The sequence below is a fragment of the Emys orbicularis genome, chromosome 7 (genome assembly GCF_028017835.1).
Source record: "Emys orbicularis isolate rEmyOrb1 chromosome 7, rEmyOrb1.hap1, whole genome shotgun sequence".
In the NCBI taxonomy this organism is placed as follows: Eukaryota; Metazoa; Chordata; order Testudines; family Emydidae; genus Emys; species Emys orbicularis.
The window spans coordinates 56,208,373-56,352,551 of NC_088689.1; the positions used below are offsets into that span (position 1 = coordinate 56,208,373).

The following is a 144,179-nucleotide window of genomic DNA, read 5'->3' on the forward strand; positions in this document are numbered from 1 at the left end:
TCTTCACTCTCATTCATGCACATGCTTGCAGTGTTTTATATACACAATTTTTTTAAGGATGGGGAAATCTTTCCTAGCTTGTTTTCCAATTCTGGCTTTGCCCTGAAAAAATTTCATCATATTTTTTGGAAGAGGGTGTATGGATGAACTAGATCAACTAAAGTGATCTTGACAGTAATCTAACAGCCAATATCCTTTCATTAGGTTTATTTTGGTTAACAAAATGATCATTCTGCTATGTATAATAGTAATTTTGCTGAATCCATCTTCTTAATATTTTACATAATATCCATGTTTGTTTGGGTTTTTTTTTTCAGTGCACCAGGAAATTTCTAGTGATGGAATGAGCTGGTCTATTCTAGGCTTGCCTGTAGTCTCCTATCTGGATTCTGGAGAGTACATTTGTAAAGCAAAGAACTTCCTAGGGGCTACAGAGGCTTTCATATCCCTCATCATCACTGATTCTGAAGGCACTGATGACCCTAATGCTAACTCTAAAGGCATATGGAATGGGAAGGTGAGCGGGATGGAAGCAGCTGCTTACAATGATAAGCTGGTGGCTAGGTACGTTATCACAACCTCAACTTCACCTACATTAGGTGCCAGACCAGTCCGTGTTAACACAGAAGAGAATCTAGGGTTCCAGAATGAGGCACAGAATATGGTTAAGGAGCAGAATAACAATCCAAGAAATCTTCTATCAAGTCTACCCCCTGGTCAACAGGAGCCAGAACGTATAGTGAGGTCTGTCAGAGTGATAGGAGACACGGATCAAAGTGTCTCATTGGCCTGGAAAGCTCCCCAGGCAAAGAACACAACCATATTCAGTGTCCTTTATGCCATTTTTGGAGAAAGGGAAATGCGCAGAATCAGTGTGGAGCCAGGTAAGACTAAGATCACCATTGACGGGCTGATGCCAAAGACCAAATACATAGTGTGTGTCTGTGTGAAAGGGCTGATCCCCAGGAAGGAGCAATGCATCATATTTTCCACAGATGAAGTTGCCAGTGCCGGTGGAACCCAAAAACTCATTAATGTGGTGGTGATCAGTGTGGCCTGTGTCATTGCTGTGCCTCTGACCCTAGTGGTCTGCTGTGGGGCATTGAAAAGGCGCTGCAAAAAATGCTTAGTGCGGAAACCCAAGGAAGTTCAGGAGTCCTATGTCACATTTGAAAGTCTGTCACCAGGGGCCAAAACTAAAGGAGTGGAAGGAGAATACTTGACTAGACACACCCCAGATGAGTCTAACAGACTGCTGTCTGCACGATCTAGCGTGGACTCAGAAGCAATACCAAAGACAGAGGGGCAACCCAATGAGTACTTTTGCTGATATTACTAGGCTAATTGTTGGCATGTTAGACACACATGCACACACAAATGCATATGACTCTTTACCCTGTAGATCATACACCAGAATATGCTGTTGCTGGTCAATATGTCAGTAGTAATGTATCCCAACATGTTCAAGAGAGCAAAGTGAGAAGACAGGTTATACTCCGCTCTTTTGGAACATTTTGCACAGTTTTGTTTGCTGAGTTGCATCTAATCAGATAGATGCAAAAGATTTCTGTGATTGTTCCTAAATTCCCCTGGGATAGCATTCCTTTGTCAAAAATGAAGTTGTCTGATTGAATATGAGAATATTAAGTAATGTTGTCAAATACATTCTTGCATATTGTTGTTTGAATATCTGGCTTGTTGTACACTAAATATTTTAATATCGACTATGTTGAATTCCTTTAGGATGATAAACAATGAAGTTGTTTCTAATGATAATAGAAATTTAACTACAAATGTTGTGAAGATTCATAGACTCATTTGGTACTCCCAAAACAATTAAAAGCTTGATGCTTAATAGATCATGAAAGCAAATACACAATTAACTATAAAATGTGACAATCATAATTTATTATTACATTAATGTATTGATTTGAGGAAAAATAGTGAAGAGTAGCAATCAAGAGAATAAATTATCTAAGTGTGATCTCTTTACACAATTTAATACTTAATGCCACATCCCTCACAGATTTCTACGTTTACCAATAACATTTTGCAATGGCAGATTAGTATTTTAGCATGGCAGATTAGTTGATGAGGTATGTGATTGACTAACATGTTGTTATTTGTACTTATTAGGTTTCAAATGGTGGTTTTAGACGTTTCACAAAGACGATATTCTTTCAGTAAATGGGTTTTTGTATAGTGAGATTATCTACAATACAATATTTGGCAAATAATTTAATTTTACTGGGTCAGATTCTGCTCTCATTTACATCAGTGTCAAGCTGAAGTGACTTTAGTCTGGACTAACTCCACTGAAATCAGCATAGTGACACAGGGTAAATGAATGGATAGTCTGGCCCTTAAGAATCAAGGGCACAATATTTTAAATGTTCCTGACATGAGTAGCATGTACTCAGTTGAGTAGATCAAAGGAATACTCACATGAGTAAGATTTACAGGACTAGACTGCAAGAGATATGCATTTACTTTCTCAGTTGCCTGCCATCATCATGTGTCATGTGAGTTAGCTCATCCAGCTAAAGTGAGCAGAAGCAGTTGTTTTCCTCAGGTTACTGGTGGTGATAGGGTGCTACTATATTACATGATTGTGATCTTGCTGTATTGCCAAGGGTCATCACACATTGCACATCACCACTGAAGAAATAGAGTATCTGGGGAGTATAAACACTAATTTTGGGGAATATATTATTTGGGTCAAAATATTGTTCATATATGATTGATGGGGGAAAGAAATATTTCAGCCCATAATATTCATCATGAGTGTGTTAAGTTTTTCAAACTTTATCGAACACTTTTTACACTTTGCTTTTGAATAAATAGATGTCTAAAACAACTAGTGCATTTTTCTGTGTGATTTTTTTTGCTTTCTGTTGTCTCACTTGAGTCATATCAATACAACGCCTGAACTTTTTTTTACTCTAAAACAATTATATCTTTGTCTCATATAAGTGAATTATAGACATAAGAGATAGAAAAGACATATCATCTCATTCAGTCTATCTCATGTGGTATAAATTAGAAAAACACCAATGTTGTCTAAACCATGGTTTAAATTTCAGACCACTATGCAAAATGATTTTCTACAGAACTAGTGGAATTTGAATTTAAAAGCTATGTGCCAGATTTTTATAGGCACCTAAAGATTCTGGTAGACACTTTGTGTGACTTTCAAATCAATGGGAATTAAGATCCTAACCTGTTTAGGCATTTTTGAAAATCCCACTAAGTGTCTATCTGCATTTTTAGGTGCCTAAATACCGTTGAAAAGCTGTCTCTTTTGTGTTTAAACAAACTCTATTTCATACCAAGTTCTAGATGTATAGGACATTTCATGAAAGTAATATGTAAATAGCTATTTGTTTTTCTTCCTGAAGAAGAAAAATAATCATATCACCATTTGATTCTTTTCCTAGGGTCCCTTTAGTAAAAATGTTTTTGCATGTGGCATTCGCACAAGTGCTCCAAGATGAAAACTAACCATCCCTTATGTTTGCAAAGTGGTGTCTGGTGTCTCAGTCACATAACTCCCATTGACTGTAATGGAAGTTGATGCATAGCTAAAATTCTTCTCGGGTGTTGAAAATTCACTTAAAAGAGAATAATATTTCAAGGACTGAAATTATTAATAAATATCCTAGACCCTCCTGAAAGTTCAGTTCTGTAGAGATTGTAAGTCACCTTTCCTTGTTAATTGGTGGAACTACACTTTTAAGTAGACAAGAACAATCAATAGCCACCCTAAACAACTCATCCCATGAGGGAAGAAGTCATCAAGCATGTCAGCTGCTCTTTGGACCTGGGAGGAGGCAGAGTATTTGTTATTTGTATTGTGGACGAGCCATGAGCTAGGTACTATATGAACACAGAACAAAGAGACTGTTCCTCCCTCCAAATGCTTATATTCTAAGTAGCAGGATGATTGAAGCCCTCCCTCTTATTATACTGCATGTGGGGCTTTGTAAAAGACAATAGCTAACAAGGTGCCCTGTTAGTAAATTGACACTTATCTATGAAGAATTATCAGTATCTAAATAGAACAATTTGGGCCAATCAAATTGCACAGTGTGTAAGTCAAAGTAGAGCTTGATCAATTGAGTTAATTTGGCTAGAAAATGTGCCTTTGCTCTACCTGAGTAGTGCTGACACAAGCACATGTTAAAGAAATGTACCTCATGCATGAAAGAAGAGTTCTTTCCAATATATTGTGATGTAAATAGTAGTGATATTTTTCTGTGGAGTCAATAGACTCAATAGCTTCACTCACAGTGGAACTATTTTGGTGAATTTCTCTGTATTACACGAATGAAAGATAATTCCAAATGCGTTACCTAATCAGGTATGTCTACACTTCAAGCTGGAGCTGTAAATTCCAGCTCAAGGAGACATACCTGCACTAGCTCTGACCAAGCAAGGCTAACTGCCTTGACTATGTACCCATCGGAGGCACTAGGAATGTACTTGGGGGCGGCTTGCCCCTACTACCACTTACACTGTTGTGGCTTCACTCCTATTTTTAGCATACTAATTTGATCAGAGCTAGCACAGGTATGTCTCCTCGAGCTGGAAATTACATTTCCAGATCTAGTGCAGACATACCCTTTGTGTACAACTTTGCATGTGAATTCACTTTTGCACCTAATTATTTTCATGCCAGTGCATACAAATGATGCAAGGGTAAATGCTGCTTGCTGTTACAGTAATATAAATCTGAAGTAATTGAATTCAGTAGACTTACTCTGTATTTTCAACAGTGGCAGGATTTGGCCCACTGTGGCTGTACTTACACTTACCTTTCTTGGGAAATTGCTGCAGCTCCAATGATGGGTGCAATGATGCGTGCTATTTTTTAGACATGACACTGGAATTTGCATGGAGTCATTGAATCTTGCTCACATAAAAACAACGAGGAGTCCTTGTGGCACCTTAGAGACTCACAAATGTATTTGGGCACAAGCTTTCGTGGGCTAGAGCCCACTTCATCAGATGCATGAAGTGAAAAATACAGGAGCAGGTATAAATACATGAAAGGATGGGGTTTGCTTTACCAAGTGTGAGGTCAGTCTAACGCAGGGTGGGCAAGCTACGACCCGCGGGCCACATCTGGCCCATGGGACCGTCCTGCCTGGCCCCCGAGCTCCTGGCCCGGGAGGCTAGCCCCCAGCTCCTCCCATGCTGTCCCTCCTCCCCCACAGCCTCAGCTTGCTCACTCCGTCGCCGGCGCAATGCTCTGGGGGGCGGGGCTGTGAGCTGGGGCTGCGCAGCTGCAGAGCCCGGTCTGACCTGGTCTCTGTGCTATGTGGTGGTGGCGGCAACGTGGCCTGGCTCCAGCCGGGCGGGGCGGCTGTAGGGCCACCGGCCACCGGTGCTCCAGGCAGTGTGGTAAGGGGGCAGGGAGCAGGGGGGGTTGGATAGAGGGCAGGGGAGTTCGGGGTGGTGGTAAGGGGGCCGGGGTGTGGATGGTGGTCAGGGGGGAAACGGGGTTGAATGGGGGCAGGGGTCCTAGGGGGCAGTCAGGAAGGAGGGGGGGTTGGAAGGGGTGGCAGGGGGCAGTCAGGGGCAGGGGTTCCGGGGGCAGTCAGGGGACAGGGAGAAGGGGTGGTTGGATGGGGCAGGGGTCCCGGGGGGGCAGATAGGAGGTGGGGGCTGAGCCACAAGCCCTGCCCATAACTGGCCCTCCATACAATTTACGAAACCCGATGCGGTCCTCAGGCCAAAAAGTTTGCCCGCCCCTGGTATAATGAGATAAATCAATTAACAGCAGGATACCAAGGGAGGAAAAATAACTTTTGAAGTGGTAAAAGAGTGGCCCATTACAGACAGTTGACAAGAAGGTGTGAGTAACAGTAGGGAGAAATTAGTATTGGGGAAATTAAGTTTAGGTTTTGTAATGACCCAACCACTCCCAGTCTTTATTCAGGCCTAATCTGATGGTATCCAGTTTGCCAATTAATTTCAGTTCTGCAGCTTCACGTTGGAGTCTGTTTTTGAAGTTTTTTTGTTGAAGAATTGCCACTGTTAGGTCTGTTATTGTGTGACCAAAGAGATTGACGTGTTCTCCTACTGGTTTTTGAATGTTATGATTCCTGATGTCAGATTTGTGTCCATTTATTCTTTTGCGTAGAGATGTCCAGTTTGGCCAATGTACATGGCAGAGGGACATTGCTGGCACATGATGGCATATATCACATTGGTAGATATGCAGGTGAACAAGCCCTGGATGGTGTGCCTGATGTGGTTAGGTCCTATGATGGTGTCCCTTGAATAGATATGTGGACAGAGTTGGCACCGGGGTTTGTAGCAGGGTTTGGTTCCTGGGTTGGTGTTGTGTAGTTGCTGGTGAGTATTTGCTTCAGGTTGGGGGGCTGTCTGTAGGCGAGGACTGGCCTGTCTCCCAAGGTCTGTGAGAGTGAGGGATCATCCTTCAGGATAGGTTGTAGATCCTTGATGATGCGCTGGAGAGGTTTTAGTTGGGGGCTGTAGGTTTTAGTTGGGGGCGGTTGTATCTTAGAGCTTGGCTGTAGACAATGGATCGTGTGATGTGGTCTGGATGAAAGCTGGAGGCATGTAGGTAAGTATAGCAGTCAGTAGGTTTCTGGTATAGGGTGGTGTTTATGTGACCATCGCTTATTAGCACTGTAGTGTCTAGGAAGTGGACCTCTTGTGTGGACTGGTCCAGGCTGAGGTTGATGGTAGGGTGGAAATCGTTGAAATCTTGGTGGAATTCCTCAAGGGCCTTCTTCCCATGGGTCCAGATGATGAAGATGTCATCAATGTAGTGCAAGTAGAGTAGGGGCGTTAGGGGACAAGAGCTGAGAAAGCGTTGTTCTTAAGTCAGCCATAAAAATGTTGGCATACTGTGGGGCCATGCGGGTACCCATAGCAGTCCCGCTGACTTGAAGGTATAAATTGTACTCAAATTTGAAATAGTTGTGGGTGAGGACAAAGTCACAAAGTTCAGCCACCAGGTTTGCTGTGATGGTATTGGGGATGCTATTCTGGATGGCGTGTAGTCCATCTTTGTGTGGAATGTTGGTGTAGAGTGCTTCTACATCCATAGTGGCCAGGATGGTGTTTTCTGGAAGATCACCAAAGGATTGTAGTTTTCTCAGGAAGTCAGTGGTGTCTCGAAGATAGCTGGCAGTGCTGGTAGTGTAGGGCCTGAGGAGAGAGTCTACATAGCCAGATAATCCTGCTGTCAGGGTGCCAATGCCTGAGATGATGGGGCACCCAGGATTCCCAGGCTTATGGATTTTGGGTAGCAGGTAGAAAACCCCTGGTCGGGGCTGTAGGGGTGTGTCAGTGTAGATTTGTTCCTGTGCTTCTTTAGGGAGTTTCTTGAGCAGATGATGTAGTTTCTTTTGGTAATCCTCGGTGGGGTCAGTGGGTAATGGCTTGTAGAATGTGGTGTCAGAGAGTTGTCTAGCAGCCTCTTGTAGTAAAACTGGAAGTGAACACCCAAGCCCTGTCTACACCAGCACTCCGGCTATTGCACCGCCAATGCAATTCCATTGGTAATATATAGGTGGGAGATTTCCCAAAACAGAATAGTTGAAAGGGACCACAGGGGTTCTGGGCCACTGCTGCTTCTGCATTGTCATTGGAAGCTCAGGCTGGGTTTCTGCTGGAGGACCCTGTGAAGCTAGACACTGCAGAAAGTACCACCCAGCAGGGCCTGAGTGACAGCCCCCTGCAGCCCATTGATTGGTTCATGCTGGTATATAAACTAGGAAGCCAGTGTGGGGAGCTGTCTGAGCAATGATGCAGACTGTCTGCTTACTCCTCTCTTGACCTTGCCTTGCTGTGAACCCCAGATTCTGGCTTCTGACCCTGTTTCACTCCCAACTCTACTATTTGCCTGCTGTCTGTAGTGCCTGACCCTGACTCCCCTGTATCCTGGCCTGGCTCAACCTCAACTCTGCTACTTGCCTGCCATCAGCAACTTGGTGCCTGGCCCTGATTTCCTGGTATCCTGACCTGGATTGACCTCCCACCCTGATACTTGTCTCCTGGCTGCAATTTGGTAACTGGTTGGTGCACACAGGCTGCCCACCGCCCAGCCCTGACAATGGTATAGAAAAGGCCCCTGTATATGTCTGAACCACACTTGGGTGTGTGTTTGAGGTGAGAGTGCACAAAGAGAGGTGGAGGGTCTTTTTGAAAATTTGTTGGGAGGAATGTCTCTTCAACATTTCAGTGAGTTTTTCAAAAAGAATAATAAAAATAAATCTTCTAGTACTTCCTCTGATTTGGACACATTATCATTTAACATTCTTCCTTAGTTGGTTATTTTGAGTACTATTTTCAATAGACCTAAAATGTTTCTGCAAATTGATTTATCCACTAATCTTCATTACTGCCATCTAGAATTGAATCTGCTTTGGAATTTGTCTTTGGATTCCATTTGCCTTGCTTTTGTTTCTCTTTCGTAACCTCTTTTAGAGGAGAACTTTTATCAAACCTTAACCTTTCAACATTGATTAAACCATCTTTGAGATTCCACATCTGAAACTTCTGGAGATTTTGCACAGAGGACATATACAAACTAATTATATTGACCATTTAAAACATGTTTTGGATGATTATGACACTCTTGGGGAAGTTTTGGACTTTTTAAACACGTAATAGTTATTTAAGGGATTTCAAACACTTGGGACAAAATTTTTGAGCAGTTTTTTTTAATACTTGGCTGGCAGTTTTGGAGCATTATTTATTCTGAAATGGTTTAATCAACTCTATAGTTTGTGCAGCTCACATTTCTGAGCATTTTTTTCCTGGGACTATTCTCAGACTCTTTTTGGATCCTTTAAAAATACTTTCTGGCCCATTTAGCACTTTAGGATAACTTATGCCTTTAAAAATTCAGTTTTATACACTCTTTGCAGCTCTCTAGGACAATTTATAAAAGCATGTGGAGTCTTTTTGTAAAGTGCTGGGGTGCATTTTGGACCAATTTTAGAAGGTGGTGGATGCTATTATAAAACTTTGACACTTTTTCTGTAATTTTCATCCTTTTGGTGGACATTTTGGACCAGTGATTGACATATATTGGATGCTTTTAAAAAGTTTTATGACACTTTTTGGTGATGTGTTTGACAAATTTCTCTCTTTGACATTTAGGATCACTTTGGGAATTGGGTTAAAAATGGTCTGGAATATGTTGAAAAGTGTAAAATGGTTCAATGTGTTAAAAATCGCCTGAAAAAGAAACAAAAGTGTCAAAATGGGCCGCAATGTGTAAGAGATAATCAAAAAAGCATCTAAAATGTACTAAAATGTACTAAAAAGTCAAGATCTAAAAGCCTTTTTTTTTGAGTAACTAAAATTGTCTTTTAACCTCTGGAAAAATGATCGAAAAATGTTTCTTTTAAGAGTTTAAATGGCTGGAAAAAAATGTTATGTAAGTATAAAAGAAGCTCAAGGGAAGAGTGCAAAGAAAGGCCCGAAATAGTCACAAAATGACTAAAAACTATTATATGAAAAGTCATTATTTGTTTTTAAATGCTGCAAAAATACACTAAAAAGTCAAAACAGCACCAAAGAGGTCTGAAAAAAGTGTTTAATGGGTAAAATGAAATGAAAAGGTAAAAAGCTCCCCCAAAAGAACTATTTCGAAGTGTCCCCAAACTGGTCCAAAAAGGGCTAGAAACTCTCAAATAATAATATTCAGCTGTACTCTAAAAAGGTTTAAAGTGCCTGAAAATAAAGTATAAAAAGCCCTCTCAAATAGCACAAAAAGTGTCTCAAAATTACCTTATAATGGTGAAAAATGATCACAAAAGTCTGCAAATTAGCTCCAAAGAGAACGAACACACACACACACACACACACACACACACACACACACACACACACACACACACACACACACACACACACACACACACACATATATTCCCTTGGATATATTTGTGTAGATTCAAATGGAACCATGCACATGTGCACCAGAGGGCAGAATTTAACTTAAAGTGAAGTGTTAGGAAACCATGTTGTATGTGAACCATGTGAAGCTGATGCTTTTCTCACCAGCAACCACACACCGCACCATAGTAACTCTAACTCAGGAACCAATCCATACAACAAACCTCGATGCCAACTCTGCCCACATATTTACACCAGCGACACCATCACAGGACCTAACCAGATCAGTCACAACATCACCAGTTCATTCACCTGCACGTCCACCAATGTAATATACACCATCATGTGCCAGCAATGCTCCTCTGCTATGTATATCGGCCAAACTGGACAATCCCTACGTAAAAGGATAAATGGACACAAGTCAGATATTAGGAATGGCAATATACAAAAACCTGTAGGAGAACATTTCAACCTCCCTCGACACACAATAGCAGATTTAAAGGTAGCCATCCTGCAGCAAAAAAACTTCAGGACCAGACTCCAAAAATAAACTGCTGAACTTCAGTTCATTTGCAAATTTGACACCATCAGCTCAGGATTAAACAAAGACTGTGAATGGCTAACCAACTACAAAAGCAGTTTCTCCTCCCTTGGTGTTCACACCTCAACTGCTAGAAGAGGGCCTCATCCCCCCCCCTGATTGAACTAACCTCGTTACCTCTAGACTGATTCTTGCCTGCATATTTATACCTGCCTCTGGAAATTTCCACCACATGGGTCTGACGAAGTGGGTATTCACCCACGAAAACTTATGCTCCAATACGTCTGTTAGTCTATAACAGGGGTCTCAAACACGCGGCCCGTGGGCCGCATGCGGCCCATGGGGTTATTATCTGTGGCCCGCGAGCCCCTTGCAACCACCCCGCCCTCCCCCCGTGTTTTACGCTCTTTCCTCTCTCCTTTCCCCCGGTAGGCGCTGGGCCAGATCCTGCCCCCGAACTCCTCCTGCAGCCAAACCCCCTGCCGCACCCTGACCCCCTGCCCTGAACCCCCTGCCTCACCCCACACCCCTCCTGCACCCCGACCCCCTGCCCTGAACACCCTGCCTCACCACATGCCCCTCCTGCATCCCAACCCCCTGCCCTGAGCCCCATGCCGCACCCTTCCTGCACCCCTACCCCCTGCCATGAACCCCCTGCACCCTACCCGCTGCCCTGAACCCCCTGCCTCACCCCGCACCCCTCCTGCATCCTAACCCACTGCCCTGAGTCCCATGTTGCACCCCTCCTGCACCCTGACCCCCGCTGTACCCTGCACCCCTCCTGCACCCCGACCCCCTGCCCTGAACACCCTGCTGCATCCCAACCCACTGCCCTGAGCCCCATGTGGCACCCCTCCTGCACCCTGAGCCCCCGCCACACCCCACACCTCTCCTGCACCCCCTGGGGGCAGGGAGGGGGCAGAGTTGGGGTGGGGATTTCGGGGAAGGGGTTGGAATGGGGGCAGGGAAGGAGTGGGAAGAGGCGGGGCAGGGGTGGGACCTCATGGAAGGGGTGGAGTGGGGGCGGGGCCGAGGGGGTGGGGGTGGGAGGTGTCAGTAATGCGGCCCTCGGGCCAATGTACTAGTCCTCATGCGGCCCTCATGGTCATTTGAGTTTGAGACCCCTGGTCTATAAGGTGCCACAGGACTCTTTGCCCTGGTCTACAATACGAGTTTAGGTCAAATTTAGCAGCATTACAGCGGTTTAACCCTGCACCCGTCCACACGACAAGCCATTTTTTCAATTTAAAGGGCTCTTAAAATCGATTTCTGTACTCCTCCCCTGACGAAGGGATTATCACTGAAATTGACATCGCCGGGTCAAATTTGGGGTAGTGTGGACGCAATTCGACGGTATTGGCCTCCAGGAGCTATCCCAGAGCGCTCCATTGTGACCGCTCTGGACAGCACTTTGAACTCAGATGCACTAGCCAGGTACACAGGAAAAGCCCCGCGAACTTTTGAATTTAATTTCTTGTTTGGCCAGCGTGGTGAACTCAGCAGCACTCGGCAGCACAGGTGACCATGCAGTCCCCCCAGAATGTGTCTACGTTCCCCCTATCATCTCCGTCCCTGAGGTTATCGCAGATTAGAAGGTGAAAAAAACGCACTCGTGATGACATGTTTTCCGAGCTCATGCAGTCCTCCCGCACAGCGTAATGCATGGAGGCATTCAGTGGCAGAGGCATTGCTTAACGGCAAAAGTATCATGCCTCGCTAGTGATCCTGCCTGAGCCAGGTCACTGTGTCAGCCTTGGGCGGGGGCATGACCGCTTTGTGAGCAGGAAGGCCATAGATATTGACATTGCATTAGGTAGCTTCTGTAGCTAGAGAAAACATTCCTGTGCATTCAGCAAAGTCTGTGGCAAAAAAAGAGAAGCCCCGTAGTGTAGTGGTTATCACATTCACCTAACACACAAAAGCCCTGTAGTGTAGTGGTGATCATGTTCACCTAACACACACAATGTCTAAAATGTCACCAGCCCAAAACTGGGTGGAAACAGGTCATTGTTCCTTTTTCTGACTCCTCTCCTGCATTTTCAGTCTTAGAATAGACCGCGCTGTGAAATTTTACTTTGAATTATATCAATTATGAGTTAAATAATATGGAAGCTCTCTCTCAGTTATAGTCCCGGGTTCCTTACCCTTTCAGCTGCTCTGCTAAATTAACATTTTTGTTAGGGGCAGGGGAAAATTTTCATGAAGCCTGTTATAGGGACTAATGCTATCTAGGACTCTGAAATAATCTTAACGTGGCCCATAAAGTGCAATCCTTCGTTCTGGATTTGTCATTCCACAAGTTGAACTGCTCCTTACTACTGTCCAGGCTTCATGAGCCATGGGAGCAAGGGGCAGGCTGGGGTAGGTGCGACTGCGCGGTAATGCCGACTGGGAGAGCAGCCTGAGGCAGAAGCCTCCAGCTCGCATGGTATTCCAGGCAGGACTGAATCTCCATGAGATGAAACTTAAAGAAGAGAATGACCTGGAGTCACTCCCATTCGGTGCTCTAAGAGGAGGATAGCCATGTCTGTCCAGCACCCCTGATCGACCTCACTGAGGTCTGCCAGCTGAGCAGGACCCTGGCTGGCAGGAGCCGGCAGATGGAGCCCCAGACCGGCAGCAGGCTGAGCCGCTCAGCCCACTGCCTGCCTGAGGTTCTGATCATCCAGGCAGGCAGCGGGCTGAGCAGGTCCGGTGAACGGGACCCCAGAAAAAAGGCGTGAAACGATTGTCTGCCATTGCTTTCATGGAGGGAAGGGGGGCGAGGGCGACGACATGTACCCAGAACCACCCGCGACAAAGTTTTTGCCCCATCAGACATTGGGAGCTCAACCCAGAATTCCAATGGGCGGTGGAGACTGCGGGAACTGTGGGATAGCTACCCACAGTGCCACGCTCCTAAAGTCGATGCTAGCCTCAGCACTGTGGACGCACTCCACTGAGTTAATGGTCTTAATGGTCTTAAGTGGGGACACACACAATCAACTATATAAAATCAATTTCTAAAAAATCGACTTCTATAAATTCGACCTAATTTCGTAGTGTAGACATACCCTTTGTCGCTTTTTACAGATCCAGACTAACACGGCTACCCCTCTGATACTTTTTTTTGTGCCTTCCAGGTTCTGGTGGATGGCTGTGTGAGTTCCTTGTAAGCAAATGTCTAGCAGTTTCACTAGGTTATTACTCTTGATGCTAGCATCCTGTTGTATCCTCTATCAATATCCGATTTAGCTATCATTTAATCATTTACTGCCACTGCAGCCAAATCATCAGGTTGGACATGAGCCCTGATTTTATTAGGCACTGGTACAATGGTGTAGTTTTACGCTCTTTCCTCTCTCCTTTCACTAAAAGGAGCTGCTTTTGAGCTCTGTTGGGACTTTTTGTGGTCTTTTTGGAGCTTATTTGGGGAATTTGCAGACTTTTTTGACCACTTTTCACAATATTTCCAGAAATATTCTCTGGAAAGATCCTGTATCAACTGGATATTTTCTTTCTTTCTTTCTTTCTTTCTTTCTTTCTTTCTTTCTTTCTTTCTTTTTTTTTTAGACAACCCATGCTGCATTTTTGGCATTAGCTAGGATGTCACATTAATGAATAATAATAATTCACAAACAAGAAACTTCATGTAACATTAGTTGAGGTTGCTCTGATCAATAAATTAAACCATAAAAAATCTAGGAAATACAAAATAAAGGATTATAGGGTTGCAAAATCAAGCAGTGTCAATTCAGGAAAACCCAACCTGACTGTTTTACCATGCAAGCTTTATTTGGACTTCTTGTATGCATTATGAAACAACCTTTAATTACATGATCCTGTATTATATTTTGCCCAGGACCTCTGTCTGGTTCATTCAGTGCACAGGACAGTCCTGCCCTGGGGATGACCAGTGGTACATGCCATCAGGAATTAACTAGTGTGGCTGGCTGCCTGCAACTATATTGAACTGACAACAGTCCTATACAAAGATTTACCATTGAGAATGTGGATTTAGTATTTGTTTAAGTTTGACTCTCTGGCCAACAGATCGCTTCAGCTACAATATTTTATTAAGCATAAGTTTCTAAGTTTAACACTTATCTTCAAGAATATTGTCATAACTATAAAGGGAAGGGTGACAGCTCTCCTGTGTACAGTGCTATGGAATCCCTCCTAGCCAGAGACTCCAAATCCTTTTACCTGTAAAGGGTTAAGAAGCTCGGGTAACCTGGCTGACACCTGACCCCAAGGACCAATAAGGGGACAAGATACTTTCAAATCTTGGGGGGGGAAAGGCTTTTGTGTGTGTCCTTTGTTTAAGGGGTTGTTCGCTCTTGGGACTGAGAGGGACCAGACATCAATCCAGGTTCTCCCCATCTTTCTAAACAAGTCTCTCTTATTTCAAAATTGTAAGTAAAAGCCAGGCAAGGCGTCTTAGATTTACTTTGTTTTCTCAACTTGTAAATGTACCTTTTACCAGAGTGTTTATTTTTGTTTGCTGTACTTTGAACCTAAGACAGAAGAGGGGGGTCCTCTGAGCTCTTTAAGTTTGATTACCCTGTAAAGTTATTTTCCATACTGATTTTACAGAGATGATTTTTACCTTTTTCTTTAATTAAAAGCCTTCTTTTTAAGAACCTGATTGATTTCTCCTTGTTTTAAGATCCAAAGGGGGTTTGGATCTGTATTCACCAGGAGTTGGTGAAAGGAAAGAGGGGGGAAGGGTCAATTTCTCCTTGTTTTAAGATCTAAAAGGGGTTTGGATCTGTATTCACCAGGAGTTGGTGAAAGGAAGGAGGGGGGAAGGGTCAATTTCTCCTTATTTAAGATCCAAGGAGTTTGGATCTGTATTCACCAGGGAATGGGTGAAGGTCTCTCAAGGCTACCCAGGAAAGGGAATTAGCTTTGGGATGGTGGCAGCGGACCAGAACTAAGCTGGTAGTTAAGCTTAGAAGTCTTCATGCAGGCCCCTACATTTGTACCCTGAAGTTCAAAGTAGGGATACAGCCTTGACATGGTGGCACAGCGGTGGGATCGTTTTAAACCCAAAAGCCAGTAAGAGATTTTTTTTTCCTTCTAGCTGCTTGGAGAGCAGAGCTGAAGGTAGATGCATATCTTATCTCTCCTTGCCTGAAGGCAGAGGTGTTAAGTTTTTTTAACAAGGTCCTTTGTTAAGAGAAGTGTTCAAATAAGTGAGCAAACTTTGATCTGGTAAAGGTAATTTACAAGCTGAATTTTTTTTTTCTTTTTACATCCTCGGAAGTAGCTAGTTAGAAAGTCTCTGTTAACTCAGCAGCACTCAGCAGGAGCCTAAGCTAAATACATCCCAGTTTCAGTCAACTGCAGAGGGTGTGACCCAGCACAAGAAAACAGGAAAATGACTACCAAAGACGCAGCTAACAAAATAGAACTGGCCAGACTAGAAGCAGAAGAAAATGAGAGAAAACATCAGAGACTGCTTGAAATTAAAAAACTCAAGAAAGAAGCTGAAGAGGAGGCCCACAAGAGAGAAATGGCACTGGAAAAAGCCAAACATGACAGAGAAGAGAAAGCCAAACAGGAGGCCCATGAAAGAGAAGAAAAAGCCAAACAGGAGGCCCATAAAAGAGAGATGGAGCTGAAAGAAAAAGAGATGGAACTGGAAGCAGCAAGGACTAGGCAGGGTGCATCAGACCATCCTAACAACTCCTCTCCAGGTACCACTTCCCATCCCAGGAAATTCCCCACCTACAAGGCAGGCGATGATACTGAGGCCTTCTTAGAAAATTTTGAAAGGGCCTGCCTTGGATACAACATCCCTCCAACCCAGTACATGGTAGAGCTGAGGCCGCAGCTCAGTGGACCCTTAGCAGAGGTGGCGGCTGAAATGCCTAAGGAACACATGAACAGTTATGAACTTTTTAAAAACAAGGCCAGAATCAGAATGGGGCCAACACCTGAGCATGCCCGTCGGCGGTTCAGAGCCCTAAGGTGGAAACCTGATGTGTCATTTACCCGACATGCCTACCACATTGGGAAAAATTGGGATGCCTGGATATCAGGAGCAAATGTTAAATCTACGGAAGAGTTGCCCTTCCTATTGCAAATGGAGCAGTTTTTAGAGGGTGTTCCTGAGGAAATAGAAAAGTACATCCTAGATGGGAAGCCCAAAACTGTAACCGAGGCGGGGGAGATTGGAGCCAAATGGGTGGAGGTGACAGAAAAGAAAAAAGCTAGTAGCAGTTGGAGCGAATATCAGAAGGGGCAAGCCGAAACAAAACCTTATCACCGGGGACAACCCAAGGCCCCACCCACATCCCAAGGGAAACCCCAGACGCCTTCTCACCCCACCACACCAGTCTCCAGCAACCAACATCGTCCCGGTGATACCTTAGCAGGGCGATGTTTTAAATGTAATGAACTGGGGCATATAAAGGCTCACTGCCCCAAGAACCCCAACCGATTACAGTTCATTACACCCCAATCACACCAAAGAACCCCAGACCCAGATGCCTCTCTCATACCCTCGGAGCGAAGGGAAACCTTGAGAGTGGGCGGAAAGAAGGTTATCGCTTGGAGGGACACTGGGGCACAAGTGTCAACTATCCACCAATCCCTAGTGGACCCCAAACTCATCAACCCTGAGGCTACAGTGACAATTCAACCCTTCGTGTCACAGTCTGTAACCTTGCCTACAGCCCAGTTGCATGTCCAGTACAAGGGCTGGTCAGGAATGTGGACTTTTGCAGTCTATGACAATTATCCCATTCCCATGCTGCTGGGGGAAGACTTGGCCAACCATGTGAAGCTAGCCAAGAGGGTGGGAATAGTCACCCGCAGCCAGGCTAAGCAAGCTTTCACCCCCATCCCTGTTCCTGAGCCGTCCACCAGGCCCCCGTCTGTGTTACCGGAGACCCAAACACAGGTGGTGGAACCGGATCCCCTGCCAACGACTGCAACAGCCGTAGTGGATCCAATCCCAGAGACCCAGCCAAAGCCAGTCCCAGAACCGGAACTGGCAACGCAACCAGCACCAGAACCATTGCCAGCACTGAGTCCAGCGCTTGCAAACCCGTCTACAACTCCAATGCCAGAGGGCACCAGCGAGCCTAAACTGGCGGAAGCAGCAGATAACCCTACCCAAGAGGCTCAACCAGAGCCTGAAATACCACATAGTGCACCAGCGGACAGCGGTTCACAGTCAATGGAAAAAGCCCCAGCACCTGCATCGCTTCCAGAGGGACCAAGCCCCAGTCCACAGTCCAAGGAGGAACTGATGTCTCCAGCATCAAGGGAACAGTTCCAGGCCGAGCAGGAAGCAGATGACAGCCTTCAAAAAGCTTGGGCGGCGGCACGGAGCACCCCACCGCCTCTCAGCTCTTCTAACCGATCCCGGTTTGTTGTAGAACAAGGACTTTTATACAAGGAGACTCTTTCTGGTGGGCACCAGGAAGACTGGCATCCTCAAAGACAGCTGGTAGTTCCCACTAAGTATCGGGTAAAACTCTTGAGCTTAGCCCATGATCATCCCAGTGGCCATTCTGGGGTGAACAGAACCAAAGACCGGTTGGGGAAGTCCTTCCACTGGGAGGGAATGGGCAAGGACGTTGCTAATTATGTCCGGTGGTGAGGTGTGCCAACGAGTGGGAAAGCCCCAAGACCAGGTTAAAGCCCCTCTCCAGCCACTACCCATAATTGAGGTCCCATTTCAGCGAGTAGCTGTGGATATTCTGGGTCCTTTCCCAAAGAAGACACCCAGAGGAAAGCAGTACGTACTGACTTTCATGGATTTTGCTACCCGATGGCCGGAAGCTGTACCCTTAAGCAACACCAAGGCTAAAAGTGTGTGCCAGGCATTAGCAGACATTTTTGCCAGGGTAGGTTGGCCCTCCGACATCCTTACAGATTCGGGAACTAATTTCCTGGCAGGGAACATGAAAAACCTGTGGGAAGCTCATGGGGTGAATCACTTGGTTGCCACCCCTCCTCACCATCAAACCAATGGTCTGGTGGAGAGGTTTAATGGAACTTTGGGGGCCATGATACGTAAATTCGTAAATGAACACTCCAATGATTGGGACCTAGTGTTGCAGCAGTTGCTTTTTGCCTACAGGGCTGTACCACATCCCAGTTTAGGGTTTTCACCATTTGAACTTGTGTATGGCCGCGAGGTTAAGGGGCCATTACAGTTGGTGAAGCAGCAATGGGAGGGGTTTACGCCTTCTCCAGGAACTAACATTCTAGACTTTGTAAGCAACCTACAAAACACCCTCCGACACTCTTTAGCCCTTGCTAAAGAAAACCTAAAGGATGCTCAGGAAGAGCAAAAGGCCTGGTATGATAAACATTCCAGAGAACGGTCCTTCAAAGTGGGAGACCAAGTCATGGTCTTAAAGGCGCTCCAGGCCCATAAAATGGAAGCGTCGTGGGAAGGACCATTCACGGTCCAGGAGCGCCTAGGAGCTGTTAACTATCTCATAGCCTCCCCCACCTCCAACATAAAGCCTAAGGTATACCATGTTAATTCTCTTAAGCCCTTTTATTCTAGAGAATTAAACGTTTGCCAGTTTACAGCCCAGGAAACTGATGACGCGGAGTGGCCTGCAGGTGTCTACTATGAAGGAAAAAGGAATGGTGGCGTGGAAGAGGTGAACCTCTCCACGACCCTGGGACGTCTGCAGCGACAGCAGATAAAGGAGCTGTGCACAAGCTTTGCACCGATTTTCTCAGCCACTCCAGGACGGACCGAACGGGCATACCACTCCATTGACACAGGTAATGCTCACCCAATTAGAACCCCACCCTACCGGGAGTCACCTCATGCCCAAGCGGCTATACAAAGGGAGATCCAGGACATGCTACAGATGGGTATAATCCACCCCTCTAGCAGTGCATGGGCATCTCCAGTGGTTCTAGTTCCCAAACCAGATGGGGAAATACGCTTTTGCGTGGACTACCGTAAGCTAAATGCTGTAACTCATCCTGACAACTATCCAATGCCACGCACAGATGAGCTATTGGAGAAATTGGGACATGCCCAATTCATCTCTACTTTAGACTTAACCAAGGGGTACTGGCAAGTACCACTAGATGAACCCGCTAAGGAAAGGTCCGCCTTCGTCACCCAGGCAGGGGTGTATGAATTCAATGTACTCCCTTTCGGGTTGCGAAATGCACCCGCCACCTTCCAAAGACTTGTAGATGGTCTCTTAGCGGGATTGGGAGAATCTGCCGTTGCCTATCTCGATGATGTGGCCATTTTTTCTGATTCATGGACAGAACACCTGGAGCACCTGAAAAAAGTCTTCGAGCGCATCCGGCAGGCAGGACTAACTGTTAAGGCTAAAAAGTGTCAAATAGGCCAAAACAGAGTAACATACCTGGGACACCAGGTGGGTTAAGGAACTATAAATCCCCTACAGGCCAAAGTGGATGCTATCCAAAAGTGGCCGGTTCCAAAGTCAAAGAAACAGGTCCAATCCTTCTTAGGCTTGGCCGGATATTATAGGCGATTTGTACCACACTACAGCCAAATCGCTGACAGACCTAACCAGAAAGAAACAGCCAAATGCAGTTCAGTGGACTGATAAGTGTCAAAAGGCCTTTAACCAGCTTAAGGCAACACTCATGTCTGACCCTGTGCTAAGGGCCCCAGACTTTGACAAACCGTTCCTAGTAACCACAGATGCGTCCGAGCGAGGCGTGGGAGCAGTTTTAATGCAGGAAGGACCGGATCAAGAATTCCATCCTGTCGTGTTTCTCAGCAAGAAACTGTCTGAGAGGGAAAGCCACTGGTCAATCAGCGAAAAGGAATGCTACGCCATTGTGTACGCGCTGGAAAAGCTACGCCCATATGTTTGGGGACGGCGGTTCCAACTACAAACAGACCATGCTGCGCTACAGTGGCTTCATACCGCCAAGGGAAATAACAAAAAACTTCTTCGGTGGAGTTTAGCTCTCCAAGATTTTGATTTTGCAATACAACACATTTCGGGAGCTTCTAACAAAGTGGCTGATGCACTCTCCTGGGAAAGTTTCCCAGAGTTAACTGGTTAACAATTGTTCTTGAAATAAAACATATTGTTAGTTTTTATATAATCAGTAGTATGTCTAAAGGTACATGTGTTTTATTAACTCTGTTTTCTCCTAAAGCTCCAGGAAGAAATCACAGCCAGTGTGGAACCGGACGTCCAACACTATCTGTGATTTGGGGGGCGTGTCATAACTATAAAGGGAAGGGTGACAGCTCTCCTGTGTACAGTGCTATGGAATCCCTCCTAGCCAGAGACTCCAAATCCTTTTACCTGTAAAGGGTTAAGAAGCTCGGGTAACCTGGCTGACACCTGACCCCAAGGACCAATAAGGGGACAAGATACTTTCAAATCTTGGGGGGGGAAAGGCTTTTGTGTGTGTCCTTTGTTTAAGGGGTTGTTCGCTCTTGGGACTGAGAGGGACCAGACATCAATCCAGGTTCTCCCCATCTTTCTAAACAAGTCTCTCTTATTTCAAAATTGTAAGTAAAAGCCAGGCAAGGCATCTTAGATTTACTTTGTTTTCTCAACTTGTAAATGTACCTTTTACCAGAGTGTTTATTTTTGTTTGCTGTACTTTGAACCTAAGACAGAAGAGGGGGGTCCTCTGAGCTCTTTAAGTTTGATTACCCTGTAAAGTTATTTTCCATACTGATTTTACAGAGATGATTTTTACCTTTTTCTTTAATTAAAAGCCTTCTTTTAAAGAACCTGATTGATTTCTCCTTGTTTTAAGATCCAAAGGGGGTTTGGATCTGTATTCACCAGGAGTTGGTGAAAGGAAAGAGGGGGGAAGGGTCAATTTCTCCTTGTTTTAAGATCTAAAAGGGGTTTGGATCTGTATTCACCAGGAGTTGGTGAAAGGAAGGAGGGGGGAAGGGTCAATTTCTCCTTATTTAAGATCCAAGGAGTTTGGATCTGTATTCACCAGGGAATGGGTGAAGGTCTCTCAAGGCTACCCAGGAAAGGGAATTAGCTTTGGGATGGTGGCAGCGGACCAGAACTAAGCTGGTAGTTAAGCTTAGAAGTCTTCATGCAGGCCCCTACATTTGTACCCTAAAGTTCAAAGTAGGGATACAGCCTTGACAAATATGTATGTAGATTTTAGAGCACTTAGAAAAATTGTCTGCTAAACTGTACACTACTATCAACCTTAACTATTGAGGTGGTTCTGCTCTACTATAATGCTTACAACAGCTGGGAACATTAGTTTGAAAAGGCATCTTCTGGCCTGTTTGTGCATTAGTCTTAGCGCTGTGAGAACTAATGGGTGAAGAAATGAGACCAGAGAGATGACAGTTTTCTTTCTTTGTTTTTAATGTATTTATTTAAATTGCTGTATTTACTTTTGGCCAGATAACTTAAAGCTGGGGATAGTTTACTAGTTACAATCATTATTCTGAAAGTTAACAACTGCACATTTCTGAGCATCTCACATTATGATTTGTCTGTGGTCTGACCAGAAAAAGTAGTACAGAAAAAGCAATGTGGTTGCTGTTTATGGAGTTGTTAATAAATAGCTATACTCCATACATTGCTAGCACTTTCATCATGGATCTCAAATATACAGATATTAAATAAGTGCGTCCTAATTTATGACCCTTCCCTCATGTCAGTTCACTAGAAGTTGGGGTTGATGAAAGTGTTGCAAAAGGTGTCTTCTTTCCACATCTCTCCTAAGAATATAGATATATAATATTCTTATGCCTTGCAATGGTTTATTACTTTCAAGCACTGCCACTTGGGTAGTGTGTACTTCCTTCTCTCCTCCCTTGCATGATTCAGGCTCTTCAGAGCCATAACTGAGTCCTAAGCTTCACAAGGTACAGCGAGGAAAGTGAGAGATGTATGTGAATCACTTAAATGCAAGTATGTCTTAAGAAGCTCTCCATAACTCACAGAAACACTGTAGCACAGTAGTTGAGGATAGTAGGTCCTGAAGAATACCATAGCCTGTTGAATCTGTAGGAGAATTTAGGTAGACAATATCATTATTAGGGTTGGGATTCAGCCAGGACATAAGGGTCAATATTCCTTATCTTGATGCGGTGTGATCTTTAATGATGGCAAGCGGCCAGGACACTGGTTTTAAACCTCATCTGAAAGATGACATCTCAGCTGTTGCACAGCAAAAGGGCAGATCCAGTGAGCCCTCCTTTGACTGGGTCCCAACAGCCTCTTCTCACCAACATATTCAACACCAGCACAAAGCCCTTCTTCCCAGTGCACAGGGAGCAGAGAGGGTCCCTGCATAGATGCTTTGTCTAGCCACACCTGGGGTTAATTGGTATGAAAGGGCTTGCACTGACCATCTGCCAACATGTGAATTTCCCCTGCTATGTGGGGGAGTGTATAATCCAGTTCCGTGCATGATATCAATATGCTCTCACTACTCTCAAATGTTTTTATAAAGGTATTATGCTCTTAGAATATTTATAGTAACCAACTGTAGTACAGCAATTGATGCCCTGGTGGTATCACCGTTTCCCTCTTCTTTAGCCCAATACCACTGAAAACCAGCATTCTGCTAGTCCAGGAGTCTGTACTGGGCTCCTCTGAGAGCTCCTCAAGGCAGCCTCTTAATAGGATGGAAGGATTATTGCTGAACAACAGAGGACACTTCTTGCCATCAAGAATTGCATGTGTTGTCGCTGTAGCACTCCCTGCTTAGCTACCAAATGCAGGAGCCGTTTCTTATACCCTTTACTTAAGCTAGTTTAAAGTGATGCTAGAAATATTTGCAAGGAATAATGAATTTCAAATTACCATGGACAGTCTCCATTTTCCTGTAGTATAATAAATTCTTGGTGAGATGAAGCTCACCAGCCTTTGGAACAGTTGCAGCTGAGGCTGAAATTGCTGTCAGCAGGGCAAAGAGAAGACTGCTTTGAATTCTATCCACACATTGGGACAGCAACATCCAGGCTTATAAAAGTGATTTTAAAAGTAGACTTCAAGGGCCAGATCCTTTAGCTGGTGTAAATCAGTGTCATCCTGGTGACCTTAAGGGAGTGAAACTGATTTATACTAGCTGAGGCTCAGAGTCTATATTTCTCACTACTTTTTTATCTACCTTTAAATTATGTTCCAGACTGCCACTGTCCCTAAATGCTGGAATCAATCTCAATCTAGCAGGATTTCCAAAGTGCCTATCACCATAATGTCTATGCAAGTATGCTCAGCAAGCTGTGTCAAGTCCTGTGGTAGACTAACTTTGCAAATTACTGATCAGAAAATTTCCCTCCCCCCACCCCAGTTTTCATACATGTTACTACTAAAAGAAGGATAATGTCAAATCCTTCTCATCTTACTTATATGAAAAGACCCATCACTACTCCCATGAGAGAGGGTGCCAGGATCTGAGACATCATTAATCTTTAGTTGTCTGGTTGTTTTTATAAAATATCTCAGCTGTTTTGCAGAGTTGTACTTGCATATTGAAATTTTTTGTCAATATTCTCTATGCACTATTTTAATGCTTAGATTAATATATCCAGAGAGCAATGGGCTTGTTTTGCCTCTCCTGGACACAAGTTTTACATCACGATGACTCCCCTGGAGTTATCTGATTGGCACCAGTGTACCCATTACTTATAACTGTATTATCCTTTCTCCTTAATATCAGATAGGAGTGTAGAGGCTTTGCCTCTTTTAGGGCATGATTCTGAAGACACTTAGCACTGAGCATAGCATTTACAAGGTCAATGGGACTATTCCTTGGAGTTAGCACTACACCCAGTAGTAAGCATTGGCGGTATCAGGCCAAAAATGTGGACTGTTATGGAGGATTTAGAGCTGTTGTTTGTGCCTTTCTCATACATTAATTCCTTTCAATGATCACTTATTGATATGTAAAAATATATCATTTCAGTTGAAAAATGGCAAAGTTCCACACCACAGGGTATAACTGGGTGTACAGTGCAATGGAAGTTAAATCCTTATTATAGATTAGCTAATGACATAGCCCGACAGGAACCCTAATATCACTACATGTTAGATTCATTCCATAAATCACTGAGTACACCCAGTGAAAAAGATGTATGTGGTTGCTCTAACAATACATTGTATAGATCTGATCCTTCGCCCATTGAAATTGAATGCTAAACTCCACGTGACATTAAAAAGCTGCAAGATCAGACACTATGTTTACAGTGATGACAACTGCTGTACTATCAGAAAATACCTGAAAGCCATGTATAGATTTAATCTGCCAGTGGAAAACTATAAATACCTTTCTATCCTGGTCTTGTAAGGTTATAGGTTAAGTAGGTTCACTCTAATCTCAATTTGTGACCCAGCTTCATGCTGATTGGTAGCGTGGCTAATCTCTTTTCCATTGACAATGATGCCTGCTGTAAACTGTAATAAGAACTGTGCACACTAGATGTCCTCAGGAGAACATGGATACATCACTCTGAAACCTTCAGGTGAAGGCTGACAATTACAACAACACATTAGGGGTGAAGGTGCACAGTGAAACCGAAATGTACTAACCATGGGGAACAGGGACAGTTGGGGAGTGGGAGGCGGTTTGGGGGAGTCGGTGTGGGTGTTCTGTATGAGGGATGGGAAGAAACGGGGGCAGAGCGGGAGGTTGGGGTGTCATGGTTAGGAAGTGAGTGCTCTCCAACAGGAGTAGAAGATGGTTGGGGTGTCAGGGATAGGCGGGGGAACAGAGTGGGTGCTCTGCATGGGGAGTGAGGGGAGCTACTGAGACTTGGGAGGGAGCAGGTTGGGAACGGGGGTCTTGGCAGACCCGCTTTCTCCATGAGAGTAGCTGCTCCTGGCCTGATCCTGAGTGCCATGGTGGCTGCTTCAGCCCCTCTGGCCCTGCTCTCACCTCCACCCCTAACAGTTGCAGAGCCCTGCCCAGCCTGAGCATATGAAACAACTCACTTAAGAACAACACATGGGGTGGGAACATAGATCAACCCCCACAATATTACCATTGTGGAGGCATTAGCCCAGGGGTGGGCAAACTTTTTGGCCTGAGGGCCACATCTGGGTATGGAAGTTGTATGGGGGGCCATGAATGCTCATGAAACTGGGGGATGGGATGCGGGAGGGGGTGAGGGCTCAGGCTGCAGGGTCTGGGGTGGGGCCAGAAATGAGGAGTTCAGGGTGCAGGAGGGTGCTCCAGGCTGGGACCGAGGGGTTTGGAGGGCAAGAGGGGGATCAGTGCTGGGTCAGGGAATTGGGACGTGGGAGGAGGTCAGGGGTGCAGTCCCTCAGGCGGCGCTTACCTCAAGCAGCTCCCAGAAGCAGCGGCATGTCCCCGCTCCATCTCCTATGTGGAGATGCGTCCAGGTGGCTCTGCGTGCTGCCCTGTCCACAGGCGCCCATTGGCTGTGGTTCCCGGCCAATGGGAGCAGCGGGGGTGGCGCCTGCGGAAGGGGCAGCGCGCAGAGCCACCTGGCTGTGCCTCCACGTAGGAGACGGTGGGGGGACGTGCCGCTGCTTCCGGGAGCCACGCGGAGCCATGGCACGCGCGGAGTGGGACAAGCCCCAACCCCGTTCCCCAGCTGGAGCACCAGAGCTGCGCAAGCACCAGACTCCGCTTCCTGGCGGGAGCTTGAGGGCCGGATTAAAGCATCTGAAGGGCCGGCTGTGGCCCCCGGGCCGTAGTTTGCCCACCCCTGCACTAGCCCATACCCCACCCCTAGGTCTGCCACCTCTATCTGTAACAGCACTTTAATTCAGGAAAAAATAGTGTAATATTCAAGTTTTCCTGAAGAATTGCTACATTTAAGGACAGATTTTTTGCTCATAAGGTATAGTACTTTGTTCTGCAAATAGTGCCATTCATTTAATTGTAATGACTCACTACAAAATCTGAGTAAAGGGGATAAAATCTGGCCTTTAATATGGAGTTTCTACTCAGATGATCACCATTATAATTCTAGGAACCAAGGGAGTTTAAAATTAATTAGCTAAACATTTCTGTGTGGAGAGAAACAAGCTGTTCGATTTTTGGCTACTTTTGAATATTTCAGAGAAAGATGTGTTGTCTAAACATTATCATCCAGTTTAAATAGCACTCACTTCACTATTTCATTGGCCAATGGAGATATTACCCAGGAGATATTAATATTTTCACTTGGTTCCATGGATGAGGTAGAAAATTAGCCATGTTACATGTATCTCTTCTGGTGTGGTCTCAGGCAGGGCTTACTCCTGCGTCAAGAAAGATTATGGCTAATAGGATTTGGTACTTGGAAGCTGCTGGCATGTCTGGTACACACCCTGTGTTTTCTTAAAGAAGAATATGGACCCCATTCGTCGCATCATTTTTCTTCTTCTGGCCTTTTACAGGATAAACCCAGCTCTTTCTTATTGTGTTATAGGATGCTCCTGCTCCAGTGATAGCTTTGGAAGGTAAGAAATGTTGGCATCTTAATAATAATCTTCAGAAGAGTGTTTTGGAAATTCTTAGTGTGGATTGGACAGTCTTGTGAATACTAGCCAATAATAGATGGCCGTATGTTGTAGATATTGTTTGGGTATTACTAGTTTGAGTAAATAATAAGATATCTGGGATATGTGTTTTAAGATAGTTTTTATTGGGTTAAATTTTTCTTTTGCAGGGAGAGGGAAGTTAACCATATCTAATAATACATTGCTTATGAGAGTGTCCTGTTTCCAGTTCCCACTGTACATATTAGGTAGAACAGTTTGTTACCCAGGAGCACAGTGTGTTAGCTAAAGCTTTACTGATTTCCTCTCTAGGAGTTTGCTGTGCATGTCTACATCCCTGAGAAAGATACCTGGAGACATCCCTCAAGACATCAGAAAAATTAGAATAGAAAACTCTCATCTAACAGAACTGCCTCGTGGGTCATTCTCCAATGCCAGTGCCTTGGAATACCTTTGGTTGAATTTTAATAATATCACAGTTATGCACCTAAAGAGCTTAGAATACCTGAAGGATCTGACAGAGCTGAGATTGCAGGGAAACAAGTTAAGTTCAGTTCCATGGACAACATTTCAAGACACTCCAGCTTTAAAAATATTGGATCTAAAGCACAATAGACTGGATGTTCTTCCAGAGCATGCACTCAGGTATCTGCCCAACCTGACCTACTTAGACTTATCCTCAAATCAGCTTACTGTCATATCCAGGGATGTCTTCTATAATTGGCCTGTGTACCAGAAAACCCAGCAGTCTGAGAGGAAGATGGAAGCTATTTCCAACGCTGTCCTGGCTTTACATGATAACCCATGGATCTGTGACTGTCGCCTTAGGGGATTTGTTCAGTTTATCAAATCTGTTAGCCCACCAGTTATTCTAATGAATTCTTATTTAACTTGTTCAAGCCCTAAATTTAGGGCAGGGAAGTTCTTTCATGAAGTGGAACTCAACAGTTGCATGAAGCCATTAACCTCATCCCTTGACTCCAACCTGACTGTACATGTGGGATTGAATGTTACTATGGTTTGCTTGGTAGAGGGCAGCCCCTCCCCAGCAGTCTGGTGGACCTATGGCCTAAAACATTTAAGGGCATTTAATGGTAAGCAATGGTATCTCTTTTTTATTTACAATGTAAGGAGTGGGAGTTAGTTCCTTGCCTACTAGTGAGTCGTTCGTACATCACCTAACCATTAAAATTATTTGAAATAACACAGTTAGCAGGCTATGGTCAGAAACGGCGCAGAGCAGTCATGGAGACTAAGTGCAGCAAAGCTATTTCAAGTAGGATTTCAGAGTCAATTTGGGAAGGGAGAAGCAGAGCCTTTCATCAACAAGCTTCTTTCTTTTCTCTGATCATAAGTATGGTGAAAAAACAGGAGACTGTGGAAAAAAAAGATAGATTGTCCAAGGGCAGGTGCTTACAGGCCTTTTCCTGTTCCTAACGTTTCTTATGTTCTTATGGCTTTTCACACAGACAATACAGCAGCTCTGTTATCTAACTGCTAATGTAAACCTACAAGTTTTTCTACAAACCAAAATATATTCCCCTGGTTCTTGCATAAAACAATAGGTCACAGAGTTTGCTTGCTCTATTCCCTTCTGGATTTTGTCTCTCTTAATGAGGTCATCTCTTCTCCAAAGACTACAATCCAAAATTCATTACCAGTCCTCTTTTTCCCCCATAGCTTAGATCCTTAAGAGACTCCATCTCATACTGACTGCCTTCAGTAGTACAATTTATGTATTTTCATAAGATCATTTTTTATAATGCATCCAATTTTCTACACAGAATTCTGAGTGGCACCACGACTCCTGACACTTAAACGAAATAGTGTTAATCATAAATCCCAGAATATTATTTGCTTTTATTTTAATGTTTTATCAGCATTTGTTATTTTCCCTTAACAAGCCACATATTACATCAATTCTATATATTCTCTCTTGTCATATATCCATAACCACTATATCTAAATAGATTAGACAGAATATTTTCAACTAGTAGCAAATGCTATTGTTAAGATTGTTTTTCAGTTTCCATCCAATCCACCGTATGTTGCTCATAATTTTCTTCAACAAATTCCTTTGAGACTGAAATTTGCCTTGTCTGGTATAATGGACGATAGAATTTAGCCCAGAATACATGTCCATATCCATTAAAACACTTTCTCTTTGATTTATTATCACTTATGGAAGCCATTTGAACTGCAGAGCATGTAAGAATAAGGAGGCTTTTGCTGGGAGATAAAAATAGTAGCTCTTTGTGCTTTTCCCCTCGATTTTTTTTAATGATTTCACCTGTATTTAGAAAATCTGTATGTGTGTACATCAGCAATCCAGCACAATAATGAACAAATGTACAGTAACAACCAGTAAGGCAATGGGAGAAATGCGATTAAGATACTGAATATCATCACTACCTTCCAAGGAGCTAGGGAAACAGTGATTTCAACCAAAGAATCTGAAAATGATGAAAACATATCATGACATTTTCCTCTAATGTTGATCTCAGCTGAGTATATATCTAAGCCTGGACAGCCTAGGTAGCAATACACTATGTCCACACCTTGGGTCATATGTAACTTTTTTGCTGACCTAGATGTTCATCTGTATTTAATGTAGTCATAACACCTGTGTTCTGCATTTCTCATGAAGCAAGTGGGTTACCATGTTCCTGACCTATTTCTCCCCTCCTCCCCAAAGCACACATCTGTCATGTGATGTCATGCTATTCCCATGAGATGGAACATTATTCAATGAGTTAGACTGGTTAGAAAATGGAGGGGTAGGTAAAAGAAACAGCCACAATATTTTCATGAAATTTTATGTCTGAGGTTAGTTTTTGTTTGGGATTTTGAGTCATAATTTCCTGACCCCTATCTACCAAGAAGTCCTTATTTCCCTCAGGGTAACTCACAGTCAGGGGATGAAGTGAATTCCTAGTGTCCCTGTGCCTATAACACAGCTGGTGGTGAGTAGTACAGCCTGACATGTCTGCTCTTGCTCTCCTTTTCTCTCCAGTGTCCACTACACACATCAGTGAAGATGCAATGAAATCAGAGTTGGTGATTCCTTCAGCTCACCTTATGGATGAGGGCAATTACACCTGCACGGCTGCCAACTTCATTGGCAACACCTCTACTATAATCTCCCTGAAAATCCAGGCTCCCAGAATGGTAGCTTCTTCCTCGTCTTTCTCTTCCTCTGTCTCAGACGAGAATGCCTATGTTGATGTGAGGATTGCCAAACAGACGGTGTATGGAATTACGCTGGAGTGGTATGCAGTGACTGAGAATCCAGGAGAAACTTGGTACACCCTTCACTTTGGGAAGTATGACGACTCCAAGAAGGAGATGATTTACATTGGCCCGGGCACCAACACATACTCAGTCAATGACTTGCTCCCAGCTACCAAGTACGAGGTGTGTGTCACTTTAAGGAACCAGACACCCCGAAAGGGCCAATGCATTGTGTTTGTCACAGGCAGTGACATCAGTGAACTGGAGCAGAGGGAGAAGCTCATCCATATCATCATCATTGTGTGTGCCATGGTGCTGGCAGTCCCCGCTGGGATGTATGCGTGCACCACGGAGACCCGGCTTAACTGCATGGAGAAGTGCGCTGGATTCTGCCACAAGAATCGCAAAGGGCAGAAGAACCTGAGAGCAGGCAACAAAGAAAACACCTTTGACAGCTTGCCAACTGGCAGCGAGGAGGGGCTGTGTTACCGAGACTCCAGTGAAGACAAGAGAAAGCCAAGGTCTCCGGAGGACAAGGAGAATCCCGACAAACACAAACCTAATCACAGAAATAGCGCTGATCTCTATTAGCTGATAAAAATTCAATCCCATATTAGAGTAGATCAAGTTAAATATAGAAAGGTCAACAAAAATGTACATACACCTAGGGCTCTGTTTTACATAAACACTGGGCATGTGCTATGCAGACATACAACCTTGTTTTTCAAAGGATTTTGGCAACATCTGAAACTTTAAGGAAAAATGGGGTTATTGGTAAGCAGGAGAGTAATGCATGACATGCACATTGCTGGCAGGGGAGCCAATATACATACTTCCAGCTACCTGGGAAATTCAATTAAATAGAGGACAGATACATGGCATTGTAATCTTTACAAATTATTCATACATGGACAACCCTTGGGGAAATTACTGAGAGAAATTTATTCTAGTATTTTCACATATATATATATATCTATATCTCCATCCTATTAACTATTTGAGCCACAAAAATGGCTCCTTCAGCCCTTACTGCAGCTTAATGCTGATAGACAAAATGATACCCAATGATGAAATTAAATTTACTCAGTCTCTCACTTGCATAGCTTAATTGATCAGAGAGTTTCAGAAGTGGAAAAGAATTATTTTTGATCTCTCATTGTTAAATACATGCTTTTATCCTGTGCTCTTTGGAGTATCCATATGTACTGCAGCATTTGGGGACAGTGAACACTAGCGCTTTCAAGATGACTCTTCTGACAACCCTGTTTCACTTGCTTATAACTTTCCAGAGCTTTGGTCTTAGTGCAAATTGATATGTTTTTGTTATTTTTTGTTGGGGGTAAGTTCACAGGCAAAAAACATGTTATCAGTTTTTGAGTTATCTCCGTGTGAAAATAAACACTTTTTTTTTCCATTTTGAAGGAAATTTAAGAACTATTTTGCACAAAGATGATTGAAAAACAGCTGCACTTTGTAACATTAAACATCACATGGAGCTAGTCCTCAAAGGGGAATAGTCTCTGATTATCTGAAACAAAGTGTTAAGTTAAATATTTAGCTATGCTATTATTGGGTTACATCAACAACTGCATAACTAGTGTACTAACTAAGATCCAGAACCTCAAAGATATGTATCTTCAAGGCTCCGGGCCTATGTGTCTTTTTAGTTAAGATCTAATCTAAAGCTGGTTCAAAAATGCCAGTTGTCTTATGTAGGAATCTTTTTTAGGTTTTCTGAAATTTCTCACATTTTTTATGGTTTTCCAAAGAAAACCCCAAACCTTAAGTAATCTACATTTTCCACAAAGATGTTCATTCCTCTCAAAAAGCCATTTTTTTCACTGAAAAAACAGATTTGATGAACATTTTTTGGCCAGCTCTATTAAGGACCAAATCCAGCAATATTATTTAGGCAAATAATTGTGTTTTCAGCCATGACAGTTATTCAAAAGTCCAGATTGCTAAAGCTAAGGTTTCCCCCATTTTCCTTTTCCTTTTGTATGCATATACAAACCTACATGCATCCACAAAAATTATATTTGAAATACACAGGGAAATCCTGGCAAAATTCTCATTGACTTCAGTGGGGACCATATTTCTCCTACAGAATCTGTTTCTCATTTATATTAAGGCCCCTTTACACTAGTCTGGTAGTGCAATCCAGCTCACAACTTCAATTCCGAATGGATAAATAGAATTCCAACTGTGCAGCTATCCATGGTACTTGTACAGGCAGGGAATTATTAACGACATCACACTCTTTTATTTCACTGCACTTACAGAAAGGGAGTCAGAAACACCACAGACTGCAGGAGTTTGCTGGATCTTGGAACTTCTAGAAGAATAGTGGTTGTTCCTACTGAAGCAGCTCTGTATTCCTGGCAGAATCTTTGAAACAAAGTATGTTTTTAAAAGGGGGGGGGGAAATCATTTAACTTATAAATTATGGTTATCCATACAGTGAGGCCCAACTGTATGAGCAGCCTTGCACAGAACATAGGAGGAAAAACATCTCCTGTCCCAAAGAAATGCATCTATATTAATTTGTATTGTGATAGCACATGAGAGTCCCAGTCATGCACCAGGACCTCCATTGTGCTAGGTGCTGTGTGAACACAGAACAAAAAGATGGCCCCTGCTCCAAAGAGCTTACAATCCAAGTAATGCATGTCCTTACATTTGAAAATTAAAGTTTTTCCTTTAAATCAGTGTAAAAAAGCAGTTACACACCTTCTAACAGTGTAATTACAGCTGTGTTTCTCAGGAGTTGGAAGACCCTTGATTTTTGGCCTCCTGCTTTAAAAGATAGCCAAGGCATATGGCTAGCTGTATATATTCAAATGGGTTGCTGCAGAAGTCCTCAGAAAACAAAGTAGAGCTGACAACAGTGCTTTAGATGGATCTTAATAAGCTTGGCTGAGATTCACTCTGTCGTCTCCTAGGTTTTATGGTAATACTTTAGTAACAAGAAGTAAACAATGCTTTCATAGTTTTTTTTATATGGGGGCTACATTTTCTTCTCTAATGCTAATTAATGTAATAGTTTATTGTACAAATATTTAACTATAACTGTTTAGTTTATCGACTCTTACGTTCCAGTTTATTTTAAGTGGTTTTGTAGGCTTGACAAGTACTTCTTAGTTGTAAAATATGGTTTTAAAATAAAATATTGATTTTCAGAATACCCAAAGTTTTACCCATTCCCTGTGCATGTTTGGTCTTTTTAATATACTTGCCATATTTGAAAAGAAACCTGAATGGCCAGTGATTAAATAAGATCATATTACATGATCTCACCAAAAGATCCTATATGTCAACTTGTAACATCTATACTGCACAGCTGATGAGTGAAGGAATGTCATAGGATGGGCTGGCCATTTAAAGGGGTTGGGCTCAGCCCTACCTCCACTAAGGTAATGTTCTCTTTAGGTGGTGAACGTTGAGGTTTCCTTTAAGAGCGAGCCTGCTTAGCTTGGTGGGAAAAGGGATTTGCTGGGAGGAAGGCGCCTACAGGAGATCCACAGTAACCATGAGACCCATAGGAAGATGGGTTGCAGAAAGAGCAAGTAGGCTTTCTTTAGTGGGCCCAGGGAAGAGGTAGTGAGCCCTGGAAGTTGCTGTGGGAAAGGCCCAAAGGCAGGTTGATATAGGAAGTGGTCCAGGTAGTCAAACAAAGGGGTCTGAGCAGGTGGATTGCTGCTTGTGATGGGGTCCCTGGAGTGGAACCCAGAGTTAGAAGGCCTGGGTTTCCTTAGAGCAGGTGTGAACACATGAGGAATGAAGGCTAATGAGCGTGGCATTTGAACTGAAGACTCAATGTGAGGTGGCTGAATGATTGTTGTGTTGGATTTTTCATTTACCCCCTGGAGTGGACTTCATTATTTGGCTGGAGGGCGAAATCATTAAACAGCACTGGACTCTGCCTATCGAAGAGTGGACCGCTGAAGTGCCTGGAGATGGAGCAGGGAAACTGAGGCACAGAGCACATACCAAAGCGAGCTTGTCACATGGAGTTCTTTTAAAAAATGACTGAGACTGTAAATGTCTCATTGACTCATGCAACAAAATATGTCTTGAAAAGGGGATTTACTTAAAATTAATGCAAAATGAGTGATCCTCCCTCCTGAGGACAGAGACCAGCTAACCTCTTACAAAAGAAACATTGGCCAATACAGTGGAATATGCTAATGACCAAGTCTGTTCTGCTTGATGTTACAATCCTACGCTAGCTAATGATGAGCTGTTCCATAAGGGTTAGCTTGTGACCTACACCGCTGTGCAGAGGATTAAGAACTCCTCTTTTGCTCCTGCTACTTGTACATTGTGCCTTGGCTCTGCTGTAATTTCTGCTAGTATGTGCACTAGCAGACCACTACCTCCAAAAGCAGGAAGAGAATTGTGCCTCACAAAGGTGCCTCTTGGGGCTGTGCCAAAAGGTGCAATCTAGCCCTTATGTCTTGAAATTAAACCGTGGGTCTAACTTTCACACTTGGAGGCCTAGCTGAGGGTACCCAATTCTAATCTGGCTACTCAACTCACTTGCAGGTGCCTTAAATTCAAATCCTGCAGACCTAACTCAGATGCAAAGGCCTGCTCCACCTCCCATTGAAATCAGTGGAAAGACTCCTATGGACATCTGTGGATATTGGTTCTGACCAAAAATGTTCTCCTCCCTTTCTGTGTAGGGGAGCATGGTCCTTATTCAGACAAAACTCCCAAGTCCCCATGTGTTGGGTTTAGCACTCAATGTAAACATTTTAAAGGGGAATTTTGCACTTTAAAAGCATTCTGTGACACTTTCTCAGGGTGTCCAGGACTGTGAGTCACCATGTTACACCCTCTCCCTGCCTCCAGGGAGAGAGACCCTTTCTTGTAGTAACTGGCTGTCAGCTCCCTGACACTGCCAGCCCTTCAGCAACTCAAGTGCTCTCTTCAGGGCTCTGCTCTGCTCCACTTTGCCTTGTGGTTAACACTTGGTGTACCCCACCTCCTGAACTCCTCAGAAGCATCTCTCTGTAGTACCCAGCCCCTGTCACTGGGCACTTAGTGTAATTACCATGAAAGCGGTCCCCAAAGAGACAGTGTACACACAGCTTGACTGGTACAAATCAGGATCAGGTGTTTTATGGCAACACAGCACTGTAATCTAAAGCAAATCTAAGTTTATTCAAAAAGCTTAAGATTTAAGAGATGCTGAGAAAGGATAATGAGTGGAAACACAACTGGTTTAGAAAATAAAACATAAAATGCAATCCTACGTCTACGCTTATTAAAGGTTACCGCTTCTATTTTATAAAGAAGATTTTCTCCCGAGGATTCAATCTGTGAGGGAGTTTTCAGTCAAAACCAGGATCCAAGAGTTCATGAATATTTTCCCACCCTACAAGGGGTTTCCTCAGCAAATAGGTAACAAAATGGCTTTTTGCTTCTCCTTACGTTGCCCAAACTCATTGTTTTTACCCTAGAGTCAGGATGGCACCACACTGTTTGTTCTCAAATATGTTGGCTCCATGTTCTCTTCACAGCTTCATGTTGACTTGAAATGCAAATGTAGCGGCCATTGTGTTTTCATGTACAATGCTTAATCTACATATGAGCCTAAACATGTGAATATACACCCCTTTCTCTGGCAAAACCAGCTCTTTACCTCTGCTAGGGAGTAACACCGTGATACAAACTATTAAGGATGTATTTTCAGGAAATATACATGCCTTATTTAAATATAATCAGTACATACGATATAGTCACAATAATGTTAATGGCCAGCACGATCCTGGCTTTTGTTTAAGATCTCATGCAACATTCTTTATAGATAAATACTATGACAGCACTGTGTTGGGTAGCGTGAATTTGTCAGGCCTGATAGGAGCTGCTGTTACAAAGTGAACCGTTTGCCAGTTAATATTGAGGGGTTCTTACTTCATTCACCTTGTACAATGATGTGGTAGAGTTAGCCACTGGCTGAGCGTTGGTTCATAACCCTCTTGTCTGGCTAAAGCATCTGCTACTACATTCTCTCCCCTTAATATGCAGAATTCCCATGTCATATTCTTGGAGGGTGATGCTCCAGTGTAACAGTGTGGAATTGGTACCTTTGGTTCGATGGAGAATGGTTTGTCCGGACCCTAAATTTTCTCTTAACTAGAGAGGCCCTTAACTGATTGACTGCCCACACCACAGCATCACAGTTTTTTTCTATGACTGACTAATTCTGTTCAGTGGGTGTCAGTTTCTTACTCACGAGAGCAATGGGATGCTTTTTGTTACTTCCCGCTGAGTGCATTAGTACTGCCCCAAACCAGTGTCTCAGGCATCAGTACACAGTTCAAACATTTCGTCAAAATTTGGCCTGGCTAGAACAGGTTTTTCTGACAGGCTTTTCTTTACCTTATCAAAACCTTCCTGACACTGGTTTGTCTATACTATTTAATTTGTCTTCATTTTTTTGCACAAGTTTGTGCTAGCAATGTCGCTAAAACCAGGTACAAATTGGTGGTAATATTAACCAAACCTATGAAAGACTGGGCCAGTTAACAATAGGTTCCATCTTCCAGGGAGCAGGAAAAATTTGGCCACCCCTGTACCAATGTCCTAAGTAAGGAACTTTGGCAGCTCCTATTTTATATTTTGATACCCTTACAGTAAGACCTGAATCTTTGAGTAGTGGTAGCACAATTCCCAAGTGTTTTTTATGATCTGACCAATCATTGCTAACTATTGCAATATATATACTATATAAGCCTACACAAAGTCTTGTAATGCATTTAGCACTTGATTGAGAGGTGGCCCCTGCATTAATTAACCCAAAAGGTAAGAACTCAAAGTCCCTATCAGTAATGAAAGCAGATTTTCTCCATGCGTCACTGTCTGAAGGTATTTGCCAATAGCCTTTAATCAAAGCCACAGTACATCTAAAGCATCTAACATGTCAACAATTCTGGGCCTAGGATAGGTGTCAAGTACCGTGACACCGTTAAGTTTTATATACTCAACACAAAACCTTATAGTCCTGTCTCTCTTCAGCACCATAACAAGTGGTGAGATCCATGAACTGTCAGACCCTTTAATTATCCCAATTTCCAGTATATTACATATTTCTTTACAAATTTGCTGCTGTACTTGGTCAGTGGTTCGCTAAACCCTGCTGAAGGCAGGCTCTGGGCCTATAGTGTCAATCTTATGAGTGAAGCCCAGCATGCTAGAGAATATCTGCTTGTGATGTTGCAGCACCGCCAAAATTTCTGCCCTTTTCATCAGTTAACTCTTTGGATGGTGGCGTCTCGCTGCCAAAACCAAAGAACAGACCCTCTGTTGTTATGCTACTGTGGGAAACGTAGGCTATATTAGTGCAATATTAGTGTAGGAGGTTACAGGAAATACTACAGGTACAGAGGGATATTTATCATGTTCCACTTTGAGACAGGTGAAACAGTAATAAACACTGAGTAAAGTCCATTAATTCATGCCTAGGTCATTAAAAAAATAATAATTTAAAAAAAATCCATCTTTTTAAGAAATAAACCATTTTTGTGAAACTGGACCTATTATCACAAGTACATAGGCAGTGGGGTTCCAAATATAATGACATAATAGTAGTAATTTCATTTCTGTATCAAATTTGCTCAGTGTCTGCATCAAGAGCTGTTTTTTTTCTAGCTGCCAGGTCTGCCTTTTAGAATTCAGCTAGCTTTTCAAAGCCCTTCACCCTCCTATTTATCACCTGCAGAAAAGATTCTGCAACATGGAGCTTAACCTGCAAATTTTGCTGTTGACAGGCAGCAGAAGAGAACCACTTTCCTATGAATGGTGCTGCAGAATTAACCCTTTCCTCCCCCAACCTCACTTTTGTCATCAAAGAAAACTGTCTGACTTGCAGCTGCACAAAGACAACCACGATGTTGCCTTTTTTATAGTGTCCTAAGACTTAAGCTAAAAGCAGCAAAAAATAGGAACAATGCCACTGCCAAGAGAAACAGAAAACACTGATGCCATAATCGTTGGGTACCTTTTATGGATTTTATTAATAAAAACATCTGGAATACAGTGTAACTGGTAAGAACACCTGTATTCATTGGGAAAAAAATGTCTCACAATATATAATAAACCATCTTTTTTTCCTTAAATGTTTCTTTAAGACTATTATCTTATATTTCCTGTTAAGTCTCATTTAATTAAATGGTCCTTACAGGGCTTCATCATATTAGAATGAACAATAAATACTGCCATAAATACATCATCATGAAGACAGGGGTCCAGACAATAGTTATTAGCTTTTGGTACTTTATGAAATGTTGTATAAACAGATTCAGAAATATAACAAATGAAATGTACAGATCATTACTTCAAGTCATCACAGACATTTGTGTACCAATACAGAGTGCTCCTCCCTGTGCGGTTATGATGTTACCTCACTATTTGTGGGGGTGGGGCCTGGACTCTAGAGTAGAGCTGTGCCAACGCTGCTCACCGTTGTTTAGTAAATGGTGCCCTAAAGAAGCTGAACATTTAGGCAAAAATTGAAGAAGTGTGTGGAGATGTTAGGGCTGCAACTGTCCAGAACATGGGGCCAGATCCTCAGGTAGTGTAAACTGGCCTTGCTCATCTGAACTCAGGCTGATTTACACAAGCTGATGAACTGGTCCTTCAAGTCTAGGCAGAACCCAAAGAACAAGAGCAAACAATATACGGTTGTTCGCTGTGCCAGATAACAAAGATGAAGAAATGAAAGAACCAGGGGAAAAGCTGCCAGAAGCAACAAGCAACGACAATGGTAACCAGAGCTGAATAGAAAAAAAAAAATAGGCTTGCCACCTGACTTAGTGGAGGGATGCCAGCAGAGAATTTTGCCTGTAGTGTTTTTTGCTATGAGTCTCAGTCGTCACCACTGTTACAAGCCACTATTTCTTTTAAAACATGCTCCAGTTCTATAAATTTGCCTAGTGGGGAATAGCAAAAGCCCAATTAAACTCTGTTTCAAGTAAGTGTTTCAAAGTTACATTTTCCCTACTCAACCATTCTTTGCACAATTCTACTGCACAGCAAATGCTTCTTAATTGTTTTGTATAATAAAACATCCACACTGGTATCCCTCGGTACTCTGTAATCCTCATTTCTAGACTTCAATGAAGCAATCTCCCCACACCCTTCGACGTAAGAATTCAAACAGAAATAGCTCCAGTAATTAGTACACTGGTGGCTGTAAACAATTGCTTTGCAGGTAGATAGGCAGAAATCCTATCTTTTGTTGCTATATAAGGTATGTGGTAACCGTATTAGTCTGTATCAGCAAAAACAATGAGGAGTCCTTGTGACACCTTAGAGACTAACAAATTTTCCTTCTTTGGTATTCACCCCTTCTTGTCAACTGTTGAGAATAGGCCACTTCCACCTTAATTGAATTGGCCTCCTTAGCACTGACCCCCACTTGGTAAGGCAACTCCCCTGTTTTCATGTGCTGTAATATTTATACTGCTCACTGTATTTTGCACTCCATGCATCTGATGAAGTGGGTTTTAGCCCATGCAAGCTTATGCCCAAATAAATGTGTTAGTCTTTAAGGTGCCACAAGGAGTCTGCATTGTTTTTATAGAAGGTACGACTCTCCAGCCTCTTACACCAGTTTTAGGTCAGTGTCGCTGTAGTGATATAATGGAATAGAGACTCAGGCCCATAGTCCCAAAGTACTGTGTACGTCACTGTGCAATTTTTCACAGTATATTGTATACCTATCTCTAGCCCTTTGGAAATACCACTTGCCTCAGCTCAAAAAGTGAAATATAAAATATTCCCTCCTTTTATGAGAAATTTATCCAGAAATTATTATTAGTAGTAAGAGTTTGGAGCCTTCACAGTGTGGATGGAACTGCTTCTCTGCCTGCCAGGCTAACCCAGGCGCTAGCCAATGGCGTCACATTGGTGGAAATCACAGCCAAGATTTATAATATATTTGCAAGGGAATTGGTTAAACTGGCTCTAAGTGCATTTCAAAAGGGTTTTTTTGTGCCACTGCTTTCTCTGGTTATCGTGCACATCTACGGCTGTGAGCTTCAGCCAAAGCATCTGACATAGTGTTTGTCTTTTCTAGCATGGAGACAGCTCGACCCAAAGGGAATACTTTGAAAGCGAAGCTAAGTCTCATTGTACCTGCTTGAACCAAACTGTCAAACCTACAACGGAGTGACTTCAAATGGCTATTTTACAAAGGTCTGAATCTTAGCGAGACAGGCCTCATTGTGCTGCTGAAAAGAATACGTGGCTTTAAACAGGGCCTAAAAGCAGGCAGCGAAGTGTGGTTATAGGAATAGCCTACTGAAGATTACACATTCACTTATAATTCCTGGTACTGCTGCCAAGAATCAATACATGATTGTGGGCCAAGATTTTTTACAATTATTTGAGGCTCTAGTTTAGGGAACACATTCCAATCCTTTTAGGGACTGTGGGAGCTCAGCTGCAGGCTGCAAGCCATGCTGTTTTTGAGCTGATGGGGTGGGAGAGATGTGGGCAGATAGGAGGAAACATATAGAGAACCACAGTGCTCTGACACCATCTGTTGAGTCATTTCAGGCGTGGCACAGACATTACCCTAGGGCAGATGGCTCATCTCACCTTCCCTGATGGAGAAAATGTGATGCAATGGGCAGTCATGCAGGGATGACAGATGTAGAGAAAAGGGACTATATGATGGTTTAGGGATAAAGAAGTTAAGGAGGGATCCATGGATCCAGGAACTAGGTCAGACCAATAGGTCCAGCAGGTCTATAGGTCAGCAGCAGATGCAATATAACCAACAAAATAGTAGGTTAGAAGTATTCAGAATACTTCACCTTCCTCTGGCTTGGGGTTGCCACCCATCCTGATTTTCATGGCATAGCCCTGTATGCTTCAATGACACCAAGAGGAGTCTGAAATATCTCTGGGGCCAATGTAACATGACACTGTGATGTTTGTGTCATAGCATTAGCACACTGTGGTACAATGTCCCACATAATGACTGTGTCCGGGAGGGCAAACTTTTAAAAGTGTCACCTTTGGCCTCATCCTTGGAGTTGGAAACAAGGTGCTACACTCAGTAGTACCGGCCAGCTGCTTTTTAACAAATCAGTGAGGCAAAGGCACTGTTAACCTGCCTTAAGCATCTAGTTAAACTGCAGTTACAGCTGCTTTGCTGGATTGATCCAAAGCAGCCAGTCTGTACTTCAGTGCTCATTTCAGGAATACAGAAAAACAGCTTTACCTGCGCCCTTCTGCATTGTTAATTTCACCCATTCAGAAATGAGTAAAGAGCTTTCCTTTATCAATACTAATGAAAGAGGGTAATCCTAGGTTAGACCCTTTATTGCCATGCTACAAACTGCAGAAAAAAATAGGTGCTTCAGCTGCAAATGAGAGTAGCTTTTTAATTGCAGCATAATTAGGACAGTAATGTTTTGGGCCAAAATGGAAAGTTTTTTTTAAAGACACGTTCCTGACCCAGTTTCCAGGAGGCTCCTTGTACTTTTCATGTCTATTTTTTTGCTCAGTTTTTACATTTCAGTCTTCCTGTTTTAATCACTTCTTGCTTCTCCCCCATTGTTGGGTGCCCTACCCGCAGGGAGCAGCACTGAATTAGCACTAGCCCCACCTCTTGCAGATGCTACACTTTCCATATTTGGACCCATCACTAACTGTTTTTGGAAAGAATGAGTGGGACTTTCCTTTGGCAGGGATGTTTGGCTGGGAAATGGAGGAAAGCATTATGTTAAAGCTGCTCTGGCAAAATCCAGTGTAAGCTGCATGAAAATGAAAAACTTCTCAAAGCCCGACTGTTCATATCTGGGATCAAGTATACTTAAGTTCTAAGCACATCGCTTCACAAGCTGTTGCAAAATGTGGTGTACACCTAAGAGTGTAAGTATCCATTTATAAGTTATTTACTCAGAGAATAACAGCTTGCCTAAATTAAAAAAAAATAACCTCCTATGCTGATATTTCTACAAGAAGGTCAACATTTTCAAGTGTGGTGTGATTTTAAATGCCCAGTTTTAGGCACCATGGTGGCTATTTTCCAGCCCTGGTAAGGATTGACATCAACTGGAGTTGGGGGTGCACAGCTCCTCTGACAATCATGTCTCTTGAAAAAGTCTCAAGTTGGACACCCCCAAAATCACTGGCCCCTCCTGAAAATTATGGCCTACATCAGGACAATTAGCACCTTGGTCATACAGTGCAGGGAGGAAACTAGTTTTTAGAAATGATCTGAATAAAATTCTAGCAACTGACACCGATATTATATGTGAACTAATTCCATTGCAAAATATATTAGCATGTAATACTTGTGCAAAGTAACAGGTGATTGTAGCAGTGGGGAACTGCTTTTAGTTCATTTTGTATTGAAACAAATGGAAAAGATCAATCACACATGCACCTCTCTCCATACACTGCATGGCTATGTGATCTCCATGAGTGGCTGCTGCAGATACACTAAATATGGGGGTTGTTGCTGGCTATGTTCCTCTTTTCAAACTTCTGTTTGAGCTCTGACACCAGGGCATGGTGAGTGCTGCTGGGGCCCTTTTTCTTCCCCGGCTTGTTTATAAACTTGGGGCTTAGGGAGCCTGACACTGTGGTCACTCTCCACTCAGTGGTATTTATCTTGGGTGCTAAAATTGGGGGAGGGGGCAGGGCTGGGGCAGCAGGTGGCAGAGAGGGCACCTGGACATTATTGTTGCTGTTCTCATTCTGCAGACTCTGTGTGTCATCCTCAATGGCAAACTTCTCGGCAGGATTGCTGGACCACTTGAATTTCAGCCACTCCATCCTGACCGTCCTGGGTTGATGGATCTGTCTCTTTTTTATGATCCGTCTCACCGGCATGATTTTGTTGGATCTCTTATTGCGCCAGAACATGGCAGTAGAGATCATGATTGTGATCACCACCATTACGCCCATGACACCAGCTAGCACTCCTAAGGCTTTCATGGGGTTATCTTTAGTTTGCATCAAAAAGGCGGCCATTGGCCCTTTGTGAAGAGTCTGTAAAAGAGTACAAAGAGAACATGTGACTTACTCTATGGGACAGACAGAGATTCTATAATTTCATTTGTCCAAAATATGTAATTATGATGGTTGACCAAGATAAGTTGTCTTTTTGTAAAAAAATAAATAAAATAACCAATTTGATTATTTTACCTTCGAATTTGGGTCATTTAGATTTAATACCAAACTGGACAAAAAGAAATCCCTACCGTATTGTACTGTAATGGGCAAACACTGAAGCTGACAGTGATGTTACTGCAATGATTTGGATCAATCCTGTGTGATACTGGAGTATTTAAGAGAAGAATTAGCTCTGCAAGATGCAGCTGAACTGTTATGCTGTATTTTAGAATTAATTTAAAAGAAAGAACAATCCTGTTGAATCCCAATAAGTGGGACAAACTTTTGAGAAGAAGATCTGCACAGGATACAGTTTATGGGACTGTTACTGAATATGGCATTAAAGATATTTTGACACAACCGTGTTTTTTTGATTGCAATGTACACAATAAGTCTCTAGCAGATGTGTTACATTCTGTTTTCTAGTACTCTTTTACAGACATAACAAAACTGTTTGAGGTAATGGACCTGAGTCGAACAAGATTTTTGTTTTAAAAAAACTAAATAAGAGCTAATGTGCACTATATATGGCATATTAAGGACAAATGAATGAACAGTTCATTTTGCAGTTTAGCACACTGAGTGCTTTGGAGGTCCCCGTATAATTTTTCGGATTTTGCCCTGAGGATGAAGTCTGGATCTTTTCACACTTTTCCAGTATGTGATGGTGGAGATCACCATTGTTACAGAAATGGTGGAAAGGACGCCACTCATGCAAATTCCAAATATTGTCCATGGATGCTTCTTGAGGCCTAAAATATAGGATTTTACCCTTGATTTGATCTGGAAATGTCAAAAATAAGAGAACTTATCAACCGGTGCACCATTATATTCCAAAGAAACTGGCAATTTGTAAATATAGGCATAGTACTCTGGAGACACATAATGCCTAATTTTAGATAACCATGTTTGATGTAAATCTTTATCCTACATACAAGCTAAAATAAAAATTGCCAACTGTGTGAACTAATCCTACATTTTGCCCATCCCTCACCAGCTCCACAGCCAGGAGAACTGTGGTAGATGATGAACACAAAAGATTCTTATTCACTGTTTTAGAGCAGTCGGATTATTTCCCACCCCTCCATTGTTCATGTTCTTCCCTAGCATTGGCAAATGTTCATGGGAGAGCATCATGCAATTGGTGATTCATGTGATCTGAATGATCCCCAGCTCCCCAACAACAGTTACATCTGCATGAGGGTGAGGGCTTACTGAGTGTCCTCACAGGCCTAACAAAATAAGAGCACTGCTCCTTGGAATGGGAGTCCGAGTTGCTCATAAACATACAAGTATCTACATCATATACAAACTCATGGAACAAAAACATACCAGGCTCTCCTTAATATCATTCTACACAAGCTAGAAAGCTTCACATTGGTGCACAGACAAAATGAAATTCCCTTTAAAATGACCAGGAGTGATGGATGTGTGGGGCAAAGTATCACATAGGGAAAAACACCAAGAAAATTAGCTCACACTTTAGTCTGTAAGTGGCCATATTAATCTGATATGGCACGCTCATGTTCTTTTAATTAAAGCCCTACCCAGCTACAGAAAAGGACAGGAAGAAAAAGTCTGGTACATCACAATAGTATATCTTCACCATACACACTGTTCAAATATGGAACCTAAAAGACTACTAATAATACTTGTTTGCAGTGTAGTTGTAACTGTGTTGGTCCCAAGACATTAGAGAGATGAAGTGGGTGAGGTAATATCTTTTACTGGATCAACTTCAGTGACCTGAAGAAGAGCTTCATGTAAGCTCAAAAGCTTGTCTCTTTCCCCACCACAAGTTGGTCCAATAAAAGATATCACCTCATCCACTTTGTCTCTCTGTTAATACTACTTACCATTTGAGACTTGTGAAGGTGACTCAAGCCTAAACTGTCATTGGCAGACATATAGGCTATGCCACTATTTCTAAAACATTTGAGCAGTACACGAATCATCAGCACAACAGGTAGTAGGCAAAGGTAGATAATAACTAAACAATAGAAGTGGTTCTTAACAGCTTATTTATTCTTTTCAACGTAAACCTTGTTCCAGGCTTGGGCTTTCCATTCTTCAAAATTGTTATAAACCTCTTAGCAACCTTGAAACTTTTGCCATGTTTCATCAGCCCTATAATTATTCACAGCTCCTCACTGGCTAGTTTTCTCATTGTAACTGTGAAAATCACAGCAGTAGACATCAAAGAATCTTCTCCCGTTAAAATTGGTGTTTTAACTCCTTTGATGTGCTGTGAAAGAATTGTTAAGGGCTAGCTTCCTTCCTACTTAAACTTGAGAAGACTGGGCTATTTAAACATGCAGAACAATTCACGTTTGTGAAATACTACAGAAGCTTTCAGGATTAGAATTATTTAAATTCTGTGTATGAATATATTTAATGTGTACAAGCTGAATTGAAGATCTCAAACATACAGCACCATACTATTGCTTAATATTCATATCTGAAGAAATTACAGAGAAGTAATATTTTTCATACCCATTCCTATGTGCTGATCTACAAAGTATTAAAAAGCTGGCCAGTTTTCATTGGCCAATTCATTTCATTTCCAGTATAATAACTTGAGGATGTTTCATGTTTAATAATCATATCTGAGCTGGATAGGTCTGAGGCCAAAATGTTTAAACCCCTGGGCCTAAATGTTTCCTGACCTTCCCCTGGGGGTTATGTAGCTCCATACCACTCCCAAGGTTGGCCTGTATGTTAATCACACAAACTGGGCCAGAGTGCTTATGCAAATCACAACTGATTATATAAGTGGTTAAAACCCCAACGATTATAGTCATGCCATTTTGATTGGCTGAGAATTCCATGCCATTATATTTTTACATGTTGTTTCTTACATGTATCCTGTAAATATCCTGACACTGGCAAAATGTATATGTACCATATGAGAGTGGCAAAATGCATAATATTTTCAATATGAAATTAGAAAAATCCATCTTCTCATATGTACTTTAAATCATACAAATTATGAAGAATATAACAAATAGTTCGGAAAGAAAATATTTTCAATATAAGCTGAATCTGATTAAACCAGTGATGTTTTAGTTTTGGCATAAAGCAAGCTATTATAGATATGAATGCTCTGAACAGGTCCCAAATTCAGTGAGATGGGAGACAGTTCTAGGGAGTTAAATTCTGAATCTTCTAACATGAACTGTTGTGTATTTGAATTTAATAATTACTTGAGATTGTCAAATAGGCTCAAATGGAATTATTTAATCAAAGATTAATACTGCACTATACAGAATACAGAAAGAAGACATAACCCTGTAGATGGTGAAGAGAGGGTAGTTTGGTCCCTTTAACTGTACCTAGTGGAATACTGACAGGGTTCATTCTTAGTCTAACTCCCCAAACCTCTGTCCTTTTATAGAGTGTGAGACAAAAAAACTCCTTTTTGGAGGGAAAATACTTTCCCATTATTAATTTTTATCATGTGTTCTGTTTTCCTAATTACTGATGGAATTTTTTTTATAATCCTGTTTATCTGACTGATGAGTAAAAAAGGAATCTCTAACCCAGTCATTATTACTAACTGCTGTGAAATCAACAGTTCTTAATGAGTTAAAAACATCTTTCAGTGGGTTATTGGTTCATCCATTTCAGAACCCTTCTGTAAAAAAAAATTATTCCATATTCATCACCCAGTCCCTTACAGAAAACATCTGCCATAACAAATATCCCTGATCAATCTCCCAGTTTTATTTATAACAAACTTTTCTGTAGATACTTTTATTAGTTTGAGGGGGTCTTTTCCCTGGACACCTATATTCCACAGACTTAGAGATGCTGAGGATAATTAGATACTGCCGAGCACTCAATCGGATAAAAAAATCCTGAGTACAGGTCACTCACATGTTAAGAACCAATGCTCTGGGCCTTAAAATTTAAACACAGTCTTTGCTAATATAAAGATTCTGGGATAATAGTTAATATGCAAATAAATTTAATATACAAGAAAAAGTGGTCTAAAAAGGTTAATATTTACTAACAGAACTCAAGGCTATATTGCCATGCAGTCAGAATCTAAGCAATTACATCTTTAAGCTGTATCCCTCTGGAACAGCTCTGTTCTGCTAACATAGATAGTGCTGGCTAATCCCATTTATTCATGACTTTCAGATAATACAGAGCCCAAGCAGCAAAATTTACATCTGGATCCAAACTTCCCCATGGTAAAACAGATGAACTATTAGAAAGGTGGGAGTGCATCAGGGATCAACAGTGAGCCCTTTCTTGTTTAGCCTCATGCTGGGTACCTGCACAAGGTGCATAGCTTAGTGCATGCTGTTTACAGATGATAGATAGTCTAGAAGAGGATTCTTGATAAATGGAGATGTGTTGGACAGACATGGGCTCAAACTAACCAGAGGAAGAACAGAGTATATATATGTTATGTTATTTTAATATTGTGAACACTGAAGAATTATCCATAAAACTAGCTGGGCAGACAATATCAAAAATACAAAGTTTTCAAGTATCCAGAAGTATGGGTTCCAGGATCTGGGGAAACAGAGGACCAAATTAGAGCTAGGATAATAAACGCCTGGCTCAAATGGAAACAGATAAGTGGTGTAGTATGGGACAGTAGGATACGGGTAAAATTAAAAGAGAAAGTCTTTAAAATGGTGGTTTGTACATTTTTAATGCATGGCACTGAATGTTGGGCAACAAAGAAGAAACAAGAGCAAATGATCTATTCCACAGAAATGCAAATATTGAGATGGATGCATGGTGTAAGCAAGAAAGATCATTTAAGGAATGTGTATGTTTGAGACATGCTCAAAGAAACATCGAGAAAGAAAAAAAAAATGAGGAATGTCTCATCTCAGATGGCTTGGTCAAGTCAAGTGGAGTCCTAACAACTATGTGGGTAAGAGTGTCCAGCAGATCGAGACTGAAGAAAAAAAAGACAGAGATTGACCCGAGAAGAAGTAGTGGGATGTCATAAACAAAGATATGTTAGCATGAAGAATGACAGAAGATATGGCATTGAACGAGCACTTCGGAGGCAGTGGTCTCATAGAGCGGACCCCATTTGATGGGATTAACGCAAGAAAGAATAAATAGCAACCTCTTCAGTGATCTTTCAGAAAACACCATCCTGGCCACTAAGGACGTAGAAGCCCTCTACACCAACATCCCACACAAAGGTGGACTACAAGCCATCAGGAACAGTATCCCTGATAATGTCACGGAAAACCTGGTGGCTGAACTTTGTCCTCACCCACAACTATTTCAGATTTGGGGACAATTTATACCTTCAAGTCAGCGGAACTGCTCTGGGTGCATGGCCCCACAGTATGCCAACATTTTTATGGCTGACTAAGAACAACACTTCCTCAGCTCTCGTCCCCTAACACCCTACTCTACTTGCACTACATTGATGACATCATCATCTGGACCCATGGAAAAGAAGCCCTTGAGGAATTCCACCATGATTTCAACAATTTCCATCCCACCATCAACTTCAGCCTGGACCAGTCCACACAAGAGATCGACTTCCTGGACACTACAGTGCTAATAAACGATGGTCACATAAACACCAACCTATACCGAAAACCTACTGACTGCTATACTTCCCTACATGCCTCCAGCTTTCATCCAGATCACACCACATGATCCATTGTCTACAGCCAAGCTCTAAGATACAACCGCATTTGCTCCAACCCCTCAGACAGAGACAAACACCTACAAGATCTCTATTAAGCATTCTTACAACAACAATACCCATCTGCTGAAGTGAAGAAACAGATTGACAGAGCCAGAAGAGTACCCAGAAATCACCTACTACGGGACAGCCCCAACAAAGAAAGTAACAGAACGCCACTAGCTGTCACCTTCAGCCCCCAACTAAAACATTCCCCCAGCACATCATCAAGGATCTACAACCTATCCTGAAGGACGATCCCTCACTCTCACAGATCTTGGAAGACAGGCCAGTCCTCACTTACAGACAGCCCCCCAACCTGAAGCAAATACTCACCAGCAACCACACACCACACAACAAAAACACTAACCCAGGAACCTATCCTTGCAACAAAGCCCATTGCCAACTCTGTCCACATATCTATTCAGGGGACACCATCTTACGATCTAATCACATCAGCCACACTATCAGAGGCTTGTTCACCTGCACATCTACCAATGTGATATATGCCATCATGTGCCAGCAAAAAATGCCCCTCTGCCATGTACATTGGCCAAACAGGACAGTCTCTACGCAAAAGAATAAATGGACACAAATCAGACATCAAGAATTATAACATTCAAAAACCAGTCGGAGAACACTTCAACCTCCCTGGTCACTCAATTACAGACCTCAAAGTCGCAATACTCCAACAAAAAACAACTTCAAAAACAGACTCCAACAAGAAACTGCAAAATTGGAATTAATTTTCAAACTGGACACCATTAAATTAGGCTTGAATAAAGACTGGGAGTGGATGGGTCATTACACAAAGTAAAACCTATTTCCCCATGCTAATTTTCCCCACGAAAGCTTATGCTCAAATAAATTTGTTAGTCTCTAAGGTGCCACAAGCACTCCTTATTCTTACTTCAGTATATGTAATTTTTCTCCCTTTGTTGTTCCTATACTATGGGACACCTTCAGTGTCATGCTACAGAATTGATTTTGACAAACACTCATAATTAATGGAACTCATTTCAGGTCATGTACTACTTAGCAGGGTTTATCTGACGCTTAGTTCATCAGGCTTTCATATACAGTTAAGTAACTCAGGGGTAGAATTTTTTCCATGTGTGGGGAATTAAATGCACACTGACACAGAGATGAGCCTGAGCAGCAAAATTTACATTTGGATCTGAACTTCTCTAAAATTTTGGAGAGTTCATATCTTGGGTTCTAGTTCAGACCCATCTCTATTTTAATAATGGGAACACTGCATGTACCGTCTTGCTCATCATGATGAAAACTCGTCGGTGGATGAGGCATCGCTGAGCTTCAATACAATTCCTTTGCCAGTTTCCCCAGGCAATAGGACACATTCAGGATGTAGTAACTAGTCTTGGATAAAGGTGCCTAGGGTGTGTTATAAAGCACAGAGAAATAAAAGATAACATGCTTTATGACAAATGAGTTGTTCAAGAGCAATCTCACTGCATGCCACTTTATAATAACCACGCATCATTAAGCTATTTCCAAAGGACAATCTAAGTGGCCTTTCCCAAAGGTAAGGTCAATCCAGGTGAGAGAAATTCTGTCACATCACTGGGCATTCATTGATTGCTAGTCTCACCTTACATTTGTGGAAACTGATTTTAAGAACTTCTTTATGAATACTAATGCTATAACTACCTAGCTATTGTGGCAGGTTCTCTCTTTCCCTGATCATCCTGGTGTTAAAAAACCCCTTTCTTAATTCCTATATAAAAATGTTTCAATTTTAAATTTCTACCTTATTACACCCTGTCTTGTCTCTCATGCCTAATGTATATGCTTATCTCCTATACTTTTTCATATTACCCATTATATATTTGTTCTGTCATCATCATCTATATTTCAGAAGTCTAAATAAATGCCCAAGCTGCTGAATGCCCAAATATACCACTGATTTTAGGAGCCTAAATATGGACTTATGCCCAGTCCTGCAAATAGCTGTGTCCAAATAGCCCCATAAACTTGCAGAGTCCCAGTGAAGTCAATGGGGTTCTGTGTGTATGCAGGTATCCATCTATGTGGAACACCCTACAGAACTGGAGCCTTAAGTGCCTAGCTTTAGTCACTCACATTTGAAAATATTGGAATACATTTTAAGCAGGACATAATGGGAAGGAAAAAAAAAAAAAGGAAAAAAGTTGCTTCTTCAGCATATGTTTCTTATTCTGTCGAGCAAGGATAGGAGATAAAGAAAAGCATTGGGCACCAATCAATACCAATTTCCATAAAACCAGACTCAGTTAAATTAAACTGCTTCTGGATTTTTTTATTGCTGTATTATTCAAAGAGCAAAAGGTCTTTTTGATGTGCTCTACTGACGCACTTAGCCTCAAGGCATCTATCACGAAGGGCACAGCCCTGCACTAATTGCAATGGTAAATGTTAATCACAAAAATATGCCTGTTTAATTACTCAGTGTGATTAACACTGTGAGAAACCTCTAGTTATGCTGTCAGAAAAGCTCTGCATCCAGAAGGGAGTAGTTAAAAAAAAAAAAATCACTCAGCATACAGCACTCTAACCAACAGAGATGGTATATGCACAGAGAAGAGAGAGAAAAGACACATTCACCTATAGCCTGTGTGTGGCTCGTGCATGATCCTAACAAAAGACTGTTTTCTCCACATGGTTAAGATAGTATTGTCCAGACTAGATTTTAGATGCTATATGGACTCTTTTCTACCAGTTATAACCTCAGACAAAAGAGAGACAACCCAGATGGACTCTTCAGTGTGCTAACAGGACAGACACTTAGCAGAGGTGGTCATAAAGAAAGAGAATGAGAACCCATCCACACAGGGCCAGGGCCAGGTTTTCTGCCGCCCCAAGCAGAGGGGGGAAAAAAAAAAAAAAGCTGCGACAGCACAATCGCGCCGCTCCACTCTTCGACAGTTCGGCGGGGCTTCACTCCCTCTCTTCCTCTTCAGCTGCACTTCAGCAGCAGCTCAAAGAGGAAGAGAGGGACTGAGGGACTCGCCCTCAAATTCCCGCCGAAGACCCGGACGTGCCGCCCCAATAGTGGCCGGAGTGCTGCACCTTTGTATTGGCCGCCCCTAGCACCTGCTTCTTTAGCTGATGCCTGGAGCCGGCCCTGCATCCACAGCAGATTTTTGTATTTGGAAATTGAATCTCCCCCACAGGCTGAATCTGAGAGTATTTTTTGCAAGTAACTCTGGACACCACTGAAAAACTACAAGTGATGTAAGAAGTGATCAAGCACTGTGCAAGGATTTTTCTGTAGGGCATGCTACGAAATTCGTTTTGTAGCTCCTGCCTGAGTGGGCTAATTATGAAGGTTGTTATAAAGGGTTGTTACAAGGAGGAGGGAGAAAAATTGTTCTTCTTAACCTCTGAAGATAGGACAAGAAGCAATGGGCTTAAATTGCAGCAAGGGCAGTTTAGGTTGGACATTAGGAAAAACTTCCTAACTGTCAGAGTGGTTAAGCACTGGAATAAATTGCCTAGGGAGAGTGTGGAATCTCCATCATTGGAGATTTTTAAGAGCAGGTTAGACAAACACCTGTCAGGAATGGTCTAGATAATACTTAGTCCTGCCATGAGTGCAGGGGACTGGACTAGATGACCTCTCGAGGTCCCTTCCAGCTCTATGATTCTAAGTGGAATATAGTGGACTGAAGTCCATAAATGCAATGCTTGGGAGAGGGAACACTGAAAATCATTCTATCTGGAGTTGGACTGAATGGAGGGTACACAATATCAGCAGGTTGCTAGCAGGAAGTTAATATAGAAAAAAATAGGAGGAAGGATTGCTCCTCAATTCTGGTGATTGTGTCATCATGGTTGGGGAAGTGGCAATGCATTAACTTTTTGATGAGCCGGTGCATGGGAAAGAGAATGGGGAGGAAGGAATAAATGTATTGGAAAGGTGTGCAAGTCCCAGAGTAGACAAAAGAGCATGAGCACATGCAGGGTGTGGAAATACACAGAACATCTCTTGGTTTCCCAGCTACTTTCCCCATCTCTGCTCGCCAACACTCCTCACTAGGGAATTCCAGGAGGGGAGAGGACATGCACAGGACCTTTCTTTTGCCCCTGCATTTTGCCCAGGGCAAAAAAAGCTGGTGGCAGGTTTGCCTTTTCTCCTGGAGGGGCAGGGGAACTGGAAGTGGCAAGCAGCTCTCTCCATCCCTCTCTGCACCTCGGGAGGGGAGGTAAAACTTGCTGAGGGACCGATATTTTCTGCAGAAGTCAGGCAAGGAACTCCCAAATGGACACATTCTCTTATTAGGAACCAAAGCTTCTTCACCCACTAGCAGGAATTCTTGGAACCTTTAGATAACCAGCCAACCAACAGCTTCTCCTGCCACTCCCTCATCAGCTTCTCTCACCCGAGTCCTCCTCCTTTTGCCAGCCAGTGACCAGAGAGAAGAATGGGGAGGTCTGGGGAGCTGGCCTCCCCAAGTTCAAGAGAGGGAGATGGACAGGGGAAATGGGGGAGCTCAGCTCCCCCATCCACAGAAGATAGAAAGGAGGGAACTCTCCCACTGCTTTTAGCACAGCAGGGGGAATTGCTCTCCAGCGCATTCCCCCTTCTTTTAATCCCGTTCAGCTTGTCTAGCTTGTTGTGCTGATGACAAGTCATAGGCCCCTGTGAGCTCACTGGCTCGGTACCTCCAATATGCTGTCTGATGTCAAGGCCCAGATTTCGGTGATGTCTCTTGCTCAGCAGCTGTAGCTTGCTGGACTAATAGCCAGGCACACACTACTGTGAGGTCAGTAGCTAAGTCCATCCACACTCTATGGCTGGAAATTGTGTGAAAGGATGGGTTAATGGTTATTTTACAATTAGAAGAACTGGAAATGTTCTTAGAATTAATGGGTGGCTCAAAATTCAATATTACGTAGTTCCATGTCACCTAATATTAAATGTGGAAGTGGAATGCTTTATTCTAATGAAGGCACAGGTTATCACCAACAATAAGCTGCCACATAGTTTGCTTCAGGGGGTTGAGCACTTTATCCTGTTTGCTGTAGAAATACTCCACAACTCAGAAACAGTCAAACATCTGACATGTTGGACCAGATTCTTCTAGGAGTGGAAGTGGTATAAATTCAGAGTATCAGTAGAGTTATTCTAGATTTACACAGGTATCACTCAAAGCAGAATCTGGCTCATCATTTTTAAAGAGACAGTTAAAATGAGTTCTCTCTGATGAAGCCTTTTATCTGTCAGGAGATGGATAACAATCAATGGGCTCAGAATATGTGCACAGGGAGCTTCCAGTAGTGAACAAATCTCTTTACCTTGGGTGATTGATATCACGGGAACATGAGAGGGAAAACAGAAAAAATGAGAAAAAGGAGAGAGATGCTAATATTTAAAGGATACAGAACTTTGGCTGATTTTTGACAAAAGCAAGAGAAGGCCAGTCACTGTTAGCATGAAGAGATTTGCATTTATACCCCATGGATGGGTCCAGATAGTAAAAGGCTAGAGGTCTGTCTCTTTTGCATCAAAGCCCATTTGCACCTCTCTGACACCCCTTTTAAGGTCCCAGTACAGTGGAAAAGGGGTTTAGCATAAATGAAAGCACACTTTAAGCCTGATTTTAACATATAAACAAGTCAGATTGAAGGGACACTGCCAACAAATGCATAATATATTTTAAAGTCTTTTTGTTTTGATTACTAACACCACTGAGGATTATTAAAATACATAAAAACTAATTTATTTTTAAACATGCATTTGTAGGTTTACTTTTTGCATTTCACTTTTGCTGAACAATGAAATTAGACTGGATCATTTATTTGTCTCCAGTCAACTTCCAATCAGTAACATTTTCTGGTTCTCATGCTCTGAAGATCATTCTGCTGCAGGTGCCTGCTTACTTTTTAGAATGCTGCTGATACTGCATTATTTTTTAAGATCAAGAAAATATTTTAGTCACAGGAAATCCACACAGATATTCCGTAGATTGATCTCTATATATCTTAATATATATTTATAGAACTTAAATTTGGTATCTAAAAGTTCTTAGGAATAGCCCTTCAGCAGTGGCTAAGTGTGGAGCTCCTTGGAGGAGCTGGGAGAAGGTTCTATGAGTTTTCTGCCTTCTCAAGTACCTTCTATGCATTCACCTCTTTCTTTTACCCACACTGAGATTATGGAGGTTACTACACCCAGATGGCCATGCTGCTGTCATAGGGGAGAGAAATGGATTGCAGTTAGTCTTTGACCTAATTGTCCCCACAATCCCAGTTCTGATCACCTGCTCTCCAAGCCGTAGGGCAACTTTTGGTCCAGTTCCCTTTCATCTCTCTTGACCAACAGCTCAGAAATGTAGTAGTCCGACTGAAGTTTGGTCTCAGGGGCACATAGGTCCTTAACTGTCTGACATCAGATGAAAGGAACTAATCTCCCAGCCAGATTCTAACACTCCCTCCCCCCCCCCCGCAATCAGGATTTTCCCCTTTCCTCCAATCAGGATTTTCTTAGGCCTCTGAGTCCACAGAATTTGGTTGGGCCTCAGGGTTCTGGAAAGGCATTAAACGGTGGAGCTACCAAAAATCTGTTGGGAAAACTCTGATGGCTGGCATTTTATTTTATTGTTTTGCTATTATCAACTCTTGAAATATTAAACAGTGCTCTTTAGAAATGGCGTGAGTGGAAACTCCTCTTTGGTTCCACCCAAACATCTCCCAAGGCTGGTCACTTCTGTTCAATATCTGCTTACCTCTTCTGTGATATCAATCTTCAGCACTGCCGTCGTGCTAAATGAAGGGGAACCCCGGTCCTTGGCTTGGACTACCACAGACCATATGCAGTCTTTGTTCTTGGTGATGTTGTGAATGATATCCAGGGACCTGATATAGGACTTCAGCTTTATTTCCCCAGTGCTTTGATCTATATCAAATACATTGGCTGGATCTGCTTGCATAATAGAATAGTCTACAATGTTGTTGGGTTCTTCTGCATCTTGATCTATAGCCTGTTCAGGAGAAATGTTGAAAAGAGACATGTATTGCTGATGAATTTGGATGAAGGGAGAATGTAAAAGTTCCTGGGCATGTATTTGCCCACTTTAGGGATAGTCAAAGCATCTGCTGTGAGATTACTGAGATATTACTGTGTGACCTTAGACGACAAAATTAGCAGTCCTTTCCATCTGAACCATTTTTATTTTAGATTAAAGTAAACAAGAAAGAAAGTCCAGGTATTATGTATCCATGGACGTGATGGTTATAAATGATTCACTTTATAATAGCAGGCATCTTGTACTAATTTAACGGGTATTTCCCTGCAGCCAGACTAGAAGGAATACTTTACTCTTACAGGTGAAGTTGATAGAAAACAATTTGACAGTGAGCTAGCTCTGTACACCACTAAACTATATTTGTTTTTGTTATTATACTTCAATATTTACTTTTGCTAACCATATGTATATTCTTGTCATCAGACTTGCTAATGTATGTTTGCTAATATATATTTTAGGCAGATTCTCATTTAACTGTACATGATATCTGCATTTTTTTTTTCATATTCCACTCCACAGCATTACATATATTACTTGGAAACTGAAGCCCTCTCATTACAGAATCAATGTAACTATACAGACAGATGCAAGTATCCCCACACAATGGACTTGATCTCTGCTTTGAAGGGTAGCCTGGTTTCAATCCCCATGCACATTTACTCACTCCATGGCATCTGTGCCAATAGTGATGGTGATGGACTTATTTTAAATCTAGCACTATACAGCACACTATGTGCAAACTGATAATTTAAATGATGTAACTTGGGTTTATTATTTTTTACAGAATTACATTTCTTTTGATGCATTTACCCTTTTGAACAGTATGTAAAATATTATCAGTCCATGTTTTAGATCTCTGTTCTACACTGCCACACCCAACAGGCAAACTAAAACATACTAGAGGGAAACAAATGTGTTTGTTCACCCTCATCCCACGTATGCACACTTAGGGGTAGAATGTTCAAAGCACTTGGTGTTGTGCTAACTCTGCGTCCACTGAAGTCTTGGACATAATTTCATTCCTCACCTCTATTTTCACTGGTGATCCAATGATCATGGTCTTTTCCTGGATGTTCTCATTGAACTCCGGAGAATGGTCATTAACATCTAGCACAGTGATAAACACCTCAGCCAAGCTATACTTCCCGTCTGTGTCTTCTGCCTTCACATAGAAGTTGTACTTTGCAGTGACTTCAGCATCTAATGTGGCCCATGGCTGGGTATAAATAATTCCTGTTGATGGATGGATTAGAAATCTGGAGGAGATGCATGAAAAACAAGCATTTTGAGTGTTAAGTTGTGGACGCTCACATCCTAGTCTAGACTATTGAACTGCTGAGGTTAGATATTGGTACCCAGAACAGATGCAAGCTCAAGTTAATTTACATCTTGACTTGTTCGCTCTGCCTAGGCTCAGTGATGTCACACGGCCTACACCAAAGGCTAAACAGTCAATTGACAAACACATAGGCCCCCTAAAGAAGCAGTTGAGGTTTTCCTCTGACATTGGGAAAGCTTGTGTGGCACAAAGCTGGGATAGCTTGTTCTATGCCACCCATTTCCCTGCCTTGCAATGCAGGGTGGTGCATCCGGGATGGGCAGGGCTTTGTTGGGGGTGGGGGTTCGCACCAGACACAGAAAAGGTGCAGTACATGACACTTCACCAGATCTTTGGCCACTGCTCTAAGTTATGCTGGATGCCTCTGCCCAGGACTGAGGTGGTGGAAAGGTGGACTAGAGACAGCTTTCCTCCACCTTCTTCTCAGCTGCACTGAGTGTAAACTCTGCCTAGCTGAGAACTGAGCCTATTGTACAGTACAGTTCAGTTATGGTCTAATGCAGATGAGTATTTAAAGATGTGGGTAGTGGTATAATGCTGGAATTTATGCAGCCGGGAGCCTTATACAAGGCCTCTCCTGTTCTGAAAACAGACCTAAAACCTGACAGATCCCAAATCACTGACCCTACATATTTTTGCTTGTCCTTTTTGTTTTGAAAAAACAGAATTATTATTATGTGGTATTCTTTGTGTGTTAGCCCTTTCAGTTGTATTTTGTAGAAGCTTTTGTACTCATGCAATGCTCAGTGTGATGGTTTTTTCCCAAATGTGATCTCTTTGTGTAGAAACATTAGAGAACTGCATATTTATTCAGGTTATACGTACAATGTATTAGATCGTGTCCTGAATAAAAGAAGATTGATTGACCCCAGCTGAATAGCAGAGGAAAGTGTGTTGCATACAATATTTGGCTCTTAGTTAGCGTCTCAGAATGGGTAAGCTAAATGGTTCTGCTAAGCCCCCTAAAATGTGCAGAGCGATTGTGTCCTCCAAAAACTAATCACTGTTTTATAAACTGGTATTGGGAAGTTGCAGGTATTCAGAATTATCCAGGGCGAGTTCAATTCTATGCACTTTTAATTACTGAGCCACTGTCAAGAGTGACAGGCAAAAGATTGAATTTCTCTTAAAGATGCCAACATCCTGTCTTTTCAAAGGACCCGGTCAATTTAGGCCCCAAATGGAGGTTTTGTAAAAATGAAAGGTTTTATGAATCCTGTAATTAATGCAAAATAGAATAAAGTATTTTTGTGCATTACAATTTTGAGCTCAATATATAATTATAAAATTGGCATTGTTATTATCTATGCTTATCAGTTGTTTGTATTACAATAGTACCCACAAACTCCAGTGAAGACTGAGACCTTATTGTACTGAGTGCTGTGCAAATCCATGGAAAGAGACAGTCCCTGTGCTGAAGTGCTTACAATCTAAAAAGACAAGAACTACAAAAGGTAGTTTTATTATCTCCATTTTACAGATGGGGAATTGAGGCGCAGAGAGATTAAGGCCTTGTCTACACACAAAAATTGTATCACTTTAGCTATACCAATATAGTTAAAGTGGTTCAGCACCCTGGTGTGGACTCCGCTATACTGGTATAAGGCAGAGTTATACTGTGTCATAGGGTAGATAAACCCCACACTGGACAACCAGGGGTTAAGGAGCTGGTCTGGGCTCAGCTACCCCCACCTGGCCATACCTGCAAGAGAGGCACAGGCTGGAGAAGGAGCTTTAAAAGGGGGGCAGAACAGCTCACTTGTTGGCAGACCAGGGAAAAGAAACAGATCTTCAACCCTCAGCTCCCAAGGAAAGGGCTGATTGAAGGCAGGAGCTTCCCAGACAACCACTGCCTGATGGTCCCTGCCTGAGGGAAGGGAGGGACAGATCTGGATACATGCTGAGGTGGAGTCACTCCCCTCTATCCTTTACTAACTCCATTTATTTGCATTAATTCTCCTTGCTTTTTGTTCACCAACTACCCTGGAAGGGGAGGGACTTTGAAGTGACCTGGCCAGAAGGCCAAGTCACAGGAAGAGGCAGGCCACCACAGAGGCAGAGCAGCCATTGGCAGGAGACCCCAGTGGACAGAGTGCTGCTATGCCACACCCCGCCATGAGGAGGTGCCAGTGGTGAGTCGACCCTTTCACATATGGACATTGCTATTCCTATTTGGGAGGGGGAATATTCCAGTATAATGCACCTTTATACCAGTATAACTACATCCATGTTAGGAGTTGTACCAATTTAACTGTTTTGGCAGAAACATCACAGCCCTAACAAACAGTTAAATTGGTACAAGAATTGCATGTAGTGCAAGCCTAAGTGATGTGCCTGAGCTCATGCTGGAAGTTTGTGGCAGAGCTGGAAATTCAACCCAGATTTCCGGAGTCTCAATCCAGTGCCTTAACCAAAAAAGTTCCATGTTTAGGAAAACAAACAAAAAAACCTCACAGCAGCCTCATTTCCCTGGTTAAATTCTATTTTAGCTTTAGGAGTGTGAGAATCAGAATAAATTTGCACACACTTTTGTTTCCCCACAACATCTTTTTTTCCCCAAGCCTTCAGAAGTTTTTTGGCACCAGCTGTTACATTTTAAACTTAATAGGTCTGAGTGCATCGGATGGCCTTTGCTTGCTTGCTTCTACCCAATTAACAGCTTGCTTGAGGATTAAGTGAGAAGCTCAAAATAAGCCGTGATTTAGAAGCTCCTGTATGTGCGCCCTTGTTTGGATGTTTCCCAATAAACCCCTGAAATTCTGGATTTGACTGCCATAATTAGCATCCTACTCAAAGTGGGGAGCAGAGCTTTAAAACCAGGTGGGGAATTAATAGAAGAAATAAAATTTTGCGGGAGAGGGGGATGAGAGTCTGGACAACATACGCATTTGCAAGTTCTTCTCTCCAACCTCTTAAGTCATAGGGGTGAGGGGTTCCGCAGAACCGTGAGAGATGACCAGCCATATTTGAGATGGCTAGGAGCCCCAGCCAATTATTTCATTTGCAATAACTGGGGTGGGGTTGGAGAGCTGATCAAATGGGTGCTCATTTTCATCTATCCTACAACAGGAAGCAGGAGCTAGGTATCTATTAGAGACCTGGTGAACATCCTGTTCCCTTCCTCCGTGCCCTGCTGCTACTAGTGTTACATGCAAGCAACAGTTCTAATATCCAGTGGTGCCAGCCACCAATGCTAGAAGTGCCAACAGTGTCAGACCTCAGAAAATGTTGTGGGAATTTTTAGATATGGTTCCCATGAATTTTTGGTCTTTTCTGTACATTGGGTTGAGTGTTGAAATGGCATCGTTTTTGCAGCTAAACAGGGGCGTGTGGGGTCCACAGAACTTTCGCAATAACCAGCACAAACAACCCTTCTTCCTGCAAAAAGTACTTTTTAAATGATAGTTTGAACAGATGCTATGCATTGTCACTTAGCTGCCCTATGTTTCCTTAGGGGCATGTGGGTAAAACACCATAGACTCATACAACAAGTTTTTGCCTGTTTTTTGCAGGAGAAAATATTTTAACAGAAACAACTCAGGAAAAAGACATAGGGTAAGTGCCTCCCCCCTCAGATAATCTCAACATGCATTTGTCTGAGATGCCAGCCGCTGTCTTAACCCTCTTATTTAATCAGTAGTGATTTCTCTTTTTAATGTATTCAAAGGTTAACTTTTTTACTTACAGATCAGCTCCTGTTCCATATATGGAGTATTTGACTTCTCCCCAGAGTCCCGAATCTGGGTCTGTAGCCTTAAGAAAAGAATTCAAAGGAGTCCTGATTTATTAACCTGTAGTAAAGTGTACTTTCCTATTGTGCCTAATAACAGCACACTAAAAGGCAAACAGATTTTTCTCCTTTTAAAATATTTTGTCAGTATATTTATGGAACTTTCATTAACAATTTGCATTTGGAAGTTTGCAAAATCAAATGGTAATGGGTGATACAGCAAAGCTTTTTCATACAACCACATCCTAAGCACTCTACATGAACATAAGCAGTAAAATCTATAATGCTTATTGGGTGACTCCATTCTTAGGCATTTGACATTATCTTGTAACATCCTTTCTTTCATAGGAGTAAGGAGTGCATTAGTGCACTGATTAAACAAACAACTCATTCTCAACCTTTACTAGAGATCAGCTAAATATGAGTGCAGTGTCCCTGGCCAAAACGGTCTTTTAAACAGCACAGAGATTTTTTTTAAAAGACTCTCCGCTGTGGTATATTTAGTTGATATTTGTACATAACAATATTTCAATTTGGCTGGTGTTTTGATCATTCTTGTGCATGTGGGCCCAGGTTGCGCTGCAGGTATCTCTTCAGATGTTGCAACTTTGTTCTGCATTCTTATTAGTTTCTCCACAGGTTCAGGGTTGGGAAAAGCAGTTGACTTGCTAGAGGGAGCTATTTCTGTTTTCTTTGGTACCTATGAGGATTTTTTTGTTACATCAGTATGTCTGTCCATCTACCTCTAAATGCAAAGAAACTTGATGTAGGCAGGTGTGCTGTGCTGTTGAGTGTATAACTGGCTTCCTCACTTGCTTGTTTAAACATTGCTTGCTTGTTTTGCAGTCTTTAGCAATGTCTTTGCTTTCTAAACTTATGCAAGGCCAGTGTAACTCATCTGTGGCCTTGTGGGGAGTGGGGACGTGCATCTGGTTCCCGATAACTACCATGGATTCTTGTCAACTTCTGAGGTCTCATAACTTTGGGTTCTTTTTACTGGATTCCATTTTGCATGCTATTTTTTCTTGGGATGTCCAGTATTCTCTAATACATCTTTCATATGTATCCGTCCTGCTAGAACAGTAATTACTTCCCAAGCCTACAGTATCTCAACTTGCTGGGTTTGTCTCTGAATCTGGTTTAGGCACTAATCTGGTGCCTACATGATGTTTAGTACTGAATATGAACTGTGCAGATGCGCTGTCCTCTTTGCCTTTGACCAGAAGGGCCTTATTTTGCTGCTTTTGCAAAAAATTTTTTTGTTTTTAAACATTTTCTGCAGACCACCTCAGTGTTGGACACTGTTCTTCTTCTTCTGACTACTACAGTAAGGAACATGATAATCTCTGTGCTGTGCTGCCTTGGTGCCAGTGTGTCCTATGGTGAGCCTCTTCTTTCTTGTTTTGATGTTCTTCCCTATATAGAGTTTAGTGTTTTCACCTCTAGGATCTGCAGTTAGTACTTTCAGTAGCATTTGTGTCATTTCACTGCCTCTGCAGCACACTGACTAGTTTGGGCTCCCTTAGCATCCTGCCTCAGGCATCTATGTCTCTGGTGCCCAGCCCTACGGGATCTTGTATCACTCCCAAAATTTACACGTGGCTGTCGACTGCCTCAGCTTTGTGTGGCATACTGATCTATGGGTTCTAGCTCTGACTCTAGTGGTTGTATTAAACAGATGTATAACATTCCTTTTGGGCTGGAAATGTTTCTTCAGTGCTCACAGGGTCTCTAACATTTTGCTTTTCTTCCTCTGACAGTGTGAGATATTGGTAAATGTATAAACAAACTCTTCCCATTTCTGAACACACGAAAGCAGTTTTTACATTGGGGTCATTCTTTTCCAAATCTGGTGCATTTTTATAGTCTTGCTCGTGAACAGCATAATTATGCATGTAGCAATCATGTCATCTTTGCAATCTATGGAAGATGGGACTAGAAATTCACTAGCAGCCATTTTCCTTTCTTTTTGTTCAACCTCAATCAAATCCAAGTCTTTCTTACAACAATGCCAGCCTCGCTCAGCTATCACTGAATCTTTCAGCTGGAGTGTGAGACATTTTTGGGGCTTAAAAAACCACATGAAATAAAATAAAAATGGCACTTCAGACACATTGTCTGAAAAGGCTTTGCTGAAACAACAGCTACCTTGCTGAGCATTGTGTGCTAACATAACAATATCAGACACTGAGTTGCTCTACACATTAGAGCTTAATATACCTGCTACTCTGGGTATGGTGATAGCTGTGAGTCCATATGGCCTTGATCCCAAATGCACTTAGTTATGAGACTGCAGGAGCAGGTTTTCTTTTATTCATTGATTTAAAGATGTTTCAGCAGGTGAGCAGCCAACAAACACAGGAATGACTCCCACCCATGTTGAGGTCAATGACAAAACTCCCATTGACTTCAGCATGGGAGTAGAATAGAGCTTATAAAGAATAAAAAGTTATTAGGAGGACAGAGCCACTGACATGCTTTGGCAGTTTCCATAGACAGATAGTTAGATCAGATACATCTCTGGAAGACTGAATAAAGCTTACTGTTACAGCCACTACGTTGGACCCCCCTGGGGAATTCTCTGGAATCCTGGCAATGTAATAGTCAGATGAGAACTTTGGGACGTTGTCATTGGTGTCCAAGAGACGTATCACTATATCCGCCGTTGAGCTAAATTTCTCAGGAGTGTTCACCTCTATGGCAAGAAGCTAAGAAGATAAAATAGTGAATTCTACTATTATTATTGCAAGTATTTGGGAGGCATCTATCACTATGCCTAGGTGCATTTTATCACAGTTAGAACGGAAACCAACACCACAAGAAGGAAAGCATGCTTTGTGTAACTGGGCAAATCATGCAAAAATCAAACTCATTTTTTTAAATTGATAAACATTTTAAAATAAACTTCAGCCATGTCTGTGCCCACTTTGTGTTTGCTTTCCTTGAAAGTCTGAGCAATCCATTTGAATTTTTGTGGGAAGGGAATTTCAAATTTGTCTCTGCAATAATGTGCAGAAACCAAATTTTAAATCTGTATGTGTCATTATTTACAGTAGAAATGCTTGCCTGACTGTCTGACTAATCACAGTTTCCAGCATAGCTCAGACAGTGCATATTGAAAATCAAATATCTGCAGAGAACTGTTCCAATTTTTTTAAAAAAATGCCTCAAATACATTGAATTAGCTTGAATGATGGATAAAATGATGTATCTGCTGGTGAACATTTTGCAGACACAGAGGCTAAATTCATCAGATTATTTGTACCACTCCAGTGTTCTGCAGCTATTCACAGAGGGTGACTTAACTTCCTTGGATGGACTCAGGATGGGAGACAGCAGCAACTAGATAAAATATCAGAGCCTGCAGAACCTGGTGTCATTGAAAAGCCTAGAACAAAAAATGCATTTTACATCTCGCCATAAACACAGCCAGGCTGGGACTCATGTATTTAAAAGCAGGATCAAATTCCAGAGGTTCCACTAATGAGAACTCCTAGCCCAAATTCCCTTGAGCTTGAACCTCTCTGAATCATACTTTCTGAGTGTAGGTGTCCTGGTGAAGCTTAGGGGAAGAGACAGCCTTTGTGACTACCGGGCCTGAGCAATTAGGACTTTATTAGATAGTGACCAGCACCTTGAATTCCATGTTGAAATGAACTACTGCACCAGGGCAGCTAGACAGAGCAGTAGTCAGTGCGAGATGTTATCATTCTGCCCCTCTGAAGAGGCAAGCAGCTGCATGCTGCACCTGATCGAGCTGCTAAGTGGCCTTCTAGATTAGCCACTGTAAATTTAAATTGTAACAGTCCAGTTTGGAGGTGTCAAATGCCTGAGTTACAATGGGCTCCAGGCCTAGAGGAGTGGGCTCATTTGTCTGGTCATTTGAAAACAAAAGATGTTTCTGGCCACTGTGCTGCTAACTGGGTATCCAGGAGAACTGAGGAATCTAGCAAATGGGTGAATCACTGTGATAACTGGAGGGCAGAAGCTCTCCACTGAGCCATTGTCTTTGTCAATTCCTCAGAATGTGTTCTGGTCAAATAATTCTAGATCACTCCTTGGGTGTCATGCTTTCCACCTACATCCTGGAGAATGGACCTGGCATGCTGCTGTATACACAAAGGGCAGACTAATGTTTCATTGATTTCTATGGTATGCTAATGGGCAACAGTAAAGTAGCAGGGAAGGAGTTAATCACTGATTAGGGAAGGTATGACCGTTTTGATGAACTGTTGGGGATAGGCATTAGAACAGAAACCAGCCCAAATCTTGTCCAAAATGTTAACTGAAAGAACTCACTCTGGCAGTGGGGGTAGCAAGTGGCTTGAACTTGTCAAGTATATAAGACAGCTAGTGAATTGTTTGAAAAAAAAAAAAATTGGCATATTTCAAACCTGGATATCTGATTTTCCCACCACCCTCCTTTCCCAATAGGGAATTTAGAAACAGGCTTTGTATTTTTAGCAAAATCTGTGCAGTTTATTTTAAAACTCTTGTGCAAATCATTTTATCCAAACAAAGTGAGAGATCTCATAAGGAATAAAAAAATCCTCTTCACTTGTAATTACAACTTTTGGTGTTCATTGCAATAGCATTCAGCTGAATTCTTTCAGTGTTCATGAGCTGGTTGGTTCAATATAGAATTCAAGGAATTCATGAGCTGTGTGATTTCTTTAGTGGTCTTATAGTAACTTACCATGAATAAATCTGCACTACTTGTAACTGATTTGGGCAATGCTTTATAATTGGTCATGAAGCTTCCATCTGAATACAATAATAATATGTTGTATTTCTAAAGCACCTTGAATCTAAGGAGCACCAGGTGCTTTACAAACAAACATGACAAATGGTGGAACTGAGACACAGCAGTGAAGTGACTTGCTGAGGTCACATGGCAAATCCTGGGCATAGAACCCAGGAAATCTGACTCCCACACCACTCCCTCTAATCATTACAGAAACTGCCTCTTTGTATACAAAACATGCAGAGCCCATTAGTACCGAACTATAACTTGGATAAAATATTTTATGAGTAACAAGGTGCTGAAGGCAATGAGCTACAATAGAAAAGTAATTACCCATCAGCTGGGGTCTTCCACCAGTTCCAGCAATAACACTGTAAAGCAAGACCATGTGCCACATGGCCTAAGTGTGAGTAGGTGAAATCCTGGATTCACTAAAATCAGTGGGGCCAGGATTGCATCTAATGAGCTTATTGGCATAAGTGAAATAGTCACCCTGATGTGCATAGTCTACAGTGCTTCAGAAACATCACAAAATGAAATTTCTATACAAATGTAACAGCTAGAACTCCTTGCATTCACTGGGCCAAAGATAGCCCACGGTCCTCAGTTACACTCATTAAACACCACAGCAGTCAATGACCTGAGGGAAGAATTTGGCTTGGTGAGCTTCATTTACAGGGCTATAACAGCATTAGCATTCAGTCACACAGCCCCAGTTGAAACCAGAAGTCAAAAACCCTCACGTATATGAACCTTTTAATTGGAGCAGGCAAGGAACATACTATACCTTAAAGGTTAACAACTGGAACTTCTCATAATCTATAGCACCAGAGTTCTCCACTATTATGGTAACCTGAGCCTCATTCAGCACTGTTTGGGGAACAACTCGGAAAATGCCACCGGGTCCAACTAGCCGGAGGTTGAATTTAGCATTGGCCCCCTGGGAACAAAGCATAGGTATGAAAGTAAAAGCAGTACAAAGTGATGTTGCTTTGCTTTCAGCAGCAAGGCTGCATTTACTGTTGCATGGCATAGGCTCCGTTTTTATTCAGTATGTGTATAATTAGAATGTGTGTCTGACTGCTTAGAACCTTCTGTTCTCCATCTCCTGGGTAAGAGAGTGCTAAGAGGCTTACTAAAGTAATCGCTGCAGCTCTGGTCACAGGGCACACGTGGCTTTTAAAAAAAAAAAAAGATTAATTATTCCTCCAATTACAATGGAAAAACACTGCACTAGGGCTGGCTAGGTGGGCAATTCATGTGAGAAAGAGGCTTTGACTAAGCTTCAAGGCTTGTGTCCCTTAAGCTGGTTGTGTTCCAAGGAACCAGGAGCACATAGATTGGTGATTCTAGTAAGGTTTATCCCTTCCATCTTCCTGACCAGGATTTTATAACAACCAAAGAAGCAAGGGTCTCCAGAGAATCCATCCTGTGCTTTTTGCAGTGTGATTGATGCATTGCTGGACAGGACTTAGTGAGTTTAGTCAGTACTGTAGGTATGTGTATATAGAGCAATGAAGCTTTTTATGTGCTGCACTGCTTTGTCTTTGTTTTTGGTTTAGGACGCTCCCTCTAACCTGCAGAGAACAGGTGACTGGAGGTAAAGGATGACCCAGTGGTGGAACAGTGGAAAACAAGTGAAATCACTGAACAATAGTCATATATAAAAGGCATCAACCTGGGGCATTCTGCCATGCACTGTGATAAAGGATCAAGCTATTGGACACCAGAACAATTCTGTCAAGTTTTATCTGAACATGGCAGGGGAATGGTAAAAAAAGGAAGGTTCATACAGATAGCCGTTTTAGCCATTAATCTGGCAGACATTTATGCGTTCCTATAGAGGATGGGGCAAGATGAGCTGAATGTGATTTATTAACTAATAGCAGGTACCAATCTCTCAACAGCTGTGATTCCCAACTATCGCCATCAGCCACAATCACCGATTGGCGGATGCTGATGTCCCTCCAGGATGCAGTACTTCTAGTAGTGGTGATGTAGAAACAGGACAGCCCCCACTTGCTGATGTACACATAGGTGGACTAAGCCTGGGCAGTCACTGCTTCAGTACTTGCCCATCTCAAAGGGAAGAAAGCCAATGTTAATCCCCAAAGCAAATCTGAATATTTTCAGGTTCAAGCTCAGCGGCTTGTGTTGCACTGGAATCCAAACTCCCACAATTAAAGGATAGCCCATTGGCTCCTTTTTGCCTGCAGTGGAGAGTGGAGTGACACATACAAATACCAGCTGGATGTGACTGATGTGCATGGAATGAGTAAGAGCAGTGGCAATGTGGAATGCTATCTTCCCAGCCAGGCAAAGATCCCCTATGCATGGGACTCCACAGGTTTTCGGGGGACCATGCTGTGTTGGAGATGGCTGCTCTGCATAGTTTGCTTCCTCCCAAAACTGAGTGACTTTCTGTCAAGAAATTTAGCAGAACCCACCTCTGGTCAGAGCAACCCATGTTCCATGAGCCCAGTTGGACAATCACAGAGCACAGGAATGTCAGGAGAGCCAGTGGAAGCATGGCTGCTGTCTTTCCTTATAGTGAGAAGAGGCATGGAGCGTAGAGCAGATGGGCTTCCACTCCATACTCCTCAGGCTTTGCAGAAATTAGAGGCTGTACCTCCAGCTCCATCCCACGCCACCACTAAGCAAAGTGAGCCAAGGACTCAGTATGTAAAGTAAGAAACATTGTTTACTTTACATTTTGCCTTGAATGAGTGCGTGTGCAGAAGGGGAATAATTTGGCTTTAGGCCTTTAAAAGAAAAAAAAAATGTGCGACACTGTGCAACAGTAAACATGTTCAGAAATGAATTCGATATAGGTACAAATGCTTTCTGTATATTTTATAGTCTGGTTGTAATCTACGTGACTTTTTTTTTTTTTTTAAACTCCAAGTAGAGAAAAAGCCAGCATAGCAGTTTTTCAGTTTGCTTCCTTCTGTTGCTGCAGCAGCAGCAACAATGACAGGACTGACTGGGCACTCATACGTAAGTAGTCGTTTATCTGCTTGCTGCAGAGCAGCAGGGGGAAGCCATTGGGTTTGATAGCAGTACAATAGTAACAGCACAATATTGAGTACAGTGACATAAGAGCATTGCTGTTAACAGAATACAGTGCTGTTAACATCACAGAATACAGAATTCTGGGATGTTGTCACTCCCTAAACCTCAGGCTAACTCAAATGGAGGCCAGTGGTACAGTAGCTAACTTAAGGTTTCCTATAGCAACTATTGCCATAGTATACAAGTGCTTCTTAGGTTGGTTAGAACTACAGGGTGAGGTCCCAAGTGGGCTTCATGGAGTCTTTCTTCTCCTCCCTTGTCTGGCTATCGGATGCTCTTCTTGGGGTATAAGCTTTATCAAACCATGCACTGCAACTCATGGTAATGGATAAAGGCCAGAAGAATGATAAGTTATAGGTTTTACTAACAGAAACAATGAAAGGGGCAAGGACTGTATTGTCTCCATAAGGTTGTGGGAGACAGCAGTAATAAAGCTACTATTTGTAAAGCATTTTGAAGTTGTAAAATGCTAAGTAGTCCTCCTATTACCTCTAGGAGTTATGCAAGAATGTATTATCCCCATTTTACATATGGAGAAACTAAGTGAGAGAGGTGAAGGGTCTGATGCTGATCCCATGTCATTGTAAATCAAGCGTAACTCCACTGAACTCAATGGAGTTATACTAGTGGTAAAACTAATTTGAGATTGTAAATAGGGCCTAAAATGTCTAAGGGCTTTTTTACACTTACTGGCGGGGATCGATGAGTGGTGATTGATATATCGGTGGTCAATTTAGCGGGTCTAGTGAAGACCCGATATATTGACCGCAGATCGCTCTCCCATCGACTCCTGTACTTCACCGGAATGAGAAGAGTAAGGGGAGTCGACGGGAGAGCGTCTCCCATCGACATAGCATAGTGTGGACCCCGCAGTAAGTAGGTCTAAGCTACGTCAACCTGAGTTACACTACTAACGTAATTCAAATTGCATAGCTTAGATCGACTTTCCCACATAGTGTAGACAAGACCTTAGGCCCAGCAGGAGTCAGTCTCTGAGCTGGGGTTAGAACTCATGAGGTTCAAGCCAATAGACCGTATCTCTCTTTTAAGCATTCACAACACTGTTAGTGGGCAATCGTATTAGAATACGAATAACCTATCCTTGCTCCTCCCCAAAATTTAGGTGCCCAGATATTACAGTGAAAGGTGCTGCAGAAAACCCTTAGACAGCCAGACTAGATAGATACTCTTCACAAACTCACCTGATCTGAATCGTTGACAGTAATTTTCAGGCCCCTCAGGATTTCACCCTCGGGTGGGTGCTCATACATTGTCAATTCAAACCGATTTTGGGGCCCATTTTCTCCATAGAAAGTTGGTGGGTGGTTGTTGAGGTCGACGACCCTTATAGTCACAGTGGCAAAAGCATATGCTGTCACATCACCATCTAGACTTATTTCTGATGCCTGTGATAGGTAAAAGAAAAACTGTAGTGCTTTCTTTGTGGAGAACTATCAGTTCAATTAAAATGTTTCTTCTCTCAGGCCCTCAGAGGTCCTTAATCTGTGTGAACAAATCACGTTGATATTAAGGGTAATTTTGTACATGAGTTGAGTATGCCTGATGCCTTTACATTTGTCTATATCTTTAAATTCATGTTAGAAACCTTGGTCTGAAGCTTAGGGGTGGAATCTTGGCTCTATTGAAGTCAAACTGCACTGACTTTCAGTGAGGTCAGGATTTCACTCTGGAGCGCTACGAACTTGCAGAAAGTCGTATTTGTGCTCAGCCATCCAAAAGCTTAACAAAACCGATGGTCCTGCATTGGTCACAAGGCCAAGTCTTCAGAAAAGAGCTCCACAATCCACCTCTGTCCTAGAATGAAAACTGCTCTCTAGGGACGAATTACCAATTGACATAAAATAAGAGATGATCTGAACTTTTGCCCAGAATGAAGGTTCAAGGTGAATAGGAACCCAAAACGCTTTGAAGTTCCAAAAAGCTTGGACTTTTCCTCCAGGTTATTTTTCAGGTACCCACGCTCTTCTTGGTTCTGGCAGAGGGCATGAGTGCTGAAGCACTGTGAGAAGAACTGTGCTTTTGCAGTATTTGGGGGGCCATATGGGAAGAAGAAAGTACTAGAAATTTCCTTCTCGAGAGACTGCTCTCAGATTTATAGCCCTGCTTTGCTGACCCCATGGACAGGCAACCAAACTGAACTGAACTACCAGACTTGTTGAGGTTCACCCAATCAATACTCTTCTCATTGACTGTGCCTCTGATGTTTCTTCCACTACAGAGGAAACTCTGGCTGCTGCTTTGTATAAGAAATTGGTTACCAGTAACTGAGGAATCAAACTCTAACTGGTTAAATTAATCCCTGGTGTACACCCATTTCAGTCAAAGAGTTTTCAAACCAACACCAATTATGGCCCAATATTTCAACCTTTGTTCCACTTGCATCAATTGACTTGATGGTACAGCATGATGCAACATGATTTTAACATGAATTTCTCTAGAGGATTTTATGTCTTAAATCTCTGAGCATGTAGAGCCAGATTCTCAGCTTGAAGTCAATAGCAGCCCACCAATTTACACAAGCTAAGAATCTGGCCCTTTACTATTGTTTTTAGTATAAAATAATTCAGCATTTATTTATTTATCTTTGGGCTAAGTCACAAGGCCCTTCTAAAGACTTAGTCTAGTTCTTATTCAGGAAAATTGCCATTGTTTTCAATGCATGTTTGTGTGAGGAAAAATTGATAAGGGCCTAATGATGTGACCCTGTGCCATTAAAATGTTGATCGTTAGAATCCTGTGTAAATTTAGGCAGCATGTCACATTCATATCCTGTCTCTTTAAAATTCTGTTCTCTTTCCAGTTCTAACCTTGGACGTGTGTGTCAAAGTTGTGTTAGAGACCCAGTCAAGTGGATATGGATTTAATAGCTATGATCCACTATTCAGCATCATTTATCCTAACCCTCTCAATGATTATAGATTTAATAGTAATCCACTCCAGCAGATATGGATTTAATAATTCATTAATTTTCATACTCAGTAATAAAAATTGAAAATAGAGAGTGAGCAGACAATCACCTAAGAGAAAGAAGACTGTAGAGCTGGGAATTAATTTGTGACTATTAGATTTTATTTCCAAGAGGAAATTGGGGGCACTTTGAATATCTGGGCAAACAATGGGAAATTATGCTGATTTACATGAGGTGATGATCTGACCTTTGAACATACAAATACAACATGTAGCATTTAGGACTTGGTTCATGTTACCTGTTTTTAACACAGATTGACATTCATGGCTAGTAGATCACGGGCACAGGGAAACTATGGAGCATACCTGAATTTTTAGTTCATACACTTCTTTCTTTAGTTTGCTTGGGTTTTTTATAACAGAAATAGCTCCAGTCGTATTATTTATTTCAAAAGATCCTTCATTTCCTGTCACAAGAGAGGGGGACATTTGATTATGGCGATCACATTTTCCAACTTCCTGAAAAAGAAGAGTTCTAAAAAAACATTAGCAGTAAAATGTACAGTGCTTTGTATAAAAAATAAGTTGTAGTTCCTGTCTAGCCGCTAAGTGACAATGGACTGTGAGGTAGGGCACCTAGGGCAGCCTCTACAAGGAGTAGTAACTTACCGGCCTGAACTCACTTTGGATAGCAAGAGGTAAAAATTTCATTGCTACCACATTTTAGGCATATAGCTGGTGGTCATCACGGGGGTGGATGTAGATGCTTGAAGTGGTGCAGTTTTTCTGGATCATGTAATGTTTAAATATTATTGAGCAAAAAAATCATACAAATGGCCATAACTCAGAAACAATTTAATTTTTAACCAAAATTGGCAGAAAGCTTCTAAATACAATTGATAATGCAACTATGTACTCAAAAATAGTACTGTTTTAGAAAGTTTGGGAAATATTTTGCCCCAGGTGATATTTTATGCATTTTCCCATACTTTTTTTGCCTTTGATTAAAGCACGACAGTATGAGCTCATCACATGACAGTCTGAGCTCATTTGTACCATGTAATACATCAAAATATTTGTCATTATTTGTGCAATGGATTAAGTTGCGAAGTTTTGCAGATAAGACTTTCTACCCCCTAATTATAAAACATATATTTCTGATGATATCTGCTTGCCCAGAGGCATAAGTCTAAAGCACCCATGATACAAATGTAATTATCTTTTTACAATCACTGAACACAATGATGATACATGTAAACTATTTATATAACAGTAATGACTCTTGGTAAGAAGGCTGTAGAATGTCTTGTATGACTATATCACGTGAATTACAAAAGTATAATAATGTACTCTTATGTAATCCCTACATAACACTATGAGCTCCTGAATGTCTAATGAAACACCCCCTCGGGCTTTATCAAACTCTGGAGCACTCCATGTAGCTCGAAAGCTTTTCTCTTTCACTAAGAGAAGCTAGTCCAATAATAGACATTACCTCACCCACCTTGTCTCTCTAATACCCTGGGAACAACATGGCTACAACAACACTGCAAAAAAACAAAAACAAATGTGCAGTCAGATAATACTTGCTCAGAGCCTTATCTTTTGTGCAGAGATGCTGATGCTTCCCACAGTGCTTGTTGAGTGATTGCTTGATGCTCATGGCATGTTCATACAACACTAAAGAGTTTGGCAGTCCGGTATACTGCTCCCCCATTATCAATTAGCTTATAGTATATATCTGGCTTCTCTTCCTCCAGAAGTCTGTCTTCTGCTACATTTACACAACCCTATCTAGAATAATTCACATGACCATACTGGAAGTCAAGTGGAAGAATCTTTACCAATATCTCAAGCTACATGGACTTGTTATCTTCTCTCTCTTTGCTGCTATGTAATCCATCAGTAGTTGGGAGAAATCCATTAAATAGTTTTCCAAGAAGAGAAATGTATCTGAACAGTTTTTTCCTTGGGTAATGCAAGTATCCATGAGCTGGAAGGGTGATTGGATGCTGTTCACAATGTCTGCCTGCCAGAGCATTCAGTGTTTCCACTGTTTTCTCTGTGTGCCTTTTCTACATCTTCAAATGCTTCAATCCATTTGGAGCTTTCTCCAAGAAGCATCTCTTTTCATCTTCTGGGAGAACATCATTGTTCATGGAATCACTAGCTGCAATCCATTTCAAACCATTCATTGCCTTATTCATAAGTTTGTGAATTCTAATGCCGCGGTTATATACTTTCACTCTTAGAGCCTGGCTGATGACTGAAACACCACAGATTTGCTTCCACAAGGATGTCACTTGCCTGCATCTGACTGCCTGTATCACCCTTGAAATTCATTGCACGATGCATGCCTCCTATCTGAAGGTGGTCATGATCAAATTCATGTTAATTCCTCCATTTAATCAACTGAGTGTTGCAGGAGATTGCTTCATGATACACACCATAGGTCCAGTTTTGGATCAGAGAGGGAAATACCCTGAAGCTATTTCATCATAGTGTACACTGTATTAACATCAGTTGCTGGTGCAGGAATCATTGGACAGTAGCCAATATTCATAAAATATAAAATAGCAGACAGGACAAACTTCTCAAATCAGTCTATTCTACAAATATTAACAAATATTTTGATGTGTTACATGGTACAAATAAGCTCATGCTGTCTTGTGTCTACAGACTTTTGTTTTAACCAAAGGCAAAAGTTTAGAGAAAAATGCATAAAATATATCACCTGGGGCTAAATATTTCCCAAAGTTTCCAAAACGGTGCCATCTGTTTTCAAAGGGATGTGGGGTTCCTAATAGTTAGTTTGCAAAAGAAAGATCAGAGAGATATGCACAATATACAGAAGGGATTCTACGTCAGGGTGGAGATCGGAGCAAGGTCGACAGCATTTCTCCTTCTATGTAACACTATCCTCCAGATGCACAATAAACTCAACAAGGCAGTACTTCTGTGTTAGAAAGAGGGGATAAAATGGGAATGGGATTCACTGGACAAATTTTTCAACAGTGATTTGTGCTTTGGATACTGTTGATTTTGGGTTCCCTGCTTGCAATGCCTTAAAAAGGTGTGATTTTCACAAAGTGCTGAAATTCAGTTTCCATTAAGGTGTCTGAAGTTGGATATTCAAAATTACCAGTCACTTTTGTACACATTGATTTCATGTGCAGACAGAAATAAAAATGAGCCTTCTCAGTTTAATTGGCAAATACTTAATAATGCCTTTGCAAAAACAAGAACCGCTCTCACTAATATCAGCTAAAGTGAGAAGTCTGACAATCTAACCAGAAAACAGTCATTCCTTCTGCAGCATATATCTCTAGGGGCCTTAGATGTCTGGGCATTTAAAAACTCAACCTCCTAAAAGATGATAGTGTGTAAAAAGGCCTTCTGTGGATATAGGGTCAAATTCTGACCTGAACACCCGCTGAGGCTCACAGGCAGAATCTGGCTGATGGAGCTGGTAGGGCTGTGTACTGATTCAGCAAACCCACTCTTCCATGTGTCTGGGCAGAGCATCAATTGCACCATTTGTACTATGCTCCCTTTCTGACATGGCTAATTTGCGGAGCGAAGCAGAAGGCAGCTTCTGGAAATATAATAATCACTTGGGTGCTTGCTGCCCACATCTTTGCCCCATCTCCTCTGATAAAGGTAGCCTGCTGCATGAAGAAAGCAGGTAGGAAATGAAGGCACAGGAAAAGAGCTTGGCTGCAAATACTTCATTAGTCTGAAGGGGAGACTTACGCTGGATATTTCTCTCCCTGCCCTGCAGCATGTATGGAAATCTGGCCATGAATTGGGTTTTGTGGCAGAGCCCATGCACTCATGGACAGGTCCATTGTTGCTGCAAGGAAATCAAACTGAAAAGAACAGGAGTACTTGTGGCACCTTAGAGACTAACAAATTTATTTGAGCATAAGCTTTCGTGGGCTACAACCCACTTCATCGGATGCATGTAGTGGAAAATACAGTAGGAAGAAAAGAAAACTCAAACCTGGAAGAGTCGCCTCTTCAGAAATAAAGGCTGATTACATGAAAACCCAGTCATTCTTCTCTCTCTCTAATTTGACTTTAATGCTCATTTTAAAATGTCCAATAATGCCTTGTTTTGCGAATATCTGCAATACCTGCAACTTCATTAAAGTTCATTAGACACCACATTGAATGATACAGACATATGTGGCAGTAAATCATTAAGATTCATAAGCCTGAAAAGTAAAGCCTGACTGAGAAGAAGCTGAAGTCAATAGTTGTTTCAAGCAACAATACATCATATTGCCCAATTACCATAGGGAAACTGGTAACTCAGAGTGTGACATTATGTACATTCTGTAAGACAGCATATTTTGAAGCTTAGGGTTTCCTTTTTAAAACAAAAAAGTGATTTTAAAACAAAAAGTGTAATAATAATTACTATTCATAAATAATTAACAATAGCATGTTATGGTTTCCTTGCATTTTGACAGCACAAACTCAAGGTGTAGAATAGGGGCCTCTCTTGATTGAGGCCAGTGTTTGCATGGGGGTGCGGGGAAGTAAGGCAGTGTTCTTCCTCCCATACCTATTCCCCCACCTCCAGGGCTTTGAGTGGCCGGAATAGTCCCCATCTCTTCCCACTCCAGAACCATGATTGGTTCCCTCCTCTCCTTTCTGCTCCCACACTTCCTGCTAGTGAAATCTCACTAATGTACATGGAAACGTGAATAAAATGTGCTGGCCTTGAAGTTGCATGGGTCTCCCAGTGTGTTCTTCTGTTGGCTACCAGTTTAGATGGGAAAGTCCCTCAGCGCAGGGATCATTTATGTCTAGTAAAGTGCCAGGCACAATGTTGGTTCTTAAACTATAAATAAGCAAAATAAATGATTCCAAGATGAGCAATGTAGCTCCATGAAGCAAACACTAAAACTCAGTGAATAATCTCTGGGCTGCTCCCAGCTAGACAAGAGCCAGGAATAGTTTCAGGTGTCTGACCCTATTTCATGAGAGGTATCTTCAGCTTTACTAGACTCTAGCATGCTACATTCTGATTTAATGTCATGTCTAGCTTTGACATCCCTTAGGATTTCATGCCAACTGTGTCTACTCACCATTCACAAGACAGTAATGAATATTATTAGGCTTTCCTCGGTCACCGTCAAGAGCAATGACTGTTAGTACCTCAGAGTCCTAGGGAGAAATGAGGAATTACAGCTTAGGTAGTGAGAGCAAAGAGCAGTCAAATTGCTAGCGAATATTAATAAAATCCACTCCAGCCAGTTCCTCCCCTATAACCAGGTGATAGGTGCTCTTGCTGTGGCTGCATGAGGATGACAGCAGGGGCCTATGCTCCTGCCAGAAAATAAGTCACAGCTTGACTTTGTATCAGGCCATTTGACTGGCTGATCTACAGGCCTGGAGTGTGCTCAGGGTTAGCTTTTGGGGCGGGCACCCTCCCCCTGTTAAGGGATCTGGGGCTCTTTTGCCTCTACTCTTCTACCAGTAAAACTCCCACCTGCCCATCCATGTGCTGCAGCAGAGGGACTGGTTGTTCCAGGCCATTGTGAGGCCTGTACTGCTTGTAGACTCTTTCCTGTTCTGCACTGGGAGTTGATATGGAAGGTCGGGTAAATTCTCAGTGTGAAATGCTGAATGTTGACAGGTCAGTTAGTGTGTGAGTCAAATGGCGATTAAAATGGGGGATGTCCATGCTATTGAATTTGGTGAATGGGAGATGGGAATGTCGCAGGACTGCAAGTCGCAGTCCTGGGACTATTCGTTACCAAAATGGAATGTTTTCTGGCTTATGGGCTATGCTAGCTGGTCAGGCAATATAGCTGACCAAGACCAAGTTAGTTCAGGGATCGACTGAAGGAGACCTAGGGGACGTCCTAATTATTAGTTGGAACAAGGGATAGCCTGTGTTCAGGAAATCAGCTGCAACTAGCCCTTGCTGCAAGGCCTATTTTAGGTTTTCCTTGTGATGATGATTATGATTATATTCAGTGCCATCTGTGCCATTCTTTGAGAATGGGAGCATCCTCACTGCAGCATCCTGAGCCAAGATCATGCCAATCATTTTAGTGTCAGCAAAATGTAAGGATCCGCAGGAAAGGCAGAAGCAACTTTCTGGCTTGTGGGTCACACAGTTGTTGCAAAGTGTAACTCTGGCTCACAACTGTTAATCCTTTCTGTTGCCAAAATACTGTGCTGACTTGTCCTTTTCCCACCTGCCCTTCTACTTTTTCCGACACAGCCTTTTATGAGCAGCTATGGAATCAGAGAATGCTGCTCTGCTCCCCTGTGGAATGGTTACTAAACCCATGTGAGCATTTCATGGCAATGCTGAGTACATTAGCCCAAACCGAGGCAGTGAATTCTATTCTGCAATGGTTTTAAATACTGTTGCTCTTTACTTCCCAGGGAACAGACCACCATGGTAAGTGGACAGAGCCTGGTAAAAAAGAACCAGAGATGGGCACAAGCCATACATTTGGATGAAAGATTCTAAGTCACAGTTTGGGAGTGTTCACCCTCTAGGTTTTAGTTAGGCTCATGACATTGCAAAGACTGGAGCCACTTACAAAATTCAGGTGTAGATTGGAATTCCCTGGCCATCCAAAAGTTTGAGAGAACTCAGTTGTAAGATTTTTGGTTCATGTCCACCTCCGATTTTAAGCAGAGGAAGTCAGCTCTATTTCTTCTGTCCTCTCCTCATACAGACATTATATTCATTTAAATTAGGGTACCTTCATTTCCTAAAACTCCTCACTTAGAACTTGTCTTGCAAGGTCCTTTCTCAGTTCCTAATGATATCAAAGGAGTTGAAATGCCCCAAACCTTGCAGGCTCAAGTCCTCTGATTTGATCCTGGAAATGCCACTCAACTGTTGTAGACCTCAAATATGTATGTACTGGTAACTACTCCACAGGTTTCCAGTGCTTGGAATTGCAATGGCTCATTGCCACGTAATTCACCAAGCAGCAGATGGTCATTTCTGGTCTCTCCAATAAAATCAAGATAGACAGCAGAAGCAATCTATGGATCCCAAGGCAATGTGATTGGTAAGTGCTATGAAACAACAAGGAACATTTGTGGCTGTCTTTAAAATCTTTACAGTCTTTCATTTTGCCTAATTAACATTGCTGTAGGCTAGATGGTCACCAACATCAATAAGTTTTGCACAATTTCCTCACACAGGTAGGCCTATTGATTGAACTGGGGCTGCTCCCCGAGTAAAGGAGCCAGGGTGGCACATTCTAGGCCCCTTTGTAAATTTCAGTCTACATCAACATAGAACAAGGGAACCCTGAGATAATGTTAAATCGTTGCAAATAGTGATTGGAAATATTTCCATGACAACCACTGTATACTTCAAACAATGGCAAGGTTCTGTCAGAGCAATAGCAATAACACAGTTTACAGTATGTGCTGGCAAAACCATTCCTCAAAGAGTTACTTAATTTCTTTACCATATTGATGAACAAGATATTCACAGAGAAAAAGATGGATAAATAGCCACAGAAAACATCAGTGTTCTATTTCTAACTTTTTATGCTGGAAGATGGATTTAAAGAATGGCTATTGGAAGAACTCCAGTGCAGTCCCTTGGATAGAGATAGAGCATTTTGTCATGGGTTAAAAATGTTAACTCCAAGAAAGCACCACCCAGGAAAAAAAAAGTAGCAACTTCATGGAACTAAAGCTGAATGTGTAAATAAGAGTGAAAGCAGCAAGTGCATTTCTCTGTGTGAAGTTTGCTGTAATGGCTGAGGCCATGCTGCGAAGGACACTAGTATTTCCATCATTATATCATCATAATAGTGTAAATTGCAGGGCTCAGACTGGATGTAATTAATACTTACTAACCCATGGTTTCCACAGTAAATACCATGTACTGTGTGCACTTGATAGATATGGGTCTTTCAAGATCACTTGGCAACTACATAGAGTAAATTAGTATATATCACATTTTTAAAGCCTCTTTCAATCCAAAGGATTGCGAAGTGCCTTAAAAACTACCTACAATATATACAGTAATCCCTTCCACCTCACCACCCTGCTGAAATGCAGCACTTTAGGCAAAGAACTACAGCAACTATTTAACAGCATACAGCAATGCTAAATTATAATTTAGGACAGAAAGTAAGGAAAACTGCGTCTACTGAAACTGCAAGGGAAATTTAGGTAGACAGAATGTAGCCACACTGCTACTAGAAGTCAGAGTCTACAACTCAGTAACTTTATGACTAATAATACCATTTGCAGTCATATGTGCTAGGAGAGGGTAAATCAAAATCTCATGGTTAAGAATGAAAGCAGGTCTGCACTGGGCTTAGGGAGGAATTTCCACCGCCTTCATATATAGCAATTAGCTAGAGATATGGTGTTGTTTCACTTTCCTTTGAGGCATCCAGTATAAGGCACAGCTGGAAGCAGGATAGTGGACTTGATGGACTATGGCTATGGCTAATACCCTTTGGACTATATGCTACGGTTAATACCCTTTCTGTTTACATGTGGCTGAATTGTTATTCAGGATTCTTCCATATCATGGAGCATTCAGAAGCTCCAGTATGCCTGGGCTCTGTGGCCATGGAATAGAAATGGAACCTGATGGAGATATCTCCTCGCGGCAGCCACGTACTTGCTGTGTAGCCACTGACCTCCTGTCTCCACCTGAGAGTTATTTGCCCGATTGACAGTTTGGTTTCAGAGCTGTCAGCTGACTCTGCAGGCTGTAAAGGCCATGTCATAAACAGATAGTTAAGGGTTAATACCTCTTTTACCTGTAAAGGGTTAAGAAGTTCACCTAGTCTAGCTGACACCTGACCAGAGGAACCAATGGGGGGACAAAATGTTTCAAAAGGAAGGAGGGAAGTTCCCTTTGTCTGGGTCAGTTTCAGTTTCAGCCGGAGTGGAAAAGATCAAGGAATCAGTTCTTATCAGAGTAGTGAGTATTAGAAAAGGAATAAATAGGTTTTGTTTATTTTCTTTTTGTAACTTGTCTTGCGATTAGGGGAATAATCAAATTGGGTATTCTTTTGTGTAACTAAGTTTTGCACAGGGGAACATCCTCTGTGTTTTGGATCTATTGTCTGTGAGAGTAGCTGGTATGCTAATCTCTCCCAGAGGTTTGTCTTTCACCTTTCTTTTCTTTAATTAAAAGTCTTCTTTTTAAGAACCTGATTGATTTTTCCCTGTTTTTAAGATCCAAGGGGATTGGGTCTGGACTCACCAGGAATTGGTGGGAGAAAGGAGGGGGGATGGTTAAATTCTCCTTGTGTTAAGATCCAAGGGTTTGGATCGGTGTTCACCAGGAATTTGGTGAAGAAGTCTCTGAAGGCTACCCAGGGAGGGAAAGGTTTTGGGGGGGAAGACAGAGTTTCCCAAATGACTCAAACTATTTGGGTGGTGGCAGCCAGACCAGATCTAAGCTGTTAATTGAGCTTAGGAGTTCACATGCAGGTCCCCATATCTGTACTCTAAAGTCCAGAGTGGGGGTGAAACCTATGACAGGCCACTTGACCCATTCCATCTCCAGAGCCATCATTCAGCAGAGAAGATCCCACATTACTGGCATGTCAGGGCACCTCCTCCCTAGTGACTCTAAGGGAGATGATGCCTGGGATCTGGTATCTTATAGGGCAGTAGGGGAGCAGAGTCAGAGTTTTCCTTGGGCCATACCCTAGCTGATGGCTCCAAAACAGACCTCTCAGATGGTAAGTACAGGTTCATCTGGGTAAAAGATCTCCACTTGCAGCAATAGTCAGAGGCCTCTGCAGGGCTGGCTGGGTTAATGGGGGTTGCTCATTTGAGCTCTCAACCACTTTCAGAAGCGCTGCAAGTCCCTACCATGGAGTGGCTGTTAATCATGATCCTACTTGTACAAGTAAAAAATCCCTGTGACTTCAAAGAGAGCTGGAGCAGGCTCTCTGTGATTTTGTCATGGATACAAATAAGTACCAGCATGAGATTTACCTGACTCATTTCACTTAAGATTCAAGTCAGAGTTTGAACGTAGGTCTCCAGAATTGTGAGGCTGCTGCTGTAAACCACTGTGACACCTGGCCCCACTGGTTTGTCATGTTGAAAGGTTTCTCCATTACTTCTGGGTCTCCTGTAGGTGAAAGTGATACTCACCGCCAGGGTGTCCTCATAGACATAGCCATAGTAGGGAGTCCCAATGAACATGGGAGGGGTGTCCTGAACATCCTCCACATTGATAGTGACTGTGGTTGTGGCTGAAAACACCTTGTTGTCTCCCCTGAGCTTCCCACCACCATCCTACAACAGAACGCATTGTCAAGTCATTATGCTGAAATTCACCCACTGGAACTCCTGATTGGAGATTTATCAGCTCACAGAACCGCACACTCCTGATTAGTACACTCCCAAAACTAATGCATCTCCTGCAATACATACAGGGCCAGAATCATCATAACAAGAATGTGTGGAGATATTTATTCTAATCTTAACAAGAAAATGGTCAATAACAAGTGGAAACAGTTCAACTAAACAGAGAGCTTTAGAGCTAATCAATGAATGCCAAGAGTTATAGAAAACACTGCTCTGTCCTATTCCTTCTATTTTTGGTTTGTTTAGTTCCCTCTTTGATTAAGCAGACAGCCCTGAGTCTCCCTGGAGTCATTTTTAACATTAAAAGTGGTTGTACTGGTACATGGAATCACATGTATTATTTTGCATTTGAGCTCCTATTTATCAATGCCACCTAGGGAAGAAAACCAGTCTTTGCAGGAAACAGGTAAGTTAGAAGAAGAGGCCAAATCTGGAGGACCATCTATAACTTTTCATGCTAAATGTAGGGCATAACAAAAGACACTGCTCCAGGAAGTGCATTGCTGGGGAAGATTAAATTCTGCATGTGATCAAAGTCTCCTAGGGACTCTTGTGATACAGTCAAAGGTGTGAAAGAGCATAAAGCTGGGAATTGTTAAGTGGCCACGGTGTAATCAACTCTGTTTGTGTTACTGACACGACAGAGCCAATTAGAGAGACGACTCAATATATGAGAAGATTTTAACCCTTTAGTAATTATGCTGACTATTAAAGCAGTGAATAGTTTTGCATCCCCACTGTAACAAGAATAAAGCACTTTTATGCAGGGATATGTCCACTCCCTCCCACAAAGAAAATATATGGTTTTTGGAGAAGAGATGTGTCACCTTTGTTCTGCAGGGTGACTATTCTCCACCTGCTGTACTGACAAAGAGCAGTGATGCACACAAACACTGCCCGTACTGCAGTTAATTACTCTACTTTATGTGCTGATAACTCCGACTCCTAGATATTGCTTCATGCCTTCATAATGGTGGGTTCCCTACTACAGCGCACACACTGCTGATTACTGCACTAGCCAGAATGAGGGTAACTCTGAAGGCACACTCCTCTGCGTCTAATTCTTCCCCATTCTTCTTTGGGCCATTCTCAGATGTGGCTTTCCACAGTTAAAGTCCTTCCCCTCCCTGCCTCTTCTTTCAGGAAAGAGCTTGATACCTTTGCTACCACGGTGACAAAATGAGTTCTTGATTTTTCATAGTCTAGAGTGATCCCTGTTTTGATGCGAAGAACACCACTGTGTCGGTCTATGGTAAACTTATTAGTACGGATGTTCTAGAAGAAAAGAAGAGGAGAAGTGGTGAAAGATTACTGGTATGGAAACAAGACTGGTATTTGGACTATCTTTTATTTAACTTGCTAAAGATATAGATTAGAATAATAAACAGAGGTGGGTAAATAGTCTGTAATGAATGATTCATATGATTAATTTCACCTCTTTGTGTTCAGGAACAATTTATGAACAGATCACAATTTTCTCATTATTCAAAATAATGCAGCAACCTTAACTTAGACATTTCCCAGCCTTTAATATTTAACTATGTAGCCATAATATTCTGTTAACATAGTTTATTGGATGGAATTAGTTGGTTTTTTTGTTTTAGAAAATAAAAAGATGACCCTCCCCCCCCGCCGCGACACACAAAAAAGTTGTGTCCCTCTTCAGGACTTCAAAATTCTACTGGCTTCCAAAAAACTGGCAATAGTTCATGTACAATCCATTATCTGGAACACTGGCCAGGATTTTCAAAAGTGATTGCTGAATTTTGGATGCCTAATCTGAAGTATTTTAAAGAGGCCTGATTTTGATAAGGTGCTGAGCATTTACCCTCTGAAAAATCAGGGCTTTTTAAGGTGTCTCATGGTGGGCACCAAACATTGAAGCACCCAAATTCACTGGTTGTTTTGAAAATCTTGACATATTTGAGTAGACACCACTACTAGAATGTTCTATCCCGTATATTGTAAAAAGCCAACACTTGAGAGAGAGAGAGTGTGCCCCGTTATGTGATACTTGGGAGCTCTCAGGGAGTGAGCCAATAGCTCTTGTGGAGCCTTTTGCTTCAACCAACGCACACTTTAAGTGGACTTTTTGCTAGACTGATACGTTAGTCATATATACACATGTATGGCACGGCCTTTCTTTGCTGCACATTTTGTAAGCTTAGTGAAAAACCCTATGCAAAATGAATTACGTATGAGATTTTCAAAAGATCATAACTTGGTCATATCAAAAGCTAATTTCAACAGGGCACTCAAAGGCTTCTCTTAACAGTAAGGCTATGTTTGTGCCAAATTTCAATTTTTTACATTAATCTAACCTGGCTGCATCTAGCACTGTTCACAAAAAGTTTGCAATCATTTTTTTATAATGGGAAAATACATTTGTTCAGTGTCCTCATATTCAAAAATGACTAAACCAATTTTTCCTCAAACTAACAAAAACTGCCTTCAGGAAGAGCACAAATCTAGAAAATTTCTGACACAAAGGTGAAAGTTTTAGGAGTTAATGAGCAACTCCTAACAAGGGGATAGGACACATAGAAATGTGCTGTCAAACAAAAGCACAGCCTGTGAAAATTGTCATGGTATTATAACAATGCTCTGTAAATAATGTGTCTCTTCAGTGACTGACTATGGGTGACATTAAACAATGCAACATATTGTCTGCTAGCTCTGCCTCTTGCTAAGGAGAAAATGAGGGTCACTAGCATCTCAAAAGTGGAATAGAGTGGCAAAACGCAGAACAAAAATGACTGAAGAAAAAGTAAGAGACTCAATTTCTGTGAGAGAAATGGGTTTTCACAGAGTGACCTGATCTGAGAGACTTGTCAGAATTGCAGAGTGGATTTGTAAGTGGCATTGAATTTAAATGAGAGTTAGATTTCCTTTGCAGTAAGATCATTGTGTTTGCTTTTTGTGTCTTTTTTGGCTGATTACAGTACTTGGTTTCGGATGTTTTTTTCTTTCAGTTATCTCATGTTAAGACAATTAGCTTTAATCCTACATAAATATTTGCATTTTCTCAAGAAGACATTGATTCCTGCACTCACTTTTGTCTAAGTAAATATTGCAGTGAATGAGTTAGTCTATGTGTACCACTTCCTCTTACTGGGGAGAATCCAAATTATTCAGCTGCAGGCTAAGCTTTTAGCAACAGTAGCTCAGGTTGTAGCCACCTTTTCTTTACAGGATTGTCTTGACGAGGGAACGTGGTCAACCCTTTCAAACATGCCTATTAAATATCTGTTATTAGTTCACTCAAGGCAGTGCCCTTGTTTGTACTTCTCTTCACTGAGATAGTGCAAAAGTGATAGTAGCTACTTGCCTAGGCTCCCGATAAACAAGAAAGAGAATAAGTGGGGAAGAGAAAAGGAAGCAGGAAACATGAGAATGCCAATGATGTGGCAGGAGACAGATGTTCTGTTAGAACCTTAAAACACTGCATAAGTTAATCAGTGTTGCAAGTATGAGCAGGAGGAGAGCAGCAAAAATGAAAGGACATGTGAATATATATGATGGAGGTAATAGAAAAATATTTAGCTGTATGTATTAGTTTTTTGGCAGATGGACCCTATCAGATCACAATGCAGAACCAGTCACAACAGAGTTATTTCTCCGCTGACCTTCTCAGCTGTCTGACTCTTATCCAGAGTTATCAGGAGTGCAACAGAGGTTTTCTGACTCACCTGATAATTCAGACGTGTTGTTTCCTCCTCCCACACTAAGGCCTTACTTAGTATAAAAGTTGCACTGCTTTAGTTATCCTGGCATAGTTACAGTGGTACATCACCCCTACTGTGTATGCAGTTATATTGGTGTACATGTACTTATACCGGTTTAGCTTATTCCCATGCAGGAAGGGAAATAATCTATACTGGTCTAAGGTACCCCTTTCTGATCTAACTGCATCTACACCAGAGGTTGTACCAGTAGAACTACTACAGTAAAAAAAACAAACAAAAAAATCCCCACTCCCCTAACCAACTAATTATACTGCTATACAATGCGTATGTAGACCAGGCCTAACAGGTAGCCAGGAGAGATGACACTGACTTCACTGAGAAGCAGAAGGAGTGTTGTAGCTGAAGCACTGCAGAGAACCACGTGCAGCTGAGGAGGGATCAGAGAAGGCAGGAGTAGGGCTGAAGATGATTGAATCCTGAACTGAAGCTGAATGCTAACAGTTCCCAGTCCATGGTCAACCACCCCAGCCTTTTCCTAGGAGGTGCATATTAATTTAGAATCTATTTATCTCATGCATTTTCTGGGATCACTCCTACTGTTATGGTGACACTTCTAACAAGCTCCATGGCCTTGTTTTTATCCTCCTAGGGCCTGAACACCTCAGTAAATGAGACTACTTTTAAACATACATGTAATGCCCATACCTGCAAGAAGTAGGTGATACTTCCCCCGGAACCCGTGTCTTTGTCCACTGCCTCGATCTTAAAGATACTGCTCCCCGAGGGAGTGTTCTGTGAATCAAAACAGTTACTAGAATCAGGGGGACTGGCAGAGTAATGGGAGATAAAAGATGAGAGAGGCAAGAAATGAGGAATGAATGAGAAACCAAAAATAGAAAAGCAGGTGGGAATGGGGGATTCAGAAGGTAGAAGGAAAAGCGATTGAAAGTCAGGAGAGAATGAAACACAGAATGTAATGGAGAGTGAATGGGCACATGTATGAGTTGGGATGAAAGTGAGGGAAATTATGGGATGAAAGAGGAAGAAAATATATTAAAAATAAGGGAAAGATTGGGGCAGAAACAGGAAGAGAGAAATGCCTGTGTAGGGGTCAAGGAGACAGAGAAGTCTTCCTCTTCTATGATGTTGCTCCTTCTCCCATTGAAGTCAGTGGTAAAATCCCCATTGACTTCAATGGGAGCAGGAGCAGGCTTCCTGTGGAAAACAGTGTGCAAATAAGCATCACAGCTTTCCCATGGGAGACCACACACATTCAGACAGTGGAGAACACCACAGCATGACTTCCTCACTAACCGTACACTTTAGTGATACTCAAAACCTAACCAGCTAAACACTGAGTTAATCACATTAGTGATGGGATGTTACAGAAAACACATTAGCTTCTTTTCCCTGCTCCCCATTCAAACGTACTTATAGCATGAAAAAAAAAACCCTTAACCAACCTCTGGGACTTGGACTATGTAAGGTGTGTTGATAAACTCTGGACTCTCATCATTAGCATCTGTAACAAGGATTCGGACTTTTTCAGCAACCTGGAGTGGAATATGATAAACACTTATTGAAATAAACTAAATTATACCATACGCTTGTTCATTTGCACACGATGATCCCGACTGGCTAAGGAGTTCAATAGCAGTGAAAAACTGCTTTGTTGTGGAATGTCCTCAAGCTACCATAATTCAGTAGGAAAATGGAAAGAGAGAACATCATGGGCTTCTTAAAGAATTTCCTCTCCCTGCTCCCCCCCAAAAGAAAGGCAATGTAAAGCTTTCCCTGAGAGTATTATTTATTGATGTATATGATGACTTTCAAAAGTCTTAGGGCACTCTATGAACAACAGATTATGGGACTGATTTTCAAAGTTAGTTTCACACTTACTAGACTCTTCAAGAGCTTCAAAACATACCTGATGCATGCACATAAATGAGATATCTGTGCATAGGCAAGGCTACTTAGGTGCCTAGCTGGCTATGATGTGCACAGATACCTCATTTGATACCACTGGTGTTAGTGTGCATTAATTGGGTGTGTGCAAATGCATGCAGCTAACTTTGAAAATCTGGTCCCATTTATACCTAGAGAGCTCACTCTGACATCCAACATAAAGGAGCCCCTTCTGGGATGGAATGCAGTAGCTAACATCAATTCCCAGCAAAAGTGCACCATTTTTTGTGAAGTAAAGATGAATACTTGATCCAGATACTTTTATTTAAGGAGATTTCTATGGCACTGCTCATTATATATGAGCCTCCTAAACATTTATTCTCACTATACTCCTCTGAGTAAGGAAGCATTGCAGAGAATCATTATTCCAGTTTTACAGAGGAGAAAATGAAAACACAGAGATTAAGGCCCAGATCCTCAAAAGTATGTTGGTGCCTAACTTCCACTGAAATCAATGGGAGTTAGGCGCTGAAATACCTTTGAGGATCTGGGCCTACGTGACTTGCCCAGGATAGTTTTGTGGCACATCCAGAAGTAATACCCAAGTTTTCTGACCACCAGTCCTGTGCCTTAATCATAAAACCATCCTTCCTATCTTTAAAACAAATAAAAACAACAGGGAAATGTATGGGTCTCAAGTGGAATTAGGTCAGGATATTGGTGCAGTCACTTCAATTAGTCTTGTGAAAATGATATCAGGCCCTTAATAATAAGAGCTTCAACAACAAAACACAAAACAAACAAAAACAGCACCCCAAGCAAAACAGAGCTTCGTAGTGCAACGCCATACCATGCAAGTTCACTAGTGACTCAAAGGGAGGAACACCAGCTACTGACTCTCCAACACTAATTCCTGCAACACTGAATTTTTCATTAGAGGTCTCCAAAAATTTACCAGGCCCAACTCTTCTTTGGGTTTGAGACCTACGGTTGTCTCAGCCTAAGGTGCCACCTTGTATGAAAAGATACCATGGTTTTACGGCCTACTTTGAGTCAGACTTTTGCCTTGGACCACAGAATCCAAAATCAGTTTGAAATGACTGCAAGGAATTGGATTTAGGTCTGAGTTACTGTGATTTCATCAAAGAGCATAAGTAGCATAAGACATTCATTGGACCATGTTTTCTTATATAACAAGATACTGTCTGAAAGGTGGCTAATGCAGAAAGGGTGAGCTTGACAAGCTTTGGCACATGTGAATACTCACTGTACTCAGGCCATCTGAAATACTGACTATAACTTCAATCTCATCTTCTTTCTGCAAACAAAGGCAATTCATTTAAACAGAGGTCCAGTATTTAGCAAAATTATTCAAGGAGGGTTTGCGTATTTAAATGGATCGCAAGAATACCCAGAGTTATAACAGTTAACACTAACGAAATGAGTATTGGAAAGGAAATAAAACCTCATGTTTTGGGGCATAAAATGATCTCTAACTATTAGGGATTAGGAGGAGTCTTTCATGGGGTGGGGGGAGGAAATTAGCCCACATCAGCATTTTGTGGGATTTCTTGCATTTCCCTCTGAGGCATCCAATGTTGGCCACTGTTGAAGACAGAATGCGGACTAGCTGGACCATGCAATTTGATCCAGCAATTCCTATGTGTGAGTTGCTGGAAGTCAACCTTTGCATTTTTCAAGAAAATACTAACTAAAAAGGTATTGTGTGAAACTTCTGCTCATTGGTATACAGTGGTTTAAGGGATTTAATAAACATTGGGCAGTCTCACCTGAAAAGGATTTGCCCCGAAAACAGGTCAAATCAGGAGTTTAGAGCATCTGATCTTGGAACAAGGTTGCCTAATATGCCATGTTTGGTGGGACTATCCTGAGCTGACAGGAACGGCTTTCATTTAACTGGATACATGTTTCTTAACCCATTTTAGTGACTTTTATTTCCATTATTTGTAATCAGTCCCAAATGAAATATTTAAGGAAATTCAACAGCGGCAGCATGGCACTTAACTGAGGGTCCGACACCTAAGAAAATATGCTTGTGTGTAAGTGGGAAAGAGCATATATGCGGAGAAATATTCATTTTTGGTATCATCAACAATCTGTCCTTGAAAAATAATTACAGAGAACCCAACTCATCCTACATCTGGGAGAATCCTAAAGAAATTCAGATTCCATCTCCTCAGATTAGAGAACCTTAGCTGCATCAGGAACTAAACAGAAAACAGAGTAGGAATAAACAGTGAATTTTCTATTTGGCAAGAGGGGGGAGGGATAGCTCAGTGGTTTGAGCATTGGCCTGCTAAACCCAGGGTTCTGAGCTCAATCCTTGAGGGGGCCATTTAGGGATCTGGGGCAAAAATCTGTCTGGGGATTGGTCCTGCTTTGAGCAGGGGGTTGGACTAGATGACCTCCTGAGGTCCCTTCCAACCCTGATATTCTATGATTCTAAGAGTTTAACAGTTGGGTACTCCAAGATTCTGTAGTAGAAGCAATGTTATAAATGAACTGGAAAAGGAGGTGACAAGTGCAATAATATACTGTATTATATTAATATGGATAGAATTAGACTGCAGAATAAGTTTACATGATTTGGAGGCCAAATAGACTCAGACTTTATGGCCAGAAGGGACCGTCGTGACCATCTAGTCTGACCTCCTGCACACTGCAGGCCACAGAACCTCACCCACCCATGCCTGTAACGGACCCATAACCTCTGACGGAGTAATTCAAGTCTTCAAATCATGACTGAAAGACTTCAAGTTACCATTTACACCAGGGTCTGAACTGACACTCCCTTAAAACTACTAATCAAATTAAGAACTTGAATCCATTATAGAAACATGCAGATAGGTAAAGCACAATGAAATAGTACCTCTCTATCAAGCTCCTCAATCAAGGTGACATTTCCAAAATTTGCATCAATGGCAAAGTAACTTCTTGACCCAGTTTCATAGGTCATTCCGTAGGTCACAGGATCTCCTTCTGGGTCGGTTCCATTCAGAGTGTACACATGTGTACCTGAAAAGATAGATTTAGTCATTCCACAAGACTTCCCAATGGTAACTTCAACCAGGATATGTTTTCAATGAACTATTTCTTATGCATTTAGCTCCTTTTTATGGTTAGAGAAGTTTTGTAAACCAGCTCCGATTTCTAGGAATGTATTCATAGAGTCACAGATTTTAAGGTCAGAAGCAAACACCAGATCATAAGTATACAGTTCAATAGTTACAATTCATAATTTTCTGCCTATTGGTTAAACCCATAATCAGTGTGGGCAACTGGTCCTTCCCTTCCAGACCCCTCAGCTGCAGAATACCACAAAGTTCAATCTTCTTCCCTCATACAATTCATTTGGATGAAGAGTAGCTGACTAATCCAGAACCCAAGCAAGGCTGAGGTGATGCTGGTAGGAAGAAGTAAGAGCTCTGAATGATTTGTATCCTCTGTAATATTCCCCACTATTGAGGGTAACTGCCCACAGATTGTTAAGCTCGTCCACACTATTGGGGTCCTCAATGCTATTGGATGCCCAGCCAGCCATGAGAGCATTAAAATGCCTACTTCCATCTGAAGCTGACAGGAAGACTGCTGCCCATCCTCACAGGACAGCTATGCCTCATTGGAACAATGGAACTGTAAGTCAATATGTGGAGCCCCGTGAATGCTGAAGACAACTTCCACAAGAGCTGGACCTGGACTATGGAACTCTCCCCTGACAGAGATGTCAGAATGACCACAGGCTTACCCAGTCTCAGAACTAAATAAATGTCAACCTCCTTTCTTCCACTTAGCTTTCCCTTCATTTAAATTCTTTATACAACACACCCAACCACCCACTCACTCACACACAAATGAATAAATCCTATAAACTAATCAGTCTAATTCACCTACAAGATGGTCAAAAGAGATATTATTTCTATTTTTAAATACTTGAGAAGACGGTGCCAGCTTGTGTGGTGAATTGACTCCTTTTATCAAAAGTGACATTTCCTGAGGGAACTGCATTTGCAAAACGTTGTGGGGCATTTACTGGGCAACATCCTTGAAAGTCCATTATCCTACTTTGCATTTATATAGCACCCTTCATCCCTGGATCTTAAAATACTTTTCAAACATCAATTAACTGGGCCTGACAGGTGGTGTTATCCCCATTTTACAGGTGGGTAAACTGAGCACAAACAAGTTATGTGAATTACCCAAGATCATACGACAAGTTAGTGCCAGAGTCAGAAGTAGAACTCAGGAGTCCTGAGGTTCAGTCCAATGCTCTAGCCACTAGGAAGATCATTCTTTCTAGTAAGAACCACAAACAACTCTAAAAATTATGCTCAGAACTTTTCTCCCTTGAAATTCTGAGGGTTCAATACACAAAACCACGCTTATGGAAACTTATATTTTACATTGTGGCAAAAGTATTGTAGCTGAGTAACTCTACCGGCTGGGTGAACAGTGAAATTTGCTTATACCACAGACAGCCCACAAAAAGTCATAGCTCCTTCTCCTAAAGGAAGGTTCGTGGCTGAGGAAGTTGTGTGGCAAGGTGATTAGAAGGAAGATCTTTTTTCCTGGCTCTGTCAGTGGCGGCATGAATGATCCAAGCACAGCCCACAGAGGTGAACTGTGCTCTCCTCAAAATAAACGTGGCAGAGGTGGGCTCCAGATTTAAGGATTCACACAAGATTAGTGTGTATTGTCTGATGAAACCACCAAGTTTTGCCTGGTTCCTGGTTAAAACCATTCAGAAACACTGAGTTTTGCAAGTTTTTCATCCTAAGTTATAAAGCAGCTTACAATCATGCAGCGGTTCAATATCTTTTTGATGTCTGTAATAGAGCACATGTGGTTATTTTAGCAGCAGAGATAGACAATGCTGCTGCAGGTTACTAGCTCCCTAACTACAGTTGATGTGCTGTGGATTGTGGTGTTGTCAGTAGCAACTATGCACCATAAATGTTTTCTTGTATTTTCTCAGGTTTTGTAATAAAAGCTTTTCAAAGATCACACGCTCACTCTTCAGATATAGAAATTAAACCTATCACAGGCAGAACACAATGGAGCAGAGGGCTAAAGGGCTGTGGAACATCAAGCAACATGGCATCTGAAGCTGACACTCAGCATATTTGGTTATCCGCAAGGATAGAGGGATTATTTTGAGAGGCTATTGGAAGATTCAGTCAGACTGCACTGCATCAGGTCTCATTTGTATGGCAATCTCTGCTATTGGAAGTGCTAAATATGTAGTATTTTCTTAAAGTAAAAAAGTTTAAATTTTGCAAAGAGTAACAGAGGAACAAGAGGTATGCTGGTAGTACACACTGCCAAGATCCACCTTTACCCATCCCCAGTGAGTATGTAGAGTTTGGAAAACAGGCGCACAAAATTGCAAACCAAATCATGTTTTCCTTAGGCTTTTCCATTTAAAAACTCCCAGGAAAATTATAAATATAACTTTGTAATTCACCAAGTAACTAGGAAAAGGCACAGAGGAGTCAAAGTTATTTTTGCTTTACTGCAAAATAAAATAAAAGGGGAAAAAGAAAAAACTTGGTCTGAGATTTTTCTCAAAAAATGGGGTGTCACAGTGAGGTGTCTACATCCTGACTTGCTTCCTATATAAGGGAACTGATTTTCAAAAGAGCTGAACATCCAGCAACTCCCATTGACTTCAAATGTTTTTGTTTCTGAAAATCTTTGTCTTGATGTTACACACGTTTCAGGCCAGATTCTGCTCTCATTTATACAGGCATATATCTGGATTAACTCCAATGACTTCAATGTCAATGCAGTCTTTTTCTCGCTCTTTTTTTATGTCATTATAACTTTCCACTTTTTAATTGCCTCACTGTTATATTTCTCACTCTCTGTCTCTTCAACCTTATATATCTCTATCCTGTCTATTTCCTCTCCAAATGCGTAACTGTTTTTCTGCCTTCCAGCTGATTTCTTCTACCTCTCTGAGACATCCTGCTGTGGGTTTCTAGCACATTTGTCTGTGGCAGCTGTTCCAGTTGTATTATCTGTTTAAAAAGCTATACTGGGAGTTTCAGATGCCATGAACATTAGTGATAAAAATAGCACTTGACATTTGCAATATGTGATACCTTTTGTCTATGGAAAGCAAATCACTTTAAGCCCAACAATACCGCTGTGCAGCAAATAATACACCCATTGTACAGATGGGGAAACTGAGTCAAAGAGGCCCAAGATCTCACAGCGAGCCAGTGGCAACCTAGAAATCCTGGCTCCAAGTCTTATACACTAACTACTCTTACAGACAGGGATCTCCTTTTTGTTGTGTTTGTATATCACCTAACATAATGGGGCCCGGTTCCATCATCAGGACTCCTAGGAACTGCCCCAATACAAATAAATAACAATAATAATATCACTCCCAAGAAACACATAACCATCCAGTAGACAATCCAGCATAAGGGCTACAGAAGAAGAATTTTATGCAAGTGTGTGAGAATGTATTTCAACCTGAACTTGTGCAAATCCACCTCTACCCACTGAACCATCTGCAGGATGGAAACCGAGTGATCAAAAACCCAGTAAGGTTTTCATCCTTTGCAGTTTTCATCTTTTATGGGGGGAAAAGAGGATCTGCATGGAGGGAACACCACGGTAAATCAAATATTAGCCATATAATCTGGCATCTTCTTTGCAAGCCTATGCACTAGTCATATCGAAAATCTTTTATGGTAATTGATGCATTTTACCTGCTGCAGTTTTTAGGGACTTTCTTATAAGGGTAGCAGGAAATTTCTGCTACTGAAGGTAACATGAAACATTGACATTCATGTCAAGTTTGAGATTGCTGAGGTCTCCCAATAGGAAACAATGGGGTTCATTGATCTTTATGCCCTACTGTTTCCTGAGCTGGTTTTTCGGGTATAACTAATACACTTGGTTATGTGACTACTGGGCAGTTAATGTGCCATTGAAATTGAATTGTTTGATTGCAATTTCTCTTCCAGTTCGGTCTCAGCTCCTAATATTGGATGAGTTATATCTGAATGCACAAGCTCTCCATATCATTAACACCCTGGGAACACTTCCCAGCACAGTGTTAATGCCAATTAAAAAGCTATCCTAGGCACGCTGACTCCATTTGCTGAAAAAGAAGTAAATTAAAAATCCAACCAAAATCCTATCGGTGGGTACAAGCAAACAGCCCCCTCCTGTCATAAACAGAAGCAAATAGAGTATTATTCATATAGGGACAAGGGAAAATACAACAGTAACTGATAATGCCACAATCTGGCCCTTTAGCTGCAACCTCCTGGAGGGCAGGGATCTTTGCTTAGTGTAGCACTCAGCACACAGGCAGCGCTCAATAAACAGCACATTAGCACTGAAGCAGCTGCCCCACATGGATCCTTCCCTGGGGGGAGCCTTAGAATAATAAAATCATAGAAATGTAGGGCTGAAAGGGACATCAAGAGTTCTTCTAATCCAGCCCCCACTGTGCTGAGGCAGGACCACGTATACCTAGACCATCCCCGACAGGTGTTTGGCCAGCCTATTCCTAAAAACCTCCAGTGATGGGGATTCCACAACCTCCTTGTTCAGGTGATTATAGGATCAGTACAGTTAGAAAGTTTTTCCTAATATCCAACCTAAATCTCCCTTACTGCAAACTAAGCCAATTACTTCTTGTCCTATCCTCAGTGGACATGGAGAACAATTGATCACCGTCCTCTTCATAACAATCTTTTACATATTTGAAGATTGTTTTCAGGTCCCCCCTCAGCCTTCTCTTCTCTAAACTACACATGCTCAATTCTTTCAACCTTTCCTCATAGGTCAGGTTTTCTAAACCTTTAACATTTTTTGTAGCTCTCCTCTGGTCTCTCCAATTTGTTCACATCTTTCTTAAGGTGTGGTACCCCAAACTGGATACAGTACTCAGCTGAGGTCTCACCAGTGCCAAGAGATGGGAGCAGTTACCTCCCGTGTCTGACATATGATACTCTTAATATACCCCAGAATGACTTTTGCCTTTTTCACAACTGCATCACACTGTTGACTCACATTCAGTCTGAGATCCACTATCATCCCAGATGCTTGTCTGCAGTACTACCGCCTTGCCAGTTATGCCCCATTTTATAGTTAGCATTTGATGTTTTCTTCCTAAGTGAAGTACTTTGACCATGTCTTTACTGAATTTCATCTAATTGATTTCAGACCAATTCTCCAATTTTTCAAGGTCATTTGAATTCTAATCCTGTCCTCCAAAGTGCTTGCAACCCCTTCCAGCTTGGTGTCATCCATGGAAATATTGAATAGCACTGGACCTAGGACAGTCCCCTGCGGAACCCCACTAGATATTTCCTTCCTGTTTGACAGCGAACCACTGAAATTACTCTGAGTTTTTTCAACCCATTACACATCTAGACTATCTGTTAAATTAGTAACAGAGGAATGCATTGAATTGGCCTGCAGGTAAATTTGTTTTACTCTGATTTTATTTTCTCATTTTTCTTCAAGGCACATCCAAGTTCTAAGCAAGACTGGAAAAGAACATACCAAAGTACTGCCAGAATAGGTGTTTTCACGCTACTTCCAGCCCACTCAGACAAGGAAATCTCAGACCAAAGAGGCTTGGAGAAGCACTTAAATGGCAGGGTCACCATCTCCTGGCTTCTGGACAGCAATCCCATGTCTCCCCTTATGAGAGCTGCCCAGCATCTTCTTAAGTTTCTGAGCCTAGCTAGTTGCCTATCAGAGAGGCACTTCTAGCTGGGACTCTGAGACAACCTGAGATCTAAGCCAAAAAAAAACCTCTCCCTCTCTTGCTCCTAACCACCTACCAACCTGCAGCCCCTGCCTGGGGTTTAAGTGATTTGATTATTTTTGAGTGAACCCTTAGCATCAGGGTGAATTTCATCCAGCCTGAAATGGCATGAGAGTCCCATTTTGCTTCATTGTATACTAATGGATTTTCAGTCCTCTTATAGGCTTGGTCTGTGTTGGGATTTTGCCTCGATTCCAGTAGTCACTGGCCAGCCACTGATGTAGATTCCCCAGAACAAACCCCAAGTGTAGACAAGAAAAGCTGGGATCTACCTGAGTGTCAGGGGTAGTATCCACGGGTGCAAATCACAACTTTCCTGACTGCACTGGGGGTTTGCTTGGTGTGGGTACACTGGTGCTGGCCTTCGTTTGCTGGAGTCTGAGGAAATTCCCACTGGCACTGCAGCTTCAGTCTGCTTATAGTGAAACTCAGGGTCACCATGGGCAGGCTCCAGTTGAGCTAATTCCATTGGAAAATGCATCCCTTAACACTATAAGCTATGTGCTAAATGGTGCATTCCAAGGGATTATCATTCCTTCCCCTCTTCTCTGGTTGATGTTGCCACTCTCCCATTGGTGGGAAGAGCTGAAGAAGAAACTCTGATCCCCCATGTCACAGAGCCCAGGAAGGAGTAAAGAAGACTCAGACCATGTCTACACTATGGGGACTGTAGCAGCACAGCTACGGCACCATAGCTATGCAGCCATAATCTCTTAGTGTAGATATGGCCTACAATGACGGAAAGGGTTTTTCCATCACTGTAGGACCATCGCCTCTCAAGCAGTGGTAGCTAGGTCAATGGAAGCATTCTTCCATTGACCTACCTGCATCTACACTGGGGTTTAAGTTGGCATAGCTACATCGCTCAGGGATGTGGATTTTTCACACACCTGAGCAATGTAACTATGTTAACCTAAAATTCATGATCCAACCTAAAACCTAAGTGTAGACCAGACCTCAGGCTGGTGTTGCTGTAGTCTGCCCCCACTGGGAGTGCCCCTTTGTCCTACAGCTGCAGAAACTGAAGAGAATCCATGCCATCACTCCCAAAAGGAAGAGAAGGATCATTTTTGCTACATTGGTCCTTTCTTGTTAGAGTGAAATTCCACTGGCTAGATCTTCACCACCACTGAAATGCAGATGTGTCTGGAGTAGAAGCAACCAGTACATAGCACTCCAAACAAGAGTGGGCTGGGGAGACTTTTCCCAACCACACCATGACAAACACCTCCTGTTACAAAACATGACAAAGAAACTTTAGGGTGAGATTTTCCAAAGCATGGTGTTGCCCCATTGATGACAGTGGGAGCAGAACTAGGCCAATGCTGAGCACTTTTTAAAATCTCGCTCACTTTAATTCCAACCAGAACAGATAGTGCCTATCTTTTATGGGGCTCATTGAAAAGCTAGTAACTACAGCCAGACAAGAGTAAACACAAAACAGAGTTCCAGTGCTGCATTTGGATGCATTGCTATGATATTTTTTTAAACCATAAAACCTTTAAAGTAGAGCTGGTTGGGAAATAAAACCTCCAAATTTTTCAATTAAAAAAAAAGGATTTTTTTTACCCCGATTAGTAAAAAAAAAAAAATCAAAAATAGTGACAGTAAATATTCAACCATTTCTACTTTAAACATAAAAAGGATAACAATTATTTGAAGAAAAACCTCATGTGTGTTCTCTTATTTTCATTTCAATGTACAGTTAAGCTGTCATTAATAATTATCAACAACTCTGTTCTCTTCCCATAAACATCTGCCTGGGCAGACAAGAATCTCTCTTAATATCACAAATCATTTATGACCTCACAACATTCATGCTCGGATGCTCTGGGTGAATCAGGTGACCAATAGTGTGGGAGAGAAGAATGATTTCAAAATGCAGTTTGCATTCAAACAAGTCATTTTAAATAAAGTGAGGTCTATAAAGAGAGAAAGAATAACATTTAAGTGCATCAAAGGCAAAGCTACTAGAACATTTTGGGCATATGTTAATGGACACCGTAACAAAATAAATTGTATGCTTTCCCATACCTTTGTAATGATTCAGGCAACAAAGGACAGCAATTTTAGAATTTATTTAAACACATTTACTGTGATACTGACCAACAGGTGTGTCTTCTGAAAGGCTGAGAAGTGCCATGTTCCCATTAGTGCTGCTGGCTCCATTATCAAAGAAGTAGGGGGCATAATTTGCCTGAGCTGCAATTAAAACAAAGCAGAACCCAAAGAAAAGCATTTCATAAACTGCAGTAACTCAAGATTTCCTATCCTGCCTCTCTCTCAGTACAAAGAATGATGAGCCCTTTGGGAAATAATGTGAGTTTGTATGTAACATATCCAATTACACTCATGAACTTTTTACCTTTTAAATTATATATATGTTAAATTGCTCCCCTATAGTGTTGTACCAATAATTCACATAAATACTGCACAGCAGCATTTAAAGAATATGAGTGTAGAAAAAAAGAACTAAACAGGATATGTTTAAGGAGCCTCAAACATTCAGAAGCTGCGTCTTGCAAAGTAACCTTCACGACCATTCACCATTTCTGTATACAGCTCCCATACACTTTGTGTGTGTGTGTGTGTCTGACACCTGGCCAATGGCTAAGTAATAACCTAATCAATATTCTAAACATATTTTTAAATTACACCTACTGAATGAGCAATAAGCCATAATTAAATAGTTACTTACTTGCTGCCAGACAATAAAGTTAAAGAAAAAAAAAGAAAGCAAATTAGTTGTCATTCTAATCACTCATAGTTAAAAATCAAAACAGCCCATTTGAAACAAAATTGCAAATATGCAAACAGGAAGAGGGGGTAACATGCACAGTGATCAATCTCTCAGGAAACAATTCAGGACCACATTATCCCATCAGTAAGGATTACTATAGGATATGCCATGTCCTTCTATTTGCTTATTAACAAAGAGAAAGCCGTACTCACCCAGGCAAACGTGCACCAAATTGAGAAATAAAGATGGGGCGAAATGCCTTACATGCTTCATCCCACTGAAGGAAAGGCTAATTTCTTCTCTGTTTTGAAGGTTTTTTTTTTTTTTTTTTTTTTTTTGTCTAAAGGGACTTGCAAAGTATCCTTCAGACCTGTGCGGTGGTGAAATGTGCAAGAGGCAGTAACAGATGTTAAGATGTTAAGCGGATGACACGTCTTAATTTCTGAGGAATTTAAAGAAGCTCCTTCCTACCACCTAATTAGACCAATTACTTTGCAAGGAGCTGTGGGACTCATTTCTGAAACAAGGTTGGGAGGAATCAACATCACTCTCACAGGGTCGGTTGTTTGCACTGTGTTTAGGTTGCCTAATGAACCACTCTTCACTGCTCGAATATAGAAGCCAGAAGGCAGGTAAAGTTGAATTTTTAAAAATATGTCTTATTCTCTAATTTACTCCTCTGCTTTTCAGAACTAAGAGGGATTTTTATTCATTTTAGATTTTGGCTTCTTTGAGAAACAAGGGGGTAGGAACTCAAAACAAATGCATGGTACATTAAGCATCAATACTTTAATATCAGTACTTTAAAGGAGGCCAGTCATCAATTACAACAGAAAATATCAGACAGAAGCCAGCGATGGGTTTTTTTATTCATGAGATGGCCTAAAGATTTGTTTTTTAAATGTTTGGATTTCAGTTAAGTTTTTGATGCATCTTTTATAGCTGGTATACAATTTATAATTAACATCCTGAAACTTATTAAAAAAGTATTCCAAAGAAAATATTAATGAAATAGGTTTTTTTCCTCTTTGTTTTCTGTTTCATACAGTTAAAAGTGTATTTCATGGTACACAAATATATATATCCAGTAAATTCAGGGGGAAAGAAACCCACACTGGAAAATGCATATAAACAAAACATAAGAGAAACTTGGCAAATGGTAATAATTCCTAAAGGGAGATGTTTAAGAAGCCTTCTAGCTGTCAGCTTGATGCAGAATTCTTTCCCTTTAAGAATGCTCTAATGTATTTTAATGATGTTTTTGAATTTACAGAACACACACACAAAATAACCCCCTCAGAAGTTAGCAAGAAATTAACACAAGTCCTTTTTCTCTTTGTCCAGGATTTTTTTTTTAAATAAACCACTTTGCTACTCAGGTGTGATCAAAGTTACTTTTTCTTCTGGCAGACATGAACTATATACATTGGGACTGAATGTGAATTGGAAGTGACGGCATTGGTGAGATCAGTCCAATTTCCAGTGCACAGGGAGCCATGTCACCATACCCGTTATCACAATTGCACTATCTAGGCACTCTTGCTAGCAGCTCTCAGTAAAGGCAGAGAATACCGACTGATCATGGAGAATGAAATAATATCTCTCTTCCTAAAGGTAGTTCCCTCTAAAGCATGTCCCGTGGTCTGGATCCAAAGCACAGCATTTACGCACGTGCTTACCTTCACTAGGATTACTCACACACTTCCGTGCTTTGCTGGATTGAAGCCATTGCCGATGTGAGTAGGACTGATCCTTGGTGGGAATTATTTGCACTGTGTTGTCCGTGTCCTAGAGGGCCCAACTATGCAGCAGCTGCAGACTGGGCCCCAGTGGATGTACTCCATTTGTCAGCACTTTTGTGATCATTCCATTCATTTTATTATTATTAACTAAGCATTTGGAACAAGCTTTCTGTTCTTTCCAGCTGCTTTAGACAGGCCAAACCCCGACTCCTTACTCAGCAAGACTCCTATTGGCTTCAGTGGGACCTTTGCCTGAGTAAGGAGTGCAGGAGGTGGCCCCATGAGTGGGTGAAAAGCACATGAATTATTTCTGAAACATATGAGTGCCATGGGTTCAGCCCAGCTTGTCACCTGGAACTTCCAGGCTTGGTTTAATGAACAAAGGGTTAAATTGCCCCCCCCCCCGTGTGTGTTCTTCTTGCAGAAGAAATAGGAAAATCTGTAAGTTGCTACTCACAGGGCCTGATCCAAAGCCAACTGAAGTCATAGGAAAGACTCCTATAGGATCAGACTGAGAGTTCCTTCTATATTGTTCTGTGATAGAGGGTAGTAAGTGTTCCCCATCCCACTCAAGGAAATAGCAGGGGATTTGGTCCACAAACACATAGATTTTTGGGGACCAGTCAGAAGCTATGGTCACCTCTACAGAGGCCTGAGCTGCTTCACAATCTCCTGACCCTCTCCCTTAAGCTTCTAAGCATCTGGAAGCATGGATCCAGCTGGCAGCTGCTGCTCCTGATACCACCCTCAGGGGGAGTTTCAGAGTGCAGAGGGGAACAGTGAAGAAATGAATGCTGAGAGAGTCAGCATGACCTTATTCTTTGATTTTCCATGGGGACAATTCCATAGACAAAACAGCTCCCTCTCTGCTCATGGAGCCTGGTCACTGCAAAGCAGCCACTGGGGTATTCTGCAGTGTGGGAAGAAGGGGAGGATGGTGCTGAAGAGGCAGCCTGCCTCTCTTCCTGCTTGAATCCACCAGGTTTTCATCCTCTCTGACCACAGATGTGGAGGGGACAATCTGGCCCAATATACTTTATTTTATGCATTTTCTACAATACAAAGGGCACCACTAATTAGAGCCTGATATCTATACAGATAGTCACATGCAGATCACCAGCCAGGGAAACAGAAGCCAGAGCAAAGACACAGAACCCAGAAGAGAGACATCTTTGCACCAGATACACACTTTCCTCGAGCATTAAACCCCAACACAGGGTTTCCTGGCCTGCAGGGGGAATCCCATTGGAACACATTGTGTTCCTGCATGGACACTTTTCCTACAGGACAAGTGAACTGTAAGGCCTCAGCATGGTAAAAAGTTCATTACAATTAGTGGAGTATTATTAGCAAAGGCTCTGTGTAAATCTAGGATGCTGTTAAATAATTACTATCAGTGATACAAATTATCTTTTTAACAATAACAACAATACTAACACAACAGTGACAGTATAGCAACATATACAAAATGGCCTACAAGCAGGAACCATGTGACTCCCAAGAGAGGAGAAGAAAACCAGCCTGCCAGTTGCAGTGTTGGTTGGCTGAGAAAACTGAGGCATATGTAGCTCAAAAGGAAGAGTAATGGTGCCTGCTCAGGTAGCTAGCACCAAAACACAAATTGAAAACATAGTCCTCAACAGAGTCAATGGGACTGCTTGTGTGTGTGTGTGTGTGTGTGTATATAGAGCCACACACTTGCATAAGTGTTTGCAGGGTCAGGGTCTTGATTTGTTCCCTTCAGTTGTCTTGCTTTTTAGCACTACCCTTGAGGATGGATGGCTCTCACCACACATGCTGTCTGTCCCTTAACTGACCCTCTTCTCTCTCTTAACAGGTCATGTTCTAAGCTCTTCATCCACTGAGCCCAAATGTGGCCTTCAGGCCTTTAAAGTGTGAGACAAGGACCTCAAGGGAAGGACACAATGGCAGCAAAAAGAAAACAGGCAGTGAGTTCTTTCTACAGGGTACTTTACCAGCAAGAGTGGCAGGAGATTTTCCCTGCTGCTAGTGCCTGATTCTGCCCCACTGATATCAGTGGGAGCATGACCATTGATTTCAAGGGAACAGGATCAAACCCTTAGTTTCTAGGGCTGGGATTTTCAAAGAAGCATGGCACCAAACTCCCATTGAATTTCAATGGATTTGTGCCCCTAACTCTCTTAGACTCATTTGGAAACTCCTAGCCAATACCCTTTTTGTGTGTACACCCACCTACCTACATCTGGCAGAGCTGGTTGTAAAATGTGGAATGTTTTGAAATTGATGAAAACCAGAAAAAAAAAAAAAGTCAAATATTTTTGCAAACTTTCTCCTCTCCAATATCCAACCATTTCTAATACCTACTATATTTCAGCTAACATTGCCTGTGTGAGCACATCCCATTCCAGGCCCTGGAAGACAAACAAATAAAGCAGAGGAAACAGGATGTAACATCGGTAACAGCTGCAATCAACACTCCTGCAGTTGAACGAAAACCTACACGAAGCCCCAGCCCATCTGAGCATAGTAAGTACAAATGAAAACTCTTATCAGGAGAGGTACAGTAATACTCCCAAGAGTATCTCTGCAACAGCAGTTCCCATAATGGGGTATAGGGAGACGCTTTTGGACAGTGGTTTGTTCCCAGAAGGGAGATGCACTAGAGTTCAGCAGGCAATGAACAAGTGCCCAGATTAGTCACCATCACCACAACAGGTACTAATTGTCACCTGAATTGGCAGTCTCAGCACAGAGGCCAAAGGCTGAATGGGCATGGAGATAAAGTATATTTTCAGCATCATAGGTGGTCACTCCATGTCAGAGCACATCACATTAGCCAGATGTTATGGAGAAGTCTGCCCATGCTGTACCTGTTCAGTGGGTAAATACAGGATTTTGCTTTCCTTGGTTGCCAGTCTGGTCCCTTTCACCTGCACTAAATTAACATATACATTTTAAAGAGAGACACAAACAAAAAAAGGGAGTAGAGGGTATCAGCTTTCTGCTCTGCTTCACGTGAACCAGGTGTGGCCTTCAGTCTTCTGCAAGTTATTAATGCAGCCTTCACTTGGACAAGGTTTAGACACACACCTGCTCTAACCGCTGTACCTTTTTATGAGTGAAAAGATGTATATTCATATTAAATCATTCAAAATAACTAGCTTGAAACACCACCTTCTACATAAGCCTTCTCCTTCTGCACTGGATACACATGACAGATCATCTCCTGATGAAAACTTCCAGAGGAAAACTGCACCTTTTCTTCACTCTGTGTGTGTGTGTGTGTGTGTGTGTGTGTGAGTGAGTGAGTGAAAGTTAATTCAGCAGGTAAGTGTGCTCTGCGTTGTATTTAAAAATCTCAAGAATGAGTTGAGGCTACACCCTGCATTTCCTGTCTGGGCCATGTGAAGGGAAGAAGCTGTAATGGCCAAGCAGAGGTTCATGGAGCCATTCGGCCTATGTGAGGCAGAATGGCACAGAGCAGCACAATCAGCAGTGCCAGTAGTTGGGAGGGAGGGGATGGAACCTGACCTTTTCCCACGGAAGCCACCAGGTTTATCAGGCATGCCCCTTCCTAGAGAATGAGAGGATAGCCATTTGGGAGTTCGGGGGAGGATGTGCCTCCCACATCCATGCAGGACAAGGCAGAATTATGCCCTATATGGCTCAGCTTGGTGTAGCTGCAAATGCATCTCAAATGGCTCTTTGTTTTCAGAGGAATCGTGTACTGCATCTCACTAGCAACTCTCACAGAACTGCATGAGTGTGAATTGTTCAAGCTGTTCTTCACATGTCTCATCTTCAGCAGGAAGTGCTAAGGTACAGTAGGTGTGACAAATTTCACTTCAGTGCTTGCATGTAAGCTCCCATCTCACTACATTGCTAGACAATATTGCTCTTGATTTTAGTTGAGCTGATTTAGCATACCCAGGGTTGATCCGGAGTAAAAGCACAAGCCACAAAAACAGCATAAAAAATACTAGTCCAAAAAAACAACCAGCACCCAGTGTATCAATGGAGAGCTTGATCTCTGAGGTGGAGCAATGTCACTCTGTCCCAAGCTTTAAGGCTAGGGAGTAAAATGAGGGTGGTGCAAAACTAGAATAATTTTTCAAGAATGTTTTGGGTGAACATTTTTACAATTTAATTGTGGGTGATTTTGCACCTGCTAAGTTTTGCATTTCTGCAACATTTTGCAAAATCCCCTTCCTCTCTTGAAATATGCAAAAATTGATTTTTGGACCAAAAGGAATTTCCAAATGTTGAGGTTTTTGCTCTAAAATGGGACCATTTTTAGGTGAATTTTTTTTTTTAAATCTATTCGCAAGGCAAAAATTCTATCCAAAACTTGCATGTTTTTCACAAAAACTTACAGAAACCCTTTAGAGTTAAAGATTTTATAATCTGATGATTATTTTCACTCAGCCCTAAGATAAATACAGAGGAGCCAATTCATCCCTGTGCTGCTGCTTGAGAGGAAGCAGTTTGTGCCTTCCCTATTCAGGAGCTTTGGGGGTGAGTATGGCTGCAGACACAGGTATAGAGAAGCTAGAAGGGATGCATTAAGTCATGCCACTGCTAAGACACAGAATTGCTTGGGCAAGGGTGTGTCCCCAGCCACACCCTCTCTTTCCCTTAGGGATCTTGGATGAACCAGAGACAGAAAAAGAAAAGTTACTTGACTGACAGTGAATTATGACCAAAATTTTCAGAAGTGACTAGAGATTTTGGGTGCCCAACTTAAGACACCTTAAAGGGACCTGATTAAAAAAACAAAAACAAAAAACCTCAAAACAAACCTGAGTCCAAAATTCAGGTCTCAACCTTCTCAAGTAGGGCAGCCAAAACTGAGGCACCCAAATTGTTAGCTACTTTGGAAATTCTTGGTTTTTTTGCTTTAGACAAAACAGGAAAAAACATGTTTTTGTCATGTACTGAAACTGCTTCAGGAAGGATACAGTTAATTATCTTCATCTCTGGAGTTAACTATAACTAATGAAAGGGTTAGTTTCCCTCAGTACATGTGAGTTTTGAAGAGTGGGGGGTTGCTACGTCTGAGTATGCAGAAGGTATTGCTTTTCTTTTTAATCATTTCCTAATTATTCTCTGTTTTGGACCATCTGTGATTTTTTTACTGGCTCAACATATTGCATTTTGATCCATCTCTTCACTAATAAACTGTGTATAGTTTGTAAATAAAGGCAGCGGTACTTTGAAAATTAGTAACTTGAGGTTATGTTTTGGGCTAGTCAAAACCTTCCTGCCTCTTAGGGCTGGTCAAATTTTTCCATCAAAACTGTTTTTGTTTTTTTTAAAAACAGAAAAATGGGTTTTAAACTAAACAAAGATTTTGGTGAAAAGTATCCACTGCCTGTGGATAATTTCACTACTTTATTGGAAAAAAAACAAATGCCTGACAACTGAGAAGAGTTTTATATTAATCTGAAAACTAAAATATTTCAATTGAAAATGATGCCACTGTACCTCATGGAAGTTGTACTTTGGGGGATTTAAGTTTCCATTCTCTTCTTTGGGCTGGACTCTCTTGCCAGACTACATCTCTCATGATGCACCATGGCCAGGGACTATTGTGACACTCTCCCTTCCCCGCACAAATAAAGTGGAGCATTATGGGAGATGTAGTCTGGCTAAAATCCCTGGCCCATAGAAGAGAATGGGAGCATTAGACCTGAACTACAACTCCCATGAAGCATGGAGGTACCATTTTGAACTGATTTTTTTTTTTAAACAAATATATATTTAACAGAAACGTCTAAATTTTCAATGAAAAACAAAACTATTTTCTCTAAATTTTCGGAGTGGGAAAAACTCCTTAGTTTCTCCCCAACTCTACCAACTCTTTAACAGACCAGGCTCCCTGCTTTGGCCCCATGCATCAGGAACAGTGAGCAGTGCTGTTTGGACTGGCTTGGGAAGAGGAGTGGACTGGTACCTTGTTCAGCTGTCCCACAGTCCCAGCAGGGCTGGAAGGCGGTGAGGAATTGGGGCAAATGGGAACAAGGAAGAAAAGCAGAGAAACAAACTTCAAACCTCCTTCCAGCACTGTGCAAACCTCCCTCTGGCTCCGCAGTCATCCCTACAGCCTCATTGCACTGAATCTATGTTCGACAGCAGAGCAAAGCTAATCTCTAGATTCCCCTTTGGCTCACGCCCTTTCCCATTCCACCAGCTGGAGAACTGTACCTCTTCCCTGCAAGAGGCTATCATGGCAATAAATGGTTCATACACACCAAGGGAATGGAGGTGAATGGGATAATAGGAAAGTCCTTTCTACATACTCTAGCTACCCATTAATCTCATTTCATTCACTAGAGGCAGTGCTATTTTGCTGCCGCCACAAGGGGGTGTTGCTACTTCCCCTAACTGCAGACATTAAGTGGAAAAAAATATTGCTGAGGCTGCTTTTTTATAGTGAGATGGATTCCAACAGCATCCCCCAAAGGCATCTACTACAATTGCAAGAAAAAGGAAAGTACATAACTGACCTGGAGTACTGTGCCCCACACAATAACTATCCTGCTTGGGAGGAAAAGGCTGCCTATAGCCCAGTGGAGGCTCACATATAGGTCCTTCCCTGCCCCACTTTTGTTTTAGAATAGTCCCTCCCCAAGAGATGAGGTCCCTAGAAATTTGCAATGTGTGTGGATTTGTTTGCCAGGTTATCATGTATCTTGTATATGTTCCATGGATACAGCATAAAATAGACATGCCAGACATCCTCCCTTATTTAACAGTGACTAGCTAGGAGAACAGTGAAGCAGGGCTTAATTTGTGCCAGGGTTTGCCAGGGCTGAGCCCCAGCGCCCCTAAGCTTGGCAGCTCATAGCCCCGGCACCTCTCGGCTTGCTGTATAAATTATGAAAGTAAAAAATTTGCTTGATCCCGGGCACCTCTTTCATTACAAATGAAGCATTGCAGTCAATAGAAACAAACAAAATCCACAGTCCCTCTCCGCCCACCCCACAGAGTTAATTGAACTGCCCTGTGTAGCTATTACCAAGTCTGGTGAGAAGAGATTTTAAACAGGAAAGAATTTGATTTCTACCTGGCAGTAAAATTGTTTATTTGCACTCAGTTAGACCAAGATGAAAGAGCAAAGAAAGGAGCCATATAACCAGGGCCGGCTCCAGGCACCAGCCAGGCAAGCAGGTGCTTGGGGCGGCCGCTCCAGAGAGGGGCGGCACGTCCAGGTATTCGGCGGCAATTCGGCGGACGGTCCCTCACTCCCGCTGGGAGCAAAGGACCTCCCGCCGAATTGCCGCCGCAGATCGCGATCGCGGCTTTTTTTTTTGGCTGCTTGGGGCGGCCAAAACCCTGGAGCCGGCCCTGCATATAACATGAAAGATATTACTTCAATTAACCTTAAATAAAACTGTAACCAGCAAAACACTTACAATTAAATCAATCTTCTCATGACTTTACAGCCAGAGTTTGCAGGAGTAAATATTCACTTTATAACTTAAATATACTCAGTATGAGGCTGAGGTACAACATGAGCACCTACAATCAGTATTTCAGATTGCAAAATAGCTGTGGGTTCCTCTTCTAATGCCTCAAACCTCACGTCATATCTCAGCTGGATCATAATCTGGAAATGCATCATACTTTCCTTCTTTGGGAACATTCTGGATGCAAGTTGCTATACTGGATTGCTGATATAGCATTACCTTAGCACATACTGTGTGCAAATACCCACTGTACTACATCAGGAACCAACTAATCCACCTAGGTAACACAGTAAATAAAGCAGAGTGATTGTCAATGAATAGAACTTACACTTGGCTCCTTAGACCTCTCTGCTTGCAGTATCCAAAATGTATTCCGATCACATCAGGGAGCACTGGTATTTCACAAACCATGGTGCAAACAGCTCTAGTGGAGGAAGCCAGAACAGAGATGTCCCTGTTTCCAAAGTAACTAATGAACTTCAAATGGAGGACAAAACAGAGGGAGACTAGAAAACGACAAATGCTTAAGAAAAAAGATGTTGCATTTCTAGAGTTATTTTCATGCAACAATCAAATACACGTTCCAACATATTTGTGAGGCAGGTATAGGTCATGACAGGCACAAAGGGGTTAAGTTTCCACTCCTTGGTAATTGTGCCAAACTAGCAGCAATAAAAATCCCAGACCACCTGTCCACAACCTGTTTTCTGTATAATCATTCACTCTGGGTAGGGGAGGAAGGGGCAGAAGTATCTCTGCTGGCATTTCAGCTCCCATGTGCTTCATCCTGATTACATTTTACTAGCTGTTTATAGTGTTCTAGTGATACCTTTTTCTGCAAGAATATAGACTAATATTTGCCACTTGAGCTCAGTAATGAACACCTTGCTGCAGAAGAGAGAATTTTAGGGGCTCCTGCAAAATTCACTTACATTTTCAGCAGTCTTGTTATTTTTCAAGATAAACCTCAGTGACAGAGATGGCTCCATTTATTTCGATATGACAGGGACTGGGAAACAGTGGATGGCTTCTGGAATACCCCAGTGTATTTGTTTAGGGCATGTTCACTTGGCAGCATGGCCAATGATGGATGTGACACAATGGAATGTGCTATGGCTTTGTTTAAATGACTCCATTTAGGAGCAGGTCCAAGGCCATGCCTGCAAGAATTGCTCTCTTTTATTGTTCTGCCTGCATATCTATTACTTATTATTCTGAGGGAATGGGATGTTGCTATCCAATCAATCAACTAATAAATAAACATCTAATTCGTTTAACAGAAGTTACTACTGCTAAGGTGGATTATAATATCGACAGGTCTGTCAAAGGGACATAATGAAATGATGGAATTATCACCAATAATTCTACTGGCTTTTGCATCATAATATGGGCAACCTTTTGTTGCACCATGCTCAGAACATAGTCATCTGCACTAGTGATGTTCAGAGTCAACACTCCTGGAAAGGAAATCTTCTTGCGGAAAGCATGTTTATTTTTAACACATTCTCTGACGAGCATCGCCACATATAACTAAGTCAGTAATGCATTGCAATGGGGGCACCCAGGTCAGGGACATGGGGTAAAATATACCCTTGTGTGGAGGACTGCCTTAAGGCCTAAGCATATTTATCAGATCTTAAGTGGGATTTAGGTGGTGAATAGCCAGTGTGACGGTTACAGAGCTAGCTGCACATCTGACTCCTCTCTGCTTTCTCTGGGTGCAACTCCGCAGGCATCAGGCCTCATGCCTTCACCTCTCTCAGGGTGGAAGTCCTTGATTCTTCCACTCTTAGATCCGGCTCTGGGCTATAGCATTCTGTGTATCAACTGTGCTTACTCAACAGGTCCACCTAGGTTCTGCACCTGTGGTTCTTCCCTTAAGGAGTGTAGTGGTATACTGAGTGATCAGACAGCCTTCTTAAACCAAAGTATTGTTTAATCTTAACAGTAGGAACAAAGCATAACATAAGAGAAAAGGGTTTTAAGACAACAAAAGGGCTACAAACACATCTATCTTACCTGAGGCCCTAGACAGGCCTATCATATCCCAGATCCCACAGGGTCTATTCTTCCAAACAGTTCCTCAGAAACTATATAGCCTCTGGACAGAGACAGTTGTGAACTGTTTCTAGCCCTTTTGATCGGTTGGTTCCCAGCATTAGCCAGACAAGCTCTGTAACTTAGTTGGAGCCCGGAATGTAAGCTCTTCACAGTGAATAGCTCAGGCATTGTCTCTTAACTGCCCTGAAGTGTTTACTTGGCGGTATCTTACCTCAAGTCTTTATTTCATTTCCTGCTTGTTTTTCCAACAGCCTTCTATTAAAGTAAACCAATATAGTCATACAGTAAATATCCCAATAACCAGGTCAACATACAGTATTCACAGATTACTGCAGAATGCCCCTCCCTTGTAGTAACTGCAAGTTTCAGACCACGTGACAATTACACAGCAGGTCCAAACATAATTCCAGTTTAAAGGGCAGAAATAACATACTCACAGTACCATGCAGCAACTCTGACACTATAGCGTATCTACACTTCAGATTATTAATACTGTAACTCACATGTAAGTATAGGTATTTCTGCCCTGGAATTGAAAAGATCCCTTGTGCAAAGATAATGGTTGAGGATAACGAATACAAAATGACATTATTTTGTGTCATGTCTTTCCTACAAACTGCATCTCAGAATGTTTTGCAAAAATCAAATAAAATTATAAAGTTAAATTAAATTATAAGTAGCACAGGGAGAGAAATACTAAGGTATAGGCAAAGGGTCAAATGGGATCTGAAAATAGATGGAGACAATGATGCGGTGAAATACAGGATGGCTGTTCCAGAGGGCAGGAGCTGCATAGAAAAAAGTTCTTGCACCAACAGTGCTAAGAATAAAGGGATAGAGAGAAGGCTGGGGATAGTTTATAAGGCCAGAAGGGACAATTGTGATCATCTAGTCTGACCTCCTGTCCAACACAAGCCATAGAACGTCCCTGAATTAATTCCTGTTTTAACTACTGAATCTGTTTTAGAAAAACATCCAGTCTTGATTTAAAAATTGCCAGTGATGGAGAATCCACCACAATCCTTGGTAAATGGTTAATGACCATGACTGTGTGCATGCCGTATTTCTACTCTGAATTTGTCTAGCTTCAACTTCCAGCTCTTGGCTCTTGTTACACCTTTGTCTGCTAGACTGAAGAGCCCATTATCCAATTTTTGTTCCCCATGTGGGTTCTTAAAACTGTGATCAAGTCACCCCTCTTGACATTCTTTTTGTCACAGTAAACAGGTTTGGGAAGGGAGCAGTGAGACAACAGTTCTGTGAGGTAGGGTGGACTAAGTCCAAAGAGAGAGTATCAGGTTATAGTCACAACTATCCAGTTGATCTCCTTTTTCAAGATTCAGGGCAGGATTTTAAAAAACGCTCAGCATTGGCCAAACTGTACCCTCACAGAAGTCAAAGAGAGTTGATTTAAAAAATGGGTCAATGGAGCTACATGCCTTAACATTAAGCACATGCATATGTGCTTTTGCTGGTGAGGCTGTCATTCTGCTTATTGGTTTCTGTCTTCCAGTCACTTAGCTAAAGATGTTTACTGTTGGAATATGAAGGGTCAATACAACTTTATCTGAGGCACAGTTAAACTCGGGTTTAGTGCTTACTTGCTTAACTTTGCTATGTTTAACAATGAAGATAAGAGATCAATAATATACTCCATTTCAACCATTCTAAACCCATAGCTAATGTCCTCTGGAGCAACAGAAACATAACCATTAAAAAAAAATCAGTACATTAAAAAAAAAAAACCAAACAAAAAAAAAAACACACAACCCCCCCCCCTCCCCCCGAACTTTTAAAGAGGGACTTTTACACTAGTAAAAATCTTCCAGATACTGTTGTGGTAAACTTCATTTCATTTATGGGTTTTTGAATGGTCTCTTCCTTTTTCTTACTACTTTTCTTAATTAACAAAGATATTTGTACTATTAACACAGGCTTCTGCCTTCACATTTGCATCTCCTATGAGATGTTATAGTGATTCTAACTTTACAACTCTGCAGCATTTCCATGGTGAAAGCTGAAAAACCAAATGATTGAGAGTCACTGCACTTATTCAGACAGGGATCTGCAACAGTGGTCAAGCGAATGGCTTAAGAGTCTAAACAGAAAGGCCAAGATTTTCTAAAGCAATTATGGGTGTTTAACTGTATGCATATAAATAGCCCATTGACTTCACTGGGACTACCCACTTATACAAAGTTAAGGACATGCATAAAATGTGGCTGGATTGGAGTTTTATTTGACAGGTTTAAAGGTTTCTAAAAAAATCTCAGTTTTCCAATTCAGTGATTCTTTTCTCATTAATCTGGAAAAGAGAAACAAACAGTGATCAGATATAAAATGAATTAAATCCAGGATGTCTATATCAGCTGCAGGTGCAACGGGGTCGGAACTAACTCCCTCTCTCACACATTCCTGTACCTCTTTCACTGATACTCCCTTTGAAAAGGTTTGAGTTTAACTATAGTACAGTAGAGGGATGCCTGAACGGACTATGGCCTGTGCTCTGGTAGGGGTTAATGAGAGACAAGTTTTGTGTGTGCACATATTTATTATTGCATTCAATCTTTTAACTAGTGTTTTGAATCTAGCTAACATTCAGAAGCAAAAACTGTAATAGAAAGGCCTTAAGGGGGATTCCAGCAAAGGTTACCCAGGAAGCCTTTACAGGTTTCAGTACCTCTTGTCCTTTATATAAGAAGTTTATTTTCATAGCCATCCATGCTTAGATGTTATTGTGATATCAGAGCAGGAGTATAAAACCACCTTAAAAACCTTCACCAGCAGGAAATGTGATCAGAAAGGAGGAGGAGCTGCTGGTTTCTCAGGGCAGCAAAGGTTGGGTGGGAATGGAATCAAGAACAATAGAACACTCTGGGTTCTCTCCGCCATAGGTTCCTTCCACTCTGCCCCCGCTCCCTACTTGTGTGAATAAACCTTAAACTGAGATGTGTAGTATTGCCCAATCAATGGCACCTACAGATCCCCTGGGGAATAATAAAACAACAAAAAGAGCAATCACATGACTAAAGGGCAAGTGGGAGGGTGACAAAACCCAATCTATATATCCTAGCATAAAGTAGCCAGAGAGTGGCTGAGAATCTGGGACAGACAGTAAGTGCGGAATCACATGCATTTCTATTTTCCCTTTAGGAAGAGATTGGTTCTTCCTGATCTGTACACAGTCATACCACAGACTGGACCTCCCCACTGTTGAGCGGCTCAGACAGCCAAACTCCACTTCCCTCTTACCAGTGTCACAACCTTACTCTGCTATGCTCCATATCCTGATCTGTGTCCTCATTGGCTGTGCTGTGCCACAGGCCAGCAGCTCAGATCACCTCCTCCAGGTAATGGTGTCAGATAAAGTGTTAAAAATAAATAATGAAAGGATTCTGTAAAGGAAGCTAACATGGAGTGTAAGTTAATTTTTTTATTGGCATTTCTTGCTTGCTCATCAGAACGGTAGCTGGGCAGCTCTGCGATTTAATATTAAGGCTTAGCAAACATGTTATTGAAGCAAGACCGTCCCTCAATCCAGTTGAAGTTTCATGATATTCCTTCCTCTCCCTCCCTCTTCTTTAGAGCACCATTCACTCTTGGCATCCCTTTTCCTCCTGCTCTTCACTCCCTTTGCCCCTCTGCTGAACACCTGCTGTCCCTGGTGCCTTATATTTGTGCCCCTGTTGAAACAGGCCCTAGAGCTACCACATTAATGTATAGTTGACTAAAATAACACCTGGGTCTGTACCAGAGGTGAAAGTAAGCCGGTATGGGCCGGTACGGAGGACCGGTAAGAAAAGGAGACTGGCTGAGGGGGGAGAAGCCTGCCCCCTGCATAAGAAAGGTTTAAACTCAACTGTTCCATGCACCCCCGGGGTTAGGAGCCGTTTCTGGCATGCTTGTTAATTTCACTCACAGTTGCTGGGGGGGAGGGGAGGGGAACGGTGTGTGTGACCATGGCAGTTATTTTCTGCCCCCGGGATGAGGGGATCTCTTATACACAAAAAATACAATCAAAATCAGGAACCATTTCCAAGTTCAAATCAATCCCATTCCCTCCCCAGCAGAGGATCATGGTTGTGATGTCCAAACTGCTTGCAGATCCTCTTTGAAATATTACTGTTTAAATAAAAAAAAAAAAAAAAAAAAAATCACAAAAAACATGGAGAACATGGTGGGAAGATGTGTCATGATGATCAGGGTTTATTTTGGGCACAGCAATTTTGCTAAAGCAACTAAAGATTCACAGGGAAAGCAAATAGCTCCCATAGACAAAACCACAAAGGGATTGGAGGGGAAAACTGGATATTCAGGGAAATTATTGTGCCTCCTTTGAAAGAAATAGTAGTTTTCATTCCACCCTCTTTATATATTGATCTAAACACCTGAAATGTCCTTAGGACATAGGGCGCAATCTCAGATCTCTTTTTGTTTTGTCCTGCCTGCAGAGTGCAGAGGCTGAAATTGACAAAACTTTCTCTAAAGATCTTGTATGTTTCATGAAGGCTATTCCAGTTGTCCTTCATTCACCCCTGCCTTCCCCTACTACTAGCCACCCATTGGTGTGCCCTCTGCACTCTTTTATATGCCTGGAAGGGAGATTAAAAAAATCCTTGATATCTGACTTGCTAGGAAATAGGGAGGATCTAGGGAAAGCAGGGCAGTAGTGGGCATGGGGCAACACAGTCCCTTGCCCCCCTGGCTCCCTCCCTGGCTGGCTGGCTATGTTTTTTGCCTTGGTTACTTACTCCTTGGCAGACCCAGCCCAGCGGCATCTGCTGGCTCTCTGCAGGCAGCAGCAGCCCACAGGGGCCGGTTGTTGGGGTCGCTGTGGGTCTGCGGCAGGGTGCAGTTGCATTGTTTGTGACACATTCATACACATACATACTGTATGTATTACTATCCCGTGAGGAGGGCGCTGGTGCCCTTTTGAGGGGTGGGGGGACAGGGGAGACAGTATTTCTGCTGCTCACACCTCAGGAACTTCTGTAAGAGGCAAGGTCTGGCTGGGCACTGCCTGCGCATCTGTGGGCATCCAGCTTTTGGGTTGCTGCTTAATGGTGTCCCCAGGAAAACTTCCAGCCTCAGCAGCTGCTGTTCTCTCTTCCAGGCTGTGGGAGGGAGCTGCCCGCGAGACAGGGGAGGAGACGGAGGTCTGGGGGGCATGCGGCAGCAACAACACAAGCAATAGGGGGTGGCAGATGGGGGCTGCAGCTCCAACAGGAACCACTACCCACAGCAAAGCCACCCCATCCCCCGGCTCAGTCCTGGCACGTGGAAGGTGTGAGGGGGCCAGCCCAGCGGGGGCAAGAAAGGGGCATCCATGGGAAGGACTGGATGGAGCAAAGCATCCTTATAGCAACTCCCACATTGGGCCATACAGCTGCTCTCGCTGCTCTCCCTGTTGTCGTGTCATACCTCGAGATGAATGTGCTGCACGTCGGCCCTTTCCAAGCCACAATTTCACATATGGCATGGGATTCCATTGAGTATAAGGAGGTCCCACACATGAAATGAATAGCAAGTCCGCCACATGACGAGTGGTAAGTGCAGTCCGTTTCACTGTAATGATGTTGTTCATCGCACTGAATCCCCTTTCGCCATCAGCATTGCTTGCAGCAAGGGTGTCCACTGCAAGGACGAGTTTTTTAAGTTTACCAGGAATGTTTTTTCCTCCAAAAGCCTTGAATTCAACAAATCCCTCAGTTGATCAGCCAATGCTCTTATTTCCTTTTCTCCGAAATGGGGATTCTCTGGATTCTCTTGCCATTTTTCGGGATTCAAAACTGACAAATTGTTAATTAAGTTCTTATAATTGGAAGACCTTTCTTCACGTGTGCTTTGATCGGCTTTGTTTGAGGCAGTTGTAAATAGCAAGCCCGCGCGATTAACATGTGGGGGTACCGTATGGCACTCAAAAGCTAACTTTGGAACATCCACATGAATGTCTTCCTGGGAAAACAAAATCTTCTTGTCTTGCTTCACAGATCTAAATCTACCCTGATCCAGGTATATTCTAAATGTATATGTACAGTATGGATGGATCTCTCAAAAAAGATAGCTCTTCAGTGTAGGAGTTGGACCAACAAACAGCCCCCTGGGGAAGGACGGACTCCATTAAGCAGCACACATTAAGCAGAAGTTCCTGAGGTGTGTTGAACACTTGTCTCCCCCCCCCCCTTAAAAGGGCACTGGCACCTTCCCCACAGGACAGTAATACATACAGTATGTATGTGTATGAATGTGTGTGTCACAAACAATGCAGCTGCAGCCTGCTGCCGACTGCCCTGACCCCAGCAACCGGCCCCTACTATTGTATTATAGTAGTATTGGAGATCCCCTCATCCAGGGGGCAGAAAAGAACTGCCCCTGCCATGGTCACACACACCTTCCCCCCGCCCCTGCCCCCAACTGGGAGTGAAATTAACAAGGATGCCAGAAACGGCTCCTAACCCCAGTGGCTGAACTGCCCAGGGAACAGCCGAGTTTAACTATTCTTATGCAGGCAGCAGCAGCAGGCATCTCTCAGCCAGTCTCCCTGCTCACTGCACGCTAGAGCCTAGAGGAGATCCCCTGCTGAGTGGGGGGTGGGGGAGGAACGCAGAGCCTTACAGTCTGCAGCCTGGCTGGAGGAGGAGGGAGCAGACGAGAAACCAAGGTGACAGTGAGTTTTCCCCTTCCACCTGCTTTTATTAGCTCTGGATTTAAGCTGTGCAGCCAAATGCTTGTATTTGTTGTGTATATTAGTATTGGAGATCCCCTCATCCTGAGGGCAGAAAAAAGAACTGCCACTGTCATGGTCACACACACCCTTCCCCCTGCAACAACTGAGAGTGAAATTAACAAGGATGCCAGAAACAGCTCCTAACCCTGGGAGCTGAACTGCTCAGGGAACAGCTGAGTTTAAACTGTTCTTATTCAGGAAGCAGGCTTCTCCCTCTCTCAGCCAGTCTCCCTGCTCCCTGCTGCAAGCTAGAGGGGAGTCCCTGCAGCCGCTGCTGAGTGCCAGGCAGGGGAAAAGCACGGCCTAGCGTCGGCAGCCTGGCTGGAGGAGGAGGGAAGACATGGAGAAAAATGTGACAGTGAGTTTTCACTTTTTCAGGCTTATTCCAATATTAAAGTTTTATTACAGACAGTATTTTTAGTAGTAGTAGCAGCTTTATTTTCTATATCTATGTCATGCAATGGGAGGGATCCATGAAGTACGTGGGAGAGGTGGGTTGCTTGCTTGCGATTGGACCATATGGGTAAGAAATGTAAATTACTTTCACCCCTGCCCAAACACCAGGGCTCCCAGCTGCCTCTGCAACTGGTAGCTCCGGGGGTGATTTAAAGGGCCCGGGGCTCCTAGCTTCAGCCGGATCCCTGAGCCCTTTAAATCCTGATTTAAAAGCCCCGGAATTTAAAGGCCCCACCTCTTCTGGTAGAGGCCATGCCTCTTCCAGTTGAGGCTCCGCCCCCTCCGCAGGACTCTGGAGTACCGGCAAGTCCTTTAAGTTACTTTCACCCCTGAAGCTATAAAACTCAGATAATGTGCCTAACAAGGGTGTGGCTGGGGTTAAGCAATAAAGGCCAGACCATAAAGTATCAGGAAGTGAGAGCATATAGTTGCTCTGTGCTAGTATATCCCAACTTTCTCTTAGGGCATATTTTCCTTTGGGGTTTTGTTGAGTCTAACTGGTTCATCTGAGACATGGAGATGGTTAAATGGCCAGCACTTACCTGACCTAATGCTTTATTATGAAAATAGCTACATTCTACATATGAAAAGCCAAAGCTCTTAAATCTGACCTTCACATTTACACAACATACATGATTTCTGGTTGGGACTTAGAGAAATGACTCTCTTTTTATTAACTCACCAGAAATCAGCAACATTCCTTTCCAGCTCCTTAACAGCATTTCTTCCTTATTAAGATGAAAGGAAGCCTCCTCTTCCTGCTGCTTCACAGGCAGGTTTGCATGAGCAAGGTGTACAAGGAAAGACAAACAAACAAGCCAAACAACCACCACTACTGCTGGAACTTTCCAGTAGGCTCATCAAAGAGGCATAGTTACCTATTCAGCTGCTGTAATAAATCTACTGAGAAACATGTGAACACAGTATACAATGAAATTGGGGGGGAAATGTCAAGGTTATACTTGTCGATTATTGATAAGAAGCATGTGGTGGGGGAAATGGAAGATAATTATGGGGGAGATCTTCACTTTACAGATTAGGCCTTATGCAAATATCACCCAGGAAGTCAGCTTAATACCATTAGGCATGGAGGTGTAGGCTGGAAAGATAGTCAGTTAACAATCCTTTTGGGGGCTGGTAGTGTGTTGGGCTCTGAGCGGTCTTGGGAGGTGAATACACTGTAAGAGGAACATCTCATTCAAGGTAGCCCTTTGCGTTTGCCCAAGAACAGCTTTGATAAGCCCTGGAGGGATTTGTGTTTAATCCTTGGCTGGGTCAGTACAATAAAGAGCCTTTGGAGGAGGAACAAAAAGCAAAAGTGAGGAGAACCTCCTGCCCACCTAATTCAGAAAAGTACAATCAAAAATAAGTTCTGCTAGATTTTAATTGAGGGCCTTGGTTCCTAGTGACCTTTAGATAGTCCCCCTTTCAAAAGTGTTAGGGTAGCAAAATTTGCTGGATTCACATTGCTGAATACTACTGAAGCCCCTTTACTCATAGCAGACAGCCACCTTATAAGTAGGGAGGGAGAAGATGGTTAGTATTTAGATAAAGTTAACATTTGTATTCAGGGAGCCTAGGACTCAGGAAATATTTGTTCCCTTCAGCGTACTCAAATACTACATTTACCACAGTTGCACATGCAAATGGATAGTTTAGCAGGCTATAATTGTCTATTTCCATTCACAACAGCCCATTTTGCACTTGTAATTATGGATACATGTTGTGCATCTATTCTTTGCATACAAACCAATTCCTCCTTCCTTTTCTGAAAGTTTGGTCTTGAATGTCTCTCCTCCATCATGAGTAGCTTTAACTCCCTCATGGACATCTGCTTTGTATTTCTATAACAAGTGCTAACCAGCTCTCAGGAACATGACTAGCAGGTTGTTTGACTCAGCTTCAGAAATTGGAATCAGTATGTTGCAATTCCAGAATTTTTGCGTGTGTGTCATGATGGGAAAGCTGGTCTCTCTCACTAACGGAGTCCAATAAAAGATATTACCTCACCCACATTGTCTCTGTAATATCCTGGGACCAACACAGCTACAAGAACACTGCAAACAGCAAGATGAGTATGTTCTCAGTTTGGCTGCTCTCAATGACACTCAGTGACCCAATTTCTTGGTTTACACTTTTGTAGGCTGGACAGATGGTGTTATGACTATAAGATGATTATCCCACAGCAAATCCCTGTCCTTAGCCACTCCCCCACAGAAGGTGAGTCAAGTAGAAAATGTGACATTAATCTTCCTTCACCTGAAGGAGTTTATAAGGAAATGCAGGTGAGACAAAAATAAATATTGAGGGTTGGACTATGACTCAGGAGCTCAAACTTCAACCCTATTCCCAAACCCATCTTTCTGCTTTTCCAGGAAAGAAAGCATGCTTTCACTCCTGCACTTACATGCTTGAGGGGATAGAACTTACTTAGGGAATTTCTTCAGTGCCAATAGCTGCCAGATCAGAACCTTCATCACCTGGAAGGACAGGACCCCTTAGTGGTGTTTACGCAGTACTGTTAGATCATCAGCCAGGCAGGACACAATCAATAAAATTGATAGTTCAGTACTAAATCTTACAGTATTAATTACAGGCTCTGAATCGGAGCACAAGTGACTTTGGGATGAAAAAGAAAACATACCACAGGAGAGCAGTGAGAAGAAGTTCTAGCATGGTGGGTGAGTTGTATGGGGAATGCTCGCTTTCCCCCACAGGCACTGGAAAGAGAGGAACTAATATTTGAGAGAGTTCTACAAATGAAGTAGCAGTGACTCAGCCAACTGTGCATATCTGGTGGGCCCAGCTGTCTGATTTGGGGCATAAGAGCTTATCAGTTAAGGTTTTTTCCATGGAATGAGAAAAAACATCCCTGCCTGGTGAGTAAACTTCCCAGATGTTTGTTTCTCAGGAAATAAGGACAACCCAGGGAATTACAGACCAGTCAGCTTAATTTCAGCACCCGCAAAGATAATGAAGCAAATAATTAAGCAATCAATTTGCAAACATCTGGAAGATCATAAGGTGATAAGTAACAATCAGCATGGATTTGTCAAGAACAAATTGTCAAAGAAAGCTTGGTTTAACACAGAGTAACAAGCCTTGTGGATGAGGGGAAGCGGTAGACATGGTATATCTTGACTTTAGTAAGGTTTTGGTTCTGTCTCACATGATCTTCTCATAAACAAACTAGTAAAATACAACTTAGATGGAGCTACTATAAGGTGGGTGCATAACTGGTTGGAAAACCATTCTCAGAGAGTAGTTATCAGTGGTTCACAGTCAAGCTAAAAGGGCAAATTGACTGGGTTCCCAGTTCTGTTCAATATCTTTGTCAATAATTTAGATAATGGCATAGAGTGTACACTTATCAAGTTTGCAGATGATACCAAGCTGCAAGGGATTGCAAGTGCTTTGGAGGATAGGATTAAAATTCAAAATGTCCTGGACAAACTGGAGAAATGGTCTGAAATAGATAGCATGAAATTAAATAAAGGACAAATGCAAAGTACTCCACTTTGGAAGGAACAATCAGTTGCACACATACAAACTGGGAGCTGACTGCCTAGGAAGGAGTACCACAGAAAGGGATCTGGGGGTCATAGTGGGTCACAAGCTAAATATGAGTCAATAGTGTAACATTGTTGCAAAAAAGCAAACAGAATTCTGGGATGTATTAGCCGGAGTTTATAAGCAAGACACAAGAAGTAATTCTTCCTCTCTATCCCACGCTGATTAGACCTCAACTGGATTATAGTGTCCAGTTTGGGGCACCAAATTTCAGGAAAGATGTGGACAAATTGGAGACAGTCCAGAGAAGAGCAACAAAAATGATTAAAGGTCTAGAAAACATAACCTATGAGGGAAGATTGAAAAAACTGGGTTTGTTTAGTCTGGAGAAGAGAAGACTGAGGGGGGAACGTGATAAGTTTTCAAGTACATAAAAGTTTGTTAGAAGGAGGAGGTAGAAAAAATGTTCTCCTTAACCTCTGAGAATAGGGCAAGGAACAATGGGTTTAAATTGCAGCAAGGGAGGTTTAGGCTGGACATTAGGAAAAACTTCCTGTCAGGGTGGTTAAGCACTGGAATAAATTGCCTAGGGAGGTTGTGGAATCTCCATCATTGGAGATTTTTAAGAGCAGGTTAGCTAAACACCTGTCAGAGATGGTCTAGATAATACTTAGTCCTGCCATGAGTGCAGGGGAACTAGACTAGAAGACCTCTAGAGGTCCCTTCCAGTCCTACGATTCTATGAGTTTTCTAAATAGTGCACCCTTTAAAAATTCCAGACTGCTGTGCTCAGCTGGTGTTGGACTGTGAGATGACTAATATGATGTGTGCCATAGCAATGATGCATGAAGTGGAATCATAAGGTGAGCACTTAGGGTTGGATCCAATGTCCATTGAAATCAGTGGGAGTCTCTCTATTGATTTCACTGGGCTCCGGGTCAGGTTCTTAGTGAGAAGTAAGATGGCAACGCTCTTGTTCTGTATCTGTACATTGGTGAACTGGATCAAGACTGTAGTGGGCTGACTGCCTGGAGCCTGTCTTCCTTGGTGGGCTCTTTACATTTCCTGGCACCAGCCCTATGTGGCCTGGCTGACAATGTCTTTTAAAATCAAAATTATTTTAAACTCAAACCTTGAAAGCAGCCAGTGTGTATTCTGGGTGGAGTATTTTCTCATTGTTCTCCCACAGCCTGGGATGAAGACTTCCAGGGGGTTGCCAGTTTACCAGCAGAGCAGTGTCTCCCTCCAGGAGCCCTCCTTCACTGAGAGCAGGGAGTCTTAAGTGCTGCTTTCCCCCATAGAGTTTTGTTTTGATTGGCTGGAGGATTAATTGGTTGATTGGGAGGGAGGGGAACCTTACCCTACCCTTCATTATAAGGCTCCTGGCCCTGGATCCTTAAAGAGACAGCTGTCTCTTCTAGTTGAGACTCAGTCTTACCTTGGTACCACTTCCTCTCTCCTATGTCTTCTCCTGTTGTCACCAGGGCTTTTGTACAGTTGGTGTTATTTGGAATGGGGTAGCCTGGCCCCCATCTGACCCCTGATTCTTCTGTACTTAAAAGGCCTATTGACCAAAAAGCAGTGGGTTTTTTATTTTATTTTTTGCCCCTTCTGTCCTTGTATATTTCATTTACCTACTCATTGCTCTTAATTAGTATATGAACTATAACTTGCTTATCCTTTGGTGGAGTAAGGGAGAAGAGAATTGATTTTGTTCCTTTACTCTGATGGGCGTGCATAGCAATTAGAGGAAATATTATCCATGTACAATATTGTTGTTAAGTCAGCAGACACAGCTGTAAATACCACCGTCTTGGCCAACAGCAGGGATTGAACTGGAGACCACCAAAGCTAAAATCATGAGTCTCTACAACTTGAGCTAAAGAAGCAAGCTCTCTAGCACTGAGAGGTAACAGACTTTCATCCTCTGTGGACTGAGTACAGAGGGGGACAAACAACACACAATGACCAGTGGCTATATAATAATCTTCTTTTCATTCCTTCAGGTATAAGAGAAACATGATTGTATACCATTTTATTTCTTCTAATAACTGCTTTTGAAAGAAGTCAGAACCCTTCTTCCTCCTTTTCAGATAAAGACTCCTGCCTGTGTCATGATGTTTACTTTCTAATATTACTGCTCTTACTACCATCCTTCAAATGTCCAGTTATTGGACTATCCCATGGGTCACTCCAGGAATCACAGAAGCTCAGAGTCCAACACTTATTCAGGCAAACACAGGGATCATTCAAAAATATCTTTATTGTAACTTTTAGGGTACATGCTTGTTCTGCTTAAACGTATTTAACCTAATACATTTGCAAGATAAGCTAGGATAGGTTTTGTTAGGGTGACCAGATGTCCTGATTTTATAGGGACAGTCCCAGTATTTGGGGCTTTTTCTTATATAGACTCCTATTACCCCCCACCCCCGTCCCGATTTTTCATACTTGCTATCTGATCAGCCTAGGTTTTGTATAATATATTTATTGGCCTATTTTAAATGCAGTAAGTAAAATATTTTTAGATCTAGGTAATGCCAAACATACATAATCCAAGAGAAAAGAAAGGGAAGGGAAGAACAAGTACTTGTAACTTATGCCACGTGCAGATTCTAGTTGCATGCTACTAGGTAGTAAAAATACTTTAGTTTGTCCTTTTGGGATTAGATGCTGAAAATGTTCCTGCACTCAAGTAACTTTAGTCATGCAAGTAGTCCTACTGAGTTCAGTTTGACTATAGATGTAAATAAAATAACTCACATGTCTAAGAGTTTGCAGAGTCAGGCCCTTTAATGGGAAAAATTCCACGGAATATATTTTTCTACTATTGCTAATGTATTTTTGAACTTAAGTTTTTGTTATCCAGTTTCAAACTCTCTTTCTTCCCCTTCTCCCATCAACTGGGATTGGGTTATTGTGGAAGCATCCACCATCATCATCTGTCCCAGCTGGCACTAAGTTTCAAATACGTTGTTTTAAAGGGCTAATTTTTTCAGAGAAACATGTCACTTGCTTTGAGATGAAAACGAATGGGGTTAAACTAATGTTAGAGACCAGAATCCCAGTACTGGTTATTACTACTTAAAATCATTTCTTCATCCATAAATTTATATGGTGATTTTTAGACAGTAAGTCATCCTCCTTGCCCCAAACAGCTCACAATCCACATGTGTTACATTTACTTGTATTAGAGAGATTCATTCAGCAAACTATGAAACAATGACAAAACTGAAATTAACGTATGTGCCAATGAACTAGAACATTCAAATAGCTGATTCACATTTCTGACCTCTGAGACTAATGACATTTGGCACTTGCCTATCTCCGTTGAAAGCCAATTCTTTAGTTCCTGAGCATGGAGATAGAGAGCCTATATTACAATGAGAATATTAAACACCAAGCAGAAATGTAAATGTAAGAAATGATGGAACCCATCTAATGTCTGAACTGGGGACCACTGTACTTATAGAGTTAACTGCAAACGAGCCCCGCCAATCAGGTCTTAGTGCACTTTCTGTTGTCCTCAATTTTCACTGCCTTGGTATCATTCTATTCCACCCTTTCAAAATGTGCTTTTATTTATGTGCCATGAAACACTAAATTCAGGAGTACTTAGAGGAACAATTGCCCTAGAATTTCAGAAAGAACAGGGTTAAATAATTAATGTTAAGGCATTTTCTGAATATTGCTCATCAACCAAGTAATGCCATTCTCCTAGAAATAAGGCATCTGCATTTTAGAGCTTGATCCAAAGCCCAATGAAGTCAGTGGAAAGCTTTCCACTGGCTTTATATCAGGTCCTTAATGAATACTTCAAATTGACCTGTTTGCCCCTCTGTCCTGGTTATCAGCTCCTGCCCAAAAGGTGAAGCTTTCTCTCACGTGGAAGAAATTCAGCTCTCTGGAGAGGGCCAGCACAAATTCTAAGCACTCATGCAAGACTTAAGTGTTGCCTTGATGGGCTTCATCCGGGTCCTCTGCATAGAGGCAAATTTCAGCACCCAGACATCTGTCTAAAATTGTGATCCGTTTGCTGATCTAAGATAAATCATTTCCAGAAATGTGGGTTTAGGGAAAAAAACCTGACTATAGGGAAAAACAAACAGGCCATCCCCAACCAGCACAGATTTACGTGCCAAAATTATGTCAAACAGAGTGGTGGTGTGGAAGGCTTTCTAGCTGGATCTGTTCACTCTACCACTTGTTGGGAGAGATCCACTAATGGAATGGAGGGCTGATGTGTAACTGCAGAAAGCTTGAAGACCAGCGACAGCCCACTTCACAGAAAGGCTTTAGCACCCCAGCTAGAGAGTTTTAACCTTATGCAAAGGAGAGGAGAGAACGCTATGAATGGATGAACATTAGTGACTGAAAAGCATATACACTCCTGATTCATCTACTGAAAGGATGATTCCCCCACAGAGGGCCCCAAACCAAATAAAAACATTATGAGATGTGGCGGCAGCCAGACTGCTATGGACCACAGGCCTTTTACGCGCTGCTGAGGCTGTTCACTTTAACTCTGAGGAAGCGGTCCTGCTTTCTGAGGAGGCCCAGAGATTCTTTTTGAGTGTTTACATGGTGTGCAGGGGCGTCTCTTTAGTAGCCCAGCCGTGCCTGTAAAACACAGATGGAAAGGAGAGAGAGAAGGAGGAAATGTTTAACTACAAGCATGCAGAAATGTGTACATTTTTAGTAACAGAACAAATTGAAGCCTTTACCTTGTCCCAAAAAATTCAGTCTTTGGATACCAACCTGCTACATTAGAATAATCGACACTAGAGTCTGATACACAGTCTACTGAAGTCAGCTGAAAGTCTCCCATTGACTTGAACAGGCTTTGGATCAGGCCCTGACAGCCTAGTATTAAGAACATCGGTGATCTGAAAATATCCCATTACTCTATATACACTAGAAGCCAAAAGAAGAATGATTGGATATTTTAGGGGATTGATAATAGAATGCAAAGTCCTTCAACATTTGGCTGATGGAAGTGACTAATTCCCAATGGACAGATGCCCCATCATAGAAACTGTCATTGTATTTGTCACTGTTGTTGGCCGTCTTCGCAGAAAGGCAAAGGACTGGATGGGCATAGGGACAAAACTACACTCTCACTCTAACCCATGACTCACAGCAAACGAACGTGCATGCTGGCTCACCCCACTTAGAATGAACTATCTGGTTGACAATATTGCACATTTTATACTTTCCATCATTTTTATTGCCTCAGTTTTGGTATTAGAACTATATTTAGGAAATCAGCATCTTTGTTTGTTAAAATTTAATCTGAAACTGGTTGCTTATTTTCCCCCTAAAGTCATACTCTCCATTTGGATCCCCAGATCTGGCTGTCCGATGTCTCAGGCTATGTCTGCACTAAGGCCTTTGCAGATGGTAACTGTATAGACACAATGTACACTGCAATAGAAGGAGATTTTCTGCTAGGATAGAAACACTATCTCCCTGAATGACGTTAGCTATGCTGACAGGAGCACTCTTATGTTGGCATAGCTGTGTCTACACTGGAATTTTTGCTGGCATAGCTATGTCAGTCCGGGGTGTGGTTTATTTCACACCTCTGACTGACATAGCTATGCTGGTAGTTTTAAGCATAGACCAAACCTCAGATAAGTATGACTTGAGCTGGGGAAAATGCAACAGGAGTCAAGGAATGTTTAAGGAACAACTATCTTGTTTGTGTTCAAAATGTCTTAAATTTTTTTTTAAAATCATTTTTACTTAAAGAGAAAGCAGCAGGTAAGCCTATGACACAAGATCTACCATTACCCCAGTAATTCAATATGAACACAAAAGAGATGGGCCTGGGCTGGGAAGTTCAGCTCCAGAATCATATTTGAATGCTGGTCTGACCAATTTTGACAAGACTGAGCACTAAAGTTTGTCTCTAGATCAGGATCAGAGGGGGTTCAGATCTGATGTTTTTGTATAGGTGAACCTATATTTAAAAGGCACACTTTGAGCAGTGGAGAAAGAGGAGCTAGTGATAATTATTTATTATTTGTAATTAGCAGCAGCAGGAGGCCCATTGTGCTGGGAACTGAGCAAACCCATACTCTGAAGAGATTACAATCTGAGTATGTGGCAAAAGAAAACAGAAAGATACAGACAGACTATGGGGAGCATGAGGGAACAGTGAGAGAAGCAGAGGTCACAGCACACCAGCTGTCAGTCTAACCATCAATGAGTTTTTGTAGGCATCATGGCAGAGGAGAAGTTTAAGGACAATGTGGTGGCTTTGTAGATTGTTATGAGGAGCTCCCTTCCATGGACCTCTTTTTCCCAGCAGAGCCCTCTCCAGTGATCCATGAAACCTATCGGTATTTGCACATGGAAAACAGCAGACCTAAGAATTTGTAAAAGGGCACATTGAAAAGGCCCTCACCTGAGGGACATTCTACTCCATTAACACCTCCAAAAACCAATCAGAAAAAGCAAATGACTGTTTTACAAATGGAGTTTGAAATCTTGTCAGATCTTCACACCCTAGAAGAAGACATCTGAAGAAGTGAGGTTTTTTACCCATGAAAGCTTATGCCCAAATAAATCTGTTAGTCTTTAAGGTGCCACCAGACTCCTTGTTGTTTTTGTGGATACAGACTAACACAGCTACCCCCTGATACTTGACACCCTAGATGATTTCTCAGTCAGATTAACAAAGACTGGAGATTTCAGTTCAGTGCTCTGGAGAGATAGTAGATTCAACTGGGACAAAGCATCCATTCCCACCTATCCCAACCAGGAGCAAAGAATGAACTCTTCCTCTCTTTGACCTACATTGAAAAGGAGAGTAACACTGCCAAGTGTGTTCAGGCTTGCCTGGGAATGCACTGGTAATGCTGCAGGGCGTAACTGAGTCAGTATCCGGAAAAATCCTCTGGCTCCATTCCATATGATAATTAAACCATATTTCTGAGAGAATCACATCTTCACGCTACCCAGATAAGATGAAATTGGTACCATCCCCAGTTTGCCAAGTCAATATACTTAAAAAAAAAAAAGATTAATTTAACCAAAGTTAAACCTTAACAAAACCTTTAACAAAAGATTAAACCTAAACAAACAAATTAACCTTAACAAAAGGTCAATTTAAGAAATTTAAACAAAAGGGTAATTTTAAAATTAATTTGAAAACATTTTAAAATTAAAAACTTTATTCTGCAATATTTACTATTGCCCTTTATATATGTAATGATTTCTAAAGAATACAGAGACTGATCTACAAAGACCTATGCATGTGCTTCATTTATGTTAACGAGACCACTGACATGCAGAAAGGTAAGCACTGAGTATTCTCAAGATCAGGGTCTTATTTTGGGTCAACCACCCCATTCACTAACTAGTGAAATGGAGACAGGTGTTTTGAAAAGGAGCTTTGAAAATGTATTTCTGCTTTAGGAAATATTTCTTTAGCTGCCAAAAATATCGTTAACTAGAACTGGCAAAATACATCAGTACATGCTTTGCGTGTTCGCATTTTGTGAACATCCCAACAAGTGAGCTGACTGGCAAGAATGGGCAGGTAATACAGGAAATTTTAAACAAATAAAAGAGAATGCACAAAGTGAATACTTAATTGTAGCTGTGAATACTTACACGGAGATCCTGAGTGTGGCTGTATCTACACCTGGAGCTGGGGGTGTGATTCCCAGCTCAAGTAGTCATAGTTGGGCGAACTCTCATCGAGTTAGTGCACTACGCATAGCAGTGTGACCGCAACAGCATGGCAGTGGTGAGTGGTAGCACGGGCTACCCACCCCATGTATACCCCACACCTGCTAGCATGACTTCTCTACTATTTTTAGCATGCCAGCTCTATGCGAGCTAGTGCATGTGTTCGCACTCAAGCTGGGGATACACCCCCAGCTCCAAACGTAGATGTAGCTTCTGACAATAAACACCGATACCCTCAAAAATACCATAGAGCTATGGTCATGCTTTTAAAAATGACTAATGATTTTGTGTGCTCAACTAGAGGGTGAGGGTGAGTGGCCAGCATTTTTCATTTTTGAAAATCTTGGTTTGTGTGTCTTACTGACCAAGACAGCTTAAATTGTAAATACTTCCATGTCTTGCTGATGCTGAACAATGCTCCTTTCCTATTTCCCTACGGAACAAGTGCTCTCAGTGTGTCACAGCAGGAAATGCATCTTATTAGAAACAGTTCAGTTCCATCTGAATACGAGTGCACTCCTGCCCACACAATTCTTAAACTTCTCTGCTAAGGCTGAGTTGGATATTTGTAAGCTGAAGGGTGCAGGAAGAGCTGCAAGCCTAACAGAAACAAAATAAAAAATGTATTTGATTTACAGAGATGTGCTTTATTTAATCTATAATAAAATATGCATTGAGAATTCAGTGGACATTTAAGTGGGACCTGAGCAGACAAAGGACAAGAGAAGGACCATGCAAACCACAGAATGACCTATTTGCCATTGTGGGTTCTCTTTTTCTTATTTATAAAAAACACTGATATCAGAAAAATGTTACACCTGCCTTCAAAACAATAGCAACACTTTTTGCATAGCATATACCGATAGATGGTCACTACACATGAAAACAGGAGTGAATTAGCCTTCTCTGATTGTTTTATTCTGTGGCCTAAAGTGGTTTCACTTCTACTCACTCTTGTGCTGTGGAAACAGGTATGTTTACCTCTCATGTGTATATATATTTTTATTTCCCTTACACGCCCACTCTTTTAAACCTTGTGCCAAAGCTCAACATATTATGACAAGAGTTAGGTGGGAGATGGGGAGAAAAGGCAAAAGCTTAATAAAGGACCATGCATGGAAGAAAGAAAGGTGAACTACACATGGTGATATTGTGATGGATCCAAATTCCTATAGAACACTGAAGGTTTGAGGATAGCTGATTATATTGAGAAGAGCACACACATCTCATACCAGTAATACTAGAGTTTTCTGTTGTTCCTCTTTCTATTGAACAAATACTAACACTTAAAACTTATCTAGCAATTAACATCTTCAAGTGGAGGCAGTGTTATCCACTGGATATGGCACAGGACTGAAAATCAGAAGACATGGCTTTTATTCACAGCTCAGTCTCTGATTTATTGCATTATACTGGCAAGTCACTTAACCTCTCTGTGCCCCATTTTCCCTATTTGTACAGCGAGGATAATATTGCTTATTTACCTTTGTGAAAGTGCTGTCAGATTTACAGATAAAAAGCACTATGGTGCTAGGTATTATCATTAATTTATAAATACCAAGTAATTAATCTACCTAAAAACTCAGATATATTATTATTACCTGTGCGTTTTTTTGTAATTCGTTTGCAGCAGTGTTTTCGACTGTCCCGACCTAAAGGTGAAAAACAACATGTTACCAAAAGGATATGGAGTATAGAAACGTGTGTATATCTGAATATAATCTATAGATACTGATTTTATTTCATTTATAGAAAATCTTTGAGCAAAGATAGCTGGAGCTTTACTGCGAAGCAGAACACATAGTAAAAGGGTCATCAGAAGCGATGCTTCAGTGTAGAACTTGATCACCAGCAGGAAACAGGAATGGAGTTTGCTGCTCATCCATCATTGCTAGTTGATACAATTGGCTAAGTACATCACAAAGATTTTCTCTCTCTCTTTGAAATGTCAGATGCTGGCAGTCAATACAGTCAATGCATGACAAACTGCTTTAGGCAAAGAAATGATAGATTTTCAGTGCACATTGGGGAGTAGGGAGAATTGCTTTGAAGAGACCTAGCCATTTAAACCTTGGTTTTTCCTTGATCACTAGATCTGAACAGTGCATACCGAGCTCTTGTACAATAAGATTTGTTTTTAATACAGTATGCTTCATTTAAATCCATTACAGAGAGACAGTCACAAGGTGCAAAGTAGATGAACTTGTAGGACAGGAAGTGAGTCTGAGGAGTGGAGGATGAGAGGAGAGTCTGAGATAGGTGAAGGATCAGCAGGACATGCCACATGTACACCCAATGTTTTCAGAAATTCTCCCATCGTTGGTCTAGGACCAGTGCTAGTTATAACAGTTGCTCTTGCAATAAAGTGGTCTTGGGCCAGAGGAGTTCTGTGACCACACTGATTATTTGGGAGGGCATGTCCCTGCTTGCCCCCTCTTGTGCACACCACAGTGTGAACTAATCAGAAAATATAATAGCGTTCACATGAAAGTATTGCCAAATAGATGTTCTCTGGGAAACACAACAATAGGTTACTTAGCTGATGAAAGATTTAAACTAGCATACTACACACTGTGCAACAGAGAGCAAGACAGATGGCTCTGCAGTGCAGAGGTAACAGTATAAAACAAATGGAAAGCTCTGGTACAAGACCAAATTCTTCAGGTCTAACTCCTTTGCAAAGTTAATTGCTCATCTCAGAGTACCAGGTGTTGGTAGTTTTAAAGATTGTGAAATCAGCCTAAAAATAGCAAATATGTACTTTAAGTTGAAAAATAAGAGACTAGGAAAAAATAAGAGCATCACGGATATGGCTAGTAGGAGGTTACTGTACCTTCTGTAGAGAAAACACTGAGGCACAGGATCAAGACAGACAGCAAGCCAAAGAGCGTGAAGAGCTTCATTCTTCCAGCTAGTCAGGCAGTTTCTTTGAAGTGAGACTGAAGCAATGTTTTAATCTGCTTTCAGATATAAACTGATGCTTTTATAAGGTATACTAAAGGAAGAATGCTGTGTTCATAATGGGTGGGGATTTGGCCTTTGTATTTCCCTTCAGGCAACAGAAAGAACCAGCCCTTCCCAAGCTAAGAAATGACTGGCTGCCAAGAAGTCCCATTTGTATTAGAGATTGGCCCAATGTACAACATTGGGATTCTGGATTTTGAGCACAGAGCATTCAGGGGTGTTCGCATTCAGGGTTTTGACCCCTCTTTTGTTGGGACTGTATCAGCTTTGTTGAACAACATTGTGTAAGCTCTGATGGATGCTTCGAGAATTGTCTGGGTGAGCTATGGATGAGAGGTATCGAGAGGTGATTGGTACTGGAAGAACTTAAAAAAAAATCACCCTGGTGTCTACATAAAAATTATGGTCTATAGTGCTGTCAACTCAACAAAATACGAAGACTTCTGATCAAGCAGTGTATCTTTGAGTTTATTATTAACTTCTTGATAGTTATCATATCTGCATCATTATGTATCTGCAAATACAGCTGAGATAAAGATGTCCATCAAACTCAATATAGTATCAAGGTCCAGAAGGCATGTACTGAGAATGTCTTTTCTAGTTTTAAGAAGGGATAAGCTGTGGAGCCGTATTCAGCTTGAGATCAGGTGGGGATTCAGGTCTGATGGTGACAACATCTCAAACATTATCCTTGAAAATTTTGTCCTTCAAATGGTAGAAATTTCATGAGACCAGCTCTTCTTATGAGGTTTCAGCTGCATTAGAATCATAGATTCCGTCAGGACTTGGATCTGCTTGCAAATGAAACTAGAGTGGACATTTCCAATCCAGGGACTCTGACATCTGTTCCCATACACACATGTTGAAATTCAAAGGGTTCAGAATCCAGATTCTGGATTTGGCCTATCTCCAGTGTTCAAGTGTTACAGTTTCAAATCTGACTACCTACTTATATGCATTTTAGAGCTTGCTAGTCGAATGAATATGGAAGCACGTTGATTAGTGTATCTTGATATATCTAGAAAATCTGATTGACATTGCTTGATACTGAGATTTGCCAGAGTTGCCATCACCAACAAAAATTAAAAAAAATAACAGCACTTACTACACATAGCAATGTTATTTTCAAAGTGCTTTACAAATATTCATGCCTCATCAATGGTGCAAATTAGACAGCCAAAACTCTACTGGTTCAGCCTGCTGCAAACTCTTCAGTTTGCATCACTGCTAAAGCCTTTCAGGATGCAAGTCTTTCTACAGTTCAGTTAATGATGTTGAGAAAGAAGAACTGGACAGCAGTTTGCTGCTTAACAGTGTTATATTCTCAGCTTGTCCACCGATAGCACAAGGGTACACATATAAACTTTGATCCTGCACCACTCTCATTGGGAGTCTTGCTATTGATTTCAACAATCATAGGTTTATCCCTATACTACTTAGATCATTGGATCGTGGTGGAACAAGAAAGTCCGTGGCTTTTTGCAGCTCATCTTTTACTTCATAGTTCTCAATTCTCAGTTCTGTCTCTCTTCTCTAGGAACTCACTTCCTTTCAAAGGACAGACCCGAACCAAAAACCAACAAACTAACCCCATTAGTCAAATAGATTTTTTTGTTTTCTTTAAACTGAATTATAAATGACAAAAGCAAAGCTATTACATTTAAACCATCAGGCGGTACTGTGGGAGGCACTCTTGATTGGAAATGTCTTCACAGTTGGTTTCAGCTACACCAACAGAAAAATGGAATAACTCCATTGACTTCAGTGAGTTGTTCTAGATCAGGGGTTGGCAACGTTCGGCACGCGGCTCGCCAGGGTAAGCACCTTGGCGGGCTGGGCCAGTTTTATTTACCTGCTGACGCGGCAGGTTCGGCCGATCGTGGCCCCCACTGGTTGCGGTTCGCCGTCCCGGGCCAATGGGGGCGGCGGGAAGCCGCGGCCAGCACATCGCTCGCCTGCGCCGCTTCTCGCCGCCCCCATTGGCCCGGGACAGCGAACCGTGGCCAGTGGGGGCCGCGATCGGCCGAACCTGCCGCGTCAGCAGGTAAATAAAACTGGCCCAGCCCGCCAGGGTGCTTACCCTGGCGAGCCGAACGTTGCCGACCCCTGTTCTAGATTAAAGCTAATCTGAGAGCAGAAGTTAGCTCATATTTTAGAGCACTGCATTAAATCAAATAGTTTAAAAGTTGAATCTCTTCAATTTAACTTTCCCCAAATAACCCTTTCAATCACATCAGCATCTTTATGCTTTATCTGCCTGGTATAATGTAGTTCTATTGACTTCAATTAATAAAAATAATACATTTTGAAAAATCCCAGCAATAACTTTAAACTTGCTCTGGCTAGCAGAGATTAAAAATGATATTTTTGTTTGATGTCTCTTGAAAGGCAGGCAGATACCATGGTGACCTTATAACAACTGATGGGGAGACTATTGTCTTTCACTCTTAGAATCCATAAAAAGAAACACCTATATGGTTTAATGCTGAAGGTCTTATCAGCACGAGTTTGGGGTGGCTGCATTACTTATGATTATAGTTGGGTGAATTTTTTCCGGCAAATAGTAAATTCACCAAAAAATGCATTGGGGGGGACCACTGAATCTATTAGTGAACGTGAGTTGAATTCAAGCAAATAGTTTCAGTGGAAAAAAATGAAAACAAAAATTTCAGAAATGTTCACGTGGTTTGTTTCAAAAATGTCAAAATGAACCATTTCAATATTTTGTTTTGAATCAGCATTGTCTAGATGAAATGCTGATTCAAAACAACATTTTCAAAATGAAAACTTGGATTTGAATTGACATTCAAAACATTTTGTTTGACGTGAACAAAATTATTTTGGCTTGTCATCTCAGCAAGGAAAAAACAAAGAAATTCAGTTTCAGTTTCAAACTGAATTGTGTGCGTGCACGCGTTTGTTTGTTCAGCAGCACTTATGATCAGCAAAGTATTTCAAGAGTGTGTCCATTCAACCTTTATGCAGTACAGTCATTCAGGACCCAGTTCAGGAAAGCACTTGCTTAATAACAGAATGGTTAACTGCTTTCCTGAATCGGAATGTTTTTCTGAACCAAAGTAAAAAGGCTGAAGTTTTAGATTTTCTAGAAAGCAACATTGGGTAAGTGACATTGCCATCAATATTATGGGAATCCTTTCTTATTGCTAAATCCTCACAGAATTAAAGAGTCAAGAAGGAAAATAAAACAACGAAGAAAATTAAGGACCTTCAGATTCAATATGCAAATTTTCAAAACATTTTAATTCCTTCTGGTGTTCAAACTGAGCTTTGTAATATTGATAATGAGGCAAAATATGTGTTATTTCACCTTCAACAAAGACATTATGATCATGGTGAGAAAACAGGGACATTTGACATCCCAACTACGTTAAAATCAAGCTCAGCATGCATCTCCTGCAATTAGCTCCCTGCGGGTCAAATTAAAACAAAACCAGAGGAAAGCAATAGGCGATTCTGCTGTAGTTGCAATGGAGCATGTTTGTCATAATCTGCAGCTTCTGGAGAGCACATATAAAGATCTCTCAATAAACTGGATATGCCAAAACTTTGTAGTGACAAAAGAGAGCAAATAGACTTGGCATTTTTCTCCAGGAAAAAAAATACCAAAGATATAAAAATCATTAAGATCTGGGAAATCACTGGGCATCTGATCCTATTTCTTCTGAGGTCAGCCAAAATTTTGATACTTACTTAAATGGGGACAGAATTAAGTACAGGGAAGAGAGGCGTATTTCTCTGTTGCATTCTATTCAAATCAAGTTGAGATGATTTCGTGAAGCAGATATTTAATGAAGTAGGAAATATAGGCCATTTTTCATCTAATTCAAACTCTTATCTCACCTTTTCTCTCTCCTGTGAAAATTACAGGCCAAGCTCATGAATAAATGTGGATTTTGCAAAACACTGGGAGATTTGGAATTTCCAAACAGTAAAAAACAACATGGAGGAGGGAGTAATATTAGCAGTAATGGGTACTTTCAGGATGCCTATGATAGACAAGGAAATAGAAAATATACTCCTGGCCAGGAGGTCTCAGAAGAGGAGCAACTTTTTAAATCAAAGGGAAGCAGAAGTATCCCGAAGAGTACAAGGAAAAGACTGGCAAGAGAATTAGCTAGAAACAATTCAATTTAGAGAGAATTTAGCTATTACGTTGATAGGTACTAAAGAAAAATTCAAGACAGACAAAGCATCAAAGCCACAAGGTATCAAAAAGTAGATAGAAAAACTTGTATGAAAGAACTGGCTTGGGGAGAGGCTAAAGACAGCGAAGGAGAGCACAACACTTCCTGATGGCCTCGCAGCTTACTACAGATTGTTCTTATTTAGGATCTGTTCCTCTTCAATGTGGAAGAGAGGCTCTCCCCCTCTGCTTGTGGAGTGAGAAATGCATCTCTGTGGCACTGTTCAACCTGCTCCCCCGGCTCAGGAAGTCACAGAGGTTAGAGAATGAATGAACATCACACCCCACAACTTGCTAAACTCTCCATTAACTTTTCTGTGCGCCCCCCCCTTCCCATCTGTGTTGTGAAATACCACTTCATGGGAAGATCTATATAAGAGATCAATATCATTATCCTGTTGTTACTTTATGTACAATTACATTATTGTTTTTAATCAAAAATAAAAGGGCATCACAATATTCACTTGAAATGTGTCTTCTTAGCAAGGGGAATAAAACCTGTTTGTGGCTTATGTACACAGAAATAAAACCCTGCAGCTGGCTAGCAATCTGCATTTCCAGGGAATCAGTGGTCAGAGGGTGGTCTGCAGCCCACATTTGGTCTTGGGACACATAATGGGTACCTTAGTACAAGAGGTTTTATTTACAGATGATGAACATGTGGTTTTCCAGTGTAAGAATAAAATAAGCATAGAGCACTTGACTTCAATGGGTTTTAGATCAGACCCACAGAGCTTTGAACACATAATAATGGCACAGTAAGCAAAGATTTTGCATGAAGAAATAAATGGAATGTAATAAGTGGATAAGAAATGCTTTGGAAATTACAGAGCACTCAATTGGAGCCGAGTGAATCACTGATTTTTTTTGCTTCAATGGCTGAACCAAAAATATTTTAAAAAATGGAAATTCAACCTGAAATGGACATTTTTTGGCTTTTCCGCACTAAAACAAAAACAAATTAATTTTAGGTTGAACAAAACCTGATTTTTTAAAAAAAATTTTTTCATTTGAGTGCTTTTTACTCTTTAAAAAAAGACAACATAGATAAATTTCAAAATGAAACATTGTTTTGAAATGAAAAGTCAATTGTGTCATTTGAAAAATGTTGAAACGGAACACTGACTTTTTTCACTCATCTTTTTTAACTGAAACTATTTTCTGAATTTGACTGTGGTTGGCATGACATAAAACTACTTATTTTAGTTTCAGATAACATAACTTGTAAGATTTGTTTCTCTAGTTCAGGGGTCCTCAAGCTGGGGGTTTGAGGTTATTACATGGGGGGTTGCGAGCTGTCAGCCCCCACCTCAAACCCTGCTCTGCCTCCAGCATTTATAAATGGTGTTAAATATATAAAAAAGTATTTTTAATTTATTAGGGGGGTTGCACTCAGAGGTTTGCTATGTGAAAGGGGTCACCAATACAAAAGTTTGAGAACCACTGCTCTAGCTAGTAATAGAACAGGTAGACAACAGAAAATTCACCTTATTTCTGTTGGTAGGAATTAGAAATTTGAGAATGAAAACAAGGCTCACGGCGCAGACAGCTATGCAAATTAAGTCATAGCTGAACTTAATTGGATTGGTTGAATCTACTCTCAAACCAGCTTAATGTGGTATCATTGCATTGACCTAAATAGGGCTACTCCTGATTTACACCAGTGTAAGAGAGATTAAGCTTTAAGGCTTGGCTACACTTGCAAGTTAGAGCGCATTAAATCAGCCCCGGGCACCCTAACTCCTGAGGTGTCCACACTGGCAAGGCACTTAGAGTGTCTGGACTCTGCAGCTGGAGCGCTCCTGGTAATCCACCTGTGGAAGTAGAGCAAGAACTGACAGGAATTTGAAGGGGATTTCAATGCATACAGTCTCTTCTGTGAGCAAGAGTCAGGCTAGCTGTAACCCTAGGAGGGGGAAACCTGCATCTTAGTGCACTCTCTCCCTCTATGCAATTGCTTGAGAATAAAGTATCTGATTTGCTGCACCCAAAAAAGAGAGTGAGAACTCTGTTTTTCTCCGACACACCTCAACGAGAAGCACAGAGCTTGCTGTGCCCTGGCTGAAACGCCTGGGTGTCATTGTGGATGATGTGTTGCATTATTGCGCTGTGACTGGCCTCTGGAAACGTCCCATAATCCCTTGAAGTCAAGTGGCCACTCTGGTCATTGTTTTGAACTCGGCTGCAGGCATGCGGATAGCCCCTTTCAAAGCTCCGTTTCTGACAGTTGGCATGCTTATCTGCTCCGGGACACAAAGCAAACCATTACTGTGGAATGCTGCTGCTGCGGAGGCAGGCGTGTGTGCATGAGAGAGGTGGGGGTGCGGGCTGATGTCGGGGTTTCCCCCTGCCACTGTCTGAACTTACAAGACAGCATGCTGACACACTCTCTGCTCCCCAAAACACACTGTCTCTCCCCCCACATACACACAACACACTCCCTGTCACACTCCACCCCCCCATTTGAAAAGCATGCTGCAGCCACTTGCACACTGGGATAGCTACCACAATGCACTGCTTTCTGTGGCATTGCAAGAGCTGCTAATGTGGCCACATCACTGCGCTTGCAGCTGACAGTGTAAACACAAGGCAGCGCTTTCCCTGCTGTGGTCTCTGAGGGTTTAACTCGCAGCACTCTACATCTGCAAGTGTAGCCATAGCCATAGTCCTCTTAGATTTTTCCTTACACAGTGACCATATATTTCCAGTCTGAATTACTTAACATAAGAAAAACAGTAAAACAAGAAAGAACAAAAATAATGTCACAATGAGAGCACAGCACCTCCCTTTTTGTGACATGCTGCATCAACTCTGCCACTCTTGCCCAGATGCCTTTAAAATGTAAAGGTGCAGGAGAAAAACTCATAAAAGGCATGTACACCACAAAAACCCTATAAATGTAATCTTCAAAGGATCTTTTGGAGCTTTAACCCAATTTACTAGCCATTTCCTGTATACAGAGCAAACAAAGGCAGTTAGGGAAGACTGGCATTCAATGAATAAGAGGTTTTAGTACTTGATGATTACTAGTAAATTAGTTCCAACAGCAAACTTGAACACTCCCAGACCTGTGTGTTTAATTAAATCATTAAACTATAAGAAGTAGTGCTAGAACTGTGACTCCTTTTAACACACTGCAGGCAGCTCCCAATTTATATTCCTAAAAGGAAGAAACACTTTTTGTAAGATGTTTATAAGAGACAATCTATCATGGGGCGGTAAGATGATGGGTGAGGTTTAGAGACACATTTAAACAAGTGAGTTTGCTTAAACATAAAAGAACTAGATTATAACCACAATCGGTGCTGAGCAAGGCAGGAAACAAGTGCTGGCTGATGCACTGGAGGAAGGAGTAGAGTCAAGGCTCCTCCCACCCATTCCCCATCTCTGCATGCCCACAGGGAATTGGGGGAATGGCAGCTGCCTCATGCTGCCTGCTTTCCACCCTTAGGCGTGCGCACGGGGTGTGCCGGGTGTGCCCGGGCACACCCTAATGCCCATGGTCTGGATCCGAATCTGGCCCCTCAGGGCTTTGGATCCGGCCCGCGGGATTTGCCCCCCGTGGTGCTGCAGGCCCTGCGCCGCTTTCAGAAGCGGCCATCAGGGCACCATGTCTCTAGGGCCGGGGGGTTGCTCCAGGCACCGCCTCCCGAAGCTCCCATTGGCCGGGAATGGGGAACCGCGGCCAATGGGAGCTTCAGGGGAGGTACCTGGAGGCATGGCAAGGACAGCGTGCAGAGACCTGTGCCGCCCCCCCCTCCCTCGGGGCTGCGCGGGGACGTGATGAGCGGCGCGGCGTGGGGCACTGGCAGGCAGGGAGCGTGCCGCTGCGGGTAAGCAGCGCCGGGCCGGAGCCCGAACCCCTCCTGCACCCTGTTGAGCCGGGCTCCCCTTCCCCAGGGCTGGGCTGGCTGCTTTAACAGCCCCATGTGCTCGCTGGCAGCCTCCCACCCGGCAGCACCAACACAGCCGCTTAAGGTGGCCCGCGGGGCTCGCGGGGATGCTGCCACAGCCCCCCCCAAGGCAGCTGCCCCCCTCCAGTGCCCAGGGCCCCAAACCCGCCTGCGGCTCCCCGCGCTGGCCGGGAGCCAGCAGACCCGGGGCAGGGGGCGAGCCTGGCCCACAGGCCCCCCCCCCCGCAGCCCGGCTGCGAGCTCAGCTCCCCGGCGCTGTTCAGAGGCTCCGGCCCAGCACCCTCGGCCTTGAGTCCAGCCCTGGGAGCAGTCCGGCCCCTCTGCGATCCACCCCGGCTGCCTCTGCCCGGCCTGGCCCCAAGCGCCCAGCCCAGCCCCCTCTGCCCGGCCCCCGAGCCTGCCTGCTGGGACGGGGGAGCCCAGATCCCCAGCCCCGGGCCTGCCTGCAAACAGCCTACCCTCCTGCACCCCAAGTCCCTGTCATGAGCCCCCTGCCTGCACCTCTCACCCCAACCCCCCTGCCCTGAGCCCCCTGCCCTGAGCTCCCTGCCTGCACCCTGTACCCCTCCTGCACCCCAAACTCCTTCCCTGAGCCCCCTCATACGCCCCTCCCCTGCTCCAATCCCTTGCCCTGAGCCCCTTCCTGCACACAGCACCCCTGAGTGCACACCCTAATGAAATGTGCTGCACACGCCTATGTTTCCACCCTGAGTGGGGATTTTTAATTGTTCTCTCCCTTCTGACCATTTTTCCTCTGCCTTCAAACCTATTCCTGTATTCCTCATCTTGGGGTGGGGAGAAACCAAAGCAAACACACAATGATTGTTAAGCAAGGGGGATCAAGTTATCTGTCTCCTCCCCTTTGACTCCACAGTGCTAGAGCATGGCGTTAATATCAGTTTCTGTACTTCCTCTTCTCCAATTCGTTCAGAATCAACAATCTGGGTTCTGCCCTCTCCACTCCAATAAAACTGCTCTTACAACGGACACCAAAGACCTCTTCCATGAGGAATCAAAAGCTCACTTCTCTAACCTTTATTTCTCATGATCTGTCTGTAGCTTTGACATAGTTGATTGATCTCCCTTTCCTCATCTTTCTCTTGGTTTCTGGGTATAATTCTGCTCTCTTGCTTTTGCTTTGCTTAGCTGGCTGCTCCCGCAGCATCTCCTAAGCCTTAGTTGTCCCCTACCTGGTAGTGTTCTCCAGAATTCTATTTGTGGTCCTCTCCTCCACTCTTTGTACCCTTTCACTCTTTGCACCCTCATGTACTTCCACAGTTTCCTCTGACACCCCTATAGAGATTATTCCTGTATCTGTTTCTCTACCACCAGCCTTTGTCCTGCTCCCCCTCTTCTCTTCCATATCCTGCCTAAGGATGGTCAAAAAATTTCTGTTGAAACAGTTTATTGACTGAAAATTGGGTTTTCAACTCAATGAAATTTTTCATGAAAAAGTCTGCTTTCTGAAGAAATCCTGACTTTTCGTTGAAAAAACCCAAACAGCCAAAAACTGAAAAGTTTACATTTTTCAGATTTTGGCTGAAAAATGTAATTTCTGAAATGCTTCTGCATTGCCTTATGGGTAAGGCTGCAAGTCTTTCACAGAGGTCACGGAAGTCACAGATTCTGTGACATTCTGGGACCTTTGGGACTTCTGCAGTGGCCGATTCGGCTGACCCCAGGGTCTCCTGAGCAGCTGGGGCTGTTGCCCCCCACCCCCACAGAGCAGCAGCAGCGGCGCCCGAGGCTGCCCCCTGTCCCCTCTGAGCAGCAGCAGCGGTGCCCCAGGCTACCCCCCCCGCCCCCAGCGAGCAGCAGCAGTGCCCCAGGCCTCCCCCACCGAGTAGCAGCAGCAGTGCCCCGGGCCGCCCTCTGCCACCACCGAGCAGCAGCGGCAGTGCTCCGTCCCCCTCCCCCCTGAGCAGCAGTGGCGGCGCCCCTGGCCGAGTTTTAGTCAGGGGTATTTATAGTACAAGTCATAGACAGGTCAGGGGCCATGACTTTTTGTTTATTGCCCGACACCTGTCCATGACTTTTACTAAAAATACCAGTGACTAAATCGTAGCCCTATTTATGGCAGTTGTAGTTTGGGTGCCCTATTCCCTCATTCTTCTCTATGTCCTGGATTCCCCAGACAGACTACGTCCCCCATGATGCACCATGACCAGAAACTCATGACATATGCAGTGGTTCAGGAAGAGAGGAGACCATGGAGAATCCTGCCATCAAGTTAAGTTTTGGAGAGAGAGGGAGAGAGAGAGAGATTCTTTCCTCCAGCAATTCTTTCCTGAATTGAAAATTTCAGCATTTTTCCCATCTGCTGGGCACACATCCTCTATTTTCCTCTCGCCATGCCCAGTTTCTCAATGTGTTGTGTTGCTTTTTGCCCTTTGATACCACCCATTCTGCCCTTTCCTCATTATTCTACTGGTAAACCCTTGCCCAGGTCTTGGCTACTTGTTGCCTGGAGTAGTATAAATCTCTGACCTCATTTCTCCCACTCCAGTCTATTCTAAAGGGCACTGTTTAAAATATCTTTCCAATATCTGTCTAGGTCACCCCCTGTTGAAGCCCCATCTAACCATCCTAACTATTTGTGCATCAAATTTAAGTCCCTCATCCTCATATACAAGGCTTTACATAATTTTGCTTCCCTATACCTTTTGCTCTGACTTCCTCCTGTTCCCCCCAATCTCCTTGCTTTACTATTCCCTTCATCTCTTTCCATCACTCTCCGCTCTCTGCCTCCTTACTAACAGGGCATTCTCCCTATTATCATCTGCCAATGGCTCTCTCCCTATTCCAGTTCACTCCCTTCTTGAAACTCCTGTGTTCCAAGAATGCACCTACTCACCACCTCTAATTTCCCAACTCCTCCCTTTCTCACACTATTGGGCTGTGCCTTGCCTTTGTTTACCTTATTTTATATCTTCCGGACAGGAAACATACCCAACTGTTTGTAAAACTTCATGTAAGTTTATAGTGCTATAGATGTGATTTTTAATTATACGTAATCCTGAATTTCTTATAAATTCCCCACCTTTCCAGCTAAGGGAATTTCACATTATAGTGTACGTGCCAAGGATCATTAGAGTCTTGGCATATATTTATGCTGTAATTAAATCAGTTTCTTATTCTAGACCTTTTCATCAGAGGATGGTGTAATATCCTCAATTTATTTCCAGTGTTAGTCAATGTAATGCTCACACAAAGAGTCAAATATGGGAATGATATCTTTATCTATGGAATCAGCACAGCTCTTCCACAGCACAGGAAGGGTGACCTCTTACACTGAAAGACTAATGTAATTTCTCTATGCAGTGAATCCTTAGCTTTATTTCTGCAGAAATTGTCAAGATGGGTGTTTATTAGCAGCAATTGTGTTTTGTTGCTGTGGAAACCTGTCATCTGAACCACAAGTTCATTTCCTGTGAGTCAGAAGAGAGCTATCAGATGATCACAACTTTCATTTGTTACTACCTTGGAGTTAAGTATCAGAGGGGTAGCCGTGTTAGTCTGAATCTGTAAAAAGCAACAGAGGGTCCTGTGGCACCTTTAAGACTAAAGGTGCCACAGGACCCTCTGTTGCTTTTTACCTTGGAGTTGAATTTGCACTGATGACCTGACAATGAAAGGCTCTATATCCTATGACCAAACCCTCCAACATTCCCAACAGCTAGTTAATGATATCTTTTGTTACACAAAAGATCTATTAATCAGTTTGTCATAACACTGAGGTGCCTTCTACAAATGTCAGTTGTCATCCTTGTCTTCATGTAGTATTACACAATACATCTGCCACTTGGGCATAATACATCTGCCCTTGCAGTGTAGACAAGCCCAAGTTCTTGTGATGGGAAAGTAGTTAACTACTTACCTCAAAGAACAGTGAATGATATGTTACCTAATTACATCTACATATCTATCTTTTGGATCTGAAAAAAGTGATGCAGAGATGTGAACATGTTCTTCGAGAAAAAGAAAAACATATTGGCTAATCATCTCACCTCTCAGTTTAGGTACTCTGATCGAGAGCATTAATATGGAAGGGGTGATAGTTAGGATTGCTGGGACTGGAGCTGCTACCTTATCTGTTGTTTTTAGTTCTAGTTATAGCACTGATCACCATACTTTTGTTAACAAACACAAGCTTGTTGCCACAAACAGCTGTATTAATGTACCGAACAATTCTTTTGCCCCAGTGAGATATTTTCCCTTTGTTATAATGCACAGAAGAGCTAAACTCA

At 42.2% G+C, this 144,179-nt stretch overlaps 3 protein-coding genes across 3 annotated transcripts in view; 2 read left to right on the plus strand and 1 right to left on the minus strand.

Annotated features, from left to right (window-relative positions):
• Window positions 1-1,330, plus strand: part of LRIT1 (leucine rich repeat, Ig-like and transmembrane domains 1) — a 14,904-nt gene extending 13,574 nt beyond the window's left edge. The window contains exon 4 of the mRNA XM_065408741.1: window positions 318-1,330. Coding sequence (XP_065264813.1) covers window positions 318-1,330 — 1,013 coding nt within the window. The remainder of the gene's footprint in view (window positions 1-317) is intronic.
• A 25,425-nt stretch (window positions 1,331-26,755) lies between these two features.
• Window positions 26,756-30,654, plus strand: LRIT2 (leucine rich repeat, Ig-like and transmembrane domains 2). The gene is made up of 3 exons (XM_065407151.1): window positions 26,756-26,793; window positions 27,145-27,926; window positions 29,846-30,654. Exons 2-3 carry the CDS (start codon window positions 27,158-27,160, stop codon window positions 30,652-30,654), a joined length of 1,578 nt encoding a protein of 525 aa, XP_065263223.1. The 5' UTR covers window positions 26,756-26,793; window positions 27,145-27,157.
• Window positions 30,655-42,525: 11,871 nt separating this feature from the next.
• On the minus strand, window positions 42,526-99,478 carry CDHR1 (cadherin related family member 1). Its single transcript, XM_065408539.1, has 17 exons — window positions 99,418-99,478; window positions 98,572-98,667; window positions 90,538-90,683; window positions 88,915-88,965; window positions 87,206-87,295; window positions 86,448-86,534; window positions 83,215-83,331; window positions 81,841-81,984; window positions 76,809-76,887; window positions 72,079-72,179; window positions 69,987-70,190; window positions 66,500-66,652; window positions 63,512-63,676; window positions 60,924-60,991; window positions 56,927-57,155; window positions 55,600-55,854; window positions 42,526-43,077 (listed from the first exon to the last, which is right to left on the minus strand). Exons 1-17 carry the CDS (start codon window positions 99,476-99,478, stop codon window positions 42,526-42,528), a joined length of 2,598 nt encoding a protein of 865 aa, XP_065264611.1.
• Window positions 99,479-144,179: the final 44,701 nt, after the last annotated feature.

Excerpts from the sequence above, each read along its gene's own strand:
- CDHR1 (XM_065408539.1), bottom strand. The coding sequence starts at position 99,478 with ATGAAGCATGTAAGGCATTTCGCCCCATCTTTATTTCTCAATTTGGTG. Across the intron at positions 72,180-76,808 it reads TCATTACTGTCTTGTGAATG|GAAATGAAGGATCTTTTGAA; the intron begins GTGAGTAGACAC and ends CTCTTGTGACAG. Across the intron at positions 55,855-56,926 it reads GATCACCAGTGAAAATAGAG|GCTATAGATCAAGATGCAGA; the intron begins GTGAGGAATGAA and ends TCTCCTGAACAG.
- LRIT2 (XM_065407151.1), top strand. The coding sequence starts at position 27,158 with ATGTCTACATCCCTGAGAAAGATACCTGGAGACATCCCTCAAGACATC. Across the intron at positions 27,927-29,845 it reads ACATTTAAGGGCATTTAATG|TGTCCACTACACACATCAGT; the intron begins GTAAGCAATGGT and ends TTTTCTCTCCAG.